This window comes from Prionailurus viverrinus, chromosome B1 (genome assembly GCF_022837055.1).
Source record: "Prionailurus viverrinus isolate Anna chromosome B1, UM_Priviv_1.0, whole genome shotgun sequence".
Classification (NCBI taxonomy): domain Eukaryota; kingdom Metazoa; phylum Chordata; class Mammalia; order Carnivora; family Felidae; genus Prionailurus; species Prionailurus viverrinus.
Window position 1 is genome coordinate 31,136,855 of NC_062564.1, and position 120,660 is coordinate 31,257,514.

The 120,660-nt window shown below is 40.5% G+C and overlaps 1 pseudogene; it reads right to left on the minus strand.

The window, feature by feature from the left end:
* Positions 1-40,176: 40,176 nt before the first annotated feature.
* Positions 40,177-92,371, minus strand: LOC125164736 (5'(3')-deoxyribonucleotidase, cytosolic type-like; annotated as a pseudogene).
* Between the last annotated feature and the right edge of the window lie 28,289 nt (positions 92,372-120,660).

The following is a 120,660-nucleotide window of genomic DNA, read 5'->3' on the forward strand; positions in this document are numbered from 1 at the left end:
ATGCTTGTAGAAAGAAGCATGCATAGGAAGTGAAGATACGAGACACACACGGAAGTGACACCCCACCTTAGGATAGCCGAGACCTCCCAGAAAAGACCAAACCGGGATGGACTGGTTTAGCATTAAACCAGCTAAGATTTCACATTAAAATCTGTCACATTCTAATGCAGTACACAAAACAGATTTGCAAGATGGCAAGCAAATGTGGTGAGTGGCTGGCTCCCAGAACCCAATCTGGAAATGCTCCAGAGTGAGAATGAAATTGATGGACCTGCCTAATTAACTTAAAGACTGTCAGAACCCCCCTGGGGCATCTCAAGTGGGGTGATGTGGGTGGGAACTGCAGGTCAGACTGAAGGAGGACGGGAAGCCACAGCAAGCAAGAGACAGAAAGAGATCTCTTAACTCTGTTCTGCTCTCTCCCCAGATTAGCCCAAACGGATCAGCCCGGTCACCCCATGCAGGAAGAAAACCTGAATTAGAGCCTAGTGCTGGAGGCAGGGGCGAGTGATATCTCGGTGGAGCCGGTGGAGCAGCTCTGGAAGAACAGATCGCAACAAACCCTGGTTATCACCCGAGGGAGGTGACAACCCTCTGGAAACCTGAGCTCGTAGAGTAAATATAATGATTGTCTAAAATTCAGCTGAAGGATCAACATAAGGCAAGCACGATGAATTGATTTCACTTCTATGTGGAATCTAAAGAAACAAAGTGAACAAAGAAACAAATAGAAACAGACTCATAATTGTTGGGGAAGGTCATCAAAAGGACATGACAACCAGCTGATCTGTGAGATGGGACCCCGAGGCTCCTCACCCCCTCCCCTGTCCTTGGAATGTGGGTTCCGCTTTCCAGCTCCCGGAGGCTGCTCCTAGGACCTAGGCTTGAGATAGCGATGTGGTGTGGAGAACATCCACATGAATCAGTGACTAAACCCAGTTAAGGCCTCTTTATAAACTTTTCGGAATTGGCAAAAGCAGGTCTGAGAATCCATTTGTCTTGCTGCTGCTCAAGACAAGCCTCGTATGTAAATTTCCTTTGCTTATTAAAACTACCACCTACCAACCTGGAGTGGCCTCTTTCTTCAGTCTCTTCCTGCCTTCCTAGTACTGATGGCCAGTTTCAGATATACACCAGGGAAGCTCCTTGTTGGATTGTGAATCAACACGGATACCGAGAACAAACACGGTTGCCAGAAGGAAGGGGTGGGGGATGGGTGAAATACGTGAAGGGGATTAAGAGGTACAACTATAAGTTATAAAATCAAGAAACTGAAATTAATAAATCACAGAGATGAAAAGTAGAGCACAGGCCTACGGTCAATAATACTGTCATTTGGTGACAGTCGTATAGAAGTGCTGAATCACTGTCTTGTCCATCTGAAACTAACACGACATTGTATGTCAACGCTACTTCAGTTTTTTAAAAAGTAAACAAAAGCAATGTTTTTCAGGAGGATATTGGTAATTTGAAGCAGGAACGAAGGGTTATGAAGAAGAGCCAATTGCAAATTATCATTACAGTAAGAAAATCTGTAAATGGATTGAATATCAGGATGGATATAGCCAAAGAATGAACTACTAAAGTGGAAAAAAGACATGGAAAGGAATTTTCCCGGAAGGCAAGTATGCCTAAAAAGAGCAAACTATAAGAGAAACGTCGAGAGAGGAGGATTGGAGAAGCTTCCGAAGAAGACAATGAAATAAATGGAAGGGAGAAAATATTTGAAGAAATAATGACTGGGAATTTCCCACGATTAAAGAAACAAGGAAGACCACAGACTGAAGAGGTTTAGAAAACGTCAACTGAGGACATAAGAAAAGCCCACACTTTGTTATAATACAGTAAAGTTTAAGACCATAAAAGTCAAAGATTCCTGACACAAAGAAACAAAAGTCAAATTGATACCAGACTTTTCAGCAGTGATATTAGTGAGATCAGGCTAATATTTTCAAAATGGTGAAGGAGAAAATAAAATTAGAAGACTTAGAATCTGTGTAGAGTGTTTCTGTCTAGCTGGTTTCTTGTTTAAGTGCAATAAATGTAGTCTCCAGCATGTTATTGTCTCAGAGGGATTAACACAAAGACTCTCTTTGAAACCACTCTTGCAGGAAGTATTCTGGCAAAAGGAAAGGCATCCAAAAGATACAAAGAGATACAGACAGGAACTAATGGTGAGTAAACCTGTATTTGGATTTCACACACCTGATTCACATGTATTTTTGTGTGTCCGGGTTCTTTCGCTTTAGCATAACATCTTTGAGATTTGTCCACATTATTATATGTCATCTGTGATACTTTCAATTATTGCAATTTTGAGGGATCAGAGGGATGAGAGTCAAAAGGGCAAACAGCCTAGATTTGAAATACCTGAGCTGAAATTCTGACTCTCTTTAGTTGTGTCACTTTGCACTAAAGGATATAATCTCAGGGCTGGCTGTTTGCACAGATATCTCTAAACCTCAACTTCCTTAACTTCAAATGACTATAAAAATACTCAGCTCACAAAGGTGCTGTCAAGATTAAGATAAAATAAGTGAGAACTTGGTGCTAGACACAGAATAGTTGTTCCTGGAAGAGAAAAAAAAAAAAGATTTGTTCTATCTGAATATAGCTGGCTACTCACAGATATTGACTAATTACACTTCCTTAATGATCAACCACAGAGGGGATGAAAAGGAGAAACTGTTTTGTTTTGTTTTGTTTTTCCCCATCAAACCTGACAATAGGAACCTTATGTTCTCCCCTGGAATACAATTTCAAGGTTTCAAAGAGATTATATATAAGAATATATCATTTCAATTTGGAAACAAAAGACAAGCAATTAAACATAGAGGCAGCAGCAAGGCTTGGGGCAGGAGGGACCCTTGTGAGTCTTATCTTGAACTTCAGAGTGTGGATCCCAGCCATTTCCATTGTCTTTCCTCAGGGAGGATAAAATTAATTTGAGAGATTTAAAGATAGACATTCCTGCTATGTTAAAATATTGTGGTGTTCTTCAGCAAGATGCTATGACTCAAGCAAAAATCTTTTTCATGAGAATAAAGCAGAACCAATGTATTTGGTGGCATTAAAATGAAACGATAGGCCCAAAGACCCCCATCATCTTCCTGCCTATGTTAACATCAGCTCAGAGAACTTCTTCCCATCCACATTAATGATTCCAAGATGTAGAGAATTAAAAATGTAGCAATCATTTCCAATTATCTGGCATGTTCTTTAAGAACTATAGGGCGTGAACCACTGAAAAGATCTCATTTAGGAAGGAAGGCTGTCTTTGAATATCTTGAACACAGACACCTTACACTACACTGACATTCTGTTATCCTGTGGTTTGATGTGACAGTTGAAATTACCATTTAGCTGAGGCATTTCTACATTGGCAATTCATGGACTGGGTAACTTACAATGAAAAAAAATACTAAAGCAATCATTTTTCTTGTGGTTAATTTTATATGAATAGAAAGAGATAATACAAGTCATTCCTTTTTCTAACACTTCTGAATAGGGTTGATCTCATAGAAATTTAATTATAAAACACACGTATGAACACTGGTGAATCTATTAGGAGCCTGTGGCACAGACAAAAGGTTTGGAAGTAGCTTCTCTCCAATAAAAACTACAAGGTTAAGAAAAATAAATGTGTCATTGACTAAAAGAATACATCTTTATGCTGTTTTTTTAGATTTCATATATATTTATTCATTTATACATAAATAATCCTATAAAATAGGTAGAGCGAGTGTCATGGTTTCCACTTTATAAGTAAAGAAACTTGGACTGAGATTTTTGAGCAGCGTGCTATTAGAAGAAATGATGCTTTTCCCCAGATGTTATCACCGCCTCCAATTTTTATGGCCCCTTTTTCATCTATGAAGCATTTAGAGACAACTTGCTAAGGCAGACCACTCAAACCAGGTTAATCCAGAAAGAAGGGAATGAGTGGGTTCCCGTAACTAGGAAAACCAGGATGACTGAATGCAGATGGAATCAGACTCCACATTATTGACGTTTCTTGCTTTCTTTCTTGCCTCAGTCCTGTTCTCTGTGTGGCTGTCTTTCCCTCCCTCTGCAAATGGGCTTCCTCCATGTGGCTTGGTAGCCCCATGTACCACACTTCCTTTTAGCACCCACATTACAAAAATGCCAGCGTCGGGGCGCCTGGGCGGCTCAGTCAGTAAAGCGTCTAACTGGCTCAGGTCACGATCTCATGGTTGGTGGGTTTGAGACCCACGTCGGGCTCTGTGCTGACAGTTTAGAGCCTGAGCCTGCCTCGGATTCTGTGTCTCCCTCTCTCTCTGCCCTGCCCCCACCCCCATGCTCTGTCTCTGTCTCTCTCAAATATAAATAAACATTTAAAAAAAAATTTTAAATACCAGGGCCAATCTTCTTCATTTGCTCCCGTTGAAAAAAACCGGGATCTCAGTTTGGGTCCCTTGTCAATTTTTTTTAGCCATTTCCTGAGATTAGAGTTATAGGAGACTGTGACCGGCATGAGTAGGACCCTATCTCTCATGTACAAATTGGGGACAGAGCACATGACTGACCACATATAGGGGGAGGGGATGATGCCCCAAAGAAAAGGATATTGGCAAATACTCATTGTCTCCTGTATACTGGCATAGAAATAAACAGACAGGAAGCTTATGGGTTAGACTAGAACATTTAGAAACAGATACATGTATATGTAAGGATTTGCTACAAAATTTTTTCTGGAAATTCAGATAGGTGGGGAAAAGATGAGCTGGATAATAAATGCTGCAAAAACTGAGTTGATGATGTGAAAACATCAGTAATTGTTGAATGTAATGAAAGGAACGAACGAATGAATGAAGAGGTCTGAGTTAGAGTCTCATTTCTGCCACTTATAGCTCTGGGATTTGGGGATAGTTATTTCTCTCTCATAACTTCCATCTTCATTTTGATTCTTCATGGTTGGATTAAATGAGCTCTTAAAACTGCAGAAGCTGCAATGGAAGTATTGGCAGAGGACACAAATACGTAATAAAAATACACAATCCCATATAAAATAAACACAAGGAGTGCACTGGAAGATATTAATGCTTATACTCCATTTTGGTGGAGGGAAGTCACATATCACTGATTTCAAACTTAAGTTGGTACAGCCTCTTTGGAAAGTGACTTGGCAATACTTTGTCAAAATGCTACAGAGTTTGTATGTTTTTCATGCTGACATTTCACATCTATGAATGCGATTTTGATTTAATTATAAAGATACCTTTCCGGGCGCCTGGGTGGCTCAGTCGGTTAAGCGTCCGACTTCAGCTCAGGTCACGATCTCGCGGTCCGTGAGTTCGAGGCCCGCGTCAGGCTCTGGGCTGAGGGCTCAGAGCCTGGAGTCTGCTTCCGATTCTGTGTCTCCCTCTCTCTCTGCCCCTCCCCCGTTCATGCTCTGTCTCTCTGTGTCTCACAAAAATAAATAAAAAACGTTAAAAAAAATTAAAAACAAAAAGATCCCTTTCTAGCATTGTTTATTAGAAGAACCGATTAGAATGAACCAACACTTCATAGATGATGGTGTATCGATAAATAGAAACACTAGAGTCATTAAAATAAATTTGTAAAAGAATATGTAATGACACAGATGTTCACTGTGTATTTTTATATTAAAATAGAGAATGTACAGATAGTAATGGAAGTAATTCCATTTCTATAAATAATATGTATTTAGATGATTTGTTTTTCAGAGTTGAAGGGTGCACAAGCGTAACATGGACAGCGGCTAAGGAGAAAGGCTTCGCGATCTCACCATCCTTGTTCACTTCCAAGCCTGATCTGTTTACAACCCAATTTCCCCTTATTCAGAATGAATATAACCAGACATACCTTACTACAAAGCTGTACCCTTTATTTTTTTATTTAAAAAAATGTTTATTTATTTATTTTGAGAGAGAGAGCGAGCAAGCGAGTGAGAACGGGCTAGGGGAAGAGAGAGAGAGAGAGAGACAGAGACAGAGACAGAGAATCCCAAGCAGGCTCCATGCCCAACACAGAGCCCAGCATGGAGGCTCGATCCTACCATCCATGAGGTCATGGTTACAATATGTATGTGGAAAAGTGGATACACGCTCAGAGATCAACCCACAGGTGCTTCTGTGTGGTTGGATAATGGATCGTCTTCATTTCTCTGCCTTGTTTTCGGCAAATTCTTCGTAATTCACGTGTTAGTTTTTAGACAAAAACAAAGGTCAAAGGGATTTTATAGACTCTATTGAGGATGTGAAGAACGTTACACAAAGACTGGTGGGAAAGAATCAGTGTGAAAATTGTAGCTGTCCTTGGAAGGCGAAGTTTTGGCAACGTTTTTCTTTGTATTTGTCTCCATGTTCAAAACTTTTTAAAACAAGCATGTATTTCTTTGTTGGTTTCCTAGTCTAGCTGCTTTTTGCCTTAACCTTCCCACCCTTTCCTCTTCCAAGGTAAAGGTGGCGAATACAATCATGAAATGATGGAAACCGCTTTCTTTGCCAGCCAGGAGATTCTGCTCCATTGCTTCAGGCATTGCAAAGTCAGTGATTATTGTCAATTTAAGTCCCACATTGGACATGCCATTTGGTATGGTGTCTGAAACATGGTGTCGCTGTGGGACTTACCATCTGAATTTAGGACTTGCCAGAAAATCAGAAATGAATTCTCTCAGGAGTCCAGACTCCTTTCTGCATGGAAGATGCATGCACGACATTCAGAGCCCAGGCATGTCACTTTGTCTTCATAGGAGACTGATTATTCTTTTGCCTTTTGGTCCATTGCACTTATCATGTAGAAAGAACCCGGACGCTTTGGCACGCTGTTGTTTCCACACCGAGGGAGGAAACATGTTGACTGTTACTGTCATTGTTACATTAAAGTGTGTGTCAATGTATTACTATTTCATCAGGTAGATTTTCTTCTGTACGATGATGATCTGTGGTCACTTACCTCCAAAGCACTGATTTTTAATTTGATCTTCTTAGAGACATTATTCCTCCAAAAATACAAAGAAATATCCATGCCTATACAGTGCTGGGATTGCAACACAGGAATAAGGAAAAAAATTGATTGTGCCCGAGGTGCCCTAATGTTCTTGTTGCCAAAGAAAGTGAACGGGCTGGAGGCCAATGTAGCTCTATGTTACTAGTTTTAAATTGTCTTTTGGTTCTTAGTAGCTTAAGAGCCACAAGTTTTCACCCACTTGTAATTTTATGTTGGATTTCTCCACACAAAAGTAGGAACTCTGCCTAAAGAAAACCAAAATAGATCCAACGAAATCCGCTAGCAGTCCATGAACTCCTTGTTTCTTTCTGCTTGCCCTGCTTTCTTCCTCATAATCTGAAACTGGACTAAATGACTCCATAGGAAAAGCAGGCATTTCCCAGCAGTAGGGTATAAGAGTGATTTTGAATTATACGGGTGATCTGCTATCCCCAACAAATGGACTAAAGGTCTGGATTGAAGGGAATTTTCCTAGCTTGACTTGTTAAGATTGCTTCACAGCAGATGACTTTTGGCCCCAGTGCCTCTTATCAGCCCTCAGTTGTGCAGCACGAGGTTGTGTAGGAGCAGACACTTATTTTGATGTAGTTTGACTGTCTAAAGAAATATTTACGAGGCAGAACAGCTCAGGGTAAGAAACATAGAAGTTAGACATCAATTCAGTATTTATTAAATGTGATAAAATGAGTGACAAACAAGACGGATGAGGTCTAGAAATCTGCTGTGCGACATTGTACCTACTGTCAACAATAATTTATTGTACACTTAAAAGTGTGTTAAGAGGACAGATCTTGTGTTGTGTTCTTTTCAAATAGAAAGAAAGAAAAGAAAGAAAGAAGAAAGAAAGAAAGAAAGAAAGAAAGAAAAAAAGAGGAAGGAAGAAAGGGGAGAGGGAGAGAGAAAGAAAGAGGGAGAGAGGGAGGGAGGAAGAGAGAGGAAGAAGAAGGAGGGGAGAGGAAAGAGAGGAAGGAGAGGAGGGGAGGGGAGAGGAGGGAAGGGAAGGGAAGCCAGGGGAAGGGAGGGGAAGGGAAGGAAGAATGAAGAGATTTGAGTTAGAGTCTTGGGTCTGCCACTTACAACTCGTCTTGAGATAATATTTATCTCCACATAACTTCCATCTTCACTAGATGGTTGGAGGAGTAAATGAGATAACAAGTGTATAAAGCACTTAGTAAGCAATGTATATAAGTGCTCAATAATTACCTCACTTTGACAGGACGGTCGTGTTACCCTCCGGCTTCATAAACACTGCAAGAAAAAGTAATGTCAGCCAAGATACAAAAATATCTTCTCCGGCTGGTGCCTTTTTCCCTTAGACTTTGGCAGATGTTCTCACACTGGAGAGGGCGTGGCATCGAGAGTGCTGGAACAGCGACGTGACACCCGCGAAGGGAAAACTGTCCCCCCAGAACAAAAGACCAGCTTCACTACCGTTGGAACTGTACCTCCGCGACAAGTCAACTCAAACAAAGGAAGGTTATTCATTGCGCGCCACTTGCCAAGAGTAAAAAAAGAAATCTAGGACTTGGGAAAGAAGGAAACATGTTCACAGTCTTTTGGCTTCAAAACTGTTGCCTACTGCATTTGCATGTACTAAACAAGCACATTCCTGTTACTCATCTGGAAGAGAGGGTTGATTTGCCTTCAGAACGGTTACTGTTCTTAGAACTTCTGACTCTATTAGGCACAGTTCTACAGGAACCTGTTTTCTTCTGTGTGTGTTCCCTCCCCGTATTGTGTGGCTTGAGAGCATCTGGGGTCACGGGTCAGCACCAAACGTGCATCTGAAATGTAACCCACTGTTCGATCCTGTTTTGAATTCATAGCCTGTCGCGCTGGGGGAAGCAGCAAGCTCATGTTCGGGAAAGGAAACGAGCAAACGCCAATATTCCTGGCTTCCTTCGGAGCTGAAGAGTTGGACAGGGCAGCTAGCTCAGCTCAGCCTCAGTGCTCGGTAGCGTAAGAACTCGGCCTCTGTCACTGACTTACACGGCAGCATATATATGAGACTGGGAAACAGATTATTTGATGTCTGCAATGCATAAAAGCAGAACGTGTAGCAATCCATTTCCCAAACAGCAGCAATTCCACAGACCCAAAGAAATTTCTAGAAGCAGGTGGGGGCACAGACGGGGGCAGGGGAGGGGAATAATGCATCCTCAGGATTTTGTTGCTAGTGTTTGAGGCTGGTGGCCATCTGTTGGTTTGTACTCATTATTTGCACTTTTGCATGGTATGTGGGGAAAGATAATGCATCCCATGCATTATTTGTACCTTTGCATGATATATGAGGAAAGATCATCTGTGGAGGTAGATATTTTAGGAGTCCAAACTGAACAGGGCTTGGATCTCAGATTTAAATGCCTGGAGGACCGAGCAGATGACCTATGTAAAACAGACATAAACAGTGGTTTATTTCATGATGGTGCTTTGATAAGGTTACATTCAGTTTGCCTGTAAGCATGTAACGATGTTGTTTACCTCCACCAAAATATGGGCGAGCTCCCAATTTGCTCATCCCTCTCAGTCTTTCTTGCATTTTCTTACTTTTGGAAGAGACTTAGAACTTAATAACTATTTTATTTCCTCTTATTTATATTGTAAGAAATCCACGATTTCTTGCAACAATCCAGGCACGCAACAATCCATGCATGTCTGATGACAAATGATAATTGATACTCCTCAGGGTGTGGGAGACAGTAAGACCGTGGCCAACTGCCGAGAACATGCCTCGTGCTTCGGACTGAACTGTGTCCCCACCCAAATTCATATGGCGAATCCCTAACCCCCAGTGTGACTGCTTTTGGAAGATAAGGCCTTTAGGAGGTAACCAAATGTAAAGGTCATAAGGGTGGGGCCCTGACGCATTAGGCTTAGTACCCTTGTAACCAGAGGTACCAAACGAAGCTCTTTCTCTCCCCTTCCCAAGTGCACAAAGCAAAGGTCAGGTGAGCACAGAGTGAGATGACCTAAAGCCAAGAGAAGAGGCCTAAGAATGAAGCCTTCCCTGCCTGCACCTTGACCTCAGACTTCTGGCCTCCAAAACTAGAGGGATACATTTTGGTTGTTCAAGCCACTCGGTTTATCTTACTTTGTGATAACAGCCCCATCAGACAAATGCACCTTGTCAAAAGTAGGCAGCTGCTTTTTAGTTACAGATTGTTATTAACAGGCAAGAGTGAGAGCCCAGGATAGCTAGATTTTCCATTTTTCCCCTAAGACAGAAACCTAGATTTTTACATGAGCAGTGTCCTGGATTTTTTAATGTTAAGTAACCAATAAAAACTCTGAACACTGTGGAGGTATGAAATGGCATCTATAAAGTTCTTCACTGCAACATTATTTGTAAAACTAAAATGTTAGAAATAACCTAAGTGCCCATCAACAAGAGACTGTTTAAATAGCCGAACATTCATGAATGGGTTCAGAGCAAGTGTCCCCTTTCTGAACGATGTTTTACAATGCCCCTTGGCAATGCATTCACTAATAACATAATCTCCAGGCACAATTTTTAAAAAATTAATCAAGCATCTTAACTCGAATATGAAAACTATGTAGCTTTTAGTTAATTATAAAATACAGATTTCCATGTAGAAATGTTCAGACTCAGCTACTCTAGATAATCAGCAGTACGATCAGGCATGCTCGTCCACAGAACCACTGTGAATGCGACGGTTAGAGCTGCAGACCTGCACGGCATGTTGCATGGGAGGAAGCTGTGAAGAAAGAGAAGTATCCTGCATCTCAATTTCCATGGTCTGGCAATTTCAGTGTAAAACACATCTCATGTGTCTAGGTAAACTAGAATCAAGTTCTAGGCTTGCATAATTATAAACAATCCTACAAATGTCCGGCAGTGCACTTGAAAAAGTTGCAGAGCCTACGGAGAAAACCTTCACTGGGTCATGCATTGCAGCATGCCTGGCCTCCCCACTGAGTGCCAGTGGTACCCCTGATCTCTGTGACAAGCAGGAGCATCTCTACAAACTTCCAATACACTTTCCAAGGATGGGCAGTGTTGTCTTCATTGAATGCTGCGACCGAATGTTTGTGCTCCTGCCCCCATTCATATGTTGAAGCCTTAATTCCCCATGTAATGATATTTGAGAGGTAATCAGGTTGTGCAGGTGGAGGTCTTATGAAAGGCTCAGCGTCCTTATAAGAAGAGTCACGGGACTCTTGTCCTCTCTCCCCTTCATGTGAGGGCACAGCAAGACGGCAGCCATCTGCAAACCAGAACGAGGGCTCTCATCAGACCCCGAGTCTGCTCGCACTTTGGTTTTGGACTCCCCAGCCCCCAGAACTGTGAGAGAGAAGCGTGTGCTTGTTAAGCCACCCTGTCTATGGTATTTTGTTACAGCAGCCTGAGCTGACTGAGACCTTGAGAATAATGGGAACAGATCATTTCCCATGTTTCTTCCTGCTCTTCATCGTGTAAGAAATCTACAGAAATGACTACAGTGGATAGGTAACTAGAGGTATAGGTTCGTAGTAAATTCAGGTCTAGATGCTTGTAATAGCCTCTCTAGAGAAGCAAAGATTTTGTGAGATTCCAGGTCTCTGAAGAAAGACAGAACACATGTGGGAGGGAGAATAGAAAATCAATCATGGGGTTTGGGGTGGATGTATCGGGTGAGAGCCGAGAGCATGCTGCTCATGAAGAAAAGCTGCCAGGTCCTAGGTGTCTGGAGAAGCTCTGGGTTTTCCTGAGGGAGACACTGTGTACCTTCTGAAGGTCAGCTGTAGGATTTTGAGTGCGAGTGAAATATGGATGATCTCGAAGGCCTGTGAACACACTGATGGTGTTAGACTGAGGTCACAGGCCAATACCCAAAGGTGACAAGAAAGGAACTGATTCGGGACGGAGTGAAAAGTACCACTGTCATCAACTTCTTTATAAAAATAGGTCCCTGATGAGGGGCGCCAGGGTGGTTCAAGCAGTTGGGCGTCTGACTTCGGCTCAGGTCACGATCTCACAATTTGTGGGTTCGAGCCCCGCATCGGGCTCTGTGCTGTCAGCACAGATCCCCTGTCCCCTCCCCCACTCTCTCTGCCCTCTCTCTGCCCCTCCCCCACTCTCCCTCTCTCTTCCTCTCAAAAATAATAAATGTAAAAAAATACTATCGATAAACCTTAAAAATTAAGGGTTCAACAGTAGTTTCATTCTGCCTCTTTTTTTTGGCAAATAATGCTTTCATCAAGAGTCCTTAATTATTGGTTGCTTTAGAAACAAACAACAAAATGTTTCAGGTGCAATGACTGAGGCCACATCTGGATCAGCTCATCTCAAGATGGCTGCTTGTCCCCTCCCCCATCCCCGGCCATCCCCTCATGTGTGTGATGGCTAATGAGCTTTAAAAATATATTTACCCAAATTCTGCGTTCTCCACAGGGTGTGATTACAGGAATAATCTTGTCAGGACGAAGTAGATGTTCCTTCCAACACCCGCTCGCCCACCCCCTCTGCTTCCATGGCAGTCAGCCCTCCTCCTTCTCTAGAGTTTATCCCAAAGTTCCTCATCATCTGGAAATGGAGTCAGGGCCCCATGCAATCGTTGTGAGTGAAGGAGCATGTTTTAAAGATAGGAAGGATCCACTTCAGAAGGAGAGATTGCATGCATACACGAGAGAGAAGTGGTAGTCTTTAGTGTAAGGTTTTTGAGAAGATGTGGGAGGACCATCGAGTGAAAGAAAGGATCACTAAAAGAAGTTAGAATATTTGGACCTACATTGGCCGTTGTCCATCTTATCTTTTTAGTTTTCAACAATTTCCAGAGTGTTCCTACTCTGTTTTGCAATGATCCTCGGCTAGATTGGAGTCATTGATAAAATCTTATAGCTTTCATTAGATAATTGGGAATGCCATATTCTCCTTAACTTGTGGGGGATAGAATCTATTACAATAGACTCAGTCTATTACAATTAGACTCATAATGTCCAGGCTTTTAAAACAAAATATTAAGCAAGATCAAATAGAAGACACAAAGAAGCACCTTCCACCCCCCCCCCCCCCGCCACCTCCCCAACCCTGCCCCCACCTGAATACCAAAGATTGGTGACTTCCCAGTGGATAGGACAGAATGGGTCTTTCGGAGTTATCTCAACAGTCTGTCTCCAGCCATCTTGCATCCTGAGGTAAGCGTGAACAGCAAGGGTCGAGTCTCGTCGGGTGTGAGATGACCAGACACGTTCTTTGCCTGCCTCTGTGTGGAGGCTCCATGCTCTGTTATATGAGTCTTCAGTCACCTAGGTTATTGTGTAAACCCCAACTCAAGTTTGTCTATCGAAAGCTTCTGTTACGCATTCATTTCACAAGAGACATCTGGGTTTTTATTTTGTCTGATGGTGATGTCCGGGGCATTGGTGTGGTGTGTGAGCTACAGATACACTTGCCAAGGGGCGACCTGGGCTGGCTGTGGGTCCCCTCTCTTCCATTGCTACGCCCAGCTCACCCCACAGGAATAAATGTCTCCCGCTTCCGAGGCTAGTCCTCTTTTGTAAAGCAATGTGTTCTCATTTGCATCCTCTTTAATTTTTCTTCTTTTGAGTAAGCCCATTTTCAATTAACTTCAACCAACCCATATTGGATACTAATAAATGTAAGGTATTGTTATATGTACTGCAAGGAATGTAAGTTACATTTACTAAGCTGGAAGTCCCTCAAGAGCAGAGACCATGTCTTATTATCCTTGCGTTCTGCATGGTGCCCAACACAAAGCAGGGGCTTCATAAATATAACGTGAACCAAACGAAATGAAGGTCTCAGCTGTCATCTGTAGGTACTCATTATCAGATAAAGGGGAATAATGGAAAACTTAAGATCAAGGAAGAATGTCCTAAGCCCACAATACGGGGACAAAGTGTTGTGAAGAGTAACAAGAGAGCAATAACATATTTTAGGGGTTAATGAAAGGGAACTTCATGGACGAGATAACAATGTGATCCGTGAAGAATGCTGGTGTCGGGCGGAAAATATCGAGCTAAAACTCAAAGGACATGCACGATGGAGGGGACGATATGAAAGAAGGTGCTGAGACTTTGGGAGATGCAGAATATCAAGCATGTCTGGATGACGTTACACAGTGATTACCCATGTGGGCTCCGGGTTCAAATCTCTGTGCTGCCACTAATTGAACAGCTATATCAAATTACTTAAGTTCCTCTGCGCTTCAGTGTCCTCGACTGCAAAATGGTGGTAATAATAGTATTCTGCTCCGTAAGGCCACTGAGAGGCTTAAATTTGTTCCTACAGAGTCTGGCACAAAGCAAGTAATCGATAAATATTATTTATTAACATGACTATAGTAGAAATTTGAACGCTGGATAAATGTTAGAAAGCTGCTTTCCCATTTCAACGATTCCACCACGTAGGCATATAATCTCGGGAAGTTTTACTCACTTAACAAAAGGATACATGTCCGTCAGTTGCCCTCATTGGGACTTCACTTTTTCCTCTACTAAACAAGAGGTGTGAGGGGCACCTGGGTGGCTCAGTTGGTGAAGTGTCCAACTTCGGCTCAAGTAATGAGCTCACAGTTTGTGGGTTTGAGCCCCTATAGGGCTCCGTGCTGACAGCTTGGAGCCTGGAACCTGTTTTGGAGTCTCTGTCTCCTTCTCTCTCTGCCCCTCCCCTGCTCACGCTCTCCAACCCCCCCCCCAAACATAAATAATAAACATTAAGAAAAATTTAAAAAAGAGGTTTGACAAGATTGCCGTTAAGTCCTTTTTAGCTCTACAATTCTGCAAGTGTGTTTGTCACGCTTGAATGAAATGCTAGATAACTGTGGGAGAACCAAAAGGAAACAAAGATGGGAAAGAAAATGTCACGTTGCAAGAGCTGTCAGGGCCACAGGCGAGAGAAGTCAGTATTACAGGGAATGGAGAACTTTTGTCAGTTCTGAATAGAGGAACAAGCTATTAGGTTTCTAGTTCGAGGAGAGGATTTCAGGAATTCAAAGGCATTTATGAGAGCCATCTAGCTCCCCTTACTGAGGCAAAGCATCCCTGTGGAAATGATTTAACCCAGGGAGGACACGGTTTATGATTTGTTGTGTCACTAAATCACTGCTAAAGAAACAAGTTATTTAAAAGATCCAAATGTGTGTGCGTGTAAATACAGGCCTCAGCAAGCTGGAAGAAGGCGCCAGGGACTAAGGTGCATAAATCCAGGCCTCAACAAGGGAGAAACATCGCAGGCACATGGAGGCACCTGCTGAGGGAAGGTCACAGAAGTGACCCTTGAGTTCTTCAGAGACACCACCGCGCTGACTCTGGAAGTGAGCAGGAAGTAGAAGCCATCTATGGACAGGATGAGGAGGCCACACGGAGCTGTGTCCTGGGCTGAGGGGTTGGTGGGCCCAGGTAGTTGGAGGGCATACTGACGATTCTGGAGTTTCTTCCATGCCCAATGAAAAGCCACTGAAGTTGTTTTGTTTGTTTGTTTTTTAACATTACTTATTTTGAGAGAAAGACAGAGAGAGACAGAGAATCTCAAGCAGCCTCGTGCTGTCAGTGCAAAGCCCATTGTGGGGCTAGATCTCTTCACCCGTGAGATCATGACCTAAGCTGAAATCAAGAATCAAGAGCAGGACGCTTAACCCACTGAGCCACCCAGGTGCCCCAAAGTGTTTTTTTTTATAAATTTTAATTTTTTTTTAATGTTTATTTATTTTTGAGACAGAGAGAGACAGAGCATGAACGGGGGAGGGTCAGAGAGAGGGAGACACAGAATCTGAAACAGGCTCCAGGCTCTGAGCTGTCAGCACAGAGCCCGACGCGGGGCTCGAACCCACGGACCGTGAGATCATGACCTGAGCCGAAGTCGGCCACTTAACCGACTGAGCCACCCAGGCGCCCCCCCAAAGTGTTTTTAATGAGAGAATGTTATGGTGTCGTTTACGTTATGTAAGTATTGTTCTTACTGCTCTATGGAGGAGACGCAGGTATGGAATCAGGGAGGCAGTTGGACAGTATAGTTTGAGAGAAGTTTTACAGACGGACTTTACTCATTTGGAAAGGGAACAAGCAATCAGGGTCATTCTTACAGAGTAATGACAATTTAGAATCGAAGGGAACTTCGGTGAGAGCACGGATTTTCATACACTATTTAGAACTGAAACTCATTTTCAAATGAGATTTTATTCAAGACTCCCACAATCCAAAGTTGCTTTGGGTGAAGCAGGGGAGGGGCAGGAAACACAGAATCCACCCTAAAACTGGGCCACCAGCTTTCCCATAGTGCTGGCCCCTCCAGGATAGCCTCAGGAAGAAAGTGACATACAGCTCAAAAACCATGTTATAACCATTTATTGGAACCATCTCATTTAAAAAAAATTTTAACGTTTATTTTATTTTTGACAGAGAGAGAGAGAGAGAGAGAGAGAGACAGAGCATGAGCGGGGGAGGGACAGAGAGGGAGACACAGAGTCTGAAGCAGGCTCCAGCCTCTGAGCTGTCAGCACAGAGCCCGACACGGGGCTCGAACCCATGAGCTGTGAGATCATGACCTGAGCTGAAGTCAGATGCTCAACCGACTGAGCCACCCAGGGGCCCCATAACCATCTTATTTTACAGTTATGTTAATTCTACAAGTGTTTATAGAGCATTCCCCATCCGCCAGGTACTGTGCTAAGCTCTCATGTGCTAAGCTCTCTCTTATGTTTTAATTGGATGGCAGGTTAAAAAAGAGCAAACGAGTACATCAACAAGATAGAGAAAGGGATACATGCCTTAAAGAAGTAAATATGTCACGGAGAGTAACCTGGAGGTGAGCCCACTTTAGACTGGGTGGTAGGAGACAGACTTTTGAGGAGGTGACATTCGAGCTGGGTCTTTGTGGTGGATATTGGTGCAAGTCTATGGCTGCCTAGTACCTTTTGGATGTCTGCCCAGATTTTGCAGAATTTCTCACCTTATCGCCCTTGTCCGAGGTAAAAATGAAATCTTGCTTCGCCAGCCTTCCTGTGACCGGAGAGCATTCTTGTGACATAAGCTTCTCCGAACAGATGTTCTCTGTAGTGTAAGCACCTGACAACTAGCTTTTTAAATCGTCACGTAAGTTCCTGACATTAACCTTTTGATCACCGAGGCATCCACGTCAAAGACATCCATCTTGAATAAACACATTGCCAGCTACCCAACTAGATAAAGAGCCAGGCCATTCTACTCAGGAGGTTCCCCCGTTTTGAAAGTTCTGGTTGGCCTTGGGGCACCTGGGTGGCTCAGTGGGTTGAGCATGGACTTCAGCTCAGGTCATGATCTCGCAGTTTGTGAGTTCGAGCCTTGTGTTGGGCTTGCTGCTGTCAGTGTGGAGTGGAACTCGCTTTGGCTCCTCTGTACCCCTCTCTTTGACCCTCCCAGTTTGCACCCTCTCAAAAATAAATAAATATTAAAAAAAAGAAGAAAGTTCTGGTTGACCTAAATTACCAACGGTTTGACCACTCGCTTTTCCCTTCGCATACTTTAATCCCCACCCTTCTATTTTATGTTCACCAATAAAGAATGAATCCACAAAACCCTACATGTCCCACAGTTGATTCGAATAAAGACAGAACACTGGGTCCATGCTCCCTCTTTGTCTCCCTACCTGTGACCTCACAGTGTGGCCCCAGATGTGCCGTGTATCCTCTAGGATTTGTGAGTAATAAACCTTGTTTTTTCAAAGTCCATTGATGGTTGTTGCTCAGCTGTATCTTGCAGTCATAAGAACCACAAGGGCCAGTGCAGCCACAACATTGGCTCTGGTCAAGGAGGGGTCTCTGGGGGTTCTCCACAAGTAATGCAAGCTCAGGTGAGTGCCCCCAGCCACCTCTAGCCTATAGCATCACTATTGGCAGGCCAAGACAGACATGAAACACACCCACTAGAGATTGTGACTCAGAAAACTGTAATGTGAAAAGGGGTGGTACCTTTAAAGCATTCCAGGAAGGTGGCTAAAATTAACAACTCGGGCAACAACAGATATGGGCGAGGATGTGGAGAAAGGGAAGCCTTCTGCACTGCTGGTGGGATGCACACTGGCACAGCCACTCCACTCAGTATGGAGGTTCCTCAAGGAATTAAAAATAAAGCTACTCTATGATTCAGCAATTGTACCACTAGGGATTTATCCAAAGGATACAAAGATGCTGTACGAAGGGGCACATGCACCCCATGTTTATAGCAGCGTTGTCAACAACAGCCAAAGTATGGAAAGAGCCCAAATGTCCACTGACTGATGAATGGATAAAAGATGTGGTATATGTATACAATGGAATATTCCTGAGTGGTCAAAAAGAAATAAATCTTGCCACTTGCAGCAACATGGAGGGAACTAGAGTGTATTATGCTCAGCGAAATAAGCCAGTCAGAGAAAGACAACTATCATAAGATCTCACTCAAAAGTGGCATTTAGGAAACAAAACAGATGAACATAGGGAAAGGGAAGCAAAAATAAGATGAAAACAGAGAGGGAGACAAACCGTAAGAGACTCTTAAATACAGAGAACAAACTGAGGGTTGCTGGTGGAGTACTGGGTAGGGGGATGGGCTAAATGGGTGATGGGCATTAAGGAGGGCACTTGCTGGGATGAGCACTGAGTGTTAGATGTAAGAGATGAATCACTAAATGCTACTCCTAAAATCATTATTACACTATATGTGAACTAACTTGGATTTAAGAGAAGAAAGAAAGAAAGAAAGAAAGAAAGAAAGAAAGAAAGAAAAGAAGGAAGAAAGGAAGGAAGAGAGGGAGGGAGGGAGGGAGGAAGGAAGCATTTCAAGAAGGGTAATGGATCCTGCTTGAGAATCAACAGGAGAGGAAGGTGACATTCCCAGTAACAGCATCCCTAGCATTGTAGCATGGGCTGTGGCTCCGTGCTTCATGGTAGCACCAATCAGATTGCCACTGGAGTAGCTGCTCATGGTATTGTTCAAGCTGCTTCCTGATTCATCTGCAGATTCTGGGAGCCCCTAACCTGACTTCATAAATTACTTCCCCATTTGAACCAGCGTCAGCGGGTTCCGTTCTCTGTGACTTAGGATCCCAATCGAAGCAGTAAGTGATCCTAGGAGCATCTGCTCTCAACAGGTCTTCAAGGAAACGGGCCACAAAGATGACAGGGTAGCCTGGTTGCTTCTGAGCTGACGAGCTTATAGAAAGAAAACAAGTTCAAAGCTTTTATTTTCCCAGGCTAAGGCATAATCAGAAAGCCAGGGGATTTCTCCGATTTCTCAGGCAGTATGGAAAGAATACCTGATCTTGGCTGCAGACACAGGGCTGAAGTAGTCAAAAGTCAAAGTCAAGGTTTGAGCCGGAGGGATGCCGAAATTCAGAGTGAGAGAGTGACATCTCCAAAATAGCAGTGCAGGAAACCCCAGTTTCCATTCTTCCCCAAAGATAAATAATTAGACAGTCATCCACGAAAATAAACAGCTCTGAGAGAGCTATGGAGTCCACTGAAGAAACATCAGCAACTCGGTGGAACAAAAAATGTGAGAGTAATTGCACAAAAAGGGGAGGGAGACTGGCTTCACTTTGCCTGCATCATCCCATGCCCCGCCCCCCTTGGTGGCACTGCTCAGCACCAAGAAGGAACCCTCTAGCATTTGTCTTCATGAGAAAAAGAAGAGGGGTAAGCAACCAGCTTCCGCAGCCTTTTGGGGCTCCCCACACAGATCCTACCAGCCTCTTGTCTCCCTCCCTGCTTTCTTCTCCTTGTCTCATTCCCCCACCTCTACCAGGTCGTGGGTCCCAGCCTCTACAACTGTGAGTCAGGCTCCTGGAAGCAGTCCTAGAGTTGTGTGTGTGCATACCATATACTCTGGCCACCATCACTGCCTGCTCTGGTCTCTACCCACTGGATGTGGAGGTACCACTGAGGACCCCGACAGCCCTCCTAGCTACTGCAGACACCCTACAGCACTTACCAAGGACCACACAAGTTGTTCATGCAGCGGACCCCAACGACCTGAGCCAAAAAGACATCATGCCTTCAGACCTGGTGCTGCCACATGCCCCCACATATGGCACCCTGCACCAGTAGACCTGGGGTATCACCAGCATAAAAACTTCAGCACCCTTTCATGATATGAAAAAATATTCGCAGCAGAAGGCAACTTCCTCAACCAGATTAATAGCATCTTTGAAAAGCCTATAGCTAACATCATACTCAATTGTGAAATACTCAATGCTTTTCACCTAAGATTAGAAACAAGGTTGGGGCACCTGGGTGGCTCAGTCGGTTAAGCATCCGACTTCGGCTCAGGTCATGATCTCATAGTCCGTGAGTTTGAGCCCCGCATCGGGCTCTGTGCTGACAGCTCAGAGCCTGGAGCCTGTTTCAGATTCTGTGTCTCCCTCTCTCTCTGACCCTCCCCCGTTCATGCTCTGTCTCTCTCTGTCTCAAAAATAAATAAATGTTAAAAAAGAAACAAGGCAAAGATATCCACTTTCATCACTGGTGTTTATCATTAAAGTACTGGAGGTCCTAGCCAGAGCAAGAAGGTGATAAAAATCAAATAAAAGGCATGAAGATTGCAATAGAATAATGAAAATTGTTCTTGTTTGAAATAATGATCAGGGAAGTAAAAACTCCCGAGAATTTCCAAGAAAACCACTAGAATGAATAAATATGTTTTATGGGATTGTAGGATGGAAGTTCAATATTTAAAAAAAATAATAGTTGTGTATCTAGCAAACAACTAGCAAAAACACAACTAGCAAAAAACATTAAACACTGCAATTTAAAAAGTATTTGCTCTTGCATAAAAAAAGAACAGCAAAATACTTACATAGATTTAATAAAGGGTATGTGAGTCCCTGTACCCTAGAAATTATAAAACAAGGTAAAGAGAAATTCAAAACATATAAGTAAATGGAGATATATAAAATGCTTCTGGATCAGAAGACTAAATGTTGTTAAAATAGCAATCTTCCCTCTATAGATTTATGCAACCCCAAACCAAAATTCTAACAGAATTTAAAAAAATACAAATTGACAAGCTGAATTTAGAACTATTATAAACAGGCAAAGAACCTGGAATAGTTAATACAATTTAGTAAAAGGAAAGAAAATTGAAAGGATTGTGCTGCTTTACATATTTACTACAAAGCTACAGCAATTAAGACAGGGTGGTATTGGAGAAAGGCTACACTTACAAAGAATAAGGTAACAGAAAACGCTGTCCAGAAACAGACCCATGTTTTAAGGTCAATGGATTGTCGACTTAATGCCATGGTGATTAGGAGAAAAGATAGCCTTTTCAAAGTGATGTTGCAACTGATGTTGTAAGTGTAACATCAGTTACAACTGACGTTGCAAGTGATGTTGGATATTTCTATAGAAGAAAAACGAACTTTGGGGCACCTGGGTGGCTCAGTTGGTTAAGCCTCCCACATCAGTTCAGGTCATGATCTCGCGGTTTGTGAGTTCGAGCCCCGCATCACGCTCTGTGCTGACAGCTCAGAGCCTGGAACCTGCTTCAGATTCTGTCTCCCTCTCTCTGCCTCTCCCTGCTCATGCTCTGTCTCTCTCTCTCTCTCTCAAAAGTAAACCTTAAAAATTAAAAAAAAAAAAAAAAAAGAACTTTGACCTCTATCTCACACTATACATAAAAGTTAGCTCAAAATGAATTGTAGATCTAAATATAAAAGTGAAAACTATTGAATTTCTAGAAAAAAACGCAGGAGAAGATCTTAGTGAAATTGGATTAGTCATAGATTTCATAAACAAGACACCAAAATTACAGACTATAAATGGAAAAAAAAAAGGTAAAGGTAAAATGTATTTCATCAAGGTTAAAACCTTTTCCTCTTTGAAAGGTATGGTTAGGGTAATAAAAAGCAAGCCACAGACTGAAAGATATTCTTGAAAAATGTGTATACAACAGAGGGCATGTGTCCACAATATATAAAGAACTCAATGGTAAAAGCCAAAAAAACTAAAAAAAAGATAGACAAAAGAGTTTAGGATGCATTTCTCAAAAAGGATGAGAAAAGATATTCAACATCATTAGTCATCATAGAATCACTGGTTAAAACCACAGTGAGATACCACTGCACGTTCATTGTAATAACTAAAGGTAAAAAGGTTGACAATACTGTGTTGGTGTTGATATAGGCCAACAGGAACTCTCATACGTTGCTGGTAGAAATACAAAACAGTACACAGAAAACTGTAAGGCAGTACCTCATAAAACTAAATACATATTTGCAATATGACACAACATTTCCACTCATAAATATGAATAAAAGCATATGCCCGTACAAAAATATAAACGTAAATGTCCACAGAAGCATTATTCACAATACTCCCAGACTGGAGGCAACCCAGATGTCCAACTGGTGAATGGATAAAATTATTAAAATATTTAAACATAAATATGTATTACAGTAACACATTTTATTTACTAATACATTGTAAAACAAAGAAAATACATTTGAAATGTAAGCTAATTAGAGTTGTTTTTAACTCTTAAAAGATAAATTCGAAAGAAAACTGTAGTTGCTAAGTTTGAATAAGAACACCACTGTAAAGTGGCCTTTGATAAGAGAATACGCATGTCGTGTTGACATACATCTCATTTTGACTGTTTAGTAGTTATAAATGTTAAAAATCACAACTTGCAAAACATATTGTCACAAATGAATTAAAGTTTCAGAGCTCACTTTGTAGGACTAGGATAAAATTCTTTCAGAAGACACCAGAATTCTCTAAAGCTTGAACTACTTCAATCGTAATGGGTTATTTTTGTCCTAAGGTCAATTAGTTCATTTTCAGATAGGCAAATGTCTTCAAAATAGTTTATATCAGAAACAAAAGAACTATGTATTTATGATTACATTCTATGCTGTCAAGATGGTGGGCATTTGAAAGGGTCCTGAAGTGTTCTAGGGGTTTCACAGATTTCTTTATTCAAATCTAGTGGTGGGAAATTTTCTATTTCAACTCCATTTTAGAAATGAAAGTTTGCAAGGATGTTCGATGATACTATACTGTTTCATGTTAACAGCATGGCCAAGAAAATTTGTCATGCTTTTTTTCAGTTGTATTGGTGACTTTAAAACCTTGAATTCAAAAACTTACTCATACAATTAAATATATCTGCCAGGTAAACTAACCTAGGTACAAAATTCTTTATTTCAAAGTGTTCCAAGAATGTGTTTCCCTTATCTTTTAGCAAACACAAAACTTCTACCCCTAGTTCAAACAAATACTTTAAGACTTGTCCTCTTGAAGGCCAGTGAATTTTGTCGCCCATAGAAATCATAAATATTTTCATTTTATGTAATAGCTGTTGCACAGATCTTGCAATACTGTTTAGACTCATCACTATTTCAAAATTATGTTAGTGATTAGACCTGCTGTTAGATCACACATGTTCACAGTTCTCCCCTCTACAGACACTTGTCTGACCAGTCTGCCAACCCTCAAGAGACTGGGTCTACTGGCCATTCAGGCCCAAATGTTGAGATCACTTGTTTGGGTTGATTTTTACTTTTTCTTATTTATAGTTATTTGTGACTAGCTCCATTGGAGTGTAGATCAATCAAGTTTAAATATCTATGGTTGAAATAAATGTTTAAGTGATCATTTAAAATAATTTATAATTTCTTTATAACACAAAGGATCATAAGAGACTGCTATAAACAATTATACGGCAATAAATTAGACGACCTAGAAGAAATGGATAAATTCCTAGAAACATACAACTTACCAAGACTGAATCATGAAGAAATAGAAAATCTGAACAGATGAATAAGTAAGGAGATTCAACTAATCATCAAAAGTTTCCCAGCAAAAATGTCTAGAACCACATGATCACAAATGAATTCTACCAAACATTTAAAGCGCTAATGCTAACCCTTTCCAAACTCTTCCAAAAAATAGAAAAGAGGGAATACTTCCAAACTCATTTTATGAAGACAACAGTACTTCAGTATAATAGTGAATTAAGGACACTGCAAGAAAAGAATATTATAGGCCAGCATGCCTGACAACATTCTCAAAATGTCAAAATGTTTTACATTTAAACATTCTCAAAAAATATTAGCAAACCAGATTCAATGAATAATAATATACCATAACCAAGTGGGATTATTCTAGGGATGCAAGGATGGTTCAACATCTACAAAATAAAGAATAAAAATTATATGATCATCTCAATAGATGCAGAAAAAGCATTTTACAAAATTGGACCTCCATTAGTGAAAAAAACTCTCAACAGACCGAGTATCAAGGGAACATACCTCAACATAATAAAGGTCATATATTACAAATCCATAGCTAACATCATACTCAATGTTGAGAAGCTGAATGCTTTTCCTTTAAGACAAAAAACACTCTTGTCAATTTCATTCAGTGTAATACTTGAAGTCCTGGCAAGAGTGACTAGGTAAGAAAAAGAAATAAGAAGCCTCTAAATCAGAAAGAAAGAATTAAAACGATCTCTATTTGCAGATGACACAATATTATACACAGAAAACCCTAAAGGCTCCATCAAAAAAAAAGTTGTTAGAACTAATAAATTCAGTAAAGTTGCAAGATTAATATACAAAGAACTGTTGCATTTCTATACACTAGTAATGAACTATCAGAAAGAAAAATTAAGGAAGCAATCCTATTTGCAACTGCATCAAAAAGAATAAAATATTTAAGACCAAATTTAACCAAAGAGGTAAAAGATCTGTGTGCTGCAAGCTCTTGACATTAATAAGACATTGACTAAGAGAAACTAAGACATTGATGAGAGAAATTGAAGAAGACACAAATATATGTTCATGGTTTGGAAGAATTAATGTTGTTAAAATGTCCATACTATCCAAAGCAATATGTAAATTTAATTCAACTTCTATCAAAATTTCAATGGTACTTTTCCACAGAAATAAAAAAAAAAACAATCCTGAAGTTTGTTAAAGACCTTGAAGAGCCTAAGCAATTTCGAAAAAGAAGAACAAAGCTTGAGACACCACATTTGCTGATTTTGAACTATATTACAAAGCTATAGTAATTAAAACAGTATGCTATTGATATTAAAACAAACACACAGGTCAGTGGAACAGAAGAAAGACCAGAAATAAGTTCACAAATATATAATCAATTAATTTACTACAAAGGAATCAAGAGGGGCGCCTGGCTGTCTCAGTCAGTTAAGAGTCCAACTATTGATTTGGGCTGGGGTCCTGCTCTCACAGTTTGTGAGTTTGAGCCCCATGTCAGGCTTTGCACTGACAGCGTGGAGCCTGCTTGGGATTTTCTGTCTCCTTCTCTCTCTCTCCGCCCCTCTTCCAATCTCTCTCTCTCTTTCTCTTTCTCTCTCTCTCTCAAAATAAATGCACAAAAACAAAACAAAACAAAACACAAAAGAAGCCAAAAATATACAACGGGGAAAGGACAGTCTTTTCATTAAATGGTGCCGGAAAAACCAGACAGCCACAGGCAAAAGAATGAAACTGGATCTCTATCCTACACTGTACACAAAAATCAACTCAAAATGGATTAAAAACTTGTATAAGACCTGAAACGATAAAATTGCTAAGAGAAAACATAGGCGGTAAGCTCCTTGATATCAATCTTGACAATTTCTTGGATTTGACACCAAAAACAAAGACAACAAAAACACAAATAAACAATGGAAATGCATCAAACTAAAATGTTTCTTCATACAAAGGAATCCATCAATTAAATGAAAAGGCAACCTATGGAATGGGACAAAATACTTGCAAATTGATATATCTGAAAAGGGATTAATATCCAAAGTCCATAAAGAACTCAAACAACTCAAAAGCAAAAAACCAGACAATCTGATTAAAAAATGAGCAGAGGACCTGAAGAGCCATTTTTCCAAAGAAGACATGATGGCGAACAGGAAAATAGAAAAGGTGCTCGACACCACTAATCATAAGGAAAATGCAAACCCAAATGGTGATGAGCTATTGCCTTACACTTGTTAAAATGTCTGTCATCAAAAGGACAAAAAATAATTATTGGTGAGGATGTAGGAGAAAAGACAGACTATCAGAGGGAATGCAAATTGGTGCAGCCACTATAGAAAACAATGTAGAGGTTTCTCAAAAAATTTAAAACTAAAAAAAAAATTAAAAATAGAATGACCATGTGATCCAGTAATGTCACATGTGGGTTATATCCAAAGGAAATGAAAACAGGATCTCGATGAGATATCTGTATCTCCATGTTTTTTTTTTTTTTGCAGCATTTTCACAATAGCCAAGATAAGGAAACAACCTGTGTGTCAAGGGATGAGTAGATAAAGAAGATATGAGATCTATGTCTATGTAAACATAGAGATATCACTGTTATTTAGCTATGACAAAGAAGGAAATCCTGCCATTTGTGACAACATGAATCGACCTTAAGGGCATTGTGCTAAATGGGATAAATCAGACAGAGAAAGACAAATACTGCATGGTATCACTTACGTGTAGATCATTACAAAAAAGTAAAACATATATACAGAGAGTAGGAAAGTGGTAGCCAGAGGTGGTTGGGGGTTGGGGGGTGGGGCCTAAGGTGAGGTTGGTAAAAAAAAAAATAAAAATTTGCAGCTCTAAGATGAATAAGGTCTGAGAATCTCATGTAAAACTTGGTAAGTATAGTTGATAAAAGTGTATTGTATAATTGAAATTTGCTAAGAGAGAAAAACTTAAATGTTCTCACCAAATTAAAAGAGAAAGAGAGATAAATATATGAGATGATAGATGTTTTGGTTAACTAGAGGGGGAATTCTTCCACAGTGTAGACATATAGCAAATCATCATAAGGTACACTTGAAATGTTACAATTTTATATGTTAATTGTACCTTGATAAAGCTGAAAAAAATATTAGACTTGTGAACATTAAAATATGTGAAGTAAAAAAATTTCATGATTGATAACAGATTGCTCCGTGGTATAGGCAGGTAGCATGCTGTAAGAATACTAAAAAATCTTTTAAAATTGGCTTTTTCTTCGTATTTCTTTTTAGTTTACTCTCTGAGATATAAAGTACTGGCATATGTATTCAGTGTATGACCAGTGATATTCATACGCTATTATTCCATGAAAATACCATACATTAAAGAAATATGTCTGAGAAAAGTGTGAAATGTACTTTATGAAGGCAAAAAACAAAACACAAAAACAAGCAACTCCACTTGACAGGAGCTGAATTTCACCGACCCAGATTCTGAACTAGTGTTTTAATCTACATGCCAACATAAGGGTTAAGGTCATTAAATGAGGGGCGCCTGGGTGGCTTAGTCGGTTAAGTGACCAACTTTGGCTCAGGTCATGATCTCACTGTTTGTGAGTTCGAGCCCCGCATCGGGCTCTGTGCTGACAGCTCAGAGTCTGGAGCCTGCTTCAGATTCTGTGTCTTCCCCCTCTCTCTGACCCTCCCCTGCTCACGCTCTGTGTCTTTCTGTCTCTCAATAATAAATAAACATTAAAAAAAATAAAAAAATTAAAAGTCATTAAATGAATTAAACCTTTACATAAACTATAGTATCTACATCTTATTGACTTCTTATATAAATTTCTTGAATATCCTATATTCTACCTATTTAACATTAAAATTACCTGCTGCTAAACACATTAAACAAATTGGAAATACAAAAAATCAAGTTGCAAAATGTCAATTGAATCAATATTATTTTTTTTTTAATTTTTTTTTTTCAACGTTTATTTATTTTTGGGACAGAGAGAGACAGAGCATGAACGGGGGAGGGGCAGAGAGAGAGGGAGACACAGAATCGGAAACAGGCTCCAGGCTCCGAGCCATCAGCCCAGAGCCTGACGCGGGGCTCGAACCCACGGACCGCGAGATCGTGACCTGGCTGAAGTCGGACGCTCAACCAACTGTGCCACCCAGGCGCCCCTGAATCAATATTATTTTTGACGTATATATTTATTTTTACAGACTCAATTTAAGTTGAGACGTCAAACAAAGAAAAGGAAAGATAATGATTCCTGTAAACATGTTTTCACCTGCATTGTCGATGTGATGTTAGGATGGAATACAAAAGCCATTATGTTTTCTGGGTCAAAGGTCTTGTCAACGGAAGCATATATCCAGCGAACCAAGAAAGGACTTCGCTTCTGCTCATGCCAAAAATGGACCTAAACAAGATATTTTGGGTGAAGAGGTTGCACGATGGAAGTTCAACTCAAACGAACTGGGACCTCCCTAAACCTTGAATGTACTGTTTCCCAAAAACCTTTTCTTGAGGCATTCTATGAAAGTTGTCAAACACAAGAAGCCCTACTCTGTTGGAAAGGCTTGAGTAAAGCCATGCGTTCCAGTGAGCCAAGACTGGCTTGTAAAATAGAACAGGGGCAAAACTACAAGTGGTTTTCTTGTCTAATGATGTGTTCTGGAAGAGTTAATATTGCTTTTAACATTTTGAAGCAGATCATCAAGTAATTGACAGTCTCCTTATTCCCTTTCAGCACGCAACTGGAGAAAACTTCACACATCTTTTTAAGCAATCACCTCCTTTCTCATACTCACTATTTACATGCTAATGCCATCAAAGAAAAAAATCTGACTTCATGAACTGCTTTTGAAATGACGAAGATCACCAATGTTTGGAAATGGTAAAAAGTTTGTGGGTTTTTTTGTTTTTTTGCTATTTTTGCCACACCACTCTCTCGGAAAGTAATAGCTTCGTACGTAGCACAGATGGAGCTCTTGTCATGCTTTGTAAGACGTCTCGTTTTGCTGCTTTAGGGAAAAAGGAAGCTCTCCACATCTTCATCATAAACAGGCAAAACAGGACTCTTCCAATATCCCCCAAAGAAGTTTGGTGGACAGCCATAAAGTTATAAATTTCATCAGAACTGATCCCGATTCCTTGGTTACAAACAACTGAAACGGAAGCTGAAACTTTATTAACAAGGGAATTTATTTGAAGGGATTGACCATTATAAAGGCTAGTAAACTAGGCTTGGACAAGTCAACGGAGGGGACCAGCCAAATTCCTGTCACGGGAGTGGCCAGGGGCAGGGCCAATGCCACTAGGCTCTTGACTCAGCCGTAGCCATCACAAACTTTTATTGACCCTCTGCTTTTGTGTTGTTCCCTCAGGAATATCTGTTTGTCACTTTTAGGTCATGTGGCTATGCTCGAGCTGCCAAGAGAGTGTGAGAGGAATAAATGTCGTCCTTCAGTCTCCCTAACGGAAGGAAAGGTATGATTTTTTTTTCTTAGGTATACAGCTAACCAGTGGTGAGCGTAGTAAAACAAATTACTCTGAGCTTTTTTCTATCAAACTGTGACAGTGTTGTCATATTATAATGTTCATTTTTCAGATAACAGCTTCACATTGTGGATTCATATATATCTTGCCATCCTACACCCGTCTATAAAGAATGACTACAGCTGGGATGTGTTTGTGTGTGTTTTCATGACAGTTTCAAAAGAACCATCAGTCACACATCAATCCCTTTGGCCATGCCCATGAACAGAAGTAATAATTTATATCAGTCATATCATCATCTATCACAGTCATTATAATAAGCATGTGTTTTCTTTTCAAGTGCAACATTTAATTTCTTTTTTCCAGGCTGGTGAAATCATGCATTTGGGGGAAAAAGAAAAACAAACTTCTTTTGGATGAGACCATAGAGTTGGTAATTGGCCGTGGAAAGAATCAAGAAAGATAAATTTCTACTTCAATCAATAAATTAGTTAAATTAAAAAAAAAATTGGGGACCATGTGTACCTACATCATGGTTGAATAACTTGTCTACAGTGCTTTATTCCAGGACAGTGAAGCAAGGTCCCCAGAGTTTTGAGAGAGAGAGAAAAAATTATGATCTGAGAATTAGCAATGTAAAACTGGATTACAAAATGAAGGACTTCTAATGATGTTGTCACTGATGAACAGATACTGGGCAGATGGGGTGGAAAGGGAGATCTGAGGAAGGAGAATGTGATAACGTGTAAAGGAAGGGTCAGGGTGAGAAGTTGGGAGGAATAGGCACTGAGGGTTATTCCTGTTAATTATTTTAAGTCATTAAAATGCTGCATCTTTTTTTAGCTACTACACTCTCACTTCAAGAATGTGGTTTCGCTGAACTAGAACAAATAACACTAAAATTTGTGTGGCACCACAAAAGGCCCTGAATAGCCAAAGCAATCTTTTTTTTCAACGTTTATTTATTTTTGGGACAGAGAGAGACAGAGCATGAACGGGGGAGGGGCAGAGAGAGAGGGAGACACAGAATCGGAAACAGGCTCCAGGCTCCGAGCCATCAGCCCAGAGCCTGACGCGGGGCTCGAACTCACGGACCGCGAGATCGTGACCTGGCTGAAGTCGGACGCTTAACCGACTGCGCCACCCAGGCGCCCCAGCAATCTTAAGAAAGGTGGACAAAGTTGGACGTGTCGTAATCCCAGATTTCAAGATATACCACAGAGCTGCAGGAAACAAGACAAAATGTTGCTGGCACAAACACAGATGCGTATCAATGGAACAGAAATAAACTTAAGCTTATATGGTCAATTAATCTACAGTAAAGCAGGTAAGATTATAGAAGGGGGAAAAGATAGTCTCTTCAACAAATGGCGCTGGTGAAACCAGACAGCTACATGCAAAAGAACGAAAAAGTACTACTCCCTGACACCACACACAAAAATAAATTCAAAATGGATTAAAGACCTAAATAGGAGACCGAAACCATAAAATTCGTAGAAGAGAACACAGAAAATAATTTCTTTGACATTGGCCATAGCAATATATTCCCAGGTATGTCTCCTTAGGCAAGGGAAAAGCAAAGCAAAACTAAATTATTGGGACTACATCCAAATAAAAAGCTTTTGCACAGTGAAGGAAACTATCAACAAAACAAAAAGTCAGACAACCACATGGAAGCAAATATTTGTGAATGATAGAGCCAATAAGGGGTTAATATCCAAAATATATAGAGAACTTATGCAACTCAACACCAAAACAAACAAACAACACCAATAATCTGATTAAAAAACGGGAAGAGGACCTGAATACATATTTTTCCAAAGAAGACATCCAGATGGCTAACAGACACATGAAAAGATGCTCAACAGCACTCATTATCAGGGTAATGCAAATCAAAACCACAAAGAGATATTACTTCGTACCTGTCAGAACACTTAGAATAGAAAAGAAAAGAAATAACAAGTGTTGATGAGGGTGTGGAGAGAAAGGAACTCGCATGCAGTGTTGGTGGAAACATAAATTGGGACTGTAAATTGGAAAACAGTATGGCGGTTCCTCAAAACTTTAAAAATAGAAATACCATATGATCCAGTAATTCCACTACCGGGTATTTATCCCAAGAAAATGAAAACACTAACTTAAAAAGATATTTGCACCCCGTGTTTATTGCAGCACTGTTTACAATAGCCAAGGTACGCAAGCAACCTAAGTGTCTGTCAGCAGATGAATGGATAAAGACGATATGGCATATATATACAATGAGACATTTCTCAGTCATGAAAAGAGAGTGAGATCTTGACATTGGCAACAACGTGGATGGACCTAGAAGGCATTATGCTAGGTAAAATAAGTCAGACTGAGAAAGACAAATAACAATTAATTTCACGCATATGTAGGATCTGAAAAACAAGACAAAAAGAGACGTAAGACTCTTAAATAAAGAGAAAAAACCGGTGGTTGCTAGAGGGGAGGTGGGGAGGATGGGCAAAATAGGTGAAGGGGATGAAGAGGTACAAACTTCCAGTTATAAAATAAGTAAGTCCTGGGGATGAAAAGTACAGCATAGGGAATAGAGTCAAAACGATTGTAATAATGTTGGGTTGACCAGATGGTGATTACACTTATGGTGGTGAGCACCAGGTAATGTATAGAATTGTTGAATGATTATGTTGTACACCTGAAACTAATATAGCACTGTGTGTTAGTTATACTTAAAAAAAATTTTTTTTAAATGTTTATTCATTTTTTGACAGAGAGTGAGTGGGGGAGGGGCAGAGAGAGAGGAAGACACAGAATGTGAAGTGGGCTCCAGGCTCTGAACTGACAGCACAGAGCCCGATGTGGGGCTTGAACTCACGGACCACGAGATCATGACCTGAGCCGAAGTCGGACGCCCAACCGACCGAGCCACCCAGGCGCCCCTAATTATACTTTAATAAAGAAAGTTCAAAAATTTTTACATTTTTAAAAATAGAAAAAGGAATATGGTTTTAAAATTTGGACAAAATTAGAAATTGTTCCAACTCCCGGAATTGTAATGTCTCTCGATGATTTGGAAATGATACCAACTTGTCCCAATATAAACATTTCTTATATTGTAGAGTTTAGCTCGTCTGTGACTAAAGCACTAATAAAGCATGTAGTTCTGGAAAGTGAGGATGATATTGGAAACAAATCTGAGGTAGGATTTCTGTGTAAGAAAGACCTGTCCACTAATGGGACACCTTCCTACTTTAATGGACCAAAGGACATACAACCACAACTCACGGGAAGGAGCTGTATTTCTTTTCTCTAATATTTTCCGCCATGTTCCTGCAGATCTCTTTTATTCAATATTTAAAAGAAGACTAATGTGATAATGATGCAGTAGCTGGGTAGAACAAAAAGTACCTAACTTTCCATGGCATTGCTAAACCAGCACAGTTCATTAACTTTATTTTAGAGCTACTCATATTTTTATGGAGTACCACTTATCACATAAAAATTATACGATGAACAAAGATTTCCTAAGAGCCTCGGTATTGATAAATTCAAAGCACTTTTCAAGCCATGAAAACCCTTTGATCTAGTAGAAAGATAATTGTTCTTAGAATTGAAATGCATAGGGGCGCCTGGGTGGCGCAGTCGGTTAAGCGTCCGACTTCAGCCAGGTCACGATCTCGCGGTCCGGGAGTTCGAGCCCCGCGTCGGGCTCTGGGCTGATGGCTCAGAGCCTGGAGCCTGTTTCCGATTCTGTGTCTCCCTCTCTCTCTCTCTGCCCCTCCCCCGTTCATGCTCTGTCTCTCTCTGTCCCAAAAATAAATAAACGTTGAAAAAAAAAAAAATTAAAAAAAAAAAAAAAAAAAAAAAGAATTGAAATGCATAACAATTACACGATGAAGGAAAATCTTGTGAGCTTTCCTGGCTGATGGAACAAGTTTCAGTCTGTCAAAGTCAGCTTCAATTCCATTATTTGAATTTAAAGGAATGGTAGAAATTACATCTCTTAATATCCACGGCATTAAAATCTTTATCAGGGACACTTCCGTTGTAAACACGCTCCAAGCATATAGCATTGAAGGATACTGGAAACAGAAAGTTAAAGGACAAACCCAAACACGGAGATGAACTGCTTATGTCTCTAGAACGGTCTAGTCAGTGAGGAATCCATGGGTCTCACAGCCTAGGAGTCCCAGGGAAACCAGACGTGGCCCAGAATTCCTCTTTTACAGTGCCCAGATCATAAATGCATTCCACAAGGGGCAGGAACGCATAACCAGCCTCTGAATGAAACCAGGGCCTCAATAGCCTCCTGTACTCATGAAAGATGGTTGCAAAAGTTTCTGCCTGCCAAGAGTGTGAGGGAGACCACTTGCCCGGGGAAGCAAGAGGACACAGATGCAGCTCCCAATCAGGACTGGCCAGAGTTGGTGACGACATCTACAGCATCCTGTATACTACTCTGGGGAGGGGATCCAAACCACTCTCCAATTTAAGATCTGATAGTTTTTGATGGAGTTCCTGAGATGTTGGACAGAGAAAGCAAACACATGGAGAAGGAGAGAAAGAAAGAAAGAAAGAAAGAAAGAAAGAAAGAAAGAGAGAAAGAAAGAAAAGAAAGAAAAGGAAGAAAGAAAGAAAGAAAGAAAGAAAGAAAGAAAGAAAGAAAGAAAAGGAAGGAAGGAAGGAAGGAAGGAAGGAAGGAACATAGTGAGGGAGAGAGAAAATTTTACTCAAAATGAGCTTTCAAACTAGAAGAATAAATATAAAAATAAGAAAAATTGCCAATAAAATTTAAAATGCAGAAGATTAAATCATTTTAGATAAATATAAATAATGTAACAGGCTGAAGAATGGCTTGAAATAAGTACATTTAGCTTTAAAAAATGTAAGAATAACATCCACGAGAAAGAATAAGACAGTATAAAAACAAGAGAGGCAGAATGAAATAGGAGTCCATGGATATGAAACCGAACCAATTAGAAATCTTGAAACTAAAATATTGTCATTAAATTTTAAAAATTAGTGAATAGGGGTGCCTTGGTGGCTCAGTCAGTTGAGCCCGTGACTCTCGCCTTTGGTTCAGCTCACGGGAATAAGCCCTTGCATCGGGCTGCTCACTGAGTATGGACCCTGCTTAAGATTCTCAATCTCTCTCTCTCTCTCTCTCTCTCTCTCTCCTCTGCTCCTCTCCCCTGCTCTTTCTCTTTCAAAAAAAAGAGAAAAAGAAAAAGAAAAAAAGAAATCAGTGAATGGGGTAAACTCTATGCTGGGTAAAATCAAAGATAGAATATAAGAAAGGAAACATATTACTAAAGAATTCATCCAGAAAGCAGAACAGAGAAGCAGATATTTAAAATGTGAAACAACAGATAAAAGACACGGAAGATAAACTTAAAGGCTCCAACATATGTCTGATGAATGCATCAGAAGAATGGAGAAAAATTAGCAGAAAAGCAATATATGAAGATAAAATAGCTCATGATTTTGCTGAATTCAAGAAAGAATAGTGTCAAAGCAAAGCAGTATGCTCAATATTAAGAAGGATTTTTAAAAATCGATCCATACCTGCACAATGAGTAGTGAAGCTAAAGGAGAAAATTCTAGAAATTACCAGAGAAAAAAGGCTGATTTTGCAGGACAATAACAATGAACCTCATTGGGCAGGTTCAGCAACAATAGATGCCAGAATACAACAGACTACAATAGAACAATAGTTATCTTAAAAGTTATCTTAAAAGTATTGAGGGAATGGGTGCCTGGGGGCTCAGTTGGTTGGGTGTCTGACTTCAGCTCAGGTCATGATCTCAAGGTTCATGGGGTTGAGCCCTGAGTTGGGCTCCATGCTGACAGTTCAGAGCCTGGAGCCTGCTTCAGATTCTGTGTCTCCCTCTCTCTCTGCCCCTCCCCCTCTAATGCTCTGTCTCTTTCTGTCTCTCAAAAAATGAATAAATGTTAAAAAAAATTTTTTTAAGTATTGAGGGAAAATACATGTCAACCTGGAAATAATTATTTTAACAATCTTTTATAATTTGGGTGCCATTAAAACTAAAGATATTGGTACAGGGACAGACAGATGGACATGTGAAGAGAAAGCCAAGAAACAGAAATATACATTTATAAGCATTTTGTGTGCCTGAGAGAGAGAATTACAAGTCAGTGAAGAAAAAATGGATTTTACTTCGTACTTTGGGCTTGGACTTTGTTCTTCATGTGGAAAAGAATGGGACTAGACCTTACTTCATTTCATGCCCTCGAATTGACTCCAAGTGGCTTAAAGACATAAAATTTTAATTTTTTAAAGTTTTATTTATTTATTTTGAGATTGAGAGAGAGAGAGAGAGAGAGAGAGAGAGCACATAAGCAGGGGAGGAGCAGAGAGAGGGAGAGACTCCCAAGCAGGTTCCATGCTGTCAGTGCAGGAGTCTGACTTGGGGCTGGAACTCAGGGACTGTGAGATCATGACCTGAGCCGAAATGAAGAGCTGGACACTTAAGGGCACCTGGGTGGCACAGTCGGTTAAGCATCCCACATTGGTTCAGGTCATGATCTCATAGTTTGTGAGTTCGAGCTCCGTGTCAAGCTCTGTGCCGACAGCTCCGAGCCTGGAGCCTGCTTCGGATTCTGTGTCTCCCTCTCTCTCTGCCCCTCCCCGGCTCATGCTCTTTCTCTCTCTCACTCAAAATTAAATAAGCATAAAAAAATTAAAAAAAGAGTTGGACACTCAACCGACTAAGCCACCCAGGCGCCCCAGGACCTAAAATTTTAAAGCAAAACTTTAAAGCTCTTAGAAGAGTTTTCTTAGAAGGAAACTTCTACTGTTAAGGATTCCTTAAGCAAGGCATTAAAAGCAAATTATAACAGAAAAGATTAATAGATTTGATTACATGAAAATTAAAACCTGCTATACAAGAACACTGTGAGTATAATAAATAAGATTTAGTTTGCTTCCAATTTTTTCTCCATTACACTGCTATAATGAACATGCTTATACATATTTTTACGCAAATATTTTATCAAATAAATTTTTTAAAGTGGAATTGCTGAGTTGAAAAATAGGTACAACTTAATAGCTCCTGCTTTCTAAATAGTTTATCGATTTATATTTGTATTAGCACTAATTGAGAGTGTTTTCTGGATACTCTTTTCAACATTGGTTATTATGACTTTAACTTTATATGTACAATATTAATTTTGTTTCTGGTCTTCTGTTGTTTAGAGTAATGCTGCAGTAAACATCCTTGCACATGAGTGGTCTTGCATTCGTAAATGTTCCATGCAAAATATAGAACTGTGTAAGGTTCTATATGAAATAGTCCTAGAGATGAAGTTGCTGAATCAAAAATGTGTATATTTTAATTGCTGTCAGAAGAGATAATTACTGTGCCACCACCAAGAGTTCATGAGAGGGGTCATTTCCCCATATTCTGGGCAGCATTGTATCCGTCAAACTTCTCAAAGTTCTCCGTTTTTGCCAATCTGACAAGTGAAGAATGGTATAGAAATGGTAAAGTCTGCATTTCTTTAGTTATGATTTCGATTGAACATCTTTACATATTTTCTAAAGCTACTTGGATTTCCCCTTTTTCTAAATGAATTGCGTGTTCATGTCCTTTGCCTGTATTTTGACCGCATTTATCGATTAACTCCACAGTCTTCATTGAGCACCTGTTGTAATGTACCAGGCTCTATTCTGAACTCTGAGAAAACAGTGCTGCAAATGGCAGATGAGGTCTTCTGGGTCCTGGAACTTACCATTTAGTGGAGGAAGTGAGGTAATAAACACATAAAGTGTAACTTCAATATAATGAAGACGATAAAACCTGGCATTGGGACAGATAGCAACTGGCGGAGGGCACTGCTTTAGAAGAGGCAAGCAGAGGAGATGCCCTGTTAAATCTGCTCCTCCCACCTCCTCTTTACATTATCTGAACATATGTCCGAACACGTCATCTGTTTCCATGATGTCAAGGTACACACCATTTATGACTCTGTCTGGCAATCATAATTACCACAAGAAGTTCAGCTTTAATTCTACCTTTAATGCATAAAATTCACATAACCATCCCTTCTTCCCACAGCCTTCACATTTCTGGGTTCATAGTTTTGACTCATTTATTGGTTTGTTTAGATTTTGTCTTAAAAGGGTTGATGTGTATTCTATTCCTTAAATTCTTGCATGCCTGAATAAGGCCAGTCTGTTGGACAGCTTAGCTCGGTATAAAATTCTTGAGTCCCAGTTTCTCTCCTTCCTAATTTTTTGTTTGTTTGTTTTTTTAGAGAGAGATCATTAGCTAGGCAGAGAGTCCAAGAGAGAAGGGGAGAGATAATCCCAAGCAGGTTCCACGCGCAGTGTGGAGCCCAACGGAGGCTTGATTTTACAACCAGGAGATCATGACCTGAGCCAAAATTGAGTCAGACAATTAACCAACTGAGCCACCGAGACGCCCCATAATGTTTTAGTTTTTGAAGTGTCTTCTAGTATTGAGTACATTCTGTGACATCATCTGAGGTCAATTTGATATTTCCACTTCTTCAACATGAATTACCCCTTAAACTGGCTATTTAGAAGATTCTCCCTTTACCCTTGAAGTTCAGAAATGAGACCAGGATATTGATCAGGTCTGTATCATTCTGTTACCATTTTTCCTAAAACATCATGCTCCCTTTCAGGATTGAGATTTGGGTAAATTTTAGTTTAGGCAATCTTCAATCTTTCCAACCTTACTGTTTTTTGAACTTCACATTCTTATTCTAATATCGCTTCTTAAAATGTGGTTTTAATTTACATAAGTTATTTTATTTTTCTAGTCCATTTCATTCCTGAACTCTGCCAGCTCACTCTTTTGTTGCCTTTTGTAGGGTTGTCATCTTGCTTTCTCTCTCTCTCTCCCTCTAACTCTTGTTTCAAAGAAGCCGTCTTTCTTTAATTCCTCTCAAGTCATGGATGCTTTAAAAAACCTTTCTCCTATTTTGAGGCCAAATTTGTTTTCTGCTTTGTGTTACTTATTTGCCTTCTGATTTTCTTTCATGCTTTCTTTTTAAATAATAGTTTATATGCATAGGAGCTGCCATAGATTGTATGTTTGTGTTTCCTCAATACTCGTATGTTAAAACCTATGCCCAAGGTGATGGTATTAGGGGGTAGGGTCTTTGGGAGATGATTAGGTCATGGGGCAGGGCCTTCATACATGGAATTAATGTCCTTATAAGAGAAGCCCCAGAGCACTCCGTGGCCTTTCCGCCATGTGAGGACACAGTGAAAAGACAGGTGTCTATGAACCAGAAGGTAGGCTCTCACCAGATGTCAAATCTACCAGTGCTTTGACCTTGAACTTTCCAGACTCCAGAACTATTAGAAATAAATTTCTGCTGTTTATAAGCCAGCCAGGCTATGGTGTTTTTATTACAGCAGGCTGAAAAGACTAAGAAAAGACTCATCACCCATTTCTTTCTCTTTTTTTCCTCATAATTTCTCATTTTAATGGAGGCTATTTTAGGGAGGAGGGAGATGTGAACTGCTGAGTGCCCACTTTTATTTCGATATGTTAATTTAGAACCCTTTCTCACTGGTTTTTATCCTTAGTGAAACAAGTCTCCCCACCCCCATTTTTAGTGGAATTTAAAACACTGAAATATATTTGATATATAACCCTGATAAATTTAAAGTGTACAACATGTTGATTTGATACATTTATATATTGTAATATGATTGCCATTGTAATGATAATTAGCATCTCTGCCTGGCCACATAATTATCATTTCTTTTTAGTGACTTGAAGAGTTAAGACCTAGTCTCTTAGCAAATTTGGTGGTTGTAATTGAGGTGAGCAGAAATACGTGACTCATGGTGGAGGGCGTACGTTTTCCATATGGTTATTTAGACCAGTATTTCACCTGCTGTGATGGATGTGCAGACAAGGACCTGGGGCTTCCCGCTAAAATACACACCTGCCTTCATGGAGTCTGGGGTGGGACGGGAGAGTCTTCATATCTAACATACTCTAGATGTGTTTAATTCTGCTAGTCCGTGAGGACACTTTGAACTACGGGGATTTGGGGTTTACTTCTTTCTTTTCAGCTGATTTAGAACAGCTGCTCCCAGATGGACCCGCACCCCCCAGCCTGCCCTGCATCTCTTCCCGCCTCCTGCTCCTTCTGCCTGGGGGGGAGACGGGCTCTGGAAGACAGTTTTTGTGCTTTGTAGGCCTTTATGGGATTTAAGTTAACATTTGATTGTTAAGTTCTAATTCTACGGCATTGTTTTTAAGAAGTTGTTGATGATACAATTTCAGTTGCTCTTTTAGGAAATTTGTTAAAATATTTTTGTGGCCTAAATTACAGGTTTTGTATGTAGTAACGAAAAATAAATGCATTTCTTGCTTATAGAGGCCAACGTCTCTCTTTCTCTTTCTCCCTGTCTCTCCCTCCCTCTCTCTCTCTCACACACACACACACACACACACACTTGACCTTATATCTTACATATTTTTAAATTCCTTTTAATAATAGCTTTCCCCCACTTGTCTACTTGACCTATGAAGAAGGAAAAGAGGTGGAGTGGTATGTTAAAGTCTTCCACTGATATTCTGGTTGTGTTGATTTTCTACAGATTGTTGCTCGCAATAGAATTTTTGATGCAATATTATTCCAGGCATGAGATGTCCTGGCAGTTAAGCCTTCAGTGTGAACTCTAATCTGTAAAAATATTTCCTGATTCTTGCAAGTTCCTTTTTTTCTTTTTTCTCCGTGAGCCAAAGTGTTTTCTTAAAAAGGTTCCTGAGTGATTTTCCCACCATGCTTCCCGGCCAGCCATCTTGCGACGTTCCAGGTGGCTGGCCCTTGAGAACTGACGTTACTGTGTCTTTCTGCTTCAGGGTGCTGGGTGGTCACTGTCATCGCACTGCCCTGTCATTCAGCTCTGCTGGGGTTCCCTGCCAGCCTTCCTTCAGCTACTGTCCACTATCCTGGTCCCTTGCTTATTCCTGCAGCAGCCCCAGGTCCCCTTGGTCCCGCCGTCCCCACCCCCTTCACTTGCTGTCTATGATCTCCCTCCAGGTGTCCCTCCAGATGTCCCTCCAGGTGTCCCTCCAGGAGAGCAGCTGTCTCCTAAAGGGGGCAGGGCCGGGTGCTGGTTGTGGCAGCAAGTAAACAAGATGTGCTCCCAGCTTGGCGTCTCCTCTTGGCCTCAGATGGTGTCCTTGTCATCCACGAGCAGGTCCCCCAAGCCCACCGTCTTGTCCCTCATCAGGATAGTGCAGTCCATGAACTGGCGCTCCAGGTGGCTCTCCACCCACTCAGCCAGCGCTAATTCTCGCTCGCAGTGTTCACACTTCAGCGGAGGGCCGGTGCACACGGGGACCTCGGTGTCCTGCATGTCGTCCACCTCCGCACGGCTTCCGAGGCTGCAGGGATCGGCTCCGCGTCTGGGGAAAAGCCTGGGACCTCATACACACTGGCCACTTCGTCCACTAGGTCCAGCAGCAGGTCTCTGTACTGTTGCGGGTGAGGAACCCCAGGCGCTCGGCCAGCGCCTGGTCACCACCACCACCCCCTCCCTGGGAACTGCCTGGGGATGCCCTGCAGGAGGTCCGCTAGACGTTGGCCCACAAGTGGTTCAAGTCCAACAGCACCTGCGAGAGCCAAGGGCCCTTGTTTTGTTTTGTAATAAACCATTTATTTATTTATTTATTTAAAAGTTTTATTATTTATTTTTATTATTTTTTGAAAATTTACATCCAAATTAGCCTACAGCGAAATAACGACTTCAGGAGTGGATTCCAGTGATTCATCCCCTAGGTATAACAGAGCCAAGGGCCTTTTTCATGCTTATCACCTGAGCTCTATTCTTGTTACTATCAATTTTACAACCTTTGCTTGCTTTTTTTTTTTTTTTTTTTGAATGCTTATATGTTTGTATTTGAGAGAGAGAGAGAGAGAGAGAGAAAGAGAGAGCACAATCAGGGGAAGGGCAGAGAGAGAGGGAGACACAGAATTTGAAGCAGGGTCCAGGCTCCCAGCTGTCAGCACAGAGCCCGACGCGGGGCTCGAACTCATGAACTGTGAGATCATGACCTGAACCCAAGTCTGGCAATTGACTGACCCAGCTACCCAAGTTCCCTGCTGTGCTTGCTTTTTATTTGCGTTTGCTTGTCTCTATCTTTTTACTTTTAATTTTTTTGCATCAGTTTGTTTTAGGTAAGTCTGCATGTATTTGAATTTAGTCTAGGCCCAATTTGATTATATTTTTAATGAACTACTTTAACATCTTTAATTATTACTTAACAGTCGTATTTCATCTTGTATCAGTCACTGTGTTCCATGGTTTTTAAAATATTTATGTTTTCTCACTGTTTCAAGTTTTGATTTTTTATTTACTTTTTTAAAAAAATATTTCTTTAGTTTTGAGAGAGCTCGTTGAGTGGGGGAGGGTCAGAGAATGGAAGGCAGACGATGGGAATTGGGCTCCACGCTGACAGCAGTGAGATTCATGTGGGACTAGAACTCCTGAACAGTGAGATTATGACCTCAGCCCAAGTCCAAGGCTCAACGGACTGAGCCAGCCAGGTGCCCCTTACTGTTTTCATTTTTTTACGATGAAATACGATGTCTTATTTTTATCTTCTTCAGCATTTTGAAAATCATGTCCTATTTTTATGTCCCTTGGTGACTAATTTTTTCAAAAACGTTCCTTCACTATTTTTTCTAATTACCAGAGTTAAAAATACACATTTCAGACCCTTTCATTTGTGACACGTAATTTCATACACTTTGAAAATGTTCTCTCAAAAATCCCTACATACTGGTATTTATTATTTATTCAGGCTACGCTATGTGCCCCAAGCGAGTCCAAGTGCCGACTACCTCAGCAAACGAGGCAGACCACAGGACCCACCCTCATGGAGTTCACTCTGGCACAGCAAAGACAGGCAAGAAGAAAAATCAGTGTGTCTACACTGTAGAATATGATTTCAGGAAGTCATGGGTCTATATCATTGTTCTCATCTAATTATATTTTATTTTCACGGAAAATATTTTTGCATTGAATAATATAACCAGATTGACAATAATATTTGGGCTTCTTCCTATTCGAACTGGCTATTGCTCCTCATATGCAATAGTTTTCCCCATTGAGAGATCTCAATTTTACCAAATTGCAGGAAGTAAAGATACAAATCTAAGAGCTTCAATGGGACGCCTGGGTGGCTCAGTCGGTTAAGCGTCCGACTTCAGCTCAGGTCACGATCTCGCGGTCCGTGAGTTCGAGCCCCGCGTCGGGCTCTGGGCTGATGGCTCGGAGCCTGGAGCCTGTTTCCGATTCTGTGTCTCCCTCTCTCTCTGCCCCTCCCCCGTTCGTGCTGTGTCTCTCTCTGTCTCAAAAATAAATAAACGTTAAAAAAAATCAAAAAAACAAATCTAAGAGCTTCAAAACTTTCTGAAAACAATTCTAAGAGTTGGTTTTCCTGGCTCTATTTTCTAAGTTCTCACATTACTGAAAATAATTATTTGGGACTTTCATTTATGAAAGAACTAATATTGCTATAAAATTTTTGGATCTACCTTTGTTCCTTAAAATCCTGTACAGTGAAAGACAATCTTGGGCAATTGTTTCATTGCCTCCTGAGATTTCATGTTATGTAAGGCGAAACTTGAGAAAGATTTTTGCCTGTTGTAAATCATCTACTTTATCTGCCTAGAAGCTTCCTTGTGTGTCTCTACAGATGGCTTCTTTCAGTGATTTTACAAATAAAGTATGGAGGCATTTATTTTGCCTGCCTTGTAGCACAACTCATGGAGTAGAAAAGAAAGCAGCTTACACCTGTAATGGCAGGGGGCTCAGAGCTTCAACTAAAGCTTCCACTAAAGCTCTGAGATTCAGACTATTGCAGATGTGCAGAATATGTACAATTTCTACATATGGGTTATTTTATTAAGGGAACATAGAAGTGTGCTATTAGCCTTAGACATTTTTTTCCCCAATTACCTTCTAATTTGTATGAAAATTTCCCCATAGCTTGACGGTTATCTGTGAACTTTGTTTTAGTAAGAGGGTACATTTTCGTCTTTTGTGTTTCCTCTTGAGTGATTTGTCGAAGAGTTTGGCAGATTCCCGAGTGGATGCTAATTAGGAGAAGAAATCCACAGTGTTTGTGATTAGTGACCCGTTTACATGTTCTTTTGAAAGAGAATAGTATTCAGTTTACAAACAATGTATAAGGTGTCAGAAACCATTTCTCAAAATGTATGAGAAATTTAATGTTTCAAACTTTTGAAGAATACTGTCTTGGTCAGAAAGCTATATTGCTCAGCCCTCTTCATTCAAGTGAGAGAAGCCAAATTCAAGCTAGTTGAGAGAAAAAGAGAGAAGAGAATTTACTGGCACATGTGATAAAACATCCCGAAGTAAAAGTAACTTCAAGCATGACTGTCTCTAGCAGCTCAAAAAATGTGAACAACCCATTACACCAATGCAAAAATGTATTCTTTCCAGATTGTCCCAGAAAACTGTGTAGAATCGATGGGCTTATTTTGGGTTTTATGGCTATGCCACGGGAATAGTCATCCCATGAGAATGTTGACTGTCTAGGATTGTCCCTTTCCATCTTATAGGTACACACCATATTATCACGAAGGTTGATTTCATGTTCTAGAATTTTCAGAATATATTTTTAGTTGGTTTTTTCCCCCAGCTTTATTAAGATATAATTGACATATGACATTGTGTTAAGTATACAACATACAACCTGTTTATTTGATATACTTGACAAACTCATTACCACCAAAGCATTATCCGACATCCGCATCATGTCACATAATTATCATTTCTTTTTTTGTGGTGAGAACACTTGAGACCAACTTTCTTAACAGCTTTCAAGTATATAATACAATATTTCCAACTATAATCACCACGTTATACATTAAATACACAGAACTTATTCATGTTCTAATTGGAGGTTTGTACGGTTTGACCAACATCTTCCCTTTCCCCCTACTCCACAGTCCCTGCTGACCACCATTCAAGTGTTTATCTCGGTGTGTATGGCTGTATGGCTTGTTTAGATTCCACATGCAAGTGCTATCATACGGTATTTGTCTTTTTTGACTTTGCCTGTCTCATTTAGCCTAAAACCCGCAAGGTCCATCCATGTTCTCACAAATGTCAGTATGCCCTCCTATCTCGTGTTCTGAATATTCTATTGTATCTACACACCACAACTTCTTTATGCACTTATCTGCTGACACACACTTAGGCTGTTTCCATCTATTGGCTATTGTGAATGATGCTGCAAAGAACATGGGGATCTAGATGTCTTTTTAAGATCCTGTTTTCATTTCTTTCGGATATATACCCCAAAATGGGATTGCTGGGTCATATGGTAGCTCCATTTTAATCTAATCATCACCAAGACCCATGTCAAAATGCTTTCCACCCGCTATGTTTTCTTCTAGGAGTTTTACAGTTTCAGGTCTTACAGCCAAGTCTTTAATCCATTTTGAGTTGCTTTCTGTTCATGGTGTAAGATAGGTGTTCAGTTCCATTCTTTTGCCCGTGGCTCTCCGGTCGTATTCCAACACCATTTATTGAAGATGCTGTCCTTTTACCATTGTATATTCTTGGCTCCTTTGTTATAAATTAGTTGATGATAATGCTGGAGTTTATTTCCAGGTTGTCTGTGCTGTTCCATTGATTTATGTGTCAGTTTTATGCCAATACCATATAGTCTTGATTACTATAGCTTCGCAATATAATTTGAAATCAGGAAGTGTGATGCCTCCAGCTTTGTTCTTTCTTAAGGTTGCTTTGGCTATTCAGTCTTTTGTGGTTCTGTACAACTTTTAGGATTTTTTTCTATTTCTCTGAAAAAATACCATTGGAATTTTTATAGGGATTACATTCAATCTGTAGATCATTTGGGGTAGTATAGACATGTTAACAATATTAATTCTTCCAATCCATGAGCATAAAACATCTTTCCGTTTGTTTGTGTCTCCTTAAAATTGTTTCATCAGTCTTGTAGTTTTCTGTGAACAGATCTTTCATCTTCTTGGTTAAATTTATTTCTAGGTATTTAATCCTTTTTGATGTAATTGTATGTTCCTCCTATGTGCGATTTGTTGGGAGTTTTTATAATGGAGGATGTTGAATTTTGTGAAATTCCTTTTCTGCATCGATGGAGATTATCAGATGATTTTTACCCTTCATTCTCTTAATGTTGTGTATCACATTGCTTAGTTTATGGAATTTGAACCATTCTTGCATCCCTGGAATAAATTCCATTTGAATGTACTGTTGAACTCAGTTTACTAATATTTTGTTGAGAATTTTTACATCTGTGTATACCAGGGATATTGGTCTGTAATTTTCGTTTCTTGTGGTGCCCTTGCCTGGTTCATTATGAGGGTAATGCTGGCCTTGTAAAATGAGTTTAGCAGTATTCCTTCCTCTTCTATGTTTGCAAGATTTTGAGAAGTAATTGTATTAATTCTTCTTTAAATTTTTGGTAGAATTCATCAGTGCTTCATTAGTTCATTAGTTCACTATTTTTGTTGTCTCCACCTATTTGTACACTTTCCAGTTTTCTTCTTGTAACTTATTTTTGGTTTCATAGCATTTTGATTGGAAGGATGCTTGATGTTACTTCAGTCTCCTTAAATTTATGAGGATTTGTTTTGTGGCCTCACATGTGATCCATACTGAAGAATGTTCCGTGTGAGCTTGGAAAGAATGTGTATTATGCTGTTGTTGGACGGAATGTTCTGTAAATGTCTGTTAGGTCCATCTGGTCTAATGTGCAGTTGAAGTCTGATGTTTCCTTATTGATTTCAGAATGCAGTTTCAGAGGTAGCTCCCATGAGGCACCATTTCACACCTACTATGAAAACTATAGTCAAAAAGATGGACAATAACAAGAATTCCAAAGATGTGGAGAAATTGGAATCCTCGTGCATTGCTGGTAGCACTGTAGAACAGTGCAGCTGCTATGGAAATACTTAAGCAGTGTTCCTATATGACTAAGTATTCTATTCCTAGGTATATATCCAAGAGAATTTAAAACTGATGTCTACACAAAAACATGCACACACATGTTCATAGCTTCATTATTCACAACATCCAAAAGCTACCAAAAAACCTGAGTGTCCATCAGTGGATGAACAGGTAAATAAAATGAAAAATTATTCAGCCACGAAAAGAAGCGAAATACCAATACATGCAACAGCATGGATGTACCATGAAAACATGATGGGAAGTGAAAGATGCCAGACACAAATGGTCTGATAGTGTCTGATTCCATTCTTGGAATGTTCGGAATAAGCAAATCCGTAGAGACAGAAGCTATATTAGCATTTCCTAGAGGCTGAGGAGAGGGAACAATAGTGAGTGGGTATAGGGTTTTTCCTGTGATGATGAAAACGTGTAGGAGTTAGTCCTGATGGCTTCACAACTTTGTGAATACACTAACGGCCACTGAAGTCTACACTTCTCAGGGGAGAATTTTGTACTATGGGAATTATGTTATCAATAGAAAAGAAATAATTCTTTTTTTTTTTAAATTTTTTTAACGTTTATTTATTTTTTTGAGACAGAGAGAGACAGAGCATGAACGGGGGAGGGTCAGAGAGAGAGGGAGACACAGAATCAGAAGCAGGCTCCAGGCTCTGAGCTGTCGGCACAGAACCCGACGCGGGGCTCAGACTCACGAACTGCGAGATCATGACCTGAGCCGAAGTCGGGTGCCCAACCGACTGAGCCACCCAGGCGCCCCAAGAAATAATTCTTTAAAAATATAAAGATGGATTCAGAATTAAGAATGTGTAACCAGACATTTTAAATCAGCGCTTCCAAGAAATTATAACATTTCTGGGGAATTCTCTAGCAAGCTAAGAGATGTGGACTGCCTTCAGTTGCTCCAGAGCATAAAGTGCAAACTATCATAAAAGGAACTGTTCAAGGCCCTATTTGTTTTGTTTTGTTAATTAGTGCTGCCTTCCTGTATGGCCAGAATAATTTCATATTTGCAAGTTTTAAATATGATTGATGATAATCATTAATACACAGAAAGCTTCCAAATACTGCTGAATTAAGTGACATTTAACACCTGGAAGATATTTTAGGTCAATTATGATCTACTAAACTACAAAATCAGCATGTTGCTCATGAAGGTTTCTCATAAAGCAGAGTATAATTCAAAAAGTTCATGTGAAAACAGGAAAAGTACATTTTATATATGTAAATAGTTTGCCCAAACAAGGACAAATTCAGGCAAGTAGTCGAAAGTTCTTATTTTCAAATTACAATAAAGGAACTGTAAATAATTCACTGTGTAACATTATTGACTTTTAAACCTATTTTACTTTATCTTTTAAACTTATTTATTTTGAGAGAGAGAAAGAAAGAGAGAGAACGCGCATGCAAGCCGGGGAGGGGCAGAGAGAGAGGGAGAGGGCAAGAATCCCAAGCAGGCTCCACCCTGTAGGCACAGAGTCAGAAATGGGATTGGATCTCGCAAACCGTGAGACCATCACCTGAGCTGAAATCAAGAGTCCAACACTTAACCAAATGAGCCAGCCAGGCGCCCCTAAAACTATTTTATTATAAAACAAACCACAAATACAGGAAGCTCTTCCAAACAAATACACAGCCTGATGAGTTTTTATGAGGCCTTTTTAGAACTACCACCCAGGTGAAGACATGTGGCCTGATTCAATCACAATAACACTCTTACCCCAAGTAACTATTATACTCACCTTTGTAGAGATGACACAAATGTCCATTCTTAGAGATTGTAATTTAATCTTACTTTTTTAAGTGTTCGGATTCCGTGTCAATTTCAGCCCACACATTTCTCCTCCTTCCCTTCCTTTTTCTTATCATTTATCTATTAAGGAATCGAGGACATTTGCCCAGCAGAATATTTCACACTCTCAATTCTACTTATTGTGGACTCATAGTGCAGTTCCTCTGTCTTCTTGAAAATTGGCAGCTGATCGCCAGACTCGATCAGACTCAGGTTCAACTCCTTTGGCAAGACCATGTGGAATGCTGTACTCTCACCAGGAGGTGTCTGTCTGCTTGTCTCTCTTTGTGGACTGAGCAGCTGTTGATACTCAATACCTGGATCCGTTCATTCATTAGTGGTTGCAAAACAATGATCTTTCAATTCATCATTTTTTTTTCATTTATTAAATAAAACGCTTTTACAAAGAGATGCTTTCCCTCTTCTACCGTTTGTACTATCCAGGCAGACAGTTTCTACAGAGCCCAGACAAACGCTTGATTCTTCGCTCTGAATATTTGCCTGGTTTCTGCACGGTGGGGGTAGAGACAAATGACCTACTAGTTTTTAAAGGTTTAATATTCAAGAATAAAAATCTGAGCCCCTACTCTTATGAAAACTAAGAAGTAGAGATTTACTATTCTTGCGTATTTTTCACTTCTTACTGAAGTATATTTAAAGAGTGTCCGTATCATAAGATTGTAGATCAGTGGTTCTTCACAAACTGAACATACCATGTAATCAGCAACCAGATCAAAAACCAAGGCACTCTCACTACCCTAGAACAGCCCCTTCCAGTCACAACCATCTCTAAGGATAACCGCCCCCCACCTTCCTGATATCCAACAACTAATTGTTTCTGTTTTGTTTCTTAGATGAGTGGGATCATACAGTGTATGCTCTTTTGTACTGAGGTTCTTTGCTCTGTCATTATGTTTGCAGTAGTCACTGGATTGTGTATCCATTTTTCTGATAGGATTCAGATTGTTTCCAGTTGCCAGCTGGAGTGTTAAGAACTTTTCAGTGCATGCCTTTTGGGGCACGTAGATGTGCATTTCTTAGGGTATGGATTGCCTTCATTTTTAAACATGATACTAGAACCAGATAGTTTCTTGGGAAAACTACGGAAATATGTAAATAGCTTCATTTAAAAAAAATTTTTTTTTCCAACGTTTTTATTTATTTTTGGGACAGAGAGAGACAGAGCATGAACAGGGGAGGGGCAGAGAGAGAGGGAGACACAGAATCGGAAACAGGCTCCAGGCTCCGAGCCATCAGCCCAGAGCCTGACGCGGGGCTCGAACTCACGGACCGCGAGATCGTGACCTGGCTGAAGTCGGACGCTTAACCGACTGCGCCACCCAGGCGCCCCTTATAGCTTCATTTTTAAACACGATATTAGAACCGGTTAGTTTCTTGGGAAAACCACTGAAATTTCTGAAATTCTTTTATTGAAAAAATGAGTTGTTGTTAATAATTATCACCGTACCTCATTTAGTTTCAAAATTGTAGCTGCTACCGCTGCTGACATCAGGTACCAGCCTGTAACAAATCTCAGAGAAAGTGGCACCGCCCATGGCTGCATTCAATCCACTGTCTATGTTTGTCGCAAAGAAAAACCGTAGACAGTTCAACGCCGGAGGGGAATTTCACTTTTTCTTTTCGATGCCCTCTCGAAGCTCTGTCTGCTCCCTCAGAGCAGTGCCCGTTTACAGGCCAGCAGTCGCTGAAGCAGCTCTGCTTAAAAACCTGAATTACCTGGAAATCTATTTTTAATTTACTTTTATAGGGATTCATCACCTGCTATGGGATAAATCATCCTCCCTCCCCCAAATTCATACGTGGAAGTCCTAATCCCCAGTACCTCAACATATGACCTTATTTAGAAATAAAGTCATTGCATGTGTCATTAGTTAAGATCAGGTCATTAGGGCGGGCCCTAATCCAGGATGACAGGTGTCCTTATATAAAAGGGCAAATCTTGGGGGCACCTGGGTGGCTCACCGAGGTGCTCACCTCGGCTGAGCATCTTGATTTCGGCTCAAGTCATGATTTCATGGTTGGAGAGATAGAGCCTCGTGTTGGGTCTGTGCTGACTGCATGGGGCCTGCTTGGGACTCTCTCTCCCTCTCTCTCTGTCTCTCCCCGCCACATGCACGCACACACACACACACACTCTCTCTCAAAATAAATAAATAGCTAAGAAAAAAAAAAGGGCAAATCTGGACACAGACCTGCACACAGGGAAAAGGCCATGCGAAGAGGAAGGCAGAGATTAGGGTGATGCTTCTACAAGCCAAGGAACGCCAAAGATCGACCACAAGTCACCAGAAGCTAGGAGAGACACATAGAACAGACCCACCTCTCACATCTCTCAGAAGAATCAACCCTGAAGATACCTTGATCTCAGACTTCGGGTCTCCTGAACTGTGAGCCAATAAATGTCTCTTATGTAAGCCTCCCAGTGCGTGGTACTTTGCAACAGCAAACTTACACATCACCCTTTATAACGTGGTATCCTTGGCCGTTGCCCATTGTCATGATCCTTAATTTGGACTCTAACTTGGACTTCTAACTGACTGACAGCGTGAAATCTTGAGTAAAAGGTTCAGCCTCCCTCTGTAAGCATCTGTGTCTTCTTACGTGTAATTAGGATAAAAATCATACCTCTATCACAGGCTTGCTGTGAGAATGGAGTAAAACCTGCATCTAAAGAACTTCTGAAAGTATCTCTAAATGGTAATTATTTTTTTTTTTTTTGCAGAAATATCAGAGCTTTATTCAAAGTTAGGCCTTTCTAACCAAAGAACCTCTATTCTTTTTTAAAATATAATTTATGGGGCGCCTGGGTGGCGCAGTCGGTTAAGCGTCCGACTTCAGCCAGGTCACGATCTCGCGGTCCGTGAGTTCGAGCCCCGCGTCAGGCTCTGGGCTGACGGCTCGGAGCCTGGAGCCTGTTTCCGATTCTGTGTCTCCCTCTCTCTCTGCCCCTCCCCCGTTCATGCTCTGTCTCTCTCTGTCCCCCAAAAAATAAATAAACTTTGAAAAAAAAATTAAAAAAAAATAAATAAAATATAATTTATGGACAAATTGGTTTCCATACTAAATAGCAATTTTTCAAATAAGTATTAACTTTTATCATTATATACTAAGTCGCAACCATAATAAATTCCAAAAAGCAGGACTCGTACAAGCCGCATTCTGTAGAACACAGAAACATGCACGAAATAAATAAATAGACGCAAATTATCCTTCACAACAGATACAAAAGGGCAATAAAAGCTGATGTTACAGACCGTTTGAGGACAAGGCCATCGTGGCATCATATCTTATGGATACAACCACAAAATAAAATAAAAATGGATAGCTTTAAATGCGTTCCGTCAAGGAAACATTTTCAGGACAAAATAAAACAGGTAGCTCATGAAGCCAGAAAAAGTCACAAAGTGATTCTAAGCCAGCAGGATGAAGAAACTGATGATGACAAAAGCAGGAGAAAAATGGCATTCTGGTAACCAACGTTTGCAAAGCATTTCCTAGACACCAAGCCCTGTGCTCCATCCTTTTCCCAGACTGTCATGGAATGATCAGCACAGTCTTATGAGGTAGGTACTACGATTATTCCCATTTTACAGGTAAGGACACTGAGGTTTCAGAGCTGGCGTAACTCACCCAAGATCATAAAACGGAGGCAGGATGGTGTCCCAGGAAGTATGACCACAGACCCCAAGTTCTTAATCACTGTATACTCCCCCGGTCTTCTTCCGTCAAGGTACAACTGGTCACTCACGTTCTAGAGAACACCTCCCTTACTGCCTCTCATATACTGTTTCTACCGCGTATCCTGTGCATTTGAATTTAGTGATTTCTTATAACTCGCTCTCACGGCGCCACATCCCCCAGCCCCATGCACACACCCACACCTGATGCTTGTTTGAGCCCTCTCCATCATGAGACACGAGCGACACGGTTGAACAATCCTCATTCCTAGGCCGGACGTCTAACCATTGGTGAACAGCTGGGCCGCCTACCATTCAAATATGGAAAGGGCCTCAGGGCCCAGCCCTCCTGTGTCCGTCTCGCATATGGCCACTTCTCATCTCTGCTGCTTGGAGGGCACAAGCGGTCCCTGGAGCCCACCTCTGCCTACACCTTGCTGCCAGTGCTCCTCACTGTTTTCTCTGCCCTTCTAAAGGCTTCTGAAATTGGCCATCCGTGGCTTCCTTCACCCACAAATGATTTAAAGTCAAATTGAGAATAGATTTTTTTTTTCTCCACGTAAGATCCACAAATAAGAACGCGTTCCAAGGACAGGAAAAGAAAAATTTAGTATTGGTAGATCTCTGGTTTCTATCAGCTCGGTAGATATTATTCATTAACCAAGAGAGTCAAATCTCCACTCTCATAAAAACAAATTAAATGCAGTTAGCTGAAATACACCTTTATTTGGTTCTTGTAGTTTTTCAGCTGTGACAAAGTAAACCTTTTCTTTTTTTTTTTTTTAAGGATCTTTATATAACATAAGAGATCGGTTTGGCATATCCTAAGACAAACCCCACCAACGGAACAAAGGTAGATTACAATTAGTTGTTTTGTAAGCATTATTTTTGGAAAGCCCAGTGTTGATTTCAGCTTTGCACATACCGTATAATGATATAGTAAAGCTGGAAGCGTACACATTTAGAGACCGTAATTACAGCAGTGCTGTGCTTGACTCCCTTATTTGCTAAGCTGAGTTGAAAACTGAAGTTAAGTGGAGCCAGAGTCTACCCAGCTTACTCCACAAATTTATCCCACTTAGAAAACAAGTAAGAATTACAACAACAACACGATGCTTTAAAAAAAAAAAAAAAAAGAAAGAAACTGCTGTAGTTTTTACCCCTTTGGAATTTGATGCCCACTGAGGTAGAAAGGAAAAAAAAATAGGGATTTTCATTGGATTTTTATTGCCATTCAAGGAAAAACAGTTTGGGTTAGGTCTTTTGGTTTCTATTCGTGTACCCCGTCATAATCAGCGGGCCTCAGTCTGGCTGTCTCTTCACATTTCACATCCTTCCTAAAATGTCTTGGGTTCAGAGAAATTCGGAATGTACTTTGTGCTAAACACTCTTTCTTTTCCTTTTTAAGTCACTGTAAACATTTACCTCGGCTTCAGATTCGTTTGCACTTATCCCATCCAAACTTCTCACCGCCTAACCCTGCACGGACTAAAATAAAACCAAACACTCTTGCTTATAAAAGACACCGGATTCCAGAATCTCTCTGCAGATTCTACTAGGCACTTTCTTCGTGGAGGCATGACGTTCTCTTTAGCCAAGTATAGCTGAATTAAAATATCCACTGGGTTTTCATTCCATCTGAGCCTCCTTGTCCCAGCTGAGCCCCGGGGTTGCTGCTGGGCGCAGCCCTTTCCAGCCTGCATGGCTCTTGGTTCCATGATAACTCCATGATTGAAATCCAGTGTACTCAAAACTCATCGTCTTCCCTTCCCAAATCTGTTTTCCCTTCTGAGTTCATTCTCAGGAAATGGTACCACCTGCTCCTGCAGCCCCAGCCAGAACCCAGAAGTCACCCTTCACCTCCCACCATGCCACCAGAGCGGGTACATTCACCTTCTAGCATTCGAATTGGCTTTGCCTTTCGTTGCCCCAGTCTATGCAGCATTGTTTCCTGTCCACATCTGTGCAGCGACCTCCTAAAACTAGTTGCTCTGTCGCTAGACTTGTCTCTCCCCAATCCCTTGCTCACTTAAAAATGGTGATCTTTCTGGGGCTCCTGGGTGGCTCAGTCGGTTGAGCAGCCGGCTTCGGTTCAGGTCACGATCTCGCGGTCCGTGAGTTCGAGCCCCGCGTCGGGCTCTGGGCTGACGGCTCGGAGCCTGGAGCCTGTTTCCGATTCTGTGTCTCCCTCTCTCTCTGCCCCTCCCCCGTTCATGCTCTGTCTCTCCCTGTCTCAAAAATATATAAAACGTGGGGCGCCTGGGTGGCACAGTCGGTTGAGCGTCCGACTTCAGCCAGGTCACGATCTCGCGGTCCGTGAGTTCGAGACCCGCGTCGGGCTCTGGGCTGACGGCTCAGAGCCTGGAGCCTGTTTCAGATTCTGTGTCTCCCTCTCTCTCTGCCCCTCCCCCGTTCATGCTCTGTCTCTCTCTGTCCCAAAAATAAATAAACGTTGAAAAAAAAATTTTTTTTTAATAAATAAATAAATAAATAAATAAAACGTTTAAAAAAATTAAAAAAAAATAGTGATCTTTCCTTTCGACAATAGCCAAATTATGGAAAGAGCCTAAATGTCCATCCACTGATGAATGGATAAAGAAATGGTGGTTTATATACACAATGGAGTACTACATGGCAATGAGGAAGAATGAAATATGGCCCTTTGCAGCAACGTGGATGGACCTGGAGGGTATTATGCTAAGTGAAATAAGTCATACAAAGACCGATACCGTATGTTTTCACTCTTATGTGGATCCTGAGAAACTTAACAGAAGACCATGGGGGAGGGGAAGGGGAAAAAAAAGTTAGAGAGGGAAGGAGGCAAACCATAAGAGACTCTTGAAAACTGAGAACAAACTGAGGGTTGATGGGGGGTGGGAGGGAGGGGAAGGTGGGTGATGGGCACAGGGGAGGGCACCTGTTAGGATGAGCACTGGGTGTTGTATGGAAACCAATTTGACAATAGATTTCATATTAAAAAAATTATAAATTTATAATAAACTGCTATTTAATGGGGAAAAAAATAGTGATCTTTCTAAAGGGAAAATTTGCTCACCTGAATCCTCTTCTCAAAACCATTCCATGGTCTCCCATCACTTTTGGAATAAATTACAAATTTCTGAGTAGATTTCACCAGGCGCTTCTTCACCTGCTCTTATCTTCCCTTTCACTCTTCTTTGCTCCTCCCTGCCTGTCTCTCACAAAGTCAAGGGAATTGCCCTCAGCTCCCCAAGTGTGTGCTGATATTTCTTCCCTTTGGGCCTTCTAGCTGTTTAGCATGATAATAGCTCTGACATACTGACTGTTTTATCATGTACCTGGCGCTGTTCTTCTTTTTTCTTGACTTTTTTAAAAGTTATACTTTTTAAATTTATTTTAACTTATTGTCAAATTGGCTAACATACAGTGTGTAAAGTGTGCTCTTGGTACCTGGCACTGTTCTACATAGAGTTAGTTCTGCTGTGATGTGATATTTATCTTGCAAAACATCACCATGCTGTGCAAAATCATGCGATCAAAATCTTTATGGAAAAAATGGAGTTGGGGGTGTACCACCCAAAATACAAATCAGTGACACATTTTAAAAAGCTAGAAAGTGAATAAAAACTTTGACATAAATTTGATGGTTAAGAAACACATAAATACTCATCATACATATTTTTGCTCTTCTTCAAGGATTCCCAACACAGAGCTCCTAAAACCCTTGGAATTTCCTGAGATAGGGGTGAGAGAGGAATATCTTTTGTTATTCATAAGCCCTTTTCAGGGGTTTATGCTAATGAGTCACTCTTGAGGATACAGGCTGGTTATCAGAGGAATCAACTTTGTGATTAGAGGGAGGGAACTTTTAGCTCAGGCTCCTGACCTTTGGGGAGGAGACCGGGCTGGAGATTGAGTCAATGGCCAATGGCCAATGGTTTTAGTTTCTCAGGTGATTTGAATGTGCAGCCAGAGTTGAGATCCACTTGGAGCAAAGCTGAACCTGCAGGTGCAAAACATGTTTTTGCAGAGTGATGTGAGAGCCAGAAAGGTCCTTAGCACCTCCACCAGCATTTGGACTGATTGGCCTTGAGTTCTCTACTGGCCCCAGAAAGTCTGCAAGCCTGTGATCAGTAAGACCACGCCTAGAAGAGAGCAATTCAAAGCACAACATTAAACTAGATCTGAAGCATTTGTATAATCTCCTCAAACCAGATTTTATATTATGAATTGATACACATACTGTGCCCCCAATTTATTTTTGTGAATTCCAAAACATTCTTGTCTCAGAACAAGAAAATCAGCATTCGATAACCTATTAAGTAGGTGAAGAAGTGTCAGATGCATGGAAAGATTTTAAGAATTGTGACAGTTTGGGGTGCCTCGGTGGCTCAGTCGGTTGAGTGTCCGACTTCAGCTCAGGTCAGGACCTCACGGTTCATGAGTTCGAGCTCCGCGTAGGGCTCTGAGCCGACCTCTCAGGCCTGAAGCCTGCTTGGGATTCTGTGTCTCCCTCTTTCTCTGCTCCTCCTCTGCTCACGCTCTGTCTTTCTCTCAAAAATAAATAAAGATAAAAAAAAAAATTGTGACAGTAGTACCATTGGGTGATGAGTGTAAAACAGACAAATTGATCAGAACAGCAGTATTTTCTATGATGATTTAAAAGTTTAAGAATCAAGGTAAGCTCGTGACCCCAGGTTAATGGGGCAACTGTCACAGAATGTACCATAAATTATTAAAGTTTTCCATTCAGCCAGATGAAATGGGCAGAGAACAGTGTTTTCCAATGCGTATTTCATGAAATCCCCATTTCTTCAGATTATATGGGAAATGCTAGGTGAAATAAAATGAGACAGGTTTCTTTACTGTCGGATTTTTAGTCTTTCTTACGAAGATGTAGAAGGTGAATGTCTAAGAAAGAGATGACAGTAAACTACGTCTTCAAAATTTCTTTTTTTCTCTCCGTAGATTTGTACTTCCAAAACACATATTGTTTTAAGTCCCAGCATAGAGGGCTGGGGGGAATGAGAACCAGTCAATTCCATCTTTCTCAAAACTGCTTCTAGCTCGTCTAAATATGGGGTTATAACTCTATGCCTTAGGTCATCTTCCCTGCCACTGGGTTCTGGACTTCACCGGGGCAGGGGCCCGCTCTAGGGACCAGAAGGAGCCTTAGCCAGCATGTCAGACTCCATCCGGCCTCTGCCTCCCTCACAGCAACCACCCGGAGAGGGGGGCGAGGATGACAGGGAATCCTAGGCACTCAGACCACTGCCCACACACAGAAATAGTCCTGTGGAGAACTGTCCCAGGTTGGGCCTGGACCTTCTTCAAAGAGCAGGGAGGCTGGCTTCTGAGGCAATATGGCTGGTTGTGGGGAGCGGGAGGCGGGGGGAACCTTGCTCTCTCTGCCTGTGCTCTACTCACCCCTTCACCAGCAAGCTCTCCTCTGCCCCAAAGAGACTTTGACATAAAACAGTACATGAATCAGTAAAGAAGTATAATACAAGAACTGAAAAAAAAACACAAAAAAACCCTTTCGTTTGCATCTCAAATTAAGCCGGGAATACATATGCTAACATAAATGAATAAGCTATTTATCCATGTGCAAAGAAATAATCTCTCCACTCACTGATGAAAATAACCCAACGCCCACTTCTACAGTAATCATGGGCTCCTGGTCCTCAGACTTGGCTACATCTGGGTTCACGGTGGCTCTCGGATGGGTGGTTTTTAGCTCTGTCCATCATTGTTGGTTTTTTTAAATATTTATTTATTTTCGGGGAGACAGAGAGACAGAGTGCAAACAGGGGAGGGGCAGAGGGAGAGGGAGACACAGAATCTGAAGCAGGCTCCAGGCTCTGAGCTGTGAACACAGAGCCCGACTCTGGGCTTGAACCCATCAAGTACTAGATCATGACCTGGGCCGAAGTCAGACGCCTAACCGACTGAGCCACCCAGGCGCCCCCATCGTTGTTTTTATGATGTATGATACTTCCCATCTCTAATACCTAGTCTCTGTGCTTCTTCTCAGGTTTTGAACAAGTGCTATGCAATTTACAAATCTTCCTGAATAGTAAAATGGACAAATGAGTTTTCTCTGAGCATGAAAGACAAATTGGTAAATGGACTAGCCTGGTCTGGGAGCCAGAACTTCAATGAATTTTCCAGCTTCAAATACAACGAACGCTATTTCACAGTGAGTTATTCTTCTCGGTTTCATTTTTGTAGTATGAATCCTGGATTTAAAATTAGCATGAAAAAGCACTTTCTTGTAGATAGATTCCTACTTCAGGCTGCTTTAAAGCTGCAAAAGGCTTGGTTCAGTGAGTGCCAACCACATAAAAGAACCACCCTCCGGGGCAAAGAATGTTCCTTTCTTCCTTGCAATCTTCGGACTGCTGGATCCCCCCAAAGCTGTCAGGGAAAAGAAATCTTTTCTCCTCTTTCCAGGGAAAGGAAATTCTAGAGTAAAGACTAACCATTTAAATAATGATCTGTAAATCTTTTCATTAGTGGCCAGAGGGCAGAGTCCTTTAAAGGAGCGAGTGCCGACTGTGGCCACTGTTCAATTTGCTCTGTCCTGGAGCCCTGCAGGAAAATGTGTCCTAAGGTAAGGGAATAACAACCCCTGCAGGGCCAGCCAAGAGGTGTTCCTGAGCTCTCTGTCATTCATATGTGCTGTCCAGAATGCCCCAAAGCCTCTCTAGACTCTATAAAATAAGAATAAAGAGGGGCGCCTGGGTGGCTCGGTCGGTTAAGCATCCGACTTCAGCTCAGGTCACGATCTCGTGGTCCGTGAGTTTGAGCCCCCCCGTCGGGCTCTGGGCTGATGGCTCAGAGCCTGGAGCCTGCTTCCAATTCTGTGTCTCCCTCTCTCTCTGCCCCTCCCCCGTTCATGCTCTGTCTCTCTCTGTCTCAAAAATAAATAAACGTTAAAAAAAAAATTAAAAAAAAAAAAGAATAAAGAAATACACCTACAGAAATTAAGGAATAGAAAATAGAAAGTCAGTAGAGATGATGAATAAATCTAAGGGCTCCTTCTTTTGACACTATCTTATTCCCTTGCCTTCCTTTTATTTTCTTCAGAGCACTCAAATTCCACTGCATTTTTGCTTGTTTCCTTCATATTCCCCCTTCTTCTTCAACAGTATGATCCCAAAACTGGAAGGGCCTTTTACTGTTTTGTTCACAAAGATACTCCCAGCACCTGTTAATTACACTGTGTGGAAGAGAGTAGGAGCTCAATAATTATTGTTCACTAGATGGAAAATAAAGAAGGAAATGAAAACAACATATGCTGGGGCGCCTGGGCGGCTTAGTCAGTTAAACGTCCGACTTTGGCTCAGGTCATGATCTCACTGTTTGTGAGTTTGAGCCCTGCATCAGTATCTGTGCTGACAGCTCAGAGCCTGGATCTTGCTGTGGACTCTATCTCCTTCTCTTTCTGACCTTCCCCTGTTCACACTCTGTCTCTCTCTCAAAGATAAACATTAAAAAAAAAGTTTAAAAACCCAACATATGCCCAATAGAAAACATCAGACAAAATACATGTAATCTTGATATATATATAATCTATCTATATCTACATGTAGGTATAGTATATATATATATATATATATATATATAAAATCTTGGAAAAATTAGCTAAAAATATATAAACAATAAATGTTTTTATATTTTAGTTACACTTTATATCACATTAGTTACATGTTCTTTGCATGTTAGTTATACTTTATATCAGTAAGTCCCAGGTAAATTAAGATGATAATGTTAAACAAAATACAAGAATGAAATATTTATAAACTTGGGTCCTGGGCTGGGAAAAGTCTTTATAAAAGTGATCCCAGAGCAAGCAAAATGGAAAAGATTGGTAGTTGTGAATGTCTTCAAAGAACAAAAAAAACTTTCCAATGTTTAGAAACAAATAAACTAGGAAAGTATTTGCAACATACACTATAAACAAAGGATTTGCATTGCAATTATAAAAGAGCCTTTAAAATTCAAGAAAAAGATAAGTGATATTCACTAGCCTTATTGTGGGGGATCGTTTTGTAAAGTTTAAAAATATTGCATCACTATGATGTACACCTGAAACTAAAATATTGTATGTTAATTATACTTAAAAGTGTGCCTTTTCAAAATAGACAAAATGTAGAGACAAGCGATTCACCAGAGAAAAAATGCAGGTGGCCAATAAACAGGAAAATGTAGAAATGCAAGCTCCTTGTAACCTCATTTTCACCTATTATAATGGCCCAAAAGATAGCTAATAAAGGCAGATAGTCTTGGTAAAGATGCTGAGCACTGAGGATGGCTTGGCAAATTGGGTCTTTCTGGAAAAGAGTCTCACAATTATACCTATTATACAAATCTTTAAAATAAGAGTAACTGTTACAACAGTAGTTTTGCCTCTCAGAATTTGTTGTAAGAAAAATGCTAAGGAAATAGCCAAGATTTAGTCACAGAGACGACAATAACAATGCTGTTTATTATAGTCACCCTAAATTGGAAACAAACTAAATATCTATCAACTTTGAATTCAAAAACCAATCATGATTTATCTACATGATTTATATGGCCATTAAAAACAATTATGGACTGGGCATTAGTTGACATTGAACTATTCTTAATATTATTAAGAATATGATATGGAGGGGCGCCTGGGTGGCGCAGTCGGTTAAGCGTCCGACTTCAGCCAGGTCACGATCTCGCGGTCCCGGAGTTCGAGCCCCGTGTCAGGCTCTGGGCTGATGGCTCAGAGCCTGGAGCCTGTTTCCGATTCTGTGTCTCCCTCTCTCTCTGCCCCTCCCCCGTTCATGCTCTGTCTCTCTCTGTCCCAAAAATAAATAAAGGTTGAAAAAAAAAATTAAAAAAAAAAAAAGAATATGATATGGACTGCGTTATGTTTTCTTTTAAAGTTCCTATCTGTTAGAGATACATTCAGAGGTAGGTGAAATGGTATCATGTCTTCATTTGGATTGACTTGAAATATCCCTCCCTTTCCCATTCCAAAAAGTATGTGGGTAAAAGAGATGAAAAAAAAAATGATGACTCTGGGGGTCAGTACTGTGTGACCCTGGGCAAGTGACTTGCCTCTCTGTGCTACAGCCCCCATGTGACATGAGGCCAATAGTAAAATTTACTTCTTCGGTTGTTGTGAGGGTTGAATAAAACAATATGGGCATCATTTTCCCACAGTGTCCGGTGCAGAGTTAGGTACCTTCCCAGGATATGGAACATGCAAGGTCGTAGCAGGTGCTCAGATGTGTCTTGTGATCTTCAGAGGGCAGACTACCCTGCTTTTGAAAGGTTAGCTTTTTTCTTCCAACGCATGCCCGTATTTTGATGGTGCAGGGGTAAGGAGGTCTGGATAACACCAGTGGGGAGAATCCCACGCTGCTGGGAGAGAGCCAAATACTAGCAAAGAGAGTTACTTAATGGCTCAGAGTATCTCTGCTAGAGGAGAAGAAAAAACTGCTTCTTCCACAGTTGTTCTGGGTTTCCTCTGTTGCCTGTAATAACTAAAAAAGCGGTAGAGAGTGGGCAGGAATTGAGTGCGGAGGCCGGGCCAGAGACTGACTTCAGAACCAGCCCTCTGACCCACTGGCTCATTCTTGGTTTTCCTTCCTGAGCGTCATTTTAATTTGGGTAGGATCTTTCTGCCCAATGCAAAAGACTCACTAGTATGGGCATTAAAACTAATATGGGCTCTTCAGCTTAGAGGTGCCCAGAGGGCAGCCCTGTGCATAGGTCTGTTCCAGGGCTCTGCAGGGAAATTTATCCTCAGTTATTTTCCAACTGAGGCCAACATTGGGAGTCTCTGGTCCGTCTCTCTTCCTGTTAGATCCTCGGGGCGGGGGGGGGGGGCGGGGGAGCATGGCTTAATCAATGAAAAGAGTTATAGGGTGGGATGGACGGGTCGATAAACGGTAGAGAAGAAAACGATCTTGGTCTGTTTCAAATTACACTTAATAAATCACAAAGTGTCGTAGATGAGCTGAGAATAGGAGTCCAAATTATTCTTTCTTTCTAAAACATTCAAACTCATCTCTGAAGCACCGAGTGATTAGACAGACAGGTGTGGCTTCTAATGCAGGCTTTAAAAATAAGACACGATGGGGGCCCCTGGGTGGCTGAGTCGGTTAAGGGTCGGACTCTTGATTCCACCTCGGGTCGTGATCTCATGGTGCTTGGGTTTGAGCCCTGCCCTGACAGTGCAAAGCCTGCCTGGGATTCTCTCCCCCCTTCCCCACCCTTCTCCCATGCTCTCTTTCTCAAAAATAAATAAATAAACTGTAAACTAAACTAAGGCATGATGGGGGGAAAGATTTGGTTCTTTTAGTTCTGTGTGGATATACTATATATCCTCAGCGTGAGATCGCTATGTCTTTCACGAATGAATATCACCATCTCAGTCCACTTGCCTGTCATAAAGGCAACACTGCACAGCTTCTTGATTTTTACTCCTTCCCTTATTTAAACACATTTCTTTAAATCAAAAGGAAAGTTTCAGTTTTACAAATACTGGGGAAATGCGGAGTTCAAGGCTATTATTCTATTTGCAGTCTTCCATCCATATCTTCCACTATTGCAGCCAAATCCTTAATGGGTAAGGACGAATAACAAGGACCCTGGGAACACCCAGCTGTAAGGACATTGATGCAGAAAAACATGATCCTCCAGAAATACTGATTGTGCTTCGGACAATAGAATCAAGGGTAGTGTGTTAGTTTGCTTGGGCTGTCATAACGACTTACCATAGGCTAGGTGGCTTCAACAAACAAATTTATTTGCTCACAGCGCTAGAGGCTAGAAGTGCAAGGTCAAGGTGTCAGTAAGGGTGATCTCTTCTGAGGCCTCTCTCCTTGGCTTGTACATGGCTGTCTTCTCCTTGCAAGACCCACACCAGCTTGCTCTTCCCTGTCTGTCTCCTAACCTTTTCTCTCTATAAGGCCACCAGTCATATTAGATTAAGGGCTCACTGATATGGCTTTATTTTACCTTAATTACTTCTTTAAAGGCCCCCTCTCCAAATATAGTCACATTATGAGGAACGGGGGTGCAGGAGGTAAGGAGTAACAGGAAAATTCAACATAAGAATTTGGAGGGCACAATTCCACCCATGACATCCAACCTTCTGGTCCACAAAGTTCATATCTTTCTCATATGCAAAATACATCTACCCCATTACAACAGCCCCAAAGCGAACCTATTCCAGTTTCAACTTGAAGTCCAAAATCTTGACTAAATATCATCCAAATCAGATACAGGAGAGACTCAAGGTCTGATCCGTCCTAAAGCAAAATTCCTTCTTGGCTGTAAACCTTTGAATCAGAAGGCAAGTTATCTGCTTCCAAAATACAATGGAGAGACAGCCATAAGATAGATATTCCCTTTCTACAAGGAAGAAATAGAAAAGAAGGAAGCAGTCATGGATCCAAGCAAGTCTGAAAAATAGCAAGGAAAGTTCCATTAGATCTTAAGCCTCAAAAATAATGTTTGGTCCAGCACTCTGTCCTCTAGGCCTACCTACTCTAGTGGCACCCCTGCTTTTCTGGTCCGCCAGGACAGTGACCCTGATTGGATAGACTATGTGGTTTGGGGACAGGAGCACTAGACTGAAGAGACCCTAGGTGTGGCTCTAATAACCAGCTCTGCGACTTTGAACATGACATTCAACGTCTCAGCATCTGGTTTCCTCATCTATAAAGTGAGATGGCTACCATTTCCAAGGCTATTTTTTATCTCTAAAATTATTTAGGTTGATAAGGAACGTTGGTCTTCTTTTTTGACTATTTCTGTCCTCACAAGAGGATAGATGCTCACTGATTCCAAAATACAAAAATGCAATAATATTTAGGGACCATTTATCTGTCTACAGAGATCACTAACATGATTTTTACAAAATAGTAAAGGAGATGTAGCCATTTTTCAGGATTCCTAATCAAGCAGTAAATCAATAAAACTTGAAACTAAATTCAAAGACATGCTTAATACAATAAAATGCAGACTTTTAGGTTTTGATCCAAGAATATGAAGTTCAGGTGCCTATTTACAGACCTGGCAATATGATAGCCGAAATCACCACTGTGGAGAAGCACTCTGTGTAACCAAATCCCTTCCTGCAAATCTGGGGAAAATTCTATTTTCAATGACACTTGGCACATCCTTCAGCAACTAATTGCCTACTCATTCAGCAGTTCTCCATTTCTCCAGTTAAAAATCCCCCATCTTTTGTCTTGAAGATGCAGGCAGGAAGTGTTGCAGCAGGAAAATTAGAGAAAATGCAAAGGAGTTAAAATGAGAGCTGATTCAAGCCATTAGAAAAATGTGAGTCAGCAGGAGGTAAAACTAAATTATAAGAACCCTGAGGTTAGCAAGTCTCACAGGCTCAGTGCATCAGAGTGCAATCATCTCATTAGGTAGCAAATCATGCCAATGAATTAATTAGCATTGTCATTTCTTAATAACATTGAAAGAACCTCAAGAAAGCCCTTTCATCGTCTTCAGCAATCCAGATCTCTAAAAGTTTAGATCTATCTTCATTCCAAGTGTTCTTTCAAGTAGAATCCAAGCCACAAGCTAATACTGGCCACTCGTCAAGCTGAGCATGGGAGGAGGGGGGTCATCTGCACTTGGGTGATGACTGTACATGTTGCAGAAGATCTGTAAGTGACTGGGATTATTGACTATCAGAGACAGGAAGGAATTTAGAAGTTGTCCAACTGAATATTGTGACTTGTCAGATGATCTCCAGTTCAGGAAAGTGAAGTACCTTGCCTAGACCACCCAGAAGATATAGGAATTCTTCACTATGTTCAACATTCTCCCAACTAAACTGACTCTATACCATAACACACAAAGGATTTTGTCTTTTGTGGGGTTTGTTTGGTGTTTCGTTTTAATTTTGAAGAAGATATATGTGATAATTCTTTATTTCTAGTGGTCAGAAAGAGAGGTGAAGCTTTCAGCCAAAGTATAAACATAAAAAATTATATATATATATATACACATATATATGTATGTGTATATATCTATATGTATGTGTGTATATAAATATATATACACACACACATATACACACAATAATGCTCATACATATTTAACAATGTTCAGGTGTGTGTATATATATATATATATATATATATACACACACACATATATGTTATATTTACATTTGGACATCCATTATAAAAAAGATCAGCCAGTTTTCAGGCCTGGAAAGAAACATCTTTCATTTTGCTCAAATAATTGTTAAATATAAAAGGCAAGTAGCATAGGGAGAGAAAGTTGCATTCGGAATAAACAAACGGCAGCTTGGATTTGCTTGTGTCCCTTTTTCAACAGTGTGTTCTAGAACAGTACCAGAGTTGTTTTAGGGATTCAATGGCTGACATTCAAAGTGCCTACATAAGTGCCTGGCAACTTGGTAAGCAATTAATAATTTCCCACAAAACAAGATTCTGTTGTGCTTCTGGGGAAGACTGTGGAGTCAGCACGGTCCTCCCTCCAAGTCCTCCCTGCCAGCACTGCTGGACAAGTGGCATGGAGCAATTAGGGGGAATTGCCCGAGGGCTGGATCCTAGAGAAAGGGGCCACCTACTCATCACAAGTTTTGAAGAATTGGTTTTAGATTTTATGCCTATGGAGTTGATAACTATTTAGCAGATCTCCATATGGAGAGAAGAGCCAGAGGTAGCAGAATTAAAGTGAATACCAGCAGAAGCCCTCTTCTAGCTGCTAACATGAAGGAAAGAAGTGGAGGCCTAGATTGACTATTGTCACCAAGATGGCAACATAAGCTGTTGCTGAGTTTGCTCCCAAGAAGAAGAAGAGGAAGAAGAAGAAGAAGAAGAAGAAGAAGAAGAAGAAGAAGAAACAACTATTCAAGCACAAGGCACCACTGAGAGAATCTTAGAACACAGTAGTGAAACTGAAGCACCCCTTGCACCACAAAGACTAAGATAGATTGCCTTAGAAGGGTAAGAGAGGTAGCTCAATGTTGACTGCATGGCCCCTTCCCTGGCCAGCACAGCACCATGCAAAGAAGTCTCCCTTGAGCCTACAGTTTTTCCAGTTGGAAAAAATGGGGGGCCACCAACTCCCATCAGCATGAGAGTCTCTTTACAGAAGCCCCAGCTCTGATCTCACACCATGGGGGTTCAACTACTGGGAATCTGACTGTGAGAGAGAAAGGGGGAGAGGCTTGCAATAACCAGCATAAGGATGTTGGCAGACCAAACTTATACCTGCAGCATCCAAGCAGTAAAACCAACCAGCAGCTTTGCTCATCTATGGAACCAGGTTGGGATGCACTCTGACCAGGGAATTAGGTGAGATGGAGATCTGCCAACTTGGATCCTGACCAAAGAATCCAGGCAAACACAGAGCCTACTCTGCAGTCTCACTTGGGTAGGGAACCGAGCCAGCAGTCCTATCCAGCTGTTCTCAGCCACGGGCAGATACTCCCATTCCTGTTCTCAGAACCTGACCAGTTGCCTTGCCCCCAAATGCACTATATATAATAGCAAGCCCCCTTTGCCCAAAGACATTAACCAGCGGCTAATTAACCAGCACATCCAGAAACCCAAACCGAGCTGACTGGTAAAGAACTGACTCTGCGAAGCAAATCTGTAAAGCCTGGAAGAGGAGTCCCATTGCTCGGATGCTCAGGTACCAATATAAGCAATCAAGGATCACAAAAAATTAGGTAAATATGACACCACTAAAGGACGCTAATGAAGCTCCGGTGACATCTCTGAAAGAAATGAATCTGTCAGACAAAGAATTCAGGATAATCCTCGAGGAAGTTTAGTGAACTACAGGAAAACACAGGTAGCTAAACAACGGTAGAAAAACAATGCATGAGCGAAAAGTTTGACAAGGAAATAGCTACCATCAAAAACAAACAGAAATCCTAGAGTTGAAAAATACCATACCTGAACTGAAGAATTGAATAAAGAGTTTGAAAAGGAGACGTGATCATACATAAGAATCAGTGATCTGGAGGATAGGACATTGGAAATTACCTAGTCGGAAGAGCAAAAAGAGAAAAACTATAAAGAAGGGGGAAGAAGCCCATGGGAATTATGGGACATGATGAAAAAAATCCATATTTTCATTATAGGAATTTCAGAGTAAGAGAAAGGGACAGAAAATGTATTTAAGGCAAAAGTGACTAAAAACTTCTTGAACCTGGAGAGAGAAATAGACCTACAAATACATGGGGTTCAGAGGACCCCAGATAGGTTGAACCTATATAGGGCTACATCAAGACACATTATAATTAGACTGTCAAAAGTCAAAGATATAGAAAGAATTTTAAGAGCAGCAAGAGAAAGGAGAGAAGTAACAGGAGATGGATCCCCTGTAAGATCATTGACAGAATTCTCAACAGAAACATTTCAAGCCAGGAGAGAATGAAATGACACATTCAAAATATTGAAAGAAAATAATGGCCAACCAAGAATCCCATACTGGATGAAGCTATGCTTCAGAAACAAAGGGGGATAAAGACTTTCCCAAACAAACAAACAAACAAACAAACAAAAAAAGCTGAGAGCATTCCTTACCACTAGACCGGCCTTACACAATGCTAAAGGGAGTTCTTTGAGCAGAAATAAAATGCTAATTAACATCATAAAAACATAAAAAGGCAATGCAAATCTCACTTGTAATGGTAAACACATAGTCACAGTTAGATTCTGCAACATGGTATTAGTGGTGCATCATTCACTTACAGCTCTATTTTTAAAGTTAAAAAAAAGAACATAGCAAAAACAACCATAACTATAATAATCTGTTATTAGTTACACAATTAAAAAAAAAACATGTAAATTGTAACAGCAATAACCTAAAACATGAGGGGGAGGAGGAGGAAAAGTGTGAAGTTGATAAATTCTACTGAAGTTAAGCTGTTATCAGTTTCAAATAGGGTGTTCAAATAAGGGCACCTGGGTGGTTCAGTTTGTTGAGCGTCCGACTTCGGCTCAGGTCATTATCTCACGGTCCGTGAGTTTGAGCCCCGCATCGGGCTCTGTGCCGACAGCTCAGAGCCTGGAGCCTGCTTTGGATTCTGTGTCTCCCTCTCTCTGCCCTTACCTTGCTCGCTCTCTGTCTGTCTCTCTCTCTCTCTCAAAAATAAATGAACATTAAAAAATTATTTTAATAAAAAAATAAAATGGGGTGTTATAAATGTAAGATATTTTATGTAAGTCTCATGGTAACCACAAGGGAAAATTCTATATAATTACACAAAAGAACACAATAAGGAAGTCAAAGCATCTGATATCAAATGCCATGCAAACACAAAAACAAAGACAGCAAAGGAGCAACAGATCTACCAAACAACCAAAAAACGACCAACAAAATGGCAATAGTAAGTTCTTACCTACCAATAACTCCTTTAAACAGAAAAGAAATAAATTCTCCAATAAAAGATATTAAATGGCTGAAATGGATAAAATAAAAAGAGCCAACAATATCCTGCCTACAAGAGACTAACTTTAGCCTTAAAGACACACATAGACTGAGAGTGAAGGGATGGAAAAAGATTGCAAGTGAATGATAACCCAAAAAAGCAGGGGTAGCAATACGTATATCAGACAAAATAGACTTTAAACAAAAATGGTAAAAATAGACAAAGAAGGTCATTATATAACGATAAAGGGGTCAGTACATCAAAAAGATACAGCAGTTTAAAATATTTACGTGGCCAACCTGGAAGCATCTGAATATGTAAAGCATAAGTTAACGAACCTAAAAGAAGAAATCAACAGTAATACAATGATAGTTGGAAACTTCAATGCCTCACTATCAGCAATGGATAGATCATCCAGAAAGAGAATCAATAAGGAAGTAATGGCTGTGAATAATGGACCTAACAGACATATACAGAACATTCTATCCAACAATAGCAGAATACACACCCTTCTCAAGCATACAGGGAACAATTTCAACCTTCCATGCCTGGAGTAGAGTTTCTACCCTATGAGTGGAGGCTGGGTGAAGGAAGGCAGCCTCCAGCTTCTCGGCTTCACACATCTGGAATCTTGCCTCTGTAACATGGAATGGGAGGGATGAGAAAAGTTGGCAAACTGCTTCTTCCAGGGAGATACCATAGCCCTTGATCTTTGGGAAAGGAGTTCTATCGTATTGACCACACTGCATAGAGTGAAACTTTATCAAACTGAGGTACAGTGGACAAGAGGAAGGAGCCAGTCATGTCTCAAGCACCACAGACTCCTGCTATTCTTAGCAAGAGTCAGTAGATTTTCTTGAGTACATCTTTCTTCACTTGCTATATTCCCTTAGGACAATTTCCAGGGGCTTAAAGTTGTTGGATGTCTTTTATAATTTTCCCCACTTATGCTTGGTTTTGCTGGTGAGCGGGTCCATGATGGTCCTCAGGACACAATTCCAAAAGTTCTCTTCTATCTGTCTCTTTTTAAATGAGGTTTTGTGGTTGTGTCTTTCAATGAAACATCCAATTGATACAAATTGATCAAGTATTGGCATATTGGCATAAGATCATTCATAATACTATTATGATCCTTGAATATCTGTGGATTTTGTAGTGATATTACCTTATTTGTAATATTGGTAATTTTCACGTTCTTCTTTTCTAGTCTAGGGTAAACTAATTTTATTACTTTTTTTTTTAACGACCCAGGTTTTGGTTTTAGTGATTTTATATAATGTTTATCTGTACTCTAAAGTATTGATTTTTATTATTACCTTTTCTTTTCACTTTGGGTTTTATTTGTTCTCATTTTTTTAGTTTCTTGAGTTTGGAACAGAGATCACTGACATGACAGCTTTGCTTTTCCATAATATAGTTTGTTTATACGACAAATTCTACCCTAAACACTACTTCAGTGACATTCTACATATTTCAACATGCTGTGTTTTCATTTCTTCAGTTAAAAATATATTTTTTCTTTTGATTTTCCCCCAATTGCTGAGTTATTTAGAAGTGTTATTTATGTTCCAAAGAATTCAAAATTGTTAAAAATATCTTTCTATTATAGGGGCGCCTGGGTGGCTCAGTCAGTTGAGCCTCTGACTCTTGATTTGGCTCAGGTCACGATCCCAGGTCAAGCCTCACATGGTATGCACTGAGTGTGGAGCCTGCTTACGATTCTCTCCCTCTCCCCCTCACCACCGCTTGCACATGCTTTAAATAAATAAATAAATAAATAAATAAATAAATAAATAAATTTCCAGGCTTTAAGCCCTGCTGATTGCAAGAACCACTTTATTCAGCCCTTCTCATTTTCCAAGCCAATGGCTTTAGGGAAATGTTCTCCTTGTGTATTCTCCTCTGTGTTCCTCTCTCTGTCTCTCTCTTGCCCTTCTCCATGACCATGGCTCCCTCTCCTCCGGAGCACCTGCAATCTGTTTCTTCCTAAACCATGTCTCCACACTTCCTGCCTTCTTCAGTGTGGCCTCTTCTCTCCCTTTAGCAGTGGAATTTGTTCTGTCAGTCTTCAGGACCATTTCTGAGGTATTTAGAGTGATCTGATGGTTATGTCGTGGTGTTTGTGGGACAAAACAAGCCTAGGGTCCTCCTACTCCACCCCATCTTTGATGCCTCTACCGCTTTAATGCTTTTAAATGTATTGAGTCTTGTTGTGTGGCCGTGAATATATTCTATCTTGATAAAGGACCTACATGCGCTTGAAGCTAATATGTTTTCTGTTGCTGTGTGGTGTATCCTATAAATGTCAATTAGGTTAAGTTGGTTGATAGTCTTCTATATCCTTACCGATTTTCTATATACTTGTTCCCTACATTATTGAGCGAAAGGTTTAGAAATCTCCAGCTCTAATAGTGAATTTGTCTATTGTTCCTTGCACTTCTATCAAATTTTGCTTCCTATATTTTGAAGCTCTATTATTATTAGGTGCACAAATGCTTAGGATTATTATATCTTCTTCATAAAATAAATTGAACCCTTTATCAATATGAAACGATCTTTTTTATAGTTGATAAAGTTTGCCTTGAAATCTGCTTCATGTGATTCTACCCAAGCCACTTCAACTTTTTTCTTCTTATTATTACCATGGTATATCTTTTCCATCTGTTCATTTTCAACCTCTTTGTGGTTTTTTTCTTTTTTGGCATTTTATTTTCTTATTTTATTTTATTTATTTTTTTTTCCAATATATGAAATTTATTGTCAAATTGGTTTCCATACAACACCCAGTGCTCATCCCAAAAGGTGCCCTCCTCAATACCCATCACCCACCCCCCATCAACCCTCAGTTTGTTCTCAGTTTTTAAGAGTCTCTTATGCTTTGGCTCTCTCCCACTCTAACCTCTTTTTTTTTTCCTTCCCCTCCCCCATGGGTTTCTGTTAAGTTTCTCAGGATCCACATAAGAGTGAAACAATATGGTATCTGTCTTTCTCTGTATGGCTTATTTCACTTAGCATCACACTCTCCAGTTCCATCCATGTTGCTACAAAGGGCCATATTTCATTCTTTCTCATTGCCATGTAGTACTCCATTGTGTATATAAACCACCATTTCTTTATCCATTCATCAGTGGATGGACATTTAGGCTCTTTCCATAATTTGGCTATTGTTGAGAGTGCTGCTATAAACATTGGGGTACAAGTGCCTCTATGCATCAGAATTCCTGTATCCCTTGGGTAAATTCCTAGCAGTGCTATTGCTGGGTCATAGGGTAGGTCTATTTTTAATTTTCTGAGGAACCTCCACACTGTTTTCCAGAGTGGCTGCAAACTCTTTGTGTTTTTATATTCAATGTTTGCTTCTTATTAGCAGTATATTTTAATCCAACCTGGAGAGTGTCATTTACACTTAACCCTTGGTTAGGCTACATTTAAGTCTGTTATCTTCCCATTTGTTCTTTGTTCCTTTTTCCGTGTTTGTTTTTTGCCTTCTTTTGGATTAACTGACTACTTTTAGGATTCCATTTCAACTCCTTTATTGGTTTATAAGCTGTATTTGTTTATTTTGTTATTTTAGGGTTTACTTCAGGCTTTATAATATACATTTTCAACTTATTATAGGCTACTTTCATGCAGTTTTGTTCCACTTCACATAGAGTAAAATAACTTTGCAATAGTATACTTCCATTTCCTCCCTCCTGGCCTTCGTGCTATTTTTGTAATATATTTTATCAAGACGTACCATGTTTACCGCAGAATACAACATTATAGTTTTGCTTAAACAGTTTAAAAAATAATATATAATCACCTGCGTGGTTAGGACGTGTATCCCCGCTTTCCAAAAGTTTGCCTTCTACCGCTTTGCTTTTAGGAAAGGCCTACTGTTTTGGCTAACTACATTAAATCCAAAAAGGGTTTCCACTTTGACGAAAACAAAAACAAAAACAAAAACAAACATCACTGTACTCAGGGAGTTCTTAAAAGTGAAGTGGCATAATGTGAATTTTTGGAAAGCCAGGAAATACTTTATGCCATTTTCACTTGCAGAGGTTTTATTAACACTCTACTTTTGTATAATTGGGAAAACCTTATTTCCATTCCTCTTCATTCCTTTGCATAGACGTAGGTTTTTATCTGGTATAATTTTTTTTTCCACCTGATGGAATTCCTTTATCATTTCTTGTATTGTGGGTCTGCTGATAGTAAGTTCTTCCCTCACTCTTGTATGTGAAAAATCTTTATTTTTCCTTCATTTTTTAAAGATGGTTTTTTTCTGGGTAGAGAATTCTAGATTGACAGCCTTCTCTTCCACTATTTTCAAGATGCTGCTTCAGTGTCTTGCTTAAACTGTTTTTAAGAAAGCATCCATCATCTTTGTTCCTCTGTACATAACACATGGTTTTCTCTGCCTGCTTTTAAGTACTCTCTATCATTGGTATTGAGCAATTAATTATGACAGGCTTTGACATAGTTTTTCTTCATGGATTTTTTCATATTCTTGAAGCTAAGAACTTATCATTTTCATCACATTTGGAAAACATTCAGCCCCAATTTCTTTCACTTTTTCTGTTCCCCATCTCTCTTTGCCTTCAGAGGCTTACTTACATCTACCAGCTATTTAATGATACCTCATGCATTTAAGTTTTCTTTGTGTTTTTAATAGTAAGAGTTTCTATTGCTTGTCTTCAAATTCGATCATCTTTTCTTCTGCAGTGTCTAGTCTTCCATTAATCACATCCATGTACTTAACATCCTACATAGTTTAGTTTTCATCTTTAGAGGTTCTCTTTCAATTTAAAAAATCATGTCCATGTCTCTGTTTCATATGTTGAACATATAGAATTCAATTATTGCCGTTTCAGTGTCTTTTTTGGCTAATTCTATGCAACTGGTTTCAATTGACTATTTTTCTTTTCACCATGGATCATATTTCCTTGCCTTTTTGTATATCTGACAACCTTTGTTTGGATGCCAGATATTGTGAATTTTACCTTATTGAACACTGGATATTTTTGTATTCCTATGAAGATTCTTGAGCTTTGCTCTAGGATGCAATTAAATAATTCAGAAATAATTTGATCCTTTTGGTTTTGCTAATATGATTTTCTAGACAGGACCAGAGCAGAATCTCATCTAGTTATAATTATTTCCTACTACTAGTCAAGAACCTTCTTAGCACTCTATCCAACTCTCCATTAATCATAAAGTTTTCTAGTCTAGACGTTGGAAACAGGCACTTCTTCAAGCCCATTATGAGTAGCAGGTACTGTTTCCTCTCATTCTTTTGAATTTTCTTTCCCCAAGGTCAAATATTTTCTTTTTCACATGGTGCTGTATGTTCTGCTGACCATGCAAGGGACCTGTGGAGATCTCCCATGTTCTCTGTCAGTGCAGTTTTCTCTTCTCCAGTACTCAGTCCTACAAACTCTCGTTGTCTTACTGTTTTAAGTTTATTGATTTATTTTGAAAGAGAGAGATAGACAGAGGGGGGAGGGGCAGACTCTCCACACTCTCAGCATGGATCCCCATGCAGGACTTGATTCCAAACTGCAAGATCATGACCTGAGCCTGAATCAACAGCTGCACACTTAACCAACTGAGCCACCCGGGCACCCCTCTAACTGTCTTATTCTATCTGGACTTTCAGCTCTGTGCCCTCAATTCAAGGAGCCTACCATGTTTCACCTGGCTTCATTTTCTTGTTCTGATAGTTAAATGCTCTCTCAAGGCAGTAAGCTTGGACAATTATAGTGTTCATTTGATTTGTTTTCCATCTCTTAGGGATCCTTGTTCCTCACTGTTGATGTCTAGTGTCTTAAATATTGTCTTGTGTAAAGTCTGTTTTTGCCTTTTGTTTGTTTCAAGTTGGAGAATAAATCTAGTCCCTATTATTTCATTTTGGTTAGAAATGGAAGTTTTAAAACTTACAGGAAATGGGTTGAAATTTTAAATATCATCTGGTATCTTTCACAAGGAAATCAAATAAAACAAAACGGTATGTAAAAATAGAGAAAGATGCAGCTGAGATGATAAGAGAACTGACAACGTTTTAAAAAATGCAGAGAAAAAATGCCATGGTAACTTTATAAAAATAAACATTGTTTTTAAAAACAATATTGGGTTACAGAAAAATTGCAAAGATAGTACAAGGAATTCCCCTATACCCCACACTGAGTTTTTCCTATTATTAACACTTACCATTATATGGTGCATTTGTCATAATTGATGTAACAGTACTGATAGAACATTTTTAACTCACATCCATAATTTATTTGAATTTCCTTAGGTTTACCAATTCCTTGGACCAATTTATGTTCTAGGATCCCACTCAGGATACTATAATAATTTTCATGCATGTGTCCTTGGACTCCTTTTGCCTATGACAGCTTCTAAGACTTTCTTCTTTTTGATGACTTTGACAGTTTTGAGAGCTACTGGTCAGGCATTTTATAGAATGTACCTCAATTGGAATTTAGCTGATTTTTTTTCCCTACTGGTTAGACTAGGGTTATTTGTTTTGGAGAGGAAAATCACAAGGATAAAGTGCCACTTTCAAACTATCACATCATGAAAACAAACTAACATGATTTATGACTGCTGATACTGACTTTGTTCACCTGGCTGAAGTTGTCCGTACAGACTTTTCCACTGGGAAGTTCTTTTTCCCCCCATCCATACTACACTCTTTGGAAGGAAGTCACAATGTGCAGTCCACACTCAAGAAATGGGGATTTCTGTTCCATCCCCTTGAAGGCAGAGTTTCTACGTAAATTTGGAATTTTTCTGCATGAGTAATTTGTTGGGTCTTCCATATTTATTGATTTATTTATTCAATCATCTATTTAAATCATTGTGGTGTCATAGATAGTTCCTTTATACTTGGATTATAATCCAATACTACTTTACTTATTTTTTATTTTGTTGCTCAAATATTCTGGCTTTGGCCATCGGAACCTCTTTAAGTTGACTCCTGTGTCCCTTTTGCATACTTCCATCATTGCAGCCTCTATCATTTCCTTACTTTCTAGCACTACAAGTTGTTCCAGAGTCATCTCATATGTTTCCTTCTCCAGTCCAAGAGCTAAGTATTTCTTCTGGAAGCCCTGGTTTCTTTTATGAGAAATGTATTAGAAACCAAGATCTGGGCCCTAGGAATGTTTATTGCCATTGGGGTGTCATTTCTTCTAGGCCTTCTTAGCTGACAGAGCAATAATATACATGCGTATACTGATCCAAATATATACACATATCTATAAATATTTCCACATGTATCTGTTCCACATGTATATTTCCACATGCTTTATGTATCTGTTTTAAGCCAAACATGAGTTTATATTGATGCCCCTAATCTAGTCCATTACCACATAGATCATTCTAGCATCCTTTTTCTGCGTATCTATAATATCCATCAGGCAAATTTGGCTTCCACCATATGCCATCCATTCACATAATTGTTCGATACCAGTATACACGTATAGTGGTATTAGAAGTTTGAGAAATTTTTCTTAGTGTTCAGAAGAAAATGCCAAAATACGAAAATGACCAAAAAAGGAAAGCATGTTCCAAAATAATTAAGCTCAAGTAAATCAACATAACCAAAAAGTTTTTGGCATAAAGTAATAGTAGAAAGGTTTTCTGCAATACACTAAAACATGTTTTTAAGGTTGTAATAATTATAATAGCATGGTAAAGATACACCAATGGACTAAAAACCCAAGAGAATAAAAAACAGAGCCCAGAAGCCAACCTAAAAATATATTAAAATTTAACATAGCTATGAAGGGAGCATTCAAAATAAGCTTCATCTGGTATTCTTTTGGAGTCTAATGTCCATGCTAATCTTTCATCACACTATTGTACTGTTCAAATGCAACCATTCTATAATGAGCATTGTTCTTCAAGGTCATGGGGTATGGCCAGGATATGCTGGCCTTGGCCACACAGACAGGTTTGGCTGATGTTAGAAAGTCTAACTCCTCTGTGAAATTGGTCCCCAAAGGGCATGACCAACCATCCAAAGAGGCTCAGCAGACCTGTTTCAGATTTGAGCAACAGTAATAGGGAAGACAACGTGGTCCAAGTGACAGTTCAGACAATAGAAATTCACAAGCCTCCGGTGAGAGGAAGTATTTGGGGTAAACTTCAGCCAGAAAGCCTGGTGTGGGGTAAGGATGTGATAGTCCCTGGTGAAAGACATCTAGTCTTGGTCAGCAGTGACAAGCAAGGCTCTAGTACAACTTGCTGAAGTTTAATTCACTGAACTTACTAAAGACTTAAGAGGAGCTGGAATGCCAATCAGGAAACCAAGGCACCCAAGCACGTAAGTAAATCAACCCAGGCATCAAATAGTAGGAACAAGGAGGCAAAACCACTTCGGGTCTCTCAGACTGGTGTAGACCCTGGGGCCAGCTGAGCTTTTCAGGGGATTAAATGCTCATAGTCAGCAAAGCTGGAGATGGAGATTGCAGGTGTTACGCAGACAGGACTTATGAAATGGGTTGAAAATAGAAAGGTCGGTAAGTGAAGGAAGGGGATGCATGAAGAGAGATAAAAAATAAAAAGCTGCTGCGGAAAGTATATGTTGTGATTCTCTCAACAGATGTGTTCATAACAAAAGTTTATTATTTTTACAGGAGTAGTAATAGATCTCCCTCTACGCTGGGTCTGGAGGAGGTATTTTGATCAGCTATCATCTCATGAGGAAAGTGAACATGTTTAGAAGCTTTCTCTTAAGGCAATGCTCCTCAAAATAGGAACTCTGTATCCCAGGTTGATGTGTTCAGAAGCCTCCCCTCATATCCTTGAAGCTGGTAGTGATGTCCAAGTGCAGGCTTTTCTATTTTTTTTGGTCAATACCTCCTCATCCTTTTCCCCCACCCCATTCTGGCAGTCAGGAAGGTGCTGAAAGGAAGGTGCTTGCCAAAGTCAGACTTGAAGATTCATAATTTAGCCTTTGGCCGGGACGGCTGTGTTCATGAAAGAGCCAAGGATAAACCTAGATCAGACAAATGCCACTTTTTGAAGCCAAGAAATGTTAGAACCATGACCAGAGTATTATTCTAGAAAATATAGATTCTTGTCTTCTGTCACGTGTCTGTGATGCTTCATGGTTCATATTTACTTAGTATGTGTGCGTGTGCGTGCACAAGACTAGTGCTATATGTGAGAGTGAAACTAAATATGCAAACCGGTGCCCTACAGTGGTTGCCTCCTTGATTCCTTGCCGTGAATTCCAGACCAAGCCATCTCAATAGTTCTGATTTCTTCTATACACCCATCCCGCCCTGGTTCTTCACATCCAAAGAAGGAGCCTAAGTCTTAGTCATGTAAGTAACTTTTACTCTCTAAAAGGAAACTAACATTTATAAAGCACCAAGAAGGCATTATTTCATTTAACTCTAAAAATCAACAAGATAGGTATTATCGTTAATTTTATCAATGAAGAAACCTTAAGGATAATTCATTTGTTTATGATCTTACAACTATTAAGTGGCAGAAACAATACTGGCGTATAAGGGAGTGAGTTCTCAATACTCATGTCCTTCCTATACCTTCGTATGTTAGTGATCAGAATTTACTAATTCTGATTCGGAATCAAAATTCTTTTGGAGCTATAAGGGGAACAAAGTGTACCTTACGAATAATCCAGAAAACACAGGATTCGATTAAATGCAACCTAGCTAATTTCAGGGCAAATAACTCTTTCTCCAGCCACTCCAGCCACTCTGTCTCCACCAATTTGTTTACACATGCTAAGAGGAAACAGAAGAGAAAGAAAGAAAGAAAGAAAGAAAGAAAGAAAGAAAGAAAGAAAAAGATTTCTTCAACAGTGTATTGGGGCAAAATCTAATTCATCTTTATCCATTTTCAGAACTTGGTAGAGACTAGAGGGAAAGAGGAGCTAATGTTTCATGAATATGGAATGCTCGGCTAGAGGAAAATTAATTCAAAGTTTGATCCTTTACACTTATATTTGGCAACCACAATTTTCAAAAGCACATCAATAGAGAAATGTGATCCTTTAGACATCAGCTATCTTAGAAATAAACAAAATTAAAGAATCGGAATTTTAAAATTTGCATGTACCTTAGAAATGATCTTAGCTAATAATTTTCAAACCTATGGAATCCTCAGGATTCTATGGAAATCCAAAACCATGGGAGGGGTGAGGGGTGGGAAAGGAGTGTCAGGGGAAATCAATGAAAATGAGTGAACTCCCAAACAAGAGTTAAAAAAAAATTAACTTCTAAAAGCCTTTTCTCATTAGTAACAGAGTTCTGATCTTATTTGTGATGGTTAAGTACCCGGCTCAAAAGACTACATTTCCCAATCTCCCTCATAGAGAAGAAACTCTGGCCAATGAGATGACAAAAGAGGTATTACATGAGATTTCTGGGAAGACTTCTTGAAAGGTAAGGTTACCCTTTTGTCCGCCCTTCTCAGCGGTGGCCTGGGATGTGCAGGTGATGGTTGGGATTCCAGCCCTCAACTTGAACTCTGGGGGACATTGAGGATAGAAGCCATGCTTTGAAGATAAAGGAACTCAGAATGAGGAGCTTCAGTCGGAGATGACAGTATGGAGCCAACCATACTGTATCAGTCCCAGACTGCCTGTCTCCAGACCTATTTTAAGAGTGAAAAAATAAAATTCTGTCCTGTTCAAGCCAGTATTCATTCCTGTCAGTTACAACCAAATGCAATTCCTAGTGATAAGCCACATTTAGCATATAAAAGATCAGATGTCCTAAAAATTGCCTTTGAGGTATCAGTTCTAAAGAAGTTAAACATTTATTCACTGTTCTTTTTGAAATCCCAATTTGAGTAACTTCCTAGCCATCTGGGTGCTCTTAATGAAGACGTTGTGACTGTGTATAAAGCACGGACGTGCTCATGTTTCCAAGTGAACTTTACAAAAGAACAGGAAATTTTTATAAGCATTTTTGTGAAATTAAGTCAAGCAATATAAACTTATTCTCAGAAACAAGTAAAATCAGTCCACTATGAAAATTAAAAGTGCACACATTGCATAATTTAGAGATGATAGTAAAAAACACTCTTACATTAAATCAATATATTTTTATTTTTGGACAAAGCTTCACAAAAGCTTTAGAAGAAGAAACAGGTTGGGGCACCTGGATGGTTCAGTCGGTTGAGCGTCCGTCTTCGGCTCAGGTCATGATCTCGAAGTTTGTGAGTTTGAGCCCCGCTTCCGGCACTGTGCTGACAGCTCGGAGCCTGGAGCCTGCTTCGGATTCTGTGTCTCCTTCTCTCTCTGCCCCTCCTCCACTTGTGCTCTGTCTCTGTCTATCAAAAATAAATTTTTTAAAATTTTAAAAAATAAAGAAAGAACAGGTATAAGCCGCCCATGAAAATCAGCTATAAAGTCAAAAAGTGGTAGGAAAATATTTAAGGTTGTAAGGTTAAAAAAAGGAAGTACCCAAACAATACATTCCTGTGGATATGTCTTTTCACCAAGGATGCTCAAGGAAGGTTTGAATTTGGTTTTGAAGCGGAGATTATGGAAAAGAGAGTCTGACCACATGTCATGGTGAAAGCTGGACTCCACACCCCATGGCTATAAATCCCCCCTTCATTTGTGAAATATATGAGAATTGTGAATTGTATGTAAAATAGATGAGAAATAAGGTCGCAGCTCTCCTTCTCTACATTGCCCAGAAAAAAACCCCAAAAGCCAGCTCAACACCACACCTTTCTGTTTTGTTTTGGTTTTGCACTGAGAGATTGTTTGAAGGAACACTTACATAGACATCCAGATTTCTCAACCTCAGCGCTGTTGACATTTGGACCGATAATTTCTTGTGGGATGCTGTCCTGTGCTTTGTAGAATGTTTAGCAGCATCCTTGGCCTCTATCCACCGATGCCAGGAGCAACATTCCCCCCACAGTCATGATAATCAAAAATGTCTCCAGACATTGCCAGTGTCTCCTGGGGGCACGGTGTCGGGGAGCCGCCCTCCTGAGGACCACTGTTTCGGCTGTGTTTTACTTCCATAAAAGGCTAGAGAGAGTGCCTGATGTCAAGCGAGATTGAAGCAGGAAAAGAATGAGAGAAGATTCCAAGCACTCCTCCACCCAATTCTGTAAAACCTTTTTCTCTTAGACGAGTGGGACAGCGACAGCAGCGATGACCTAGAGAGGCCCCCCAGCCACACGTCCTTCACGTGCAAGAACACGTTTCTCTGCTCAGGCACTCCTGATGGCCAAGTTGTCCTGGGCATGGTTAGAGCAAGGGAAACCCTCTCCCTGCTGACAAGTGGTCTCTTTTTCCCTTCCCTTTGGCCTCAGGGCACTTTCTGGCAGAGAAGGAAAAAAGGCCTAGACATCCATGAGTGGAAACACTGCAGTCTTTCTTTTGGCCAAGTTGGCTCTGGCTCTAATGAAATCACTTGCAATTACAGCAAAAGGACCCCAACCTTCTCAAAGAGTCCACTGACTATACTGGACAGTCTGTAGCTTCTCTTTCCAGGGCTGCTGCCGAGTGAACATTTGCTAAAACATACACGGGCTCTGATTCAAGATGAAAATTACGTATTTACTTACTCCTTCCTCTAGATTCCCGACGGGGATGACCTAAGAATGCAGCACAGGTAAAAATTTACATTGCCATTAGAAACTACAGAAGTGTCGCATTCAAGTGAAGCGCCAGAACTATTAACAGAATTCTGCAAGAAATAAGAAGCTGGATTGAAAGGAAGGACAATTCATGTGAGGGTCACCATATGAAGAGGGAAAAGCCCAGCCAGAGACTATATGGAAAGGATCTTCTGGGTCTCCTGGGGCAGTAGGTGGGGAAAATGTAAGGCTTACGTCTCTAGGTAATGCATCTGTCAATCAAGGATCACAGAGTGGAGATTCTAGTAAGAGGCTAGCTCCCAGCTTACATTTGACAGTGAGGAATGTGAAGTGAAGTATACAGTTATTACCCATCACCCCATTCTGTCTCTTTCCCTCCCCCCCATCTTTGTCTTCCTTTTTTCCTTCCTTCCTCATATATTTTCATCTTTCCTTCCCTCCTTCCACCCTTCTTCTCCCTCCTCTCCTCTTGCCCTCCTCTTCCCCTCCCCCCTCCCCCTCCTTTTTCTTCTTCCTCTTCTTCATCTCCTCCTCCTCCTCCTCCTCCTTCTTCTTCTTCTTCTTTTCTTCTTTTTATTCTTCTTCTTCTTCGTCTTCTTCTTCTTCTTCTTCTTCTCCCTCTTCTTCTTCTTCTTCTTCTTCTTCTTCTGTATAAGCAGACAGTCATTGAAAGCTTATTGTTCCCAGACACTATTATAAGCATTGGAGACATAACAATGTACAAGATAGTATACATTATACTATTTGTTCTCTATTTGGTAAGACTAGTTGGAAGGCAGAGAACAAAACTACCACCCAGATAAATTTTAGTTGCAGTGAAGGCATAAGCAGGATAGAAAACAGAATGCCACTAAGTCTTCTTCGTTTGGGTCCCACCAGATCACAGCGGAACCAAGAGGAGTATTAGAGAACCAGGGGAGGGAGTAAGGTTTCCGCTCCTGCCCCCACCACTCAGACTAGGAAAAAGATGCTGCTACGTAAGGGAAGACAGTGAAGGGAGAGCATAAGAGGGAGAGTTCCTTGGGTTCCAGAGCAAGGAGTCCTGTGCTCTTGGGAGATCCCAGGAAACAGCCAGATCCAGAGGAGTAGAGTCTGAGGAGTGTGTCACAGGCAGATGGGGCATTCCTGGTGAAAGATCATGGAAGCACAGCTGACACCTGGGTGGACTTACCCTGAACTTAGATACTATACTGAGGAAAGAATAACGTTACGAATTAATGGAGTTTAAATTTCTACCAATCTGGTGACATAAGACATTATATCTTATGTCCAGTTTTAGAAAAATTCAGAAAAGATGTCCATGCTGCACACACTAAATTTGTAAACTCAGATTCATACAGCTATATTCATAAGTCTCTCTTATCTAAAGTAAATTAATAAATCACCAAAAAATCCTTTCCTAAATCCCACATCTCTCTCTGCTATCACTCATTCACTTCTGTTCACAAATTTGTTAAACATATTCTTTATTAGCTACTGCAATTTCCTCCCTCCCTACACACTCACCCTTCAACCAACTCCAGTATGGTTTCTGTTCCTGTTATCTACCAGGAAAATATTTATTAAAGTTCTTGGTGACTTGTAGGCTCCTAAATGCAGTGGGTACTTTCCAGCTTATTTCATTTCATTGTATTTGATCTTTAAACAGCATTTGGCACTGTTTTTGGCTCTCCGTTTTGAAACTCTGGCTTTCCTTGCTTTCATGACATCACACTCTCCTGGGCTTTCCTACTGGCTCAATCTTCTCAGTTACATCTGTAGGCTCATCCCCTCCTTGATCATCAAATATTGGTATTCCTCAAGATTCAGCCCTAGGACCCTTCTCTTTTTACTCTGTCCTCCCTCCCTGCATGTTTGCATTCGTGACCATGGCTTAATGAAGCCATTGTTATATATCTATATCTATATCTATATCTATATCTATATCTATATCATCTATCTATCATCTATTAAATGACTTTCAATTTATATCTTTTGATCAGTCCTATCCTCCATACATTGGATCCTTATATCCAACCACTTATTTGGACCATTCTAGAATATCTCAAACATGTCCAAATTTGACTTTTTGATCTTCCATCCTGTGTAAACCTGCTCATCTTCTGTAGTCCTTTTATTGGTGATTGGCATCTCTCTCTCCACTTCCTCCCATATGCATTCTTACTCTCTGGCTTTGGGTCATAATGGCCTTCTCTTTGTCTTCAAATGGGCCATGCTCTCTTCCCCATAAGGGTATGCTGTTCTATCTGGAACGTTCCCCCTTGCTGCCTTCCCTTCGATGTAGACTCCTCTTCCGATCTCCACTCAAACATTCCTCTGCAGGAAGTCTTTCCTGTCATCGTGCGGACATCATTTCATTAGGCTCATCTGCTACCTGGCATCATAGCACCATGTTCCTTTTGTTTCATGTGATTGCACATTCATCAATCAGTATCTGACCCCTTCTCTCAATTATAAACTTCCTGAAGGCAGGGGCATTATCTGTTGCAAATCTCCATTTGACCCCAGTGTCAATATGCTTGGAATGAATAAAATAATTATCACTAAAAGAGAGAACTGCTTTCCCCAAACTGAGTTGTTTGACTTTTCTTTGTGATTTGTAGTGTTTTCACATGCGGACTTTTTTTTTTTTTTATTTTTGTGAAATCTACTGTGTCCATCTTTCCTCCTTTAAGGCCATTTTTAGAATGGCCTTTGCCACCCCAAGATTACATAAATATTCACCAAAATTTTCTTCCAGGACTTTTATGGTTTCATTTGCAAGATTTAATTCTTGAATCCATCTGGAATTTATTTCTGAAAGAAGCGAAATAGTGCCAGCTATTTTGTTTCAGAGCCAGTTCTTCCTAAATTGAAAACTTCAGCTATATCCAGTAGTGTGATGTCATTGGAGATAATAGGATTTAGAATCAGAAGGCTTGGATTTAAGTGCAGTTCCACCACTTGCTCACTGTACACATTTTAGCAAGTCATTTAATCTCTTTGCAAATTGTCAGAAACCTTTACAGGAGGAAGACTCAGGGAAGACACAGTTCAGGAATCCTCATGAACAAAATGGCCATTGAAAAGGTAAGAGAGGGTGGCAGAGTGGCATATCGATTAAGAGTGATGAGCAGTGGGTGTTGTATGGCTGCGATGAATCACCGAATTCTACTCCTGAAACCAGTACTGCACTGTATGTTAAACTACCTAAAATTTAAATTAAAAAAAAAAAAAAAAGAAAGAAAAGAGTGTGGGTTGAGTCAGACTATCTGAGTGGCAACCATTTTATCATCCACAAGATGACATAAAAACTGTAACTATCTTTATGGTTTATGGTGGGGCTTAAATACATTAGTGAATGTCAGGCACTTAAGGCTGGTGTCCATAAGCAGTAAGCGATGGTCCTCATAGCAAGGGATGCCACCTTTTTAGTGAGGGTAGTGGAGAACAGGTCCGTCTTTGCTCTCTTGAAGGAACTAGGAAAGTAGGTAAAGTGTGCTACCTAAGGGCTAATAGGAATCTAAAAAACACGACGTAGAGCCGTCAGTTTCCTGGCAACACAACCAAAGCGATTCCCTCCCACCTCTGATTTCCGTCTGTTCTTGTGGATCTGCTGTGTGTGGTCTCGTCTTAACGTGCACAGAGGTTTAATGTTTTCAAGGGTGTGAGCTATGAAATTCAGTACATTACTACCTCAAAGTTTATAGAAACCTGGTCCTTTGATATCGACACGTCTTAATAATATATCTAGACATGAATACCTCTCAAAACAAAGTAATAAATACCAGGGAAGTCTCCTTCCCCAGCAAGTGAGCTGGGGAAGAGTTACCTCATATGCCCACTGATAATGAACCTCTTCATCACCATTTTGATCCCCTAAAGTGCAGAAGGAACTGGGGAGATGGCATACAGGAACTACCTAGTATCACGGAATAATAAACACTGAGTCGCCGTTGTCACTTACCTTTTCCAGTCTATTTCCTTGGGTTGCAGACCCTGACGTGGCCCAGACTCACATGACAACAGGCGGGGCCAGGCCAGGAGCTGCAGTGTCCACACACTGATTGAAATGATTAATGGAAGTGTATGTGTGTTTCACTGAGTTCCAACTAAGGGATTTATGACTGGCACTGAATTTAACACTGTAACTTATTTGAAATTGCTTATCATTTTACAGTGTGTCACATAACTAGATAGCATCAGTCACTCAACTGAGGATATAATAAATCCATTTTATTGGTTTTGTTGGAGGTTTTTGTTTTGTTCGTTTCGTTTTCCCTTTCGTGCTGGGAAGAAAAATGTTTTCCTTCGTTTCGTTTTGGTTTGTTTTTCTGACATGGTTCACTTTTATAGCAGAAAACATCCAACAAATTCCCACAGAGAATTCAGGTGCTTATTTGACATTGATGATTGTAAGTGCAGTTGAGTAATTTTAACTTTATTAACTACAAGATAAATTTATAAACAGAATTCCCATTAGCAATTCCTATAATGTATCAATTCAGGGAAGCAGCCATTACTGGAACCTTGAAAATAACATGACTTTTCCCCCCACCTTTACCTCCCCCATCACCAGTTCAATGAGCGGGATTGTAGGTGGGGTGGGGGCAGGCATGAGTCTTGGGAGCGTTCTCTGCTACCCTGTTGAGAAAAACAATGCAAGCTCCCTTTCTCTGGTTCTCTCATGTTCGGTGATTAGTCCTCCATACCCATAGACCTCCCGGGGTGTGCAAGCGTGGTTTTCACTATATAGACTGTTCCAGCCAGATCTGTGATTCTTCTGTGCCAGCCTCCGGGCAGATAATTCAACTCAGCCCTCTGTTCTGCAGTGGGGACCAATTACATCAAATTCAGAGGCAGGAGTAAAATGCCCCATTTTCTCTCAGGTTCAAGCCATATCTTTCAGTCAAGGATTGGCAACAGCAAAACCGATATTTTGATCCCCCTCCCGTCCCCCACAAGCACCCAACCATTTGCTGGGTCGTGTTTCTTCTCTACCTATTGCCAGCCACAGAGAGAAAGTCATCATTAACTGGGACTCATGCTCTCATGACACGATATGATCAGTTTGCTCAATCCCAGGCACCAAGCAGAATCCTTGCCATTAAGGTCAGCAGCAGAGAAATGCCAGTTGACCACATGACCTGCCATTTGAGTGGAAACAACAACAACAACAACAACAACACAACACTACTCTAATGCAATCGATTTCAGTTATTGTGTCTTGATGTTAATTATCTGAAACAGCAGAAAATCAAATGTTATCCTAATTTCTACTCAGAACCGAGACAGGAGTCAGATCCCATACAAGGAACATTGACCCAAAGCCGGAGAAACAGGCACAAAATCACTAATTGACCTCCACTGAGGGGGGAAAAAGAACGACAGAACATTCTTTTCTCTTTTGTAATTTTTCTCTCTTGAGTTTTCTTTCTCGGTTTTCGGAAGAAGCGTCCTCAGATGGGATATTAGTGCTTTTTAATTTTAGATGAGAATGAGTCACTTCTTTTTGGAAAATGGCTCCAGGCCATGCACGATTCCATTTCAAGATTTTGGATGGCTCTGTTGAGGTCTTCAGGCAACTGGCAACCCACTCAGCAAGGATTAGTGTCTTGCCCAATGTCACGCCCTCTAAGTTGCCACAGGCGTGTCACAAATATACTCAATAGACCCAGGTCAGCACTGGCAAGATTTATTATTTTTATTATTTGTACCATTTACTTGAAGGCACTGTTTATTTTACTGGGAACGGGAACTATTTACATTTCGCCAGTTCTATTAGTTTCTTGGGCTGCCATAACAAACTACCACAAACTCGGTGGCTTAAAACAACCAAAATTTATTCTCTCACAGTTCTTGAGGCCAGAAGTCCAAAAATCAACGTGCCCGCGGGGGCGTGCTCCCTCTGAAGGCTCTGGGGAAGAATGCTTCCTCGCTTCTTTCAGTTCCAGTGGCTCCAGGCATTGTTTGGCTTATGGTTCCAACCCTCCAATCTCTGCTCTGTCTTCACATGGCCTTCGTCGTGTGCTCTTCCTTCCTTACTCTTGTTTTATAAAGGCACCTGTCAGTGAATTTATGGTCCACTTTTAGCCATGTTGTCGTCGTCAAGAGATCCTTAATTACATCTGTAAATATCCTTTTTCCAAACAAGGTCACATTGACAGGTTCCCAGTGGACATGCCTTGGTGGGTCCCATTCAACACACCATGCCAGCTGTGTAAGGAGAAGATGTGGAAAAGTGAGTTAGCTGGCCCTGTATTTCTGATGTATTTCAATGATTTTGAACCCCACAGAGAGCGCACTGCCTTTCTGAATCTTCCCAGTTGGCCCCATCCCAAATCTACCTCTTGGCTGGGCAAATCTTGCACTGATTTAAGAAAGAGACACTTGAGGAGGAGATCCTACCATGGCATTCTGTGCATCCTGCCTTTCCCACAACTCCCTGGTTGAGTGTTCATTAAATGTCTCATGAAACTAAACTAGTATGACAACCTCGTCCATTGTCCTCCCCAGGTAAAACCACCATGCTGTTTAACCTCAACACTCACCTTCCCACACCTATTCCCAAGTGTAGACCAAAGTACCGACTGACCTCATACAGCATTCACGACTGCCAACAACAAACGGACATGGAACACAGATCAGCAATGCTACCTTGTTTTCTAAGTATGCTTTCCAGGACAATATTATATACCTTCACTGTCCACAAGAATCCCTCCCCCAACACTCCTAGTTGTCGATCTTACTTCTCACTGTATTGATAATATTGAAACAGTCTTTCCATTCTGAAATGTACCACCTCTTTTCTTACCCGGACACTATTCCTTTCAGCTAGCTTCTCATAACCCCTTCCGAAGGACCTCACTGCTGCAATTAGCCCTTCTTTCAATCAGCTCTCTCTCCTCGGAGCATTCCTACCTCCAAGAATCAATCCTACTAGTGTTCAAGTATATTCTCGTAGCTCCAGTACCTATGAATAAACTCTCTCTTGGCCCCAAAGTTCCCTTCTATTTTGTGTCCTTTTCTCCACTCCCCTTTTCAGAAATTCTTGTTTTGTTTTTAATTCATTTTCCTCAAATTTCATTTCCCATTACCCTATGGGCATTATCCACATAAGAACCTCAATTCCCCTTTATGCCATCAATTTCACTGACCATCTCTGTATCCTTAGTTTCCTTAACTTTTATTTGAGCAATTTCCTGTATTTTGCAGGTTTCTGCACATTCTTTATAGGTTTCATCTTCTTCATCGTACCAGTAACTTCCTTTTTTTGTTGTTACATCTAATTTATGCAGAGATAAAATCCTACGGCCAATATACCTACCTCAGTTTTCCATTTGGGGGACTTGGTTTTAAAAAAAAAACAAAACTTGGTGGACTGCTAAATTATGCATGAATCCATTTTGGCAACAGCATTGAAATATTCCTCTGTCGTATAAAATCTACATATCATACAGAATGGTCACTGGGTTTTAGAATCTATTAGAGTGGTGAAAATGATCTTAAAAATTGGCAGGACATTTGTTTCCTGTAGAAGTGATTGGAGCATGACCTTTTGTACAAATCATATCGTTAAGTTATTTCCTTGGAGCAAGAGCTTCTAAATATATCTCTAATGGTGCACATTTGTATGACCCTTTATAGTTTTCAAGGAAATTTCATATCCATTACTTTATTTGATCCTTACAATAGCCCTGTAAGATACTGGTATTTATCTAATTTTCACAGACAGGAAGAATGAGGCTTCTAGAGTCTGTATGACTCACCCAACACCCTCCACCTAGTGCTCAACTTAAACCCATGGCCATTACCCCAGTGGCTCAACCTTGAGTGCACAAGAGAATCACCAGGGAGCTTTCAGAAATCTCAACACCCAGGCTGCACTCAACACTAATCAAATCAGAATCTCTGGGGTGAGATCAAGGCACTATTATCTTTGAAAACTCTCCAGGTAATTTTCGCATGCAGCTAAGTTTGAGAAGCAGTACTTCAGCCCCTCGTTTCTGTAGCACTACCGTCACTCCAGTTCAACTCCCGCTTGCTGTCATCTTGAAGACAGATCTTTTACTGCCGTTTAAAGGGGAAGATGACTTTCTTGGGATCGAGTTTCTTGCAACGCAGATATCAGCCTTTTATAAGGGGGAAAAAAAGAAGGAACCATGTCAGTCACTTTAGATATGTAATTTTCTCCCAAGTCTCTGACGGATGTGTCTACATCTGGATTGATCGGAAGATAAACAATGCCAAAAAGGGGTGTAGTGTGATTTGTGGGAAGTATCAAAACATTTGAACCTGCCTTGTAGGTTTGTGCACATCGTATGGATATTCATGCTCAAATTTACATTCAAACGTCTCAGGGATGCCATCAGCTTCTTATTCTTTCTAAAGGAATTATAACGTTGGCTCTGATATTGTGGCTCGTTTGTTTCTTTTTAATAGCTGGGGATAACCTTGGAATGGCTTGGGAATGAGCTTAAGTATCTTAACACTTGTCCTAGGAATGTACCCTACATATGTAAGGTCTGACAACTATTGATTGTAAAATTATTTTTACACCTCTGCCCTCTGAGGCTGCATTGGAAAAGGGCAATTGTTCTGCTGTGACAATGAAATGGCTCTGTTCCTAAGCATGCACTGGGGAGACGCAATGTTGGTAAAATGTTAACTGGCAGCATACTGAAGTTTTTCAATTATTAAGAGAGCATTTTCCTTGCAAAGTTAGGCCATGAATAAAAGGTAAGTAAAAGAGAAATATCTCCAGAGTCCAAGTACATTTCAAGGCTCATGGCAATATGATTGAAAGAAGAAGATAGAAACTGAATTAAAAATGATGATCCTTACATCACTTCTTAAGAATACCAGGTTACATTGTTACATTACATTCTGAAACCATTGCCTCAGTTTGCCATATGTAAAAATGGGGATCCACTTCTGAAACTTTATATAAAGTCTGGAGATTTTGTTTCTTCAGCACACGAGGAGCAGAATGAAATCAAATTTTTTGTATACGGTTTAAGTGAAATACATTCAATTACGATCATTTTGGTGACTGATTATAAGGCAGCTGTTGGAGACTAAGGCTCCGACCAGTTGTTTGTCTCTAAGAATTACACTAACCAAACAGACAACTTCTTCAGGAATGCTGTTTCCACCAGATGAACGCCCAGCTCAAGAACATGATTTCCTGTTGCATCGCATGAAGTCAAAATTCTTCACTCTAGTTTCTAAGGCACCATATCCCTGCAGCTGTTTCTTCCTGTTTCCCAGCAGGCACTCTGTTCCGGTCAGGCTACTTTCTCTGTGTCACCCCACCCACTTCCCTGCTGATCCCAGATCTGTGTCTTTGTGCATGCTGCCTTCTCCACTACAGTACCTTCTCTCTCCTCTCCACCTGAGGAAAGCAGTCTTTCTTCAAGGCACAGCTCAGTTCACGTCACTTCTGTGACACCTCTTCCAGGTGCTCTGGACCTCGCCAATTCCCTCAACCTTCATTATCTATGCAAAGTACAACCATGACTGCATATTCTCCTGGTCCTTGCACTAAGAATTTTCTAGTACGTGCAGGACCCTTGCTCTGAGGTACCAAGAAGAATGCATACAGATGCCCCATGTTGAGAAGTCAAAGCCCATAGTGCATACGACAGACACTATGTTTCCTATATAAGGGCAGGGACAATAGAGCTTGTGTCCAGGTAATGTTTCTGTTACCACTTCAAAATGGAAGGAGTCCCTGAAGTAGATTTTTAAATGTTGGTGTGGTCGGCTGACCTTTTGTTGTCCAGAAAATATGTTGGACTCAACCTTCCTCAAAGAATAATCCATCTTTAAAATTCTGTGACTGGTTATCTTTTTACTGAACAGATGGACTTGTCCATTGATTTAGCACCATGTTGACATTATTAAATTCAATTAAACAAACAGGTTGGTCCATGGTGTCCTTTTCTTCTCCCTGTGCACTTCTCTGAGTGACATTGTCCATATGTAGAAATGGCATGCCACGATCTCAACTGACATGTGAATTATGGCCTATTGTGGATTATTAGCAAATAGTCCAGGCTGTTCCTATCTCAACCCATCCTCCTTTTGTGATTCAGTATAGTCACCAGGGTGTGAGGAAACCACTACTGCTTGGCTCTGTTTTCTCCCCAAATCTGAGGTGACACTTCTTCTCCTGCTCCATACAACAACCTTTCAAAGCTACCATGTTTCTGCAAGGCAGGGGGGACCCTAGCTTCTATCTCCACTGTGAAATTCAATCAAGGATAATCCGTGCCCAAATGGACCTGGTTTCTCAAGGGTGTAGCTCAGAGATGCTTATGAAGTAAGTTTCTCCCTGCCTCCAGCCCACTCTGCCCTACACTCTGTCCTCCAAGAGTAGGTTACAATTGATAGGTTAGAGGTTCTGAATCACTTCGGGAGATTTTGTTTGTTTCGTAGCAGCTTTATTGACATATAATTTGTATAGTATATAATAATTCATTTATTTAAAGATTAGAATTCAGTGGCCTTTAGTCTTTTCACAGAGCCATGTACCCATCACCATGATCAATTTTAGAACATTTTCACCATTGCAGAAACAAACTCCAAACCCTTTGGCTATTACCATTCCAATCCCACCCTAAGCCCCAATCCTTCTCAGCCCTAAGCAACCACTAATCCACTTTCTGTCTCTATAGATTTGCTTATTCTGGATATTTTATATAAATAGGATCACATAACATGTGGTCTTTTGTGACGGACTTCTTTCCGTCAGCATAATGTTTTCAAGTTTCATCCACACTGAAGCATGCATTGTACTTCATTCCTTTTCATAACTAAATAATATCCTATTATATGGATATGCCACATTATATCTACCCATCCATCAACTGATGGGCATTTGGTTTGTTTCCACCTTTTAGATATTGCAGGTCATGTTGCCATGAACATCTGTGTATTAGCTTTTATGTGAACTTAAGTTTTTAATTCTCTTGCCTATATATCTAGAGTAGAATTACTGAGTCAAATCATAACTCTATGTTTCACTTTTTGAGGCATTCCCAGACTCTTCCAAAGTGACTCCACAATTTTACATCTCTACCAGCAATAGACAAGAGCTCTGATTTCCCCATATCTTCACCAACATTTATTGTGATCTGACTTTTTGATTCTAGGTGCCCTACTGGGGTGAACTTTCCTATTTTGATTTTGATTTGCTACTTGAGGGCTGATGACGGTGAGCCTCTTTTCATGTGCTTGTTGACTGTTTGCTTATCTTCTTTGAAGACGTGCCTATTCAGGTCCTTTGCTCCATTTCAATTGTGTTATTTGTATTTTTATTATAGATATGATTTTTAAGTATTTTCTCCCATTCTATGGGAAATAGTCAGTTCCTCATCTTTGGGTTTATAGAATAGTCCAGCAAACTTCTTTCCCTACCCTTGATTTTAAATGCCAGTAGCAATCTTTCTAGTCATTTTGATAACCCAAAATACTCCCATGTAGTTCCAAGTCATGTTTTTAAGACAGTATGATTCCCAAATCCCCAAATATTATGTTTTCAGCAAGGATGACTGTATCCCCTAAAGTCCTCACTTAAATTTCTAACTGCCTATGCCATTGAACCAGTCCACGTATAAATCCCACAGGCACCTAGACACTCAACACGTCCCCTTCTCCTCTCTGGTTTCCTTACCAAGACACCGTCCACTGTGCATTCTACCATCCACCACCGTTCTCCATCTCTCTTCCTGCTCTCCTCCAACTCAATCGCCATGTTCTGTTGACTCCACCTCCTAAAAATCTCTTCACTTCATTCTTTCAAAGCCGTGGTCACTAACCTTTACCTGGGGGGGCTGTTGCAATAGCTTCCAATTGTTTTCCCGCTTCGGTGGCTTCATTGTCCAATCCAGAGTGACTTTTCTAAAAGGAAAACCCGATGAAGTGTACTTCCTGTTGAAATCTCTTCACTGGCTTTTTATCATTCTAGTGGCTCTGCCCAGCTGGTGGTTTGAGAACACTTAGGGATTTGATGGAAGGGTTCTGGAAAGGTCATGTCATTCACAACAGTGCCACCTGTTCCTTTCCAGTTTTATCAGTCAGTTAATAGAGTAGGAAAATTTCTCAAAACTAAGCAAAAAATAAATCAATGATTTTAAATATTTTTCCCCTTTAAAGGGAACACTTTGCTAACTTCTCATTTCATATCAAGGGAGCAGGTGTGCTGTGGCCAGTGAATTTCAAAGTGAACAAACTCATATCTCACCCATATTATCACTCAACTGAATCTTACTAGCCAAGATGGTTTGAATTACTTTTTTTTTTTAACATTTTATTTTATTTTATTTTATTTATTTATTTTTTAATAGATTTTTTTTTTAAACTTTTTTAACGTTTATTTATTTTTGGGACAGAGAGAGACAGAGCATGAACGGGGGAGGGGCAGAGAGAGAGGGAGACACAGAATCGGAAACAGGCTCCAGGCTCTGAGTCATCAGCCCAGAGCCCGACGCGGGGCTCGAACTCACGGACCGCGAGATCGTGACCTGGCTGAAGTCGGATGCTTAACTGACTGCGCCACCCAGGCGCCCCGAACATTTTATTTTATTTTTGAGAAAGAGACAGAGTGTGAGTTGGGGAGGGACAGAGAGAGAGGGAGACACAGGATCCAAAGCACAAAGCCAGGTGTGGGGCTCGAACTTAGGAACTGTGAGATCGTGACCAGAGCCGAAGTCAGATGCTTAACTGACTGAGCCACCCAAGGACCCCTGTTTGAATTACTTTAAATCGTAGTCTTAGAGTTTTTGTATACATAATGGACCACTTATTAAAGAAAGCAAAAAAAAAAAAATACAATGTCAAAATTCAAGTTATGAGAAGAATAAAAATGATAACGATTCTGCAATCTAATCTCAAATTGATCCTCACCAGATCTGTGGCTTGTTTAAATTACAGTTTGCAGCTGATTGAAATTTTTTTTTCAAAAAAAAAGTAAAAAGAAGAAATATAGTAATGAGTATATTTAAATTGACCATTTATTGGATAAGAATAACACACAATGTTATCTAAGACCGTAAGTGAGACACAACAACCTAACATCTCCTGTCTCATCATGTAGAAACAAAAAATAAAACAGTTGTTTTTTTAACCCTTGGTCAAGAAGACAGTTTTTGTCAATTTTTAAAGCATCAGTAAGTAATTACATTTTAGTATACATGTTAGTACACATTCCGTTCCCAAACCAAAACAACTTTGCCATTTCTGATTTATTTGTCAACAAATTATGCTTTTCTTACACAATTAATACAAAGTAAATCAAATCATACAAACCATTGTTAATGGGAAGAAGACAGATTTTGTCTTCGAGAGAACTATTGTTAAAATTATATTTTAGGAGAGCTTTACAGATCTAGAAGAGGCAACAGTGAACTAGATTGCATGTCTCTCTGGTAGGCAAAAAAGAAAAAAAAGATGAGGGGTGAGAACCCACCCAAGCCTCCTCTTTTCCCAAAAACTCACAGAAAATTCCAGTTTCCTTTACACCATGCTATCAAAGGCTGACCTCATACGGAAAAGTGGTTTAGGCACTAGTTGCCTCATTCAATTTACACTTAAAGGATATAAATGCAGAAGGTTCTGCATTCAGTGTAAGAGAGTGAACTCCTAACTAAATCGGTCTCCCACAAATAGTAGCATAAACTCCGGTCAGAGAGACAATACAATCACTTGAGGTTTGGGAAAACTTCACAAAGTCAGGGAGACTCGGGGCCCCACACGAGCTAGTCCGCCCCACCTTGCCCATCTGATTTCTTTTCACTCTCCCTCTGTGCTCGTTCTTCTCCAGGCATTACCGCCGTGCCCACCCGAAACCCTCTCCCCCATATGTGCTTGCCTCGCTCACATTCTCTGCATCATCTCACGAGCCCTTTCCTCACCATTTGGTAACAAATAACAACCCTCCAACCCTCTGCCTGGCCAGGCATCCTGCCACCTTACCCTGCTTTATCCTTCTCCATAACACCTGCGACCATCTGACATACCGCATATATTTGTTTATTGTCCCTTTTATCCGTGCATGCTTACTAGGATGCAGGGTTCATCCGAGCACCATGCTGGGCCATCCCCAGCACCTAGAACGGCACCTGGAACAAAGCAGTTAAAAAAAAGTGTACACTATTTGACTAAAAGGATGAATATGAGGTATTCTGGAGAACTGGGGGTGGGGGAGGGATCTCATTTGATAGTCTGGTAGCAGAAAGTCTTTCCGGACACAGTGATGTCCATGGACAAAGGAATAATGGCTGTCAAGGTAGCAAGCATATGTGATGACAGGCCAGTGACACTACTAGACAGACTGGAATGTGTCTGATGTTAGTATAAACTATAAAACCCTGGAGGGTCAAGCTTATACGTTTCTCACGCAAGTCCCTCAGATGAGATCCTTAAGATTCAAAATGTTGAATGACTTGCCGAATTCACATAGCAACCAGAGGAAACAAGGACTTTCTGATTGCTGGTCCAAATCTCTCCACATACACCCATACCCCCAGCCTACCCTGCTGTGAACTGAATTCTGTCCCCCAAAATGCATGTGTTGACCCCCACTGTGACTGTATCTAGAGAGAGGGCCTATCAGGAGGTAGTTAAGGTTAGACTAGGTCATAAAGATGGTCTCTTTAAAATTTTTTTTTTTAATGTTTTTATTTATTTTTGGGACAGAGAGAGACAGAGCATGAACGGGGGAGGGGCAGAGAGAGAGGGAGACACAGAATCTGAAACAGGCTCCAGGCTCTGAGCCATCAGCCCAGAGCCCGATGCGGGGCTCGAACTCACGGACCGCGAGATCGTGACCTGGCTGAAGTCGGACGCTTAACCGACTGCGCCACCCAGGCGCCCCAAGATGGTCTCTTTATAAAAAGAGACACCAGAGAGCTTGCGGTCTTGCTGTCCCCCCCACCCGCAAACGCACGGGAGAGGCCATGTGAGGACTGACAAGGCAAGGTCATAAGCCTGGAAGAGAACTTTCACCAAGAACTGAACTCTGTTACTACCTTGATCTTGAACTTCCCAGCATCCAGAATGGAAAAAAAATACACTTTTGTTCTTTAAGAAAATCCAGTCTGTAATACTTCGTTATGGCAGCCGAGCTGCCTAAGCCATGGCCTTCCCTCCTCTGTCACTGCCTCTCCACAAAGCGGGTGTCAAACCACTAATCTATACGACCACATGGCTGTCAATCATGAGGAGGGGGTAGGGAATAGAGCTGAGAAGTGGGTTACAAATGATGTCTTTCCCACACCTTGCCATCTTTAGTCAGATCACATTCTCAGAGCCTTCACAGGTGACTCACTCGACTAATTCAGCGTCTTAGTTTTGGCGTTCACAACAGCTAGCGGAACTATATCTACTTGAACACTTCAGGAGAGATTTAAACAGTGTTTTCCTATTGTCTCAGTCTCTGGGTACAAGCTGAATATTCAGACGGAGGCAGGAGCCGTCAGAAAAAAAAAAAAAAAGCTATCGTTTTCATTTTCGGTCTATGAGCACCCCCAAGTAATTCACCCAGTTCGAAAGCAATGAAGCATGGAGTTCACTTGCAATGACACAGATCCAGGCATATTAGTGCAATTATTTTATTAAATACTTTAGAGGACATTTCTTTTGTCTGGTGCTGTAATATCACCTTTTTAATTCGTGAAACTGAAAAAGAAAACTAGAGGCTCCATTCTTATTTTAGAAGAATCCCTGCCAGGAAAAATATTGGTATATAAAGCCTGGGTTTGGAAGTAGGAAAGTGGAGGAGATTGCATTAAAATTCAATCCAATTCATCCAAAGTTTATAAAATATAAATGATATGCAAAGCATCGGTTTCTCTGTGGGAAATGTAAGAAAACCTAAGGCGGGAGCTCTGCCCTCGAGTTAGAGGTATGTATAGGTATGTATGAGCCACGATGTTGGGTACAAACATCAAATTGTTCCTTCTCCATTCTTACTGAAGCGATTATAAAGATTATGAGCAGATATCAGTGCTGCAGTTCAAGAAAACGTTATATATATGCCAGGAGCATTGAAGAAATCATTTAGATACAGCAAGATGGGACTTGATGAAAAGAAAGAGCCATCTAGTATTCTGTTGCATGTCTAGAAAATAAGAGGGAGAGGGGCGCCTGGGTGGCTCAGTCGGTGAAGTGTCCAACTTCGGCCCAGGGCATGATCTCATGGTTCGTGATCTCAGGCCCCGCATCAGGCTCTGTGCTGACAGCTTGGAGCCTGAAGCCTGCTTCCGATTCTGTGTTGTCCCTCTCTCTCTGCCCCTAACCCACTAGCATTCTGTCTCTGTCTCTCTAAAAATAAATAAACATTAAAATAAATAAATAAACTTAATAAAAAAAATTAAAAAAAGAAAATAAGAGGGAGAGAGGAGGAAGACTGTATTAAAATCCTAGGAAGCGAAGAAATGAAGACAGGTACTGATGCGCTGTGAAGGGAGATGGAGGTATATTACCTTCAACGTGCGATATTAAGTGTAGTATTGAATAGTTGAGTGAAATACTTCCACTCTACCAGCCAGCACCCGTGGGACATCCTCCAGAGCTGGAGCCACAGAGAAGGCACACAAGGGGGACACACACCAGAGGCACTGCTCCACTGGGGATTCAGCATGGAAAGGCTCCATGCTAAGATGCCTCCCACCCAGCCCTGGCTCAGGCTTCTAGCCACTGTGCAATGACTGACACTGAGCAGGGTTGATGGCGTGGCAACAAGAAATCGCAGTGAAAAAAAAAGAAGCAACAACAATACAGAGAGGGAAGCTCGGCTGTCTTGTCTGCTTTCCACTAAAACTGAAGGATTGAGAAAGAAATTGAACTCTTCATTCTTACATAAAGCCATGAAATCCTAACTCTTGAAGCCAGTCTTGGGCAAACCTCGACCTCCCTCCTGAAGGGAGAATAAACAGAAGCCATTGAAACCTTCGTATTTTATAACAAGAGGAACTAACGTCACCTTCTGAAACTCACGGTTATTATTAGAAACAGATATTTTAAAGAAATTGTGTCATCTTCATTCTCCATTTCAAAAGGGCACTGTAAGTATGAGATTCAAGTGGGTGTTCATCGGAAGGAAATTATTCGAGATCAGGAAAGAGAAAGGTGATGGGAATTACAATTTCAGAATTCAGAGATTCAGTGTAATATTGAGTAGTTGTAGAGGCTACAGAAGTCCTAAAAAAGTTTTTTTAATGTTTATATTTATTTTTGAGATGGAGCATAAGTGAGGGAGGGGCAGAGAGGGAGACACAGAATCCGAAGCAAGTTCCAGGCTCTGAGCTGTCAGCACAGAGCCCGATGCGGGGCTGGAACTCACAAACTGCAAGATCATGACCTGAGCCAAAGTCGGATACTCAACTGACTGAGCCACCCAGGCGCCCCAAGACTATAGAAGTTGTAACTGGTGAAGTAGAAGATGAGCTTGAGAAATTCTCTAACAACACAGAAGAAATGAGAAATAATGAATAGGATACAAAGTCTGAGACCTGAAAAACAAGGTTTTACAAGATACAAAAGAACAGAATAGAACAATAATAATTTAAAACAAAACAAAACAACTACAGAAAAAAATTGACCTAAACTGAAGTAAACCTGTGTCTGTGGGTAAAAAGAGCTCATGTCTACAAGGTCAAGATCAAAGAGATTCTAACAAATAAAAAAAAAACCAAAAAGCTTTAAGGTCAAATACCATCTCCAAATGGCATCCAGATGAAAAAAAAAATCACATTCAAAGGAATGAAAATCAAGATGATCTCTTTGCAACACTAGACACTTGTAAGACAGTGAAGCAACATCTATGGAATTTTCAGGTAAAATATTGTGATTCCAGAATTCTGCACTGGTAAGAACAAGAGAAAGACATTTTCACATCTACAAGGGATCAAAAAGTATACCACCCATATATTGGCAGAGAATTTACTCAGAAGGACATAGCAACAACTCGCCTATATTAACTCATAAAAGGAAATAAAGTAGCATAAAAAAAGGCCACTAAGGCCTGAAACCAAGTCATAGACACGTGAATTAAATTATAATAATTAATACAAGGGTAAAAAAATTTTTTTTTCCAACGTTTATTTATTTTTGGGACAGAGAGAGACAGAGCATGAACGGGGGAGGGGCAGAGAGAGAGGGAGACACAGAATCGGAAACAGGCTCCAGGCTCCGAGCCATCAGCCCAGAGCCCGACGCGGGGCTCGAACTCCCGGACCGCGAGATCGTGACCTGGCTGAAGTCGGACGCTTAACCGACTGCGCCACCCAGGCGCCCCAAAGGTAAAAATTTTTTAAAGAGATGATTCATAATATAATATAACCACTTGAGTCTAAAAACCCCACAATATATAAATAAAATTTGAGAGGTAGAATGAAGAAGAGTAGAGGTACTGGTGATAAAAATATAATACGAAAATTCCTCATCTCGTATGTGTCTGGAAATCAACTCTTCCAAGTTTTCTTTGACTTTAGGAAAAGTAGTTTTAAATATGATTATTTTTAAAAACTTAAAGGCAACCAATAATAGAATAAAATATTTTAAGTATATAACTTCTTTGTCATTATGGAACAAAGAAAAGGCAAAAATAACTCCTGTAAATAAACATGGTATGAAAAATAAGCAAAAAAACAAAAATAATGTATATAAAACGTCAAAAAGAATGAAAAACACTCAAAACCATTAATATAGAGTGTAAACCAAGATGGCAATCGTAAGCCCACACATATGAGACATGACAACAAATGTAAATAGGTACACTTTTCTACTAAATGACAAAAAATATAAAACTATGTCGCAAAATAAAGGCCAATTATATGCTGCTTATAAGAGACAAATACAAAAGAGATACAAAAAGTCAAAAAATTTAAAATGACAAAGACATATCGAGCAAATACAAACCACGGAAATTTTAATATAAAATGGAAAGAAACCCAAATCGGAAGAGTATATAGGAAAAAGTCATTTTACATTGGCAAAATATACAATCCATAATTTAAATATAACTATCACAAACTTATTCTCTGCCTCATAATGTTGTGCCCAAACATATAAAGCATAAACTGCTACAAATACAAATAGAACTAACAGAAATGAAGGGGGGGGGTAACTTCAGACCTAAATCCTCTATGATGGATCAGTATACAAAGTATAGGGGATTTGAATAATATCCCTAATAAGACGGATTAAATAGCTATGGTAGCAATACTACTTAAACATAAAAATACCTTCTTTTTCAAGCATGCACAAAAAGTCTTGTATCGAGTTAGAACAAAAACCAAAATAAAAAGAGAGGAACAGAAATTGTACAGACTCTAATCTGTGACAACAACACAGTAAAATTATCTTTAGCAACAACAACAAAATCACACAAACCAAAAGTATTCTCAAACTCCTGGACATCAAAATGCGATGTTCTAAATAATTCGGAAGTTGGTCAGAGATGAATACCACCATTCCAGACTATTTAGATTACAATGATAATGAAAACACTATACGTGTCAACATTTACGACATGTTGCTTATACTCAAATGTGTTCTTCCAAAATTTTGAAGAACAAATGATTTCCCCGTGGTATAACCTGTTCCAGAACATGGCAACAAGATGGAAAGCTTCCCGATTTGTTATATGCAGCTAACGTGCTCTGATTTCCAATTCTGAACATGACAGCACTCGAAAGAAAACTCTTGTGAAGATAAGCAAATAAAATTTAGCAATTATTCAAAAGAATGATTGACCATAGTCAAGGAAGGCTTAACTAAAGAAAGCAAGGCTAACTTAATGTTAGGCAATCTGTTGACATAAATCATATCAATAAAGCAAAAAGAGAAAATCCATACAGGGGTCTCATTAGGATGAGGGGACAAGGCTGAGGACAAAGTACAAGGTAGGACACCCTCCCCCCCTCTGCCCCAGGTGGGATATGTGATGTTCCTCAGGCACTCCAGACTGCCCAGGAACAAAGGAGAGGGGAAAACAAATGTTTAACTGATAGAGATCACAGTCTTGCACAGTCCTGCAGTCTCCATCAGCTTACAAATATCAGTAAATTACAAGAAAAAGGCAACATTATCGATAGCCTAATCTCCAGAAACACATAGACTCCGTTTCCTGGAGCCCCAACATCCCCCCTCCATAGTGATGTGGGGAACAAAGGCAAAAAGGAACCGGCAGGTAAAATTAAATTTCCTTATAACCTGCAGCCCATTGACAAATACTTGAGGCAAATGCAGAGTGTAACATGTCTCCAGGAACCCCCTACTGTCCTACGGTTAATGCTTCACAGGAGGGAAAACAACCTTAGCTTGACAAGGTATCTTAGGAGTCCTCTTTAGCATATCAAAGTCCTTCTGGAGGCCTCTGATTTGCCTTTGCTCCCCCAACTCCACACTATATAACCAGTCATTCTTCACAACCCCAGTGCAGCTCTTTCTGTCCGTGGATTCTGTCTCCCTGCTTTATAATAAAATCACCTTTTTGCACCAAAGACGTCTTTCAAGAGTTCTTTCTTGGCCATGAGCTCCAAACCCCCACCACCCCAAGACGTCATCAGTTAGAGGCAAAAAAATAAAAAGAAAAAAAGAAGAAGATAATATTCAACATCTACCCCAATACAAACTTTAAATAAAGAAGCAGAGAAATATTTCTTCATTAACATAATAAAAACATTTAACTCAAGCTAACAACCAATATCACTTCTATAAATTTATTGGGCATTGCTTGGCATTTTTTTTTTCCAATGTTTTTTATTTATTTTTGGGACAGAGAGAGACAGAGCATGAACGGGGGAGGGGCAGAGAGAGAGGGAGACACAGAATCGGAAGCAGGCTCCAGGCTCTGAGCCATCAGCCCAGAGCCCGACGCGGGGCTCGAACTCATGGACTGTGAGATCGTGACCTGGCTGAAGTCGGATGCTTAACCGACTGCGCCACCCAGGCGCCCCGGCATTTTTTTTTTTTAAAGAAAGAAAATAACAGTTTAGATAATGCAATTTATAGTATCGTAAAGTTACATTTTATGTGTTTTTAAACACTAGTAATACATACACTGTGTTACTGCATTACTGTACGGGATTATTTTATTTTATTTTATTAATGTTTATTTATTTTTGAGAGAGAGAGAGACAGAATATGAGTGGGGGAGGGACAGAGAGAGAGGGAGACACAGAATCGGAAGCAGGCTCCAGGCTCCGAGCTCTCAGCACAGAGCCCGAAGCGGGGCTCGAACTCACGAACCATGAGATCATGACATGAGCTGAAGTCGGACGCTCAACCGACCGAATCACCCAGACTCCCCAAGTACTGGTTTAAAAGCCACATACGATGCAAACATTTTATGGGCACTTCAAGAAATTCTGAAGGATTAATTTTGCGTATATTTCATTTGTGTCCTTTTTGTCCAACTTGAGCACTTCATGCTCCTTACCCTCATCATAGCTGATTCCTCTTGAATGTGTGCTTCCTCTCAGTAATCTACGTACTCATCTTTCACTGATTTTCCCAGGAATCTTTCCACATTGGCTCAGCTCATAGTAGTAATAGTAACTCTTTATATTTACATCAAAACAATGAGAACCTTCAACCAAAGTATTTCATCAAAGTAGAGCATTACAAACACGGGCTTCCTGGTGTTCTCTTACTCTATTTCAAAGACGTGGATGCCAGAGGGCTCCCTTTCCACAATGATTAAGAACAGAATCAGAATCGATTCCCTCTTTAACAGCTTATTGTTCGCATTAGGAAAAGCAGTTGAGTATCCTTGTTAGAGTTGAGCCATGGGACCCCCTTCAAAACCATTTTTAAGAAAGTCAATACTCCTTAGTCTGCAAGTGAGGACTGATAAATATTACTAATTGTACACCCATTCTCTGTGCAGAGCCGGGGTTGTGCCAGGCGGCCCACACTTCTGCTGGGCACACACAATGCTTCGGCAGCACATAAAAGACCGGAAGTGGTCAGGAGCTACCGCAGTGAGAAAAGAGAATTTGGTGGAGTGAGTTGGGGGTGAGTAGGTAATGATGAAATTTGAAGTCGGGTTCGCGAGCAAATGGCTAAGAAAGAATTCTCGAGATGCCTTTGGTATGAAAAGGTGATTTTATTAAAGCACGGGGACAGGACCCGTGGGCAGAAAGTGCTGCACGGGGTTTATGAGGAGCACTTGACTATATACTTTCAAGTTTGTGGAGGAACGCGAGGTATAGATAACATAGGTCTCCAAAGAATTTCTGGATGCTGAAAGCAGGGTCTCACAGGACCCTGCAGATTTAGCTGTTGTCAAGATAAAGTTGCTTTTAGTTTTTAAGGAAGTGTAAACATTAAGGCATTAAGGCAGCTATAAACGTCTCCTGGGGAGTGTTAGACACGGCAGGCCCGTGACATCTGCCAATGAGCGGAGGCTGTAAGGGAATTTAATTTAAACTACATTTTTCTTGCCTTTGTTTCCCTCATCAGGTAATAAGGGTGTGACTAGTAATACACGAGGGGCGTATAAGGCTATCCACTGTATGATTCTGACGATATGGCATTTTGGAAAGGGCAAGACTAAGGACAGAAGAAAAAGTTTAGTGGTTGTCAGGGGTCACGGTGGAGGGAGGGAGGAATCGATGGAGTACGGGAGATTCTTAAAGCGCCGAAACTATTATGAATTACACTGTAATTATACAGTAATGATGGACACATGTCATTATACATTTGCCAAAACCCATAGAATGTACAACAGCAAGAGTAGACGCTAATGTGCACTATGGACTTCAGTTAATAATAACGCGTCCATGTTGGTTCATCAGTTGTATTAATCAGATACACTAATGCAAGATGTTAATGATAGAGGGAACTGGGGAGTGGGTACTGAGGGGGGGTACTGTGGGTACTAGGGATACTGTGGGAACTCACTGCTCCGTTCTTCTGTACACCTAAAACTGCTCTAAAAAGTAAAATCTGGGTGGGAGGGAGGAGAGGGTGGGTGATGGGTATTGAGGAGGGCACCTTTTGGGATGAGCACTGGGTGTTGTATGGAAACCAATTTGTCAATAAATTTCATAAAAAAAAAATAAAAAATAAAGTTAAGTGGGACTCATTCAAAAAGTATAAAACAATACGTAAGTTTCAAATAGGTGCTTCTCAGGACTTAAAACTCATAAATAAAGTTAGAATAAATCCTTAAGTTTCCAAAAAAAAAAAAAAAGTAAAATCTATCTTCTCCTCCTCCTCCTCTTCCTCCCCTTCTTCTTCTTCTTCTTCTTCTTCTTCTTCTTCTTCTTCTCCTCCTCCTCCTCCTTCTCCCCCTCCCCCTCCTCCCCTTCTTCTTCTTCTTCTTCTTCTTCTTCTTCTTCTTCTTCTCCTCCTCTTCCTCCTCCTCCTCCTCCCCCCTTCTTCTTCTCCTTCTCCTTCTCCTTCTCCCCTCCCCCTCCTCCCCTTCTTCTTCTTCTTCTTCTTCTCCTTCTCCTTCTCCTCCTCCTTCTCCCCCTCTCCCTCCTCCCCCTCTTCTTCTTCTTCTTCTCCTTCTTCTTTTTCTCCTTCTCCTCCTCCTCCTCTTCCTCCCCCTCCTCCCTTTCTTCTTCTTCTTCTTCTTCTTCTTCTTCTTCTTCTTCTTCTTCTCCTTCTTTTTCTTCTTCTCCTCCTCCTCTTCTTCCTCCCCCTCCTCCCCTTCTTCTTCTTCTTCTTCTTCTTCTTCCTCTTCCTCTTCCTCTTCCTCTTCTTCTCCTCCTCCTCCTTCTTTTTTAATGGATGAGTAAAAGGAAGATCCCACAGGGATAATGGGAGAAACCAAAATAAGAGTGGAAGAGGTTTAAAGGTCAAGGTGAGCTCAGACCCAGGTGACAGGTTTCAGGAATGTTGAGAAGTGAATCAAGAATGATAGGGGTGAGAAGTGAAGAGGCTGATCTTCACAGAGAGGCAGATAGAGGCTCCCAGAGCACAGAGCGGCTCCTCTTGAAAGCAGCATCCTTCTACTTAAGCTTCCTCATTGTACAGAAGCTGAAATCATCAACCAGCCGTGAAATCGGTTGAGATGCTTGTATAGTTCACTTAAATGTATTTGACAAGGTAGCGTTAGTTGTAGTATGACTGTAAAACGTGTGTCAGCCTAGTTTCTTTAAAAACGCAGATTATTGCTCGTTGATAGAGCTGCATACGGATCCTCACTGACCAGTAGTGACCCAGGTGTTTGTTTCACTAGTCAAAGTGCTAATGACAAAGAGACAGGTGTAGTTTTTAAAGTTCTAAAATCTTAGAATTTGGAAAAAAAGAAGTGGGGGGAAGGGATTCCACTCAAACCTGGAAAAAACTAGAATTCAATGAAATACATTGGAAATGGTAAGAATTGGTAAAATAGTTTCTGTTTCTATGCGTCTGTGTTGTTTGTGCTGTCTTGTTTGCATTACATTTTAAAATAGTTTTTATTAGCCTGTTTCTCCATCTCAAGGACTCTTACTCTACCTTTGCGAAACTATGTGAAAAGTCATCTAAGAGTTTATAATGGGCTCTGTGCCCTTCACAGCCTTCTCCCCACCCATGGGTGAAGCCCTGAGCGGGATAGCGTGGAGTTTTGGCACATACGTTTTGGAATTGGCAAGCCAGGGATTCAAATCCCAGATTCTTTTGTTTATTATGTGACTTTGAGCGGAGTCTCTCAACTGTTTTTGAGCCTCAGTCCTTGTGTTAATCAGAGTTCCCCAGATAAACAAAACCATTCATATATGAAATGAAGAATTGGCTGACATAACTGTGGAAGCTGAGAAGTCCCGTGATCTGCTGTCTGCTGGCTAAAGACCAAGGAAAGCCAGTGGTGTCATTCTAGTCTGAGTCTGAAGACCTGAGAGCCACATGGTGTAAATCCTAGTCCCATGGCAAGAGAAAAACCAGTGTCCAGCTCAATAGGGAGGCAAGAAATGGACCAATCCTCCCTTTCGCTTTTTGTTCTATTCAGGCCCTCGATGGATTGGATGATGCCCACCGACGCTGAAGAGGGCAATCTACTTCACTCAGTCTACTGATTCAAATGCTAATCTTATTCAGAAATACCCTGACAGACACACATAGAAATAGTGTTTAAGGGGCGCCTGGGTGGCTCAGTTGGTTGAGTGTCTGACTTCGGCTCAGGTCACGATCTCGTGGTCCTTAAGTTCGAGCCCTGCGTCAGGCTCTGTGCTGACAGCTCAGAGCCTGGAGCCTGCTTCGGATTCTGTGTCTCCCTCTCTCTCTGACCCTCCCCTGTTCATGCTCTGTCTCTCTCTTTCTCAAAAATAAAAATAAAAATAAACGTTAAAAAAAAAGAAATAGTGTTTAATCTGAGCACACCATGCCAATTTGACCCAGTCAAGTGGACACATAAAATTAACCATCACAGGGGCAGCTGGGGGGCTCTGGCAGTTGAGCGTCTGACTTTGGCTCAGATCATGATCTCGTAGTTCATGAATTCGAGCCTCGCGTCAGACTGTCTGCTGTCAATGCAGAGTCTGCTTCGCATCCTCCGTCTTCCTCTCTCTGCCCCTCCCCTGTTCACACAAGTTCCCTCACTCTCTCTCAAAAGTAAATAAAAATTAAAACAATTTTTTTTTAAATTAACCGTCACGTTTCCTTATCTACAGAAAGTACTCTGTAGTGTAGGGATAAATGAGTAATCCATGCATGGTTCCTGGCACAACGTCTGCTTGTGTCCCCCCTAAAATCCACATCTTCAAGCCTTAATCTCCGATGTGATGGCTTTTGGAGGTGAGGCCTTTGGGACACAATTAGGGTCAGATTAGGTCACGAGGGTGGAGGCATTATGCTGGGATGAATGCTCTTATAACAGAGGAAGAGACACAAGACCTCTCTCTCCACCATGCGGGGACACAACAGGAAGACAGCCATCTGCAAATCAGGAAGAGGACCTCATCGGACACCAGATCTGCCAGCACCTCAATCTTGGGCTTCTAGCCTGCAGAACTGTGACAAATAAATGCCTGTTCTTGAAGCCATCCAGTGTGTGGGGTTGATTATCGCAGCCGGAACTGGCTAAAACAACAGTGGACACGCAGAAAGTGCTAAAGAAGAGCTGACAGCTACTCTGTGCCATCCCCTGCCTCTATTTTCCAGCACCTTTCCAGAGAATGTCTGCAGAATGCCTTGATTATCTCTCTTCCTGTCCCTGCTTCCTTTGTCTCACCATCTCCATTGGAGCTCCGTCGCCGTGGGTCTGGACTGAGCACTTCGCAATCTTTTTTTGGAATGATGCTTGATTTGGCAGCCTGCTTAGTTCTTTTTTTTTTAAGTTTTTTTTTTTCAGTTTATTCACTTATTTTGAGAGAAAGAGTGCGCACAAAAGGGAGGGGCAGAGAGGGAATCCCAAGTTGACCGCGCAGAGTCCTGCGGGGGGCTTGATCCCACAACCTGTGAGATCATGATGTGAGCCGCAATCAAGAATCGACTGATCCACCCAGGCGCCCCAGTTCCTTTAGCCCTTGATTCTTATTTGCCTCTGGCAGCAATGTCTTCACTTCATGGCCAGTGGCTGCAAGACTAGCGCTATACTTTCCCACCTTCATCCCCTGGCTCCTGAAACCTGAGTGTGAGTCAGATCCTACCTCCCAGGAAGCAGTTCAGGCACAACATTTCGTACAAACCGTCTGTTACAACATTCACCTAATAACGAGACTTCAGAGAAATATAAATATCCAACAACTTGGGGAATGCTTAAACAGATCACGGGGCATGAGTATGGTCAAATACTATGCAGCCTATACAAACATGTTTGAAGAGTTTCAAACCAAATGTAAACAGTGTTTTGCTACAGTCAGATGCGGGGGTGGGGAGGAGTTTTACAAAGACCTGTGTGTGATTCTGGCTCCTCCATTCATTCCCTGTGTGACATATGGCAGGTTGTCTAAACTCTTTGAGCCTCAGTTTCCTCATCTGCTGAATGGGGATGGTGACAGCTACCTCTTAGGATCACTCTGATAGTTCAATTAGATAACATATGTGAAAACTTTAGCAGTAAACTATGCTAGTAAGAAACACCCCCGAATTCCCATGGGCTTAAAAAGACAAAAGTCTATTTCTTGCTCACATCTCGAGTCCAGCAAGGGTTGCGTGGGGTCTGTGCTCCAGACCATCCTTGACTGGGCAGGCGGGCTGACAAAGCCTCTGTGGTCTGTAACATCACCTGCCACCATGGCAGAGGGTAGGAAATGAGCAAATCATGAATCTGATTGTAAGTTTCTGTCTGCAATGCCTCATGCCTATGCCCAACTTCAGGGGACAGAGAATTGCAGTTCTGCCACATATGTGAAAGAAAGAAACCCAGAAATGTAGGTAAATGATGCAACGGTAGGTCAATATCACAAGTACCTATTACAGCGCCCACGCCTAGAGGTTTTCTATAATAATTACATGTATGTAACGCTCTACACTTTTGCATGTAAACGTTTGAAATGCTTAAACGTGAGAACAAGATGTTACCATATTAGCAGCGATGACTTCAGATAATCAGATTACTGATGGTCCTTTTCTGCTTCTATATGTATGCCAGAAGAATTAATTTTCTATCATGTGTTTATATTACTTTTTAAATGAAGATAGATGAACAAGACTAATCTGTATTGCTGTGTATGCTTAGCTGTTTTCATCAAGTTTTGAAAAGCATAATCGAATTTAAAAATCATTAATCATAAAAAAAAAATCATTAATCATGAGTCTGGGAGATCAGCTGTTTGAAGGACAAAGTCATAGCCAGGACACTACTAGTGGGAAAAAAATATATATACAAATTATGGGTAGAATGGCAGAAGAAAAAGAAGAATGTAAACAGACTGTATATATAGCTAGCATTAAAGATTCAAATGTTCAATTGATGGCTAATGCTAAATATGGGACTTATAAAGTGTTCAAGTAAATACCACTAATGCAATTCTTGTATAATGAGCGACCTCGTTCCAAATGTTTTGATCAAAATGTAGAGTTCCCCCAAAATCTCATCTTCCCTGTGTTCAATAAAAATAAAAGCATTATAGCTTCTGGTTAAAATATTCTTAAGAAGCATAGTAAAAATTATAGCTTCTGTAATGGAAAAAGGTAGCTGAATGTTTTTAGGAATTCCCCTAGGACTGAAGAAACTCTAAGCTTGTATCTAATAAAATAGAAATGCTCATATATATTGCAGATTTAATGTCCTCCATTAAATTTCTCTCCATTCTGCGAGGAAAACATTTTTTTTCTGTCTCCTTTTGCAGTGATCAGCCACTGACTGACCTTGCACCTCAGTCTGACTCCCTGAAGAATTGTGACCCCAGAGTCTGGGGACAGGAGCTGGTTGATTTGAGTCACAGCTGTCTGAGCCAAAGATGTCAGTTTTGTTCTGTTTTGTTTCTTACTGAGAGCAGGCTTACTGGAGAGGGGACTTAGAGTTAAATGGTGCTTATAAACCAACGCAAGGCAGCACAACATGTATCACTATTAACAAAGAGGATGCCAGCTAATAGCTTACTGTCATCAAAATTTTTATTTTCTTCAACGAGTTAATGTCATGAAGAAAGGTGGAGGAGACTACTTTGTATTAAAAGAGAATTGTAAAGCATAGCCGTCCAACGAAATGTTCAAGTAAACCAAAGGTAAATACTATCTTGGGAACAACTGGGGAACTTTGACCGCAGACTGGGTATTAGGCAATGTCAAAGAGCTGTTATTAATTTTATTAGTTGTGATGATAGTACTGTGGTTATATCAGCAAAAGTCTGTATTATTTAGAGGTGAATATCAAGACGTCCATAATTTTATTTTATTTCTTTCTTTTAATGTTTACTTTGTTTTTGAGAAAGAGAGCATGAGCAGTGGAGGGTAGAGAGAAAGAGGGAGACACAGAATCCGAAGCAGGCTCCAGGCTCTGAGCTGTCAGCACAGAGCCCGACACGAAGCTTGAACTCATGAACTGTGAGATCATGACCTGAGCCGAAGTTGGAGGCTTAACTGACTCAGCCACCCAGGTGCCCAAGACATCCATAATTTTTAAAAATTAAGCACAAATAAATAAAACAAATGTAGCAAAATGTTAATAGCTATTGAATGCAGGTGAGGAATATTTAGGGAATTATTATAAATTTTTTTTCTACTTTTCACTATGCTTAAAATACCTTGCAGTATAAAATTTTTAAATTTCCCAGAGGAAGGAACCATATTAGGCATGAGAACACATTGATCATATCAGAGAACTATAGAGCTGGGAAAAAAAATATTAGAAAACATTTATTCCAACACGCTCACTTCAGAGATGTGGATATTGGTGCCTTGAGTGATTGACAAGTTATCCAAGGCTCCATAACTGGTTGGTGACAGAACCCGAAGAAGAAACCAGGTCTCTTCACTCCCAAGTATCATTCTGATTGCTGGAATCTGTCCTGCCCACACAGGACTTATAACTAAGCTAAACATGGCTGCCACTCCAGAGCCACCGACTGTCTGTCTTTTAGGCCATCTGCTGTGGTGGCCTCGGGCACGATCATTACAGCTGTCCCTGTTGCTGCTATAGAATTACAGAAGCTTCGGTAACACCGTCCCATTGCCCAACCCCACCTCAGATGCTGCCCCCACCAGCAATTCAGCAAAGAGAAATTCTTCTGACCCTCAGAGTTCTGCCACTGCTAACTTCTTAGGTTCTATCAGAGTAGAGAGAAGGTTCGTTGCCATTTTTAGCAAAGTAGATTTTCTCCAAAAATGGAGATACAGTAATTGAACTATATTTGCATTTCTATAATATAATGACTCTGGGTTTTTTTTTTTATATTAATCTTTGAAACGTGTTAGCAATGAATAGAAGAAATAACATGAATTAAATATGTTGTTTTCTTAGTGGGAAAGCCCTGAAAGCATTTGGGCCGGTTAGAAAATTACAAAATACCCCAAACTCTAACAACACAAAAAATTGATTACAAGCTTCACATCAATAAGGAGAGTTTAAAATTATAAATTTAATTCCAATTTCTCATTCTAGATTTACAATATTTTCTGCCTTCCTTCTTTTCTTAGTGCATTTGTGTTTATCGTGAGAGTTACTAAAGGCAAAATAATTGCAAATGTATGCAAAATGCTGCACTTAGAAAGAATACTACTAAAATATTACTTCTATGATGACTTTTCTATACAAAACTTTCATCAGCCTATGTCATTGTTTAGCAAGGAGTTTTAGCTTTCTTGTCTCAATTAAGGATTATTTTCAGCTGTGGGATTTTTTCCTATTTTCTAGGAAAACTAATACATTTAGTTCCAATCGCCAGACCTATGACCCTCAACAGGCAGCCTATAATATAGTAAAGAGTGGATCACCCTTGGGTTCAGAGTTCATCAATAATGCTTAGGAGTCCTGCTCGGGATGGCTCTCTGAGATGATGGATTTGAGCCCCATTTTCCTGTTCTTTCCTCCTTTCACTGGCCTCTTGGGACTTCCTTTCCCAGCTGTCAGAACTTGCACTAGCTCCCAAATTCCCTCCCATCTTCTGAAATTTTTCTGGACCTAAACCCTCCTGAACAACTCTATTCCAATGCTCCTTAAATTCAAACACAACAAGAACACTTCATGGTTGAAAACAAATCCCTCCAAATTCTACAACTGAAAAACATAATCAAACTTAAGAATTTAATTAGTTTGATGTTTATACACTGTCTTACTGTCTATTTTAATGGTTACCTTAGAAATTCACCAATTTAGGGGCGCCTGGGTGGCGCAGTCGGTTAAGCGTCCGACTTCAGCCAGGTCACGATCTCCCGGTCCGGGAGTTCGAGCCCCGCGTCAGGCTCTGGGCTGATGGCTCAAAGCCTGGAGCCTGTTTCCGATTCTGTGTGTCCCTCTCTCTCTGCCCCTCCCCCGTTCATGCTCTGTCTCTCTCTGTCCCAAAAATAAATAAACGTTGAAAAAAAAAAAATTTAAAAAAAAAAAAGAAATTCACCAATTTAAATAAATATGTTTAACAAAAGATTATACACAATTGAAGAGAGAGAGAGAGAATTAGTAAACTGCACACAGGCCAGAAAATTCTGTCAAGAGAAAGGGACGGAGTGACAGAAGGGATGAAATTCAAGAAGAGTGGATAAGACATGTGGGAAATTCAGTAACAAGTTCTAACATAGAGCTGATTGAGATCCCAGAAGGAGAGAAAGACAACAACGTAGGCACAGTAGAAAAGATAATGATGGGATTTTTCAAAACCAATGAAACAAATCAATCTATGGATTTAAGGAGCCCAGAAGCCCCAGGTGGAATACATAAAAAAGAAACCCAAACAGAGATGTATTATAGGAAAATTGCAGAAAACTAAAGATAAGGAGAAAATCTTAGAAGCAGAGATAAAAGATACACCATCTTCAAAGGAACGATGGACTATATAGCCCGCCTCTCTAGCAATGTCAGAAATCAGAACACCTTAAAAATACCAAACAGAAAGAACTGGCACCCTAGAATTCTATGTTGACTGGAAATTCCTTCAAGGACAAAGTTGTACTACGGACATTTTCAGACATGCAAAAATGAGAGGATCTGCCCCCTGGAGATCATACTAAAAAAAAATCCTAAAGGATATTCTCTGGGCAAAGAGAAAGCAGAAGTTTGGAGACGCAGAAAGAAAAAAAGAACAACAAAAACAATAAACATAAAAATAAGCCTAAATGAGCATTGATGGTACAAAACAATAATAAAGTCTTGTTTGGATATATGTATATATGTATATATATACACACACACACACATATATATATGAACAAATAAAACTCAAGAGAGGATTAAAAGAAAGCAAAGTGTTCTAAGTTCCTTTTATATATACAGAGGTGGGTAAAATGATTAATTAATATTAGACTTTGATAGGTCAAGTCTACATGCTAAATTTCTAGGGTAGCCACTAGTAATTCTAAAGTAACCAACAGTAAAATAGTGTATAAGTTTCAAACTAACAGAAGAAATAAAAGGAATAATAAAATAAGTCCAAAAGAAGGCAAAAATCAAAAGAAACGAAAAGAAACCATAGAAGCGGTAAGGCAAACAAAAGCATACCCTAAGATCTTTGGAAGGATTGCCAACCCAAGTCACTCTTCTCAGCTCTGGAATTTCAGCGTAAGAAAACTTGTGCCTGATTTGGGGTTGGCGTTCCTTGGAATTACAGTGTAAGAAAACTTGTTGAGACTGATTTGGGGTTGTCCTCCTTGTGGGAAGAATAGAATCCAAATCACCCACACGTCTCAAGATTGGAACTGAGGGAGTCCTGTGTGTTAGACCAAGGTGGCCTCAACCGGGTCCCAGAGACAGGGCAGGACAGTGAAGTCCCGGAAATACAATTTGCCTGAGAAAAGTGGGAGTCCAAGCTGAAGAAAAGGATTCAAGATAAGGACCTACGTTGCCATATAAAAGTGTTGATTTCTTCAGTGACGCTGATGTAAGGAGCACCTCTGAACCAAACCCCTTGTTCCAGTGCTTGGAACCTGGGGAAAGAGTCAAGCACGAGAACTCACCAGAAGCCCAAGCAAGAGCAACCTGAGAAGATGCGTCTGGCACTTATCTGCCCTCAGAAGACTGACAGTCTACTTTTTGCTTACCTATTTCTGCTTAACAAATTAACCCCAAAATTAATGGCTGAAAACAACAAACACTTACCGTCACTTGGTGTTTGTGGGTCATGAATCTGCTGGGTACCTCCAGCTCATGGTCTCTCATAAGGTCATAGTCAAGATGGCAGCTTGGCTGTGGCCTCATGTGAAGGTTCCACTGGAGGGTCAAGAGGGCTGCTTCCAAGCTCATTCACATTGGTCATAGTAGACCTCAGTTCCTTGCTTTAGGGACCTCTCCACAATGTGGCACCAGAGTCATTTTGTAATTTAACTTTCTCAGAAGTGCCATGCTCTCACTTCTCATATTCGTATCATTAAAAGTGAGTCACTGGGTCCATCCCACACTCAAGGGTAGGGGACTACACAAGGGGATGAATGCCAGAAGGCAGGAGTCAGTGTGGGTCTTCTTGGAGGCTTCCCACCGCAGAGCTATACCAACAAGACCTCACTGCAGAGAGGATAGCAGCCTCTGACTGCCAAAAACACGACTCTCAATGGTGATACTGTGACACTATGGGACGCTATGACGCTTTGTGGCAGGGAGAAGCAAAGGAGATGGTAATAAGAAGAACCACTCTTCATGGAATGTCTAGTCTACACAAACACTCATCTAAACAATTTATGGCTTGTTATGGGCTGAATGTGTGTGTGCTCCCCAAATTCCTATGTTGAAGTCTTAATCTCCAATGAGATAGTATTAGGGAGTAGGATTTGGGGGCAGTAATTAGATTTAGATGAGTCATGAAGGTAGGGCCCCAATGATGGGTAATGTCCTTTTAAAAAGAGAGTGACCAGCTCTTGCTCTCTCTCTCTCTCTCTCTCTCTATCCCGTATGAGGACACAGCAAGTATGAGACTGTCTACAAAACCAAGAAGAGGGTTCTTACCAGACACCAGAACTCCCCGCACCTTGATCTTGGACTTCTCAGCCTCCAGACCTGTGAGAAAGAAATGTCTGTTGGTTAAGCCACCCAGTCTATGGTACTTTGTTATAACAGCCTAGGAAGATTAACTTATTTAAGCCTCACGATGACCCAATAAAAATGCATTATTTTTATCTGTATGTCACCATTGAGGACAACTGGGCACAGAAGAGTTAAATAACGTGTCCAAGGCCATATAGCTAGTGAATGGTGAAGTTGGCTCTAACCCCAGGAAGTCAGGCCATAGACACCATTCTTTCATCCATTACACGCCACTGAGTGGACATCAGCGTGAATTCACCCAATGGATGCCAATGTCCTTCCTTGTGACTATATAATGCCTCATGGTGTTGAAAATTTTGGAGTGGGGAAAGAAGGTAAAATTATCTGCTTTCCTTCTCATACGGCAGGAGGGGCTTAAGCAAGTGTTAATCCAAAAAATAGATACAACTACATCTGTGCCTGTAAAGCCAAAGAACTTTGAAGTTATTTGCTCAAGTTCACAGGCTGACTTTAGGGATGTCTATGTTTTTTGGACTGACTGTCAGATCCCTCTGCTGTTGTGTAACTGTGGTTACACAGAGTGACATCTCGGGTATGTCTCAGAGAGCAAAGAGGTTGAACATCCCAGGAAAGGCATCTATGGTTCTGACCAGACTCCACGAAGGTTAGCCTGAAGGAAGTCCTCCAAAGACAGACCACTTTCCTCAATGGCTTTGGTGGCCAGTTCTTCCCTTTTCCCATACTCTTCCTGAAAGAATGCAATAGACAAGCCTTGCCTAAATTAACAACCTGCCGTAAAAATGAGTTGGGACAAACGGAATTGAGTCAGATATAATCCGAGAGCGAAGGAACTTTTTCACTCAGCACCTCTGAATTTCTCCCTCTTCAAAGAACTTTCTCTTCCAGATGCCCCACACCTGAAGTCATGGTTCGTCTGCGGGTGGCCATCACTGTATCTACCCACAGTACAAGCCATTTTCAGTACAGCATGGGATGGATACATTTTCTTACAAACGGGGACTAGAACCCATTTGCATTTCTTCCTACGAATACCAGAATTCTAAGATGTCTTAAATTAGTTTTGCTTTTGCCTTTGAAATAGATATACTTACTTTTCCAACTTACTTAGTTCCATGTTTCTTGCAGAGGAGGAGACTCCCAGTGCATGCTGCGCCCAGGATAACGCACCCAGTAAATACGTGTCGGGTGATACAGTGAAGGAAGTCTTCCTCTGAATGCTTTGCACAAACTTGGTTTCATTGACCCAAAAGGAGAATGACTATTTCCATTTGAACTTGGCCTGGCACCAACCCTTTTTGCTCCTCTGGTTTCGATACCACTGGTCCCTCTGCCAATTTCTCACAATTCATCTGGAAGCCTGGGACAACTCGAAATGCCCTGATAGCCAGAGGAACTTCATAGTGTGAGAAAGTAATTCTGCGAGCACCAGCTGGCAATATCCAGGGACTCGAGGCTAGTTTAGATGGAAGCAAATGCTGCTTTTGGCACCTCTGAGTGTAGAGGGAAACAAATTGCAACGAGTAGATCTGGTTTTGGTGTCGATGACTGTTTTACTCCGTTAGAAAATAGAAGCAGGGACATCTGAAAGTGAGGAGGCAAAACTGGCAAGTGAAAAAGCAGAGCCAGTCTGTGATGGCAGCAGATAAAGGTTACATTTGCATGTGATTCAAAACACTAAGGACCGAGCCACCCCAAGTAGCTGCCATGTAACAAACATATGAGGGTGCCAGGGCCCCAACGACTTCCCTCTGCCAAACCCTCCCATTTCTCAAATTCACTCTGGTTGCTAGATGTGGATTATCACTTGGCTTCTTATCACTTTCTCAGGCTGATGCAGCAAACAAATTTGACTGCCGCCAGTGCCTGTCTGAGTTGTCCTTAAGCAGTGGTGGGATTCCTGGCTCAACACTTAATTGGAGGCTTAAGTGGCTTTCGGTATTGGTGCTACTTGCCCATCTTATCTAGAATTTTTTCAGATGGGAGTGAAAAGGCCTGTCTGATATATACAGTGTTCCTAGTGAATATTTGTAGATTTTTCTGGACCTGCACTGACCAGTCATTGAGAAAAGGCTTATTTTTTTTTAATTTTTTAATGTTTGCTTATGTTTGAGAGAGAGAGAGAAAGACAGCGTGGTGAGGGAGGGGCAGAGACAGAGGGAGACACAGAATCCGAAGCTGTCAGCCCAGAGCCCAACGAGGGGCTTGAACTCACGAACCAAGAGATCATGACCTGAGCCGAAGTCACACGCTTAACCAACTGAACCACCCAGGTGCCCCAAGAAAGGGCTATCTTAAAATTAATTTTAGCTGTAAAAGTCTATAGGCATTGTCAAGAACCAGGCATACTCAATGCCAAAAATGCATTTACATATTTGCATTAAATTTCTAATACCTATTACAATGTGTTAACGTAATTATTTACATGACTACCTCCTTCAACAAACCGTGAATTCATAAGGGTGAATACACTGTGTTTTTGATCTCTGCATTGCTAGCTTTTGATACAATGTCTTTCACATAGTAAGTATTCAATAGAAGTATATGATGGAAAAGTCAGATTTAGCAACTATACCTTTTTTTTTTCCTTCCCAAATTTTTATTTAAAGTCTGGTTAGTTAATATACAATGCACTATTGGTTTCAGGAGTAGAATTCAGTGATTCATCAATTACATACACCACCTAGTTCTCGTAGTAACAAGTACCCTCCTAAAACCCATAACTCATCTAGCCCATTCCCCACACACATCCCTCCATCAATCTTCAGTTTGTTCCCTGTCTTTAAGAGTTGCTTATGGTTTGTTTCCCTCTCTCTTTTTTCTTTTATCCTCCTCCCATATGTTCATCTATTTTATTTCTTAAATTCCACATGTAAGTGAAATCGTATAGTGTTTGTCTTTCTCTGACCGACTTATTTTGCTTAGCATAATACACTCTAGCCCCATCCAGGTCATTGCAAATGGCAAGATTTCATTCTTTTGATGGCTGAGTAATATTCCATTGTGTATATATACCACATCTTCTTTATCCATTCATCAGCCAATGGACATTTCAGCTCTTTCAATAGTTTGGCTATTGTTGGTACCACTACCATAAACATTGGAGTGCGTGTACCCCTTCGAATCTGTATTTTTGTATCCTTTGGGCAAATCCCTAGTGGTAAGATTGCTGGCTCATAGGGTAGCTCTATTTCTAACTTTTTGAGGAACCTCCGTATTGTTCTCCAGAGTGGCTACACCTGCTTACATTCCCACCAACAGTGCAAGAGAGTTCCCTTTTTTCCACATCCTCTCCAGAACCTGTTGTTTTTTGTGTTATTAATTGTATCTATTCTGACAGGTGTGAGGTGGTATCTCATGGTGGTTTTGATTTGTATTTCCCTGGTGATGAGTGATCTTTTCAGATGCTGTTGAGCATCTTTTCTTGTGTCTGATAGCTAGCTATCTGGATGTCTTCTTTGGAAAAATGTGTATTCATGCCTTCTGCCCATTTCTTTACTGGATTATTTGGTTTTTGGGTGTCGAGTTTGATAACTTCTTTATAGATTTTGGAGACTAACCCTTTATCTGATACGTCACTTGCAAATAGCTTCTCCCATTCTATGTAAGTTACCTTTTAGTTTTGATTGTTTCCTTCACTGTGCAGAAGCTTTTTATCTTGACGAAGTCTCAATAGTTGATATTTGCTTTTGTTCTTGCCTCCAGGAACATGTCTAGTAAGCAGAGAAACTATATCTTTCAATTCCGAGTCCCATATAAATCTTTTAAATGATAGATAAGTAAATATTTCAAATAGAAGGGACCCTACTCAAGTCTGCAATCACCTATGCATTCCCTCACACAATTGCTATGAAGAACAATATGAGAATGCGAAAGCCTGAGTTTTTGTGCTGAGTATTGAAAAATACTCTCTAGGCGACCACATTGATGTAGTTGCTAAACCTGACATTCCAGAACATTACTGGGGAAATTCGAAGTGTAGAATGATTCCAAAATTGCTCCCATTTGCACAGTACCAAGGGCACATAGCCAGCCTGGCCCTGGAGACAGAAGCCTGGTGGATGCCAGGCCTGAATGAATTACTCTTTTCCACTTGGGTTCAGTTCACTAACTCCAAAAACTACGTGGGTCGGTTCCTAGAGACTTCCCGGGAGGTACGGGCCAGAGGTACCTGAAAATAGCTAAGATGACCCACCTGCCAAACTCATCAGCCTGTGGGAGCATTTTACCAGGAAAACAGGTGCTCTGGGTGTGCAACCATGCCATAAAACAGAGATCAGCAAAATCTATCTCTACAGGGCCAAATTATAAGTATTTTAGGCTTCGCGGATCACATACACATTGGTTTCATACTCTTCTTCGCGTATTTGCTTGTTTTTTGTTTGTTTTGATAAACTGTAAGGATATAAGCAGTATTCTTAGCTGGAGGACATGTACAAAAAAATAGACAAGGGTGATAGATCTGACCCATGGAGTGTAGTTTGCCAACCCCTGTAAAAGATCAAATTGATATGGAGATATGAGCACTATTCTTTTGCTTTGTGCGACCTCCAACCCAACAGTAAGTTCATTGTATTTTGGACCTATTATTATTGACAAGAGTGAAGGATTTAGGTTTGGAAAATATAGGTTCTTACCTTTAAGTCACTGTGTGATTTGGGTCAGCTGATTTCACTTCTCTAAGCTCTGGTTGCCTCATCTTAAAAATGTGAGCAATAAATGAGGACTGTTCATAGGACTGTTTATAGGACTGTTCAAGGACTTCAGTGAGATCTGGGTGCCTGGGTAGCTCAGTCAGTTAACCCAACCCTTGATCTCAGCTTAGGTCTTGATCCCAGAGTTATGAGCTCAAGCCCCACGTTGAGGTCCGCACTGGGAATGAACCTTACCTAAAAAAAAAAAAAAAAAAAAAAAGGTTCCAGTGAGATAATGCATGTGAAAGTTCTGTGTAAACTACAAACTCTTTTTGTTTTAATTCTTTTTAACGTTTATTCATTTTTGAGAGACAGAGCATGAGCATGAGCAGGGAGGGGCAGAGAGAGAGGAGACAGAAGCTGAAGCACGCTCCAGGCTCTGAGCTGTCAGCACAGAGCCCGACATGAGACTCAAACTCACAAACTGTGAGATCATGACCTGAGCTGAAGTTGGACGCTTAGGCAACTGAGCCACCCAGACGCCCCAACTATAAACTCTTTTTAAGTGTTAGCTGTTATTACTCTTAATGTTATTGAACTCATAGGAAATAGAATTACTCTGATGATATGATGTTTTAGTTTGTATACATACAGTTGTCACGACTGAATGTGGGAAAATCCCAAAGAAATATTTGGCTCAAATCATGAATTATTCTAAAGCTTTGAACTTTTCTTAGAAGCTATTATTTTGCTAATGTAGGAAATTACTTATGTGGAAAAACCTTGTGGTTTCTTAACCCTCCACATTTGAAAAAGAAAACCACACAAGAAAAAAATTATTTTTGTAAAAAATATTTGTAGAGATCTATTTTCAAATGCCAACGTTTCTGTCCTCCTGAAATTAAAATGAGTGAGACTCACTTCTCTAGAAAGACAGAAATTGAGGTTTTGCTAAAAGTCAATGTAATATACTTTGGTAAGAAGTATATTACATTCAGTTAAAAGCTGTTGGCTGGTTATAAGGACAATGTTACCTTGTCTAACGCATTTGGGAACCAAACACCAAAACTTTCGCAACAAACAAGACAAAAAGCAAATTCATACTCTTTGTATGAGACTTTTAAGGTGTTTCTCCTCCCCCAAGTTATGTAAGGACATCAACAAATCGTGGTAAATGGCAATAACAAGTAGTGTGTGTTTTTACAAAATGTGTACAACAAATTAATTCTAAATCCTTCCTCTTTTCTTTTTAAGCCTTAGCATTAGACATCAGACCACACTCTTTTTTTTTTTATATATAGCCTTGAATGTTTGACATTTTATTATCCCAGTTCATTATTCTCTGGATCCCCTGAACAAAGACTTCACAAAAAGGAGAGTCAAACGACCAATAAACATATAAAAACTTGCTCAACTTCATTAGTGATCAGAAAATGTGAACTAGACACAGTAAGCTATTTCTACACACACACCAAAATAGCTAAAATTAAGAAGACTGACAATGGAGGGGTGCCTAGGTGACTCAGTCGGTTAAGCGTCTGTCTTTGCTCAGGTCATGATCTCATGGTTTGTGAGTCTGAGCCCCACTTTGGGCTCGGTGTTGACAGCTCAGAGCCTGGAGCCCGCTTCAGGTTCTGTGTTTCCCTCTCTCTGCCCCTACCCCATTCACACTGTGTCTCTCAAAAAAAAAAAGTAACATTGAAACAATTTTTTAATATATATATATATATGTATATATATATATATATATAAAGAAGACTTGACATGGAGAATCTTGCACTTCTGACGGAGTGTAATTGATACAGCTACTTTGGAAAAGTATGTGTCAGTATTTACTAAAGTAGAGCATTTAGGGTTTACAATTCGCCTTATGATCCAGGAATT